This window comes from Ambystoma mexicanum, chromosome 7q (genome assembly GCF_040938575.1).
Source record: "Ambystoma mexicanum isolate Mex_15411 chromosome 7q, UKY_AmexF1_1, whole genome shotgun sequence".
Lineage (NCBI taxonomy): Eukaryota > Metazoa > Chordata > Amphibia > Caudata > Ambystomatidae > Ambystoma > Ambystoma mexicanum.
This window is the reverse complement of record NC_090941.1, coordinates 706,743,636-706,887,814: the sequence shown is the minus strand read 5'-3', so window position 1 is coordinate 706,887,814 and position 144,179 is coordinate 706,743,636. Positions and strand designations below refer to the sequence as shown.

The window sequence follows — 144,179 nt, the reverse complement described above, 5'->3', positions numbered from 1 at the left end:
CAAACTATTGAGGACATCCAAACGCAAGTAAAACAACTTCTAGACTCTTCAGCCTTACTGGAATGGAGTCAAAAGTGTCCTCATTACACCGTTAAGGATGATTTACCCTACTTCCAGGAGCGGTTGTTTCTGCCAAGTAAAGAATTGCAAGAACTTGTTATTGCCCATCATCATGAATCATTAATGGAAGGACACCCTGGTATCGCTAAAATGGAGGAAAAAATCAAACGCCACTTCTGGTGGCCTCCTTGGAGAAAAGACATAAAGTCTTTTGTATTGTCTTGCGGAACTTGCGCCCAAAACAAGGGTCAAAAGAAAAGGCCAGCCGGCCTACTTCAACCCTTGGATATTCCACCGGCACCATGGCACACCTTGTCAATGGACTTTATAACTGACCTGCCTCCTTGTGCTGGTTACAACACTATACTTGTAATTGTGGATCTATTCTCCAAAATGGCCCACTTTATCCCTTTAAAAGGTTTGCCTTCAGCTTCCACCTTGGCCAAGGAATTTCTGGAGAATATAGTTCGCATACATGGTTTTCCTTCCATATTAGTCTCGGATCGTGGAAGTCAATTTATCTCCCATTTTTGGAAGAAATGTTGCCAACTAGCACAAATAGATGTGCGGTTATCCACCAGCCACCACCCCCAGACCGACGGGCAAACCGAGAGAACCAATCAGACTCTTGAGCAATATCTTCGGTGCATGTTACACCAATCCGAGTTAAATTGGAAAGACATCCTTTGATCGCAGAATATGCATACAACAATTCAGTGCATTCTGGAACCGGACAAACTCCTTTTTATACTTTGTATGGTCACCATCCTCGGACCTCTGACCTAGATCCACCTCTGACCCTGGAAATGCCCGCAGTAAATCATCTGCATTCCACAATAACCCGAGCCTTCAAAGAAGCTGCAACTCATTTACAGCAAGCCAAGAAAAAGTATAAAGAAAATGCTGATTTGCACCGAAGTAAAACTCCTCCTTATCAAGTAGGAGACCAGGTATGGCTAGCAACGAAACATTTACCCCTCAAGGGCCCGCGAACCTTCAATCCCAGATTCATAGGACCTTATCCCATCAAGGCTATAATCAATCCTGTGGCCTTTAAACTGAATTTACCGTCTAACATGCGTATTCATCCAGTTTTTCATGCATCACTTTTGAAGCCAGTACAACCAGGGACCCGACTGTCCAAGCCTCCAGACCCAGTTCAAATTGAAGGGGAATTAGAATTCGAAGTTAAAGACATTTTAGACTCCAAAGTGTTAAAGTCAAAACTCTTCTATCTTGTTGACTGGAAGGGATATGGACCTCAGGAGAGATCGTGGGAGCCTAGTAACCATGTTCACGCTCCTCGACTAATACAAAGGTTCCACCGGAGATTTCCGAACAAGCCAAAACCCCCGGAGGGAACAACCTTGGGAGGGGCCTTGAGGGGGGGTACTGTCATGATGCCTACCTCCAAGGAGCCAGGTCCGACCCAGCAACCCCAGAGGCAGGCATCATTCCCCCCAGGAAAGTGCCAGCGGGCCCAAGCTGGGGCCCTTTGGACACAGTCCTGGCGCCTTAGGCGCCAGGCTCATGTTGGACCCCTGTCATGGCGCCTTAGGCGCCAGGCTCATAAAGCTAGACATGTGTTCAAGTGTTTTAATGTGCACTTACCTGATGCAGACCATGCTGCTACATCCAGGCCCTCTTGAGGCCTGAATGGAACTACTTTACCTGTGGGACTACTTTCCACCTGGGTGTGGTCGGGGAAGGATACATACCTGATCGGTGGAAGGATACATGCCTGGAACTTCTTCCAAAGCTATTTAAACTACGCCCGATCAGCAACTCACGCTTCGCGTTGTTCTGCTCCTCGCAGCTGGACGCTCACTGTGTCAGCTCCTGCATCTGGACTTCAGCCACGCCTGTCAGCATCCTGGGTCGCCTGCAAAAGGAAATAAGAGAGAATTGGGGAGAAAGAAGATCTTACCTGCTAAAGCTGCATCACGGGGACATCACACCGACGATCCTGAAAGGGAAGACATCATTTTAAAAGCATTTCGCTTCGATCGCTGCAGCGCTGCATTTCACTTACCTTTCCTGGGCACCTCCATCTTCAGCAGCGATCATCCGGATCTGCACCCACTTCCCAGAGCCTAGAGAGAAAAGACAAGAAAACAAGGTGAGAGAAGGAAGGGAAATAGGAAAAGCTCACTTTCCTTCTAAGACTTACCTGTTGGGTCATTCCCATTTCATTTCGGGTCCTGCCGCTTCCTGGCATTCCGGACCCCGGCCCCAATGGGGAAAAAAGACAAAGACATTGAATGAGCGAATGCAAAGACATTACCTGAACGCTCATCCAGAACTTACACTTCGGGTCGGCGCCATATCTCCGGCATTCCGAACCCCGGCCCCTAAGGGGAAAAAGACATAAGCATTAGCGCTTGCTGTAATAAGACAATGAACATGATTATTAAGCTTGAACTTTTGAACTTGCAAAAGAACTCTTACAGCGCCTCACCTGAATAGTCAAGCTTATTTTGAACTCCCATCAAACCTCAATCCAGTGAAGTAACTCGGTTTCAATGCGCCCCTGCATCAGAAGCAGGATGGAGAACTCATCCTTCCAGACCCTAAGGGGAATATTCCTGCGAGCCAGAAACGCCTGAGTAGAGGGGCCCTTCCTGTCCATCATCAGAGTCCTGCGCTTCACCATTGAAGAAGCATCAGCACTCGAAGCCAGACCTGCGCCTCCGTGGGAATCAGGTGAGCGTGACACAAACGTGCACTCATCAGTCCAAGACAGTTGAGGGTACATCTACTAAGCCGGTCAAGCCACACCCAGGGTCACATCGGCTGTAGTCCCTTGATGGTGGGGCAGGCAGTGAGACACTGGAGGCAGGGCACCTGGCCCCCATTTCCCCCATTGGATCTTACCTGTAGCACTTTTCTCTCTCCACACCCCCAAGCAGGGGTTGTTGACATGGCAATGATGGCATTTTACTCTCCCCCAAGCAGGAGCATCTCAAATTAATGTAGCTACATGGGCAGCCATACTCATTATTTTTCCACATGCAGACGTGCACTTTGATCCCTACTTTCTCCCAACGCTCCACGGAGCGAACATTTTATCTTTTTCAGTCTTCCTCCTATGAGGCGCACGCACTCCTCCCCTGGAGCCGCAACCTCAGTGAGGGAACTGGGCATAACAGCTCCTCCATCAGGCAGGGATAGCGGATGGCAGCAGGCCGCCCTATTTGACTCGACCCAAAGTCATTCTCTTGATGCAGCTGCGGCTGCACCTCATTAATTTCTCCTCTTTCCATGTGGGAGACAACTGTGTTCTTGGGTGGAGCAAGCCGCAAATGGTGGCGGTGGGGCCGTGGCACATTATCAACTCATGTGGGAGATAACTGCACACCACAGCAACGCGTCACTCTCCTCACCGTCTCTTGGGGGTGGCGAGTTGCCAGCATTGCGAAAATCTCATTCTGATGCGGAACCCTGCCGGGGCTCACAAATCTCCCCTGGCAGCCCAGCCGCTACAAGACAAGGCTTTATTTTTCTAAAGCATGAAGCTCTCGCTCATCCAGCCGCTCTGATCATGGGGGTGGTGTAGAATGTTGCACAGGCCAACGGTCTTCGTGCAACCCTGCAACAATGTAATAGATAGTTTTTGGGGAAGTCTCAGATGCAGCCACCTGACATGCTAGACCAGTTAGGGTTCTAATGTATACTGTCCCCATAGGTAATAGACTTGAGCTACCCAATTGGGATACCCCTTAGGTTTTTGGGATGGAGTTGATTTTTTGTGACATCACCGGGGTATAAAACTAAGTGATACCGGCTCAGGAGCTGTGATTGCTGGAGATTTGTGATTTCCTGTATGATCCTTGTCTATTGCAGAATAAAGACAGTAAACCTTTGCCCCACTCCTGTCCTCTGGCATATTACAAAGTGGTAGCAGAGGACGGTTGGTTATGATTGATTGGCACAAAGCCGCCTCATCCCGTCGCAACGCCTCGAGGGCTATGAGGTGACCCACAGAGACCGAGAGAGACACAGGAAGTGCACACCGTGAAGAGGTCCTCAGGTACCGCCTTGGAGAAATTCTGTGGGAAGCCCAAGAGACCAGAAGGGCGGAGTGACAGGTTGGGGGCTAGTCGGTGGCCGAGTGACGTCAGCTGATCACGGAGTCTAAGTATAGACTCAGACATACGGCAACCAGGGGAAGCAGTGGACAGATGTTGGTTGCAGGGTGGTGATTTGGCGATTTGGGGGTAATAAGACATGGAGGTGGATGTTATTTGTTTGCGGTTAGGTAACATTCGATCTTGGGGTGGTCAGTTTTGGCAGCTTGGCTAGACGATTGGCTCAAGGTTATGGATGACAGAAGTTATGTAAATATTGGATTTCCTGTGGGTTGGGCGCTGTAGCTCGGGTCATGGATGATGGTATCCCTGTGAATAGGGCTTAGCAGGCGAAGCTAGCTTGTATCGTGGAAGGTGTCCTTCTAGTTAAGTCTCGTGGAGGCGTTCTATCTACAAGGCAACGCTGTAGGTACAGATTGAACACACAGAATATTGTTATCCCCTATTAGGAGGCAGGAAGACAGCCGTGTATATGTTGTTTGTCTTTGTTGGGGTAGAGGCGGGTATCAGCGATTTTTCTCTTTTGCCTGTGTTGTAGAGGTGACGTCACCAGCCAGGTTATTGCATAGGATTTGTAGTGCATGAGAGGTGCATAATTGTTTTGGTGGTTATAAACGATGATAGAAAGGCGCATGCGCAGAACTGTTGGTTCTGAATTGCAGAGGGGCTGTGCGCAGAGTGCACTCGGTGTATTACTCCAGAGCCGGAGAGGCTGGTGACTTTTTGTGGCTTGGGGAGCTATTTTAGCATCTGGTGTTAAGGTAAAATAAAGCGAGTGTATTTCGTAACGGTGGAAGTGGCGGACACCCCAACATGGGGTCAAGTAAGTATTGAAGTAATGTACTCGAGTAAATGTATGAGGGACACACCTCTGCAAAACGTGTCCCTCCCATGCTATAAGGACAAGATTTGTAAATATAGCGCGGAATGGACGTGAGGTACAGAGGGCAAACTGCCGAAGCCATGTCCAAAAGAAGGGAGCTTCTCCAAATGTGTGCCGCAAGTTGCAAACACATATGAATGAGGCTTACAATGGGAAGAAGTTGAGCTAACTAATGGCTATATTTGAGTTATGGAAAATGTTTCAGGATGATGGGGGGGACTTGACATGGCAACACTGGATGCTGAGCCAACAGTAGGGCAGAGGCGAAAAACCCTTGGCCCCTTCTCCTCCTCCTGACTGTGAAAACAAAGGCACATCGGCGGGGCCCCAGGGTTTATATCCAGCGAGGGAATTAAGAGCAGCAGCAGGTTATACCAATCCCATATTTGCACCTCCAGCATATAGCAAAAGGGAGAGGCAATACTGGTATGGACCAGCGACTAAGCGAACGCAAAGCGCAGGCGGCGAAAGCAAGGAGTGCAGCTAGATTTCGGTACGATTGAAAGAGAATGACACAGGGAGAGGGGGAAACATGGAAGGACGGGAGCCTATAGTTCCGACCGAGTGGGTAGGGAGACAGATATTGCTTAAACTAGATGGGAAGGTAGTGGGAGGGACGAGAGGCACTAACAAAATAGCCATGGATTGTAAGGACGTAGATGAAGTGAGAGAATGGGCAGCGGTAATGTAAGAAGTAGAGAGGGGGGAGAGAGAGAGGAGAAGGTAGAGAATAAAAGAATGGGCAGAGAGAAGAAGAAGGCAGAAGGGCAAGAGGAACGGGAAGCATGGAGACAGAGAGAGCTTGAGTACATGGACAGGAGTAGGGCAGAAGAAGCGAGGAAAAGGCAAGTGCAAATAAAGAAGGATGAGAGAAAGTTGGAGGTAGAATGGCTCTTAAGAGAGCGATGGCGCAGAGAAGAGGGCAGGCGTGCTATAAGAGAAGTGCAAGTAAAGATGGGTTTAGCATGTTTTAGTGACAACGAGGAGGGAGAGATGCAAGGGAGGAAAGAGCAAGACCAAGGCGGGAAATCCAGCACGGCTACCTCACAGGTGAATAGAGATGAGATTGCTTCCTCCGTGTGGGGGGGGAGTGCAGAAGCACGGGTCACTTAGAAGAGAGGCAGCAGGAAGGCACAGTGCTGCAGAGGCTTAGCTTCCAGGACAACTTTGACAGCAATGATGGGGACACAGAAACCAATAATGACTTATTGGGGAGTGAGGACGAGGGGGAAGGGAAACCCTTCCACCGTTCCTGAGGAAAGAGCCCAGACAGAGACACAATGTGGGGGCACGACAAAAGTATGGACGGATTAAGGGACGACCAAGGGGAAAGACTGCAGCATTCCAGGGATATATCATGTGGTGCAGACAATGTTACCCCATTCACACAAAAGCTCAGGCATCTTCCAGCATGAAGGATAGGAGAATTGACTAGGGTGTTTACCGCCACCAAAGACACAGCGAGATCAAGCCAAGTGGAGGGGTAGGACTGACACAGTGCCCACTATTGAAGAAGAGCGACCTCAATATATACCGTGGCAGCAGGTCGAGAAGGATAATTTAAGGTATAAGTTACCTTTGTTGACTGTGGGAGCTGGGAAGTGGATATATGAGATAGAAAGCTTGACTGCAGGGACGACATTAACGGTGGGTGACATGAAGAGCTTACTTTCACCCATTCTTGGGAAGGTTGCAGATGATGTGTGGAAACAAGGCGGCTAACCAAGAGTAACCGCACAAAACACGGTGCGCAATGGTTTGCCATCCAACAAACACCTGGGTATAGGCGCGTTATAAATGCCATATCATATAATAATTTCTGAGAAGCTGTGTGGCACGCTCTAAAGATACAATACCCAGACACGTCGGACATTAGCGTAACTATGGCATGCAAAATGGGGGAGGACGAAGACCCCCCTCAATATATTCAGGCTATCCAAGAGAAATGAAGACTTGAGACACAGGAACGGGGGGATAAAACAGTGGGATTATTCTGTCATATATTAGGTCAGGCGTCCTGAGCAAGTGCAAAGACAGCTCAGTTAGTTAGTGTGGATGGAGGCCAAACCATGGTCTGAAATTCAAATCACTATAGTACACTATTAAGAGACTACGAGAAAGAAGCGCAAGGAAAGGAAGCAGGAAAAGGCAAAGAATATCCTATGGAAGGGGTGATGTTAACGAGCACAGAAGGGACAGGTGCACTGCATGCACATTACAGACCACCAACCACGGGAGGAGGGTTCATGGGGAGAAGCGACATGCACCACGGATTCAGAGGGAGAGGAGGAGCACCTAGGGGAAGAGGGTACAGGCATCAGATGCAACAGGTCCAAGAGGGATTCTCCAGGGGGCTATCAGAGACTAATGGGAGGACCATCTCAGTGTTGGATATGTGGACAGATAGGGCACAACTCTTGAGTGTGCAGAAGCAGAGGGGGAATGCAACAGAATGGGGGAATGCAATACCAGCATACATATCAGGGAGAGCAGACTGACTATTATTCTCAAGACCAAATACAGCAGCAGGTACAGACTCAAGATGAGCACATGCAAGCATATCAGCCTATGGCAAAGACATACCCAGTGCAAGGGCCCACACAGCCATATCCACTGGCACCACCTGCACCACAGATGCACGGTCACATCCAGTCACAAGCAGCACAACAGAATGACGGGCCACTGACACACCAGATTAAATGGGAGTAGCTCCCATTCGTAAATGGGGGGTGACTGTAGTGGGGGGGCAATACATTCACAGGGAGCGGGGTGTCGTTATACCCACAATAGGACAGCCCACAGATGGACCTGCATGTTCTATCCTATTGATTACATCCAGCCCGGCAGAGGAACCACATATAGGGGTGACAAGACTTTTTCCTTTCTCCTGGACACAGGGGCCACTAGAGGAAGATACCCAATGTCAAGCAATGCCATGAATGCGCAGGGATTCTCTGGGGCGACAGATTTAGTTCCTTTTACAGATGACCTTACACTTTCTATACAGGAATACGACTTAGCTCTACCACTATTGTATTCCCGAAAGACACCAGGAAACATAATGGGAAGAGACATCATGAGCAAACTTAACATGACCATCTCATTAACAGACCAAGGGATAATGTGTTCCACACCTGGCAATCACTTTCTGAACGTAAGAGAGATTATTCAGGCCTATTGCAGACACACGGTACAGAGGGGGGTGCCAGCAGATTTAGAGCTATTTCAATATGGAGTGGTAGTAATAATAGCATGGCTCCCGGGGATTCAGGGTCTTCCCAATGAGTACATATTCAGACCAGAACTACCATTAGATGAGCCAGAGGGGATGGTGATGTCACTAGAACAAGAGGCAGTGATAGTGGGAGAACACAGAATAACATTGTATGGGAGAGGTGACACCAGCTTGGAGGACAGTGATTGTAGTGGGGGAGGGTTACAGGTTGCCTAACGTGACCGATGAGGAACTGTTCCAGGACAATCGTTCAGATCATGAAATGGTGTTGCATAACATACTGGGTGAGAATACACTACAGGGATGTACTACAGAGAATGGTGATGATGCTGCAAGCACAGCCACCATTTCTCGAGGATGACTTGGCAAAGGTACCTAGTGTCTTATGGGCCACAAGTCCCTAGTATGTGGGGCTCTTGAAAGGAATAGGAGCAGTGAAGATAAAGCTCAAACCAGGAAGAATTGTACCGAGGGCAAGGCAATATCCCTTATCAAGAAAAGCAGATGAGAGCATTTATGAGACAATTGCGGCATTAGTTAAACAAGGCATTCTGATACCATGAGAATCACAGTGCAATACCGCAATTTTGTGTAGCATTCCTATGGAAGCAACCCATTTCACGGTTATAGATTTGAAGAATGCCTTCTTCTCTATACCAATTGACCCAGAGTCACAGACCTTGACTTTGTTCCTATATAGAAATAACAAATGGAAACATACTCAGCTCCCACAGGGGAACTGTGAGTCCCCTTCCATATTCAATAGGGTCCTTGAAATGGACTTAGGCAATGTACAATTAGAAAGCGCCATCATACAATGTGTGGACGACATTTTGATCTGCAGCAAATCAGAAATGCAGTGTAGGAATGACTCAGTGCACATGTTGATTGTGCTAGCAGAAAAGGGATACAAAGTGGACAAAGCCAAATTACAATATTGGCAGAAAGAGGTTCTATACATTGGACAGTTAATATCGCAAGAAGGACGAAATGTGATACCGGAAAGGGCAGAGGCAATTCGCAAGACACCAAAACCCATGACAGTGAGACAAATGTAGCAGTTGTTAGGTCTCTGCAGTTATTGCAGAGCGTGGGTATTCGATTACAGAACATACACAAGGCCTTTGTTAAGTGCACTGAAAGAAGCACAAAGAGGGGAAGGCACACTACAATGGACAGAAGAAATGACCGGTGCATTTGAAGAGCTGAAGACAGCAATGTGCACAGCTCCAGTATTAGGGATCCCAGACTATCAAGACACATTTTATTTCTTCTCGCACTCCAATGGAGTGGCAATCACCACTGTACTCACACAGAAAACAACAATAGGTCACAAACCATTAGCTTACTATAGCGGCACATTATATCCAGTAATGAGAATGATCCAAAAGCACATTGATGTCCTGAATGATACAGACCTGTGTCATGAGATACAAAGTGCCATATTTCCATATTAGGGCCTTATATGGCTGCATTAACAGCTAAAAACCAATAGCTTATTCAAAGTATGTGCTAAACGCTGAAAGTAATATGGGTAGCGCCTACTTTAAGCCGTAGTGAGCTACAAGGAATGTGCAGGCCTAGGAGGGGCAGAAGGTTACATTATGCATTGTGAATAGACAGGCAGGGCAGAGGCCCCAGTTTAGTAGCTAATAGAGACTTCTATTGGAGTGTTTGGAGCATTATAGCACCTATGTAGCGCTTAGATAGCCAATCTTTGAAGCGCTATAGACACTAAGCTATGAGTGAAGGCCTGGTAGAGCTTGTTCACTAGGGGTTAATTGATGTCAGCTTCTCCTAGAATATTCTGCCTTTGCAATCGTGGCTCTGCCAGGCTTTGTAAACATACCTTCTCTCTCTGAGAAGGCCTGGTACTGCCTTCCCCACACTGATAATACATTCCAGTGCTTTCGCAACAGGGCTCCAAGGGAGGGGTACGAGCACGGAGCATCTCAGAGAGAGCTGGGTTTTTCCATGGCAAAACATATTTTGCACGACGAAGGTTCTGGAACTGTGCGTTATGTTGATTGATGGCATGAAATTTTGAACTGGGCGGGAGATTCATCCGCAGACTTGCCTCAAGCAAGAGCAGCGAGTGCCCGGAACCGGAGGCTCTTTGCGGCACATTGCAGCGCTGTTATCAGAAGGAGCGGGGCTGGCGACCGTAAGCTTAAGATGACCGGGGTCTCCTAGCGTTGATTAATGATACCATCTAAAGGGACGTAAGACTGTGTTTCTCTGAGTTTTGTGATTTCTCTAATGAGCTTTGTACTCTTCTCTAACTTGAACTCCACATTGCTGCTAAATTTACAGTTCTGTTATATCATGCTATATGTCTAATAAATGTTACATTTATACTGAAGGTGTCATTTCTAGTTCATTGCTCAGCACGAGCGGACCTGTAATTGGGTGAAATTGGGTAATTTATGCTAATAAGGGCTGGTCCCAGAGAGCCTTTAACCATTTTCAAGACAACCTGGCCTTCAGAAACCATGCAGACAAGGCACCAAGGTTGGTAACAGAAAAGGGGATATGGTTATATAACCAAAGTCCACCTTGCCATTCCCTCCTTGGTACAGATTAGGATGTTGTAGTGATGCAGTAGGGCTTGACCGTGGAGCTGTAGCACTGCATAAGGGTGAGAGAAAGGAAAATATTAGAGCCTAGTTGATACAATGCCCCTCCTTCTTTCTTCCCCCCGATGTGATATTTACTGGTAATAGGGGGTCAATCCACTATCAAGGTGGCCATTTTATTCATAAGGGATGTATTGTATTGAATTAGAATCATGAAGCAGAACGGAGCACTACGATAGAACAAAAACCATGATTTCTGTGTTTTATGAAAGGAGGGGCAGTTCGGAAAGCAAATGGTGGAGGAGGAAAGACTCTGTGGACAGCACGATGTTCTTGTGATCGATTGCCCTCACCGAGAGTTAGAGGAAGGGATGCTGAATACAGCAAGCGCTAAATACCTAGTTGAAGTCCAGAAAAGGATGCAGGAATTCTCTGCACATGAAGCATGAACGTTGTCCTGAGTTTGATGTTGTGGTTCTTCCTGGAACGAAGCGTAGCAGCCTTGTAGAAACAGCGGGAGGCCGCTGTAGCCGGAATACAAGATGTGTTAATGTGAACGCCGTCTCCTAAAGTAGTAGAATACAGATCCACTTCCTGTGACTCCGGAAGAGAACCGGAAATAGAAAATCCACTATTGCTAAGTGGTGAATTCTGATGGGAACCCTATCTAGGTCTATATCTCTGGGTCCACCACGGTTGCCACAATCGACCTGGCAGTAGGTGGGAGACAGGATGGTTGGAATTAATGTGAGCTTGACAGAATCTTACAATTGACCACACAAAGGGATTTGGGGTATGAGGTGATATTATCAAATCCAGCTGTAAGGGTAGTGAGATGCAGTACTGTGAACCCGGCGACATTCGTCGCAGGCCCATAGTGGCAGTGGACTATGTGCACGATTGCACAACAAACACTGAACATTCTGATGGCATTCCAAGAGTGAGAGAGAAGCCACTTGAGGGGGGGAGAGGTACTTTCTACTGATGGTTCATCAACGAAAGAACAGACCACGGGAGAAAGGTATACTGGGATGGCAGTAGTAAGACTAAAAGCGGATGGAACAAGTGAAGTAGTAAGCGCACGATTACTGTCACATTTCTCTGCACAGACTGCAGAGTTAGTGGCCCTCATATTGGCATTAGATAGAGCACAGTAAAAACCAGGAAGTAACAGTATAGTTGGATTCAGCCTACGTGACGTCTACGGTCCATTCTGGGCTGTCACGCTGGCTGAGGAGGGGCTTCCGACTTGCTGACGGCACACCAGTACAAGTGCTCTTATTGGGTACACTGATAGAGGCGCTCAGATTCCCAATAGGCATAGCAGCCGCGAAGTGCCAGGCCCACACGAGGGGGGAGGATCCCGTCTCCAGGGGCAATGAAGCAGCCGATGCAGAAGCGAAGCACGCAGCATATTTTTGAGATATTCTAGACATGGATACCCCATCCCGAGCGTGTAATTATGCACGGACTAAAGGAAGGGTACAACACGTTAACAGTGACACAAATAATGGAGCTGCAAAGGAATATGCAAAAGAGTTGTGGATGAAGAGGGGGTGCTCTATATCCCACTTGGATGCTCTGTGGTGACAGAAAAGCATGGGCAGCCTATTGATGCCATTGTCCTTAGTACACACTGACACAACTATACCATTCTACTCACATGGGGAAGGTTGTACTTGCTGCTCACATTGGAGGAGACTGGTTTTGTCCCAATTTGGCAGAACATGTTGCAGAATCTATGACCAATTGCATTGTCTTTAAGAGTTTCACAGCAGGCCATACCTTGCGGGTAGTGAGAGGAGCCATACCTCGGCCACTGGGTCCATTCCAACACCTTCATGTTGACTATGTTGATATGCTTCAAGTATGCCAGGGCTACCGCTACATGATAGTGGTTGTGTGCCCATTTTCCAGATGGATCGAAGCTGGTCCCTGTTCCCATCCTGATGCCTTCAGAGTGGCAAAATTCCTGGTTAGGGAAATGTTCCCAAGATGGGGCGTATGTGAGGTCCTGCGTTCTGACAACGGCCCTCACTTCATCAATGAAATGTTCCAACATAGAGCAACCCTATTAGGGATTCAACACATGTTCTCCTGTGCATTTCATCCACAAGCAAATGAGGTGTGCGAGCGCCTCAACGGGCTGCTTAAGGAGACTATTGCAAAAATAAAAGCAACCTTGAACAAAAGCTGGCTCCATTGTCTACCTTTAGTGTTATTCACATTGCGCAATAAACCAGGGTCCGACCACTAGTTAACCCCACACAAGGTGGTAACCGGGCAGCGCATGCGACTTCCCCTGGATCCTCCAACTAGGGCATTAACTTATGCAGAATCTGTATCTAATGTACTGGGGAAAGAAATTAATAATTTCACTGCTGCCTTGACGGCTAGTGCGCCTTTTAATTATCGCCAACTGCAGGCACGACTGGAGAGGTCCAAGAAAAGCGAAGAAGATAACAGTACAGAGATCAGTGAGAATCACCTAAAGCCTCCACAGCTCTACCCAGGAGACACAGTTTTGCTGCACACTTTTATTAGAACTTGGTATAGGCCCAGGTTTACGGGTCCCCACACTGTAGAGGAAGTGACCGTCAGAGGTGTGAAAATACGTGGAAAGAAAGCTTGGAATTTCCTCAGTGATGTGAAGCCCTGTCGAGCAGAGGCGTCTCCTAGCAGTGACGAGCAGGGGACCAACAGTGTGCAAGAAGAAGAACAAAACGCTCAGCAAAGACAGTCACAACTTGTCGAAATGTAACCAAAGATCACTTGCTCTAGAGCAAGAGAGATATGGAAATGACTTCATAGACATGCAGAATAAGGGCACTGTCTTTTTCTTACACATAGCTATTCATTGTGAAAGTGGCAACTGTTATTGTTGGTGTTCCATGATTCCCCAGGAACCCCAGCCCACAACCTGCCAGGGACAATTTGACCATTTCGTTAGAAGGTCCAAACGAGAAAGAAGACCATCACCCACTTTATTGTTCTGTGTTTTTCTGATCCACTTGGCCCAAACATATCCACGACTTTGCTGAGGAAGTCACTCAGTAATTGAATTCCTTCATGACCCTAGAATAAGCATTGTGTGGCAGCGATTAATTTGTATTCCACTCGCACAGTACTACAACCGCAGAGCTTGAACCAACATATATAATAACAAGGTAATAACATGTTTCTGCTGAATTTCAGGCGGGTTCATCATCACACTTGGAACTACACAAGAGTCCGAAGTGTAGTAAGTTATGGGTATCATTATTAAAAGTGTAATAGTGATGGTTTGTGTTTTTGTTTATCTTTGCATCTTTGCCATCATTTTTTGTCAAAGATTAATGTCTGTAGAAGGGCAAGCTATGACCCCTACTAATGTGACCCGAGTTCCGGCAGGTATGGCTGCCATGTCAGGTTAGGCGATAAGCACTGCCAAACCGGTAAAGAGAAGTAGGCAGAGTACTGATTTAGATATAGAAGGGGCTGATTCCTATCTAACTGGTACAACCTGGGTCTCTAATAAAATGGGGTACAAGCACATGACCAAAGTAGGCAAACAAACCTCTGGAGAGAGCTGCTATGTCTGCTGCCTCACCCCCTATACCATGAGTGCCTCTGGAACGTTTGTGTGTGATGCTGGAAATGCATTGGAAGGACAGGGCCTCCATGTCCATGTCATGTAGTCCTTTTATCATGTGTGTTCTGTGTTTTTTTCTGCACAGGAGTCCATGTTGGACTCCTGGCAGTGCAGCTCTTCCTCTTTTTGGTTTGGTGAACAGACCCTTGGGATACCCTTATGGCACCCATGGGTGGGGGTACAACCCTGTACCCCTAGTGTATGTGTTTGGGCAACTGTGAGTGGCCCACAGAGCAGGGTATGGGCTGGTGGCAGCTCCATGCTGAATTTGACAGGTACTCTTAGTATCCTCCATTTTGGGATACCCAGGCCCTGCCACTGGAATCAGTTGATTCCTGATAGGGGACAAGAGGGCCCCTGTGGCCTCTTGCTTTCTATTGCCTGTTACCTTGTTTTCCCAAAGTCCTGGGAAGCCATGACTCTGTCCCTTCCCCTGACTGGCTGTTGGGTGGAAGTTCTTTATATGGTATTGTGCGGAAGTCCAGGCCAGATTGGCTGGAGCCTTCCCAGTGACTGTATGTTGCAGGTACGCCTTGGGGTGGGACCTGGGTGAATGGAGTGTATGACCAATATGCACTTCATGTTATGGGTGTCAGGTTTCTGGTATGTGACACAAAGACTGAGACAGCCCTGCCTGAAACTGGTATGAATGAAGTGTGGAGTGCTGAATGGCTGGGTACTTGTCCCAATACACATATCTTGTTGTGAGTGTCTGGAGGGAGGGGAATGGCCTGAATGCACTGTGAGACTGATTGGCTGTCTGCCTGCATGAATGCCCTTCTGGATGATTGGTTGCCTGAGTGTGACCCAGCAGAGTGACTGAGAGACCAAACAGTATATCTGGGGACCTCTCACTGATGGAAATCGTTCAGAAGCTGAAGTCGAAACTTGATGCTTACTCTCAAAGCTGAGCCGTAAGAAGAAGGTGAACCGCTGTTCCCTTTGACGCAATCTGAAAGCTGCTGTGCCTTCAAGTACCTGATCCAAGAGAGAACCTGGCTAGGAGACCTCTTCCCGAGCTATGAGGGACCATCGTGCATCAGCTAACCTTCGCCGAAGTGCCCTGGAAGTCAGCCTTTGAAAGACTGTCGACTGGAGACGGGGACCACCAAGGAATCCGAAGAGAAGAGCCTGGACATCCGTCCACCGTCGACGCCCAGGTTGCGGCAGACAGCCGTAACCGCTGGAGGCCCGTCGAAGCAGTGTTGCCAAGAAGCGGGGACAGCTTGATGCCATGCCGCCGACGACCAGAGCCGCAACACTCCATTCCCTAAGAACACTTTGAAACAAGGACTCCCTCACTCATCAACGACGACCTCTTTGTCCCACTGCAGAAAGTCAAGGCCGCCAACGAACGGAGGAGAATCTGCAGGTGGGTTTTCCGGCACCCGAAGACCACAAAGGCGCTGACGACCCGACGCCCTTGCTGGGCCAAAGTTGTTCATTGACTCTTTGCTGTAATGAACTATCGTCGTCGAGGTGCTGCGCACACCTCATCTTCGCAGGACGTCCATGACCGATGGTCGACGAGCACCGCCAGGACCGAAGCTGCTTCCTCGACACCTTTGTTCACCTTTTCTTTGAGGGTTCTCAACGATCCGTGGCTCCTGTCTTAAAGGGAGTTTACTCAAGAAGCATCTGTCAACAACCCGATGTCGAACTCTGCTAAACCAGGTACATTGGGGTAGTAGAACATTTTTAGAGGGAAATAAGACTCTGCTGAACAATATATCGACTGGGCTTGTTTATTATATTATTTACAGGTTTTCCAGGTGGGGCACAGAACTGTGTCTAGGTAATGAGACAAAGTATTCTGCCCATTGTTTTAACCCCTTGTTGTCCTCCTATGTCTATTGTTGCTTCACTTTATTGATTGATTTGTATGCCATTTTAAAACTGTCTCCAGTTCATGCATTTTAAAGGAATCAAAGAAGTAATTCTGGTACCACATAGACCCTGTATATAATTATCATTTTAGAATTGCCCGAGCACAAAGTGTGTTATTGTATGTGTACATAATCAAAGCCTTATTTATATAAAGAACTGTGTTTTCACTAACATAGTATGTGGACATTCCTTTGTGGGTGCTTGGGGACTACACTGTACTTAAGAACCATCCTGCATTACCACCTGAGAGCTTAAGCCTTGGTTGCTCATCCACAGCTACCAAATAGAGAACCTTGGCGGGGGTGCTCTGTGCTTCTACTCTGCCATATAGGGAACAGGAGTAAAGATATCCCCCTCCAGTCTTTACACTGGTGGCAGCGGTGGGATGCTAATGGTTTTAAGAATAAGTGTGTAACCTTGCCACTTACAAAATATCTACACTTTGTTAAACTGAGGTTTAGTTGTGTACTAGATAACTGCATTACAAGCAATGGGATCTATTGCAAATGGTAAATTGACTAGGATGAGCTTTGAGGCTCTCCAGAGTGCTTGTGAAGCCAGGGAGTTAGACTTTGCGGATAGGTCTAGTGCTGAGATGATAGCTGCCGTGGTGGACTACCAGACTGATGGTGAAACTCTTGATGAAAGGGGGGATACAACCATTGAGCCCCCTGCTCCTGGGGTTGTTACTGAATCTGTTTCTGGGAGTGCCACCACTCCTGCTGCATCTATTTCCGAACCCAGCACTGCTTTTCAGGGGGAAGCCCTGAAGATTGGACTTTTAAACGTAGAGCTATAACTGGAACAGTTAGCCTTTCAATATAAAAAGTTGGAAGCAGAAGCTGAGTTGAAGAAAGAGGAGTTGGCGCAACAAGTGATACTCAAAGATAGGGACACTGAGCACCAGACAATTCAACTGGAGAGAGCTAGAGTGGAGACTTCAGCGAAACCAGTTGATAGGGTCAGGTCCCCTGACACCAAATTTATGAAATATTTGGTTGGTGTGTATGTGGAGGGTTCTGATATCCTCCAATGGACTGAAGCGTTTGAGATGGCTTGTGGAATCCATGATGTTGACAAAAGAGATTGGGCTAAGTGTTTGTTAAGCAGAGTGCCTCAGACTGGGTATAACTGTATTCTGAAACTGAGTTTGGAAGAAAGGGGTCAGTAGGAGTGCATGAAATTTGCTTTAATTGCCAAGTTTGGCAAGACACCTACTCAGTACCTTAAAGGGTTCAGGGAATATAAGAAAAGAGAGAATGGGGGTCATTCCGAGCTTGGTGCTAAGGGAACAACGATGCCGGTAAAGGAATACCGGCATCGATTAACGCTACAGGCTATTCTGACCAGCCCGACCGCTATTAGCGGCATCGTAAAGTACGATGCCGTTAATAGCGATCTGGGCACGGGCACGCGACCCACCATGCCGGCATTAGCAGCATGCCATAAACTGGAGTAGATCACAAGTGAAGTGGACATGCAAATTATGGCTTCATGAAGGCGGAAAAAGTGGTTACCGGCATCGCCGACCTACCGTAAAATGCCCTGAGCAGTGTTCACAACTGCCACAGGTGCACACAATCAGCACAGGTGGAGGCAACAGTACAAAAGGAGCACACCCACACACCACACCCCCTCCCACAACAAGATGATTCTAATAGTAGTAGCATTACTGGAGCTGGAGGACATGCTTGCATTGCCACAACATCAACAACAATAACAACAGCCGCAACCACAGAGGAGAAGTCGGGTGAGACAGGGCCAGCATGCCCAACCAGTGCAGCCACCGTTACCACGCCGGCAGCCCCCAATCCCTCGCATCAGAGCCAGTCCTTTCAACCTAACCCCTGAGCAGATCCACACTCTGTACCGTCTGGACCGGGACACCATCACCACCATAGTGGACCTGATACACAACGACATAGTGAGCCTCATTGAAATACACATCGCCATCCCCCCTCTACTTCAGGTGGTGTCTGTGCTCCACTTCCTTGCCACAGGCAGCTACCAGCACACAGTGGGGCACATGCATGGCATATCACAACCCTTATATTCTGAACCAAGTGCTGGATGCCCTCCTCAAGCACACAAGGGACTACATATCCCTACCACGGACTCCCCAGGAGATATTTGATACAAAAGTTAGCTTCCATGCACTGGCAGGCATGCCAAATTGTGTAGGTGCCCTTGACTGCACCCACGTGGAGCTGGTGGTCCCGTATGCCATGGAGGTGGTGTACAGCAACCGCAAGCAATACCACTCCATCAACGTGCAGATCGTATGCGACGCCAGCAAGATCATCACACATTGTTGTGCTCGATATCCCGGATCAACTCATGACTCTATGGTCCTGCGGAACTCCACGCTACCACGCTTCATGGAGCGACATGCTGGACGATGTGCCTGGCTGCTTGGGGGGAGAGATGCACACACCACCATGCTGACAATCTTGATGTGACTGCACGATGTGCACATCACCAAACACTGTGCCCCAAAGCATCACAAACGGTACATGACACCCAAATCCCATAGGAATGAAGTAAGGTTGACACCTATCACTACATGACTAACAGGAAACCACCCCACAACCCACAACACGTGCACCACTCATCAGCGGCCCTCACCCTCCGTAACGCCATCCTGCACTATGCAGTGCATATGCACTATGTTGATGTCTCCAGCATATCACCACACAGGACAAGCATCCCTGTGAGTGCATCAAACTGAACCTACTAGGGGATTCACTGCCTGGCACAGGGCCGGTACACTCACATGAGTGCTGCATGTCACCATGGGAATGATCAGCGCTGATTGCCCAATATTGCACAAACTACTGCCAACGCTCCCTCTAAGTAAATCTCACAGAACACAACACCTCACTAATTTGACACTAACACAGCTGTATGCGTACACGATGCATGTGCAACAAGACGTCAGAGCACACCATGTATCATCTTGAAGATGCAACCCACACCATCAGTCCATGGCACAGTACACATTGAGGGACTGAAAAAGGCGTCAATACATCCAGGGACATGTGCATGTGGCCAACGTAAACCTGCAGGCATGTGTGACTAGTACAACTGTCGATCATGATTCGCCTGACATTTGCCTTTAATTGCCTCTCGTGCAGGTGATAGTGGCTATCCCTTGAAGCCATGGCTCCTCACCCCTGTCCAGATTCCACAGAACAGGCATGAGGAGCACTACAATCGTTCCCATACCTGTACCCGTGTGGGCATCGAGCAGACCTTTGGCCTGTTGAAGGCACGGTTTTGCTGCCTCAGCCGGTCGGGTGGGGCACTCCTCTACAGGCATGAGAAGGTGGCCAAGATCATCATGGCATGTGTCATGCTGCACAATATGTGCATTCGCCGGAACGTGCCCCTGCCCCCTGACATTGAACTGCTACCACCTGGTGAGGATGAAGGGGAAGAAGAAGATGTGGCTGGACATCATTGCGGTGCCAATGCACAGGAGGGACGTGCTGTGCGCCAGTCAGTGATTGCACAATATTATTGACACACATGACATGATGGTTGGACAGAGGGCACTGGGTGTGGGGTACATTTACACTATGCACTGCAAATGAATCAATGACACATGCGCAATGATGAATGTCCACTCAGGTCTTGTTTTTCACACAACCAGTGTATTAAATGTAACAATGTAAATGTAAGTGCACAATCCCTCCACAACCCAAACCCCCCTCACCCCACAACTCCCCCACACACCCTCACCCCCCTCCGCCTCCCCCCACAACTCTCCCACACACCCTCACTCCCCTCCCTCTCCCCCACAACTCCCCCACACACCCTCACCCCCCTCCGACTCCACCCACAACTCCCAACGCACCCTCACCCCCTCCCCCCACAACTCCCCCACACACCCTCACCCCCCTCTGCCTCCCCCCACAACTCCCCCACACACCCTCACCTCCCTCCCCCTCCCCTACAACTCCCCCACACACCCTCACCCCCCCCCTCACCCACACACCCTCACCCCCCTCCGCCTCCCCCCACAACTCCCCCACACACCCTCACCCCCATCCCCCCACATCTCCCCCACACACCCTCACCCCCCTGCCCCCACAACTCCCCCACACGTGTTCTATTGAGTCTCCAAAGCCTACATGAGGCTGTCCTGACGATTAATTGGCACTCCCTGGTCCAGGGGGCGGGATGTCTTGCCGGCGCAGGGTACGTGCCGACCAGCGGAGCGGGCTTGTTTGAGTAGAACTGGAGGAAGATGGCGTGGCCGCCTGCTGTGATTGTGTAGCGGGATGCCCTGCCTCCATGGCATCCACTATGCGGCCTAACACCTGCCAGAGGGCCGAGACCTCCTTGCAGAGGCAGCTGGTGTTGTCAGCGAATGATTTGGCCATGGAGGCAGTGTTGTCCGTGATGGACCTGCCTAGAGCGGCTAAGTACTGACGCCACTCCTGTCTGGCCAGTCTTTTGTCCTGGATAAACTCCCGCACAAGGGCAGTAAGCAGGTCAGACCGCTGCAGCCCTGCGGGTGCACCTGTGGAGGTAGTTGGCCCCTGGCTGTCCTGCCCAGCCTGCTCAGCCTCCCTAGTCGTGAAAATTTAACTGAATGGTCCCTCCATCTGCTCCTGACCAGACTGCTCCGGGGTGGTGGCTTGCTCTGTATCGAGGGACGATACTTGGGGGGGATGCCGGTGGAGTTGGGGTATGGACCACTTCCAAAACATCGTCCTCCATGGGCACCCATATGTCGTCCTGTGTGTCCTCCACAGCCAGGGTGCCGTGGCTGCCACCTCCTCAGCCAAACTTGACTCCTCGGATTGTGGTGCCTCGCATGAATCATCAGGACGGCCAATGGGTGGTGGTGGTGGTGCTTGGCCCTCTACGGGCCTTGGTGGCACTGGTGTAATGGGCACCTGGAGTGGCTTGCCTGTTGGTTACATGGTGCCCCCTGGGTTGTCCCCTCAAGGTCGAAGGGCGTTGAGTGTCATCCCGGGACCTCTTCAGTGGTGTGGCCTGTGCAGGGGTTACGTCCTGGCCATCGCTGTCATGGTCAGTGCCTGTGGAGGTCGAAGAGAGGGATGGCATGAGTGATGTTTTGATAAGCATCATACATACATTAGGACAATTGCTCATCCACACAATTGGGGGTAATAGGCATTTGTGTTTGGATGAGCACGTTCTTTGATATATGGGTGGTTTATGCAGGCATACGTCGGCGTCACTCATGTTGCCCAAGAGCAGTGCTATCTGACATGCATAGTATTTTGGCCATGCATGCTGTGTGACTCATGGCATTTACATCTTTGTGTGGTATGTGTCATGTACGATATTGCCTTGCACCAGGCATCTGCATGTGTCTGTGATGTGTCCGCCTACTTTGCTGGGAGTGTGTGTGTGTGGGACCATGGGTTGACTCTTTGAACTGACATATTTGTTGACTTTCATCAGATTTGCCATTGCAATGTTTATTATGGACACTCACCTCCATCGCCCGATGTCATGGCGCCACACTCCATCTCGCCAACACCTTCAATAGCTTCCATCCCTATCATGCTGGCGCAGATGTCTTCCCATGGGGTGAGCTTGATCGGGGAACTGTGACCTTCTCCTGTTCCCATGGCCTGGCTGCGGTTCACTGAGAGGATGTTTCATACTCTTAGTCGCAGGTCCTCCCAGCGCTTGCGACAATCCTTATTCGTGCATGGGGTGTTCCCCACAGCACTGACCTTCTGGGCAACAAGTGCCCAGGTCTCTTTCTTCTTAAGTTCTGCCTCTCTCTTCATGTCATTAGAGAACACTATGGCAGCATGCTTCTGCAGTGTGTCTACCAGCATCTGCAGCTCATCCTCATTGAACCTTTCTTTCCACTGGCGGGCAGCTCCCTTCTTCAGGGCCTTGGGCATAGTGGTGTTAGAGGTGGATCTTTCCCAAAAATCAGCAGAGTCCCAGGGGTCCTGTGGCAATGGATTGTGTTTTTAAAGATGGCTGCCGTGCTCCTTCCCGTTCCTGTGTGATGACGCTACTTCCGGTTCCGCTCATTAGCGTTGACCGTAAATTGCGGTGACCGTTATTAATGGTCACCGCTATTTACAGTCACCGCTAATGCTGCATTGGACAATGTCGGTAGTGTTATCTGCACTATGCTTGATACCGCTAAGGGATTTTGGGTGCCTTTAACAGCATGGCGCAAATGACCTTACTGGCATGGCATAAAGCTTGTGCCCGCCAAGTCGTAATAGTCCTCTATTAGCGGACTGGTGACAGCCCGGACACGCTATTTACGCCATGCCGGTAAGGGACGTTACTTACCTCCAAACTCGGAATGAGGGCCAATGTGTCTTGGATTGACTAGGTGAGAGCTGCACATATGAACATGATAGGGTGGATTGATGGCTACAGGGTGAAAGTTTTTGTTGAATTGTCCCACCTTTTGTTTTTTTAGCATTTTTCTGAAGCCTGTGTCAGTATGTTGCTGACCAGAACATTTTAGATCCCTTTAAGATGACCAGGCTGGCTGACAAGTAGGTCTCTCACCGGGAGTCCCCTAAGGAACCCAGTGGGAAGTACAAGGACAAAGAAAAGGGGGCCTCTCATAAGTCTGAGAAGTCCCAAAAGCAGTCACAGTTGGGTAAACCAAAACCTTCCTCTCCTAAGACCCAAAGATCTAGTGGGGATAAGTCCTATGTGGGTCGGAGTAAGAGTAGTGGTCCTCCTGCTGCAAAGCAGGATCCCAGTGGCTCCAGTACCGCAGCCCGCATTCCTGGCACTTGTTGGGACTGTGGGGCTCTGGACCACAAGAAGGGTGACCCCAAGTGTAAAGGTAAGGCACTTGGAGTCCATGCTGTCAGCCTGACCTACCCTTACCCCATGCCTGAGGTGGAGGCCACTGTCCTCCCCTCCTCTACAGGGATCACATTAGGTGCTCCTGTAGAGATTTCCCTAGTGTCCTTTGGGCCTGGGACCAGTACGCAGAAGTACTGGTTACAGTCCCACAGAACACTTGTAGGTTTTTAAGAAGTGTCCTCCTGAATGGCCAGCCTTCCACTGGTTTGAGAGACACTGAGGCAAGCATGACAGTGGTGGACAGGATCCTGCCCAAGCCAGAGGACTATGTACGTGTTCCTCTGAGAACTACCAGGTTAGCTAGTGGGCCTTGCAAATTATCGCCTGTAGCCTTGGTCAACATTATGATTGGAGACAAGACAGCAACGCTTCCTGTCCTGGTTCAGGACAAGGTATCTGCTAACATTTTGTTAGGCAATGATCTAGTGGAGTTGGGGTTGATCTCTGATGGTCTTCCCCTGACTGCTGCAGTCACTAGGTCACAGGTACCACAGGGTCTGACTGCCGGCCAGGTACCCAAGCCAAAGGGGCGACCCAAGGCAAGCAGAAGGAAGAGTAAGAAGGTTACCTCTGGGAAGGGGCACCTTCTCTTCCAGCTGCTTCAGCAGCACCCACTGGGATTCATGCTCCGGACGTGCTGGGTCCAGTGGTAAACCCAGACTCAACTCCTGAGGGAAAAGAGCCAGAAGACCCTCCTGTGGGTGAGGTGCTCAACCCAGAGGATCACCCCAACCTTCAATGCCTGCTGGCTGAGGGGGGGCCTCTGGGGGAGACTTTGGTAAGGGTCAGAGAGAGTGCCACTCTCTCGAGGGTTTGAGAAAACAGGCCCTGGCCCAGGCACAAGAAGTGCCTAGATCTTTCCGGATTTACTGGGAGGGTGAGCTCCTTTATAGTGAGCACTCCAAGCCTGAACCTGGTGCCCTCAAGAGGTTGGTGGTACCCCAGGTTTACAGGCCGGTCCTACTGCAGTTGGCGCATGAGGTGCCATTGGCTGGTCATCTTGGGACCAAGAAGACAAAGCAAAGGCTTTGTGCACATTTCTACTGGCCCCGGATGGGAGTAGAAGTAGAGTCCCACTGCATGACCTTCCCCACTTGTCAGTTATATGGCAAGACTGGAGGCAGTGTCATTGCCCCACTGCAGCCGTTGCCAGTGGTTGGCACACCATTTGCGATGGTCGGCATCGACATTGTTGGTCCCCTTGACCCTCCCACTTCAGGTGGACATCGGTTCATTCTGGTCTTGGTAGATCATGCCACCAGGTACACTGAGGCTGTACCCATTCGGATTATTACTGCCAAGGTGGTTGCCAGGGCGCTCCTGGTCATTTTTACGAGGGTTCGATCCCCTAAGGAGGTTGTCTCTGACGGAGGATCCAACTTCATGTCGAGTTACATGAAAATGATGTGGAAAGAGTGCAGAGTAACCTACAAGTTCTCCACCTCCTACAATCTCCAGACCAATGGTCTGGTTGAGAGATTTAATAAAACTCTCAAGGGCATGCTGGGTGCTTTGGAAGAGCCCCTAAGGAGGAAATGGGATCTCCTCCTGCCATGCCTGCTGTTCGCTTACAGAGAGGTACCTCAAGAGGGTGTTGGTTTCAGCCCCTTTGAGTTGTTCTTTGGACTCCCGTGAGGGGGCCCTTTGCCTTGATCAGAGAAGGCTTGGAAGCCACCCCTCCAGGTCCTGTCAAGCAAGTGGGGGACTATGTGGTAGTCCTCAGACGGAGGATGACACAGATGATGGGCCAGGCAACCGCGAACCTTAAGGCAAGCCAGGAATTTAACAAATACTGGCATGACCTTAAACCATCACAAGCTGATTGGACTCATGACAGCAGATCCTTGTGATGGAGCCTACCAAGCCTAGAGCTTTGGCAGATAAGTGGACTGGTCCCTTCAGGATCATCTCAAAGTCAATTATCTGGTTGACATGGGAGTCCCTGGGGTAGCTCCTCAGGTATTCCACGACAACCGGCTCAAGCCTTTCCATAGGTGAGCAGAAGTCTCATGTCTCTTACTAGCTTCAGAGCAAGAAGAGGATGAGAGTGGGCCCCTTCCTGATTTGCCGCATAGCAACCCTCAGGATGGCTCAGTGGAGGGAGTGCATCTCTCTCCAGATCTGACACCAGAGCAGCAGAGGGCCTGCAGGGCTTTGCTGCGGCAGTATGCCCCTCTGTTCTCGCTGACACCAGGCCTCACCCCATGGTGCAGGCAAGAAATTGACACTGGTGACAGTGTACCTGTCAAAAGCAGATACTACAGGATGTCAGACTCTGTGAAGAACCAAATCCAGGCTGAAGTCGCCAAGATGTTGGATCTGGGTGTTATTAAGCTCTCAACCAGTCCCTTGTCCAGTCCAGTGGTCCTTGTTCCCAAGGCAAGTTCCCATTCAGGTACCGGGGATTGGTGCATCTGTGTGGACTACAGAGGGGTCAATGCCGTCACCAAAATTGACGCGCACCCATTGCCCAGGGCTGATGAGCTTGTTGACACCATAGGTGCTGCCAAATTTGTGAGCACCTTTGACCTTACCTCAGGTGATTGGCAAATAGCTCTAACGGACCATGCCAACGAAAAGACTGCATTCTCAACACCTGAGGGGCTCTACCAGTTTAGAGTCATGCCTTTTGGGTTGAAAAATGCACCTGCCACCTTCGGGAGATTAGTCAATCATGTGCTCATTGGGCTGGAGGCCTTTTGTGTGGCCTACCTAGACGACATTGCTGTCTACAGTTCCACCTGGGAGTTGCTGTCTACAGTTCCTCCTGGGAGGAGTACTTGACTCACTTGGATAAGGTGTTGCAGGCCTTGAAAAGGGCTAACCTCACTATCAAGGCCACCTAGTGCCAGATAGCTCAGGGGAAAGTCACTTATCTTGGTCATGAGGTAGGAGGGGGTTAAATCCAACCTCTCCTCAGTAAAGTACATGATGTACATGACTGGGAGACTCCCACTACTCAAACCCAGGTGAGAGCCTTGTTGGGCCTCCCTGGGTACTATCACAACTTCATGCCGGACTATGGAACCATAGCTGCCCCTCTGACAGATCTGACCTCGCCCAAACAACTGAGGAAGGTTAACTGGACGGAAGACTGTCAGAAAGCCTTTACTGGCCTCAAGAAAAGTCTGCGTAGGAAACTGGTGTTGTGTGCACCTGATTACAGCAAACTCTTTATCGTTCAGACTGATGCCTGTGACACCAGAATTGGAGCTGTCTTGTCCCAGTTAGATGAGAAAGGGAGGGAACATCCAATCATATTCATCAGTAGACAACTCAAGGGTAGAGAACTTAGGTGGGCTACTGTTGAAAAGGAATGTTTCAGTATAGTTTAGAGCCTTAGGCGTTTTAGGCCCTACCGTACAGGGTCCACCTTTGAGGTCCAAACAGACCATAAGCCCTTAAAACGGCTAATGCAGATGAAGGGTGAAAACCCAAAACTGCTCAGGTGGTCCATTAGCCTGGAAGGTCTAGACTTCACCATTGAGCATAGGCCAGGGAAGAGTCATGATGGCGGATGGCCTTTCCAGAAAGTATGTTGACCATCTGGATGAGGGTGTCAATCTTGTGGGAGATTAGACCACCCTAACCTCAGTCTGGGGGGCGACTGTTAGGACAGTTTTTCTGAAGTCCAGTTAAGGGCCTAGTAAAACCATTCAACTGAGGCAGTACAAGACTCCACTCTTAGTATAAGACTGTACCACCTGAGTACATGGTAGCGTAGGCAGAGCAGCTAGGCTTATCTTAGGAGGGAGAGAGGGCAGTAGATACAGTACAAGTGAAAATTGTAATACAAATGATCCAAAGAAACACTGAAACACTATGTATTATAAAAATAAAGGATTTATTTAAATACAAGTAGGTCCAGATAAATCTAGGGGTTAAGTAAATACTGAAACATTATATGAAATCACAATATAAAACACAACACTATACTTGAAAGTACACAGACCCAAGTATAGACCTTATTTGGAACACCTAACAGTAGTTCTAGGGAAGTTACAACCTTGTTATACACATTTAGTATAGGCCAAGCCTATTCCTTGCAGGTAAAAGACCAATGGTTACTTTTAGATTACTTTTGGTAATACAAGGACAGTAGGCCCTTCCAGTTGTACAGTGACTCTTGGAGCAAATCACATAAACAGTCAACTGGACAATATACTTTTGGTGAATAGTGAAACACTTATTCTAGGTGCAGTAAAAACCTATAACTACTTTTGTCATAACACACAGTTATACCAGGTGAGCAAAACCTAATGGATGTAATATACAATTACAGATGCTTTGGAAATCAGGGAACCCCAGATTGAGATAAGCAATAACTCTTGTAACTTGTTTTGGATGGCACACAGCTAACACAAGGTAAGTAAAACCCACTTACTTTAACTTCACAATGAAGGGGAAAGTAAAACCCAATGTCACACTTTACTGAATAGATATTCTAGGTAGGCAACAACCTAATGTAGACTTATTAAAGACAGGCTAGCAGCAAGTCAGCGGAAGCAAGACCCAGTTGGGGGACACTCATACAGTTATCCTAACAGGACTAACCTGGTGATACCAACAGTTGGAGGACACTCATACAATTACCCTTCAGGAATAATCTGGTGAAACCAACACATTACTTTTGTAAAGAGGCACATCCTAATCATAGGAGAGTAAAATACCTTCACATCTACTTTCTTTTAGACTGGCAAAACAGTGGCTAAGGAAGGAAAGATGTTAACCATACTTTTAAGAATAGTGCATCACACATCCAAGATCAGTAAGAACTTTTGTAACTGTTCACTCTTAGAATTACAGTTACCAACCAACTCTTTACAAGTAAGTAAAAACACTTGATTTCTTTTCTAGGCAGAAGTCCCAATCCCTTCAAAGTCTTTTCCCTTAGAGCATGAGTGTTCTCAGTGGCAGAAGGGGGGTCACTAGGACTAGTGACCAAAAGGCAGTGTTAGAATAAGTTCTTTAGTAGCAAAAGTCAGAGTTTCCTGAGGAAAACTGGCAAACAAGTGAGTACTTTTACTTCTAGGGTTAGAAGAGGGTCCAGGGGCTTCACAGAAGACACCCCAGCAGGATTCTAGCAGTGGGACTGGGTGTACTGGACGAGGGACCTCCCAATCACAGAAAACACCCCAGGACTACACAGAAATCCCAACAGGCTTAAGGTAAGTATATACCCAAGCCAACACAGTACCTCAGCAATGAAGAAGAGATTGCAGCAGGAGAATTTCAGGGACTGCAGCCAAATACCCGGTCACTGGATTCCTTGTCCTGGAGACTGAACACAAGACCTCAGAAGGGACTTTGCAGCAGGGATCAATGAAGAAGGCTCTAGGCAAGATTTCTCTCGTGGCTGAATGCGGTTCTGCGGGTTTGGCGCCTTTTCAAGGAGCACAGAAGAAGACAGAAAATCGCGGTTGAATTCTTGTCGTTTAAAAGGTCCAGCACTCTTGTGAGGGGACTTTTTGGACTCGATTCGTGTCTCTGGAGATAGACTGAGATGCCCACGAAGTTTCAGCGAGATTTGGAATTCGGAAGACCGTGCACCACACAGTGGCAGGAGGTCCCAGGGTATTGGGGTATTGCAAGAACGCATGGTCGCAGCAACCCGTGGGATGGCTCAAAATGCAGGTCGTCTTGAGTCTAGTGGGTCTCACCAGGCTCTGGGTTTCGGGTCGTCGTTTTCGGAGACCCCAGGTTGATCGGAAGGAAGGGCTGCAGCAGGCTCCGGTTACAAAGCAGGCTCTCGGGCCGCTGGAAATCATTCCTGCCGCTTTTCCTTCATCATCCTCTTCGGTTTTCAGTTCCAGTGGTCGACATGACTTCAGCTTCCAGGTTTCCAGTATTTATCAGGAACTGCAACACAACCTCTGCATTCTCTCCCCGCATTTTACAAGAAAGGGGCGTTTGGCTGTCCAATCAGGACAGCCAACCCCCCACTGGGATCTGACCCAGTTGAAGGAAGGCCTAAGACAAAGGAGAGGGAAGTTTGGGACCCCTCCCCCACTTCCTGTGCTTGCAGACTGACTGGAGCCTGGGCGGGGTGTCCAGGGGACTCCCGCCAAAGACAAAACTCAAACAAAGGATTTTCCTGCCCTGGATGTCAGGGGAAGGAACAAGAAATGACAAGAAACACTAAAATGGCAGAAAAAGAAGACAAGGGCCATTTTGGTAAAAATGAGCACCCTTAGGTGCCTTTACTGCAGCTGTGATTACAGCACGCGGTAAAGGTGCACCAAATTAGTAAAAGGTATCACTGCCACCAGCCATTAAAGGTAAGCTTGTCACTGTAACAGAATTGTTACAGTTTAAATGTGAAAGGGGATACATTGTATCTCGCCAGCACTCAACATAAGGTGGGGTGTGCTGGTTTCACAGAATAAAATGTAAAAGGGATCCAAAGATCCTTTCTACCCTTGGGAACTGTAGTTCACTCAAGATTAGCACAAGAAAGTTAAAGGGGGAGCCCCTAGGGCAACCCAGCAACAACAGGCACTTATTGCCAATAACTTGTTAGACATGATAACTTTAAAAAGACACTATGGAGAGTCTTAAAAATGACACCCATAAAAGGAGTTAAAGACAGGTGAGTGTGGAAAAAGGTTCCCACTCACTGAGGTATTAATGGAAAATATCTCACTAGAAAAGCAAAAAGTTCTGGAGTTGAACCAGGCAAGGAAGATGTACCAGCCCTGTGGAAATCTTACCTAACACTCGTCCCCCTCAGACTAAGGAACAGGGGAAGCTAATCCTCACCTGGATAGATCTCTTGTTTCTAGTCGGTTAAACTGTTTGCTGAGTCAACTAGCAATCTTTTTGTAACCCTTGCTGGGATACTTTTTCTTATATTAGTTATCATTTGCAAACTATATGACCTACAAGTAGTGTTGGGCACTTTACTCTTGTCTAAGGTATAGGGGATCTGTTTAAACAGTCCCTCAGAAGTTGTGACAACCTCTGAACCTACAATAGGCTTTTTAAAGGGGTTCTTATAAAGAAATCCCTTAGACCTAGAGGGGTCTCCATGATTCCTCACCACCGCTCTCACATGAGCAGGTTGGGTCTCAGGTATCCTAGTTGAAGGGGTTGTGGCAAAGCATGGTACATCCTTCCACTTCCTCTTAGATCTGTTTTTACCTTGGTTAAACCAAACCTACTGGATGGTTTCCTTTGGACACAAAGTATATCAATAATCAATGTAATGCAATCCACCTTGATCCCAGCGCATGCCAACAGTGTTAGGACAGTTTTTCTGAAGTCCAGTTAAGGGCCTAGTAAAACCATTCAACTGAGGCAGTACAAGACTCCACTCTTAGTATAAGACTGTACCACCTGAGTACATGGTAGCGTAGGCAGAGCAGCCAGGCTTATCTTAGAAGGGAGAGAGGGCAGTAGATACAGTACAAGTGAAAATTTAATACAAATGATCCAAAGAAACACTGAAACACTATGTATTATAAAAATAAAGGATTTATTTAAATACAAGTAGGCCCAGATAAATCTAGGGGTTAAGTAAATACTGAAACATTATATGAAATCACAATATAAAACACAACACTATACTTGAAAGTACACAGACCCAAGTATAGACCTTATTTGGAACACCTAACAGTAGTTCTAGGGAAGTTACAACCTTGTTATACACATTTAGTATAGGCCAAGCCTATTCCTTGGGAGTAAAAGACCAATGGTTACTTTTAGATTACTTTTGGTAATACAAGGACAGTAGGCCCTTCCAGTTGTACAGTGACTCTTGGAGCAAATCACATAAACAGTCAACTGGACAATATACTTTTGGTGAATAGTGAAACACTTATTCTAGGTGCAGTAAAAACCTATAACTACTTTTGTCATAACACACAGTTATACCAGGTGGGCAAAACCTAATGGATGTAATATACAATTACAGATGCTTTGGAAATCAGGGAACCCCAGATTGAGATAAGCAATAACTCTTGTAACTTGTTTTGGATGGCACACAGCTAACACAAGGTAAGTAAAACCCACTTACTTTAACTTCACAATGAAGGGGAAAGTAAAACCCAATGTCACACTTTACTGAATAGATATTCTAGGTAGGCAACAACCTAATGTAGACTTATTAAAGACAGGCTAGCAGCAAGTCAGCGGAAGCAAGACCCAGTTGGGGGACACTCATACAGTTATCCTAACAGGACTAACCTGGTGATACCAACAGTTGGAGGACACTCATACAATTACCCTTCAGGAATAATCTGGTGAAACCAACACATTACTTTTGTAAAGAGGCACAACCTAATCACAGGAGAGTAAAATACCTTCACATCTACTTTCTTTTAAACTGGCAAAACAGTGGCTAAGGAAGGAAAGATGTTAACCATACTTTTAAGAATAGTGCATCACACATCCAAGATCAGTAAGAACTTTTGTAACTGTTCACTCTTAGAATTACAGTTACCAACCAACTCTTTACAAGTAAGTAAAAACACTTGATTTCTTTTCTAGGCAGAAGTCCCAATCCCTTCAAAGTCTTTTCCCTTAGAGCATGAGTGTTCTCAGTGGCAGAAGGGGGGTCACTAGGACTAGTGACCAACAGGCAGTGTTAGAATAAGTTCTTTAGTAGCAAAAGTCAGAGTTTCCTGAGGAAAACTGGCAAACAAGTGAGTACTTTTACTTCTAGGGTTAGAAGAGGGTCCAGGGGCTTCACAGAAGACACCCCAGCAGGATTCTAGCAGTGGGACTGGGTGTACTGGACGAGGGACCTCCCAATCACAGAAAACACCCCAGGACTACACAGAAATCCCAACAGGCTTAAGGTAAGTATATACCCAAGCCAACACAGTACCTCAGCAATGAAGAAGAGATTGCAGCAGGAGAACTTCAGGGACTGCAGCCAAATACCCCTTCACTGGATTCCTTGTCCTGGAGACTGAACACAAGACATCAGAAGGGACTTTGCAGCAGGAATCTATGAAGAAGGCTCTAGGCAAGATTTCTCTCGCGGCTGAATGCGGTTCTGCGGGTTTGGCGCCTTTTCAAGGAGCACAGAAGAAGACAGAAAATCGCGGTTGAATTCTCGTCGTTTAAAAGTTCCAGCACTCTTGTGAGGGGACTTTTTGGACTCGATTCGTGTCTCTGGAGATAGACTAAGATGCCCACGAAGTTTCAGCAAGATTTGGAATTCGGAAGACTGTGCACCACAGAGTGGCAGGAGGTCCCAGGGTATTGGGGGATTGCAAGAACGCAAGGTTGCAGCAACCCGTGGGATGGCTCAAAATGCAGGTCGTCTTGAGTCTAGTGGGTCTCACCAGGCTCTGGGTTCGGGTCGTCGTTTTCGGAGACCCCAGGTCGATCGGAAGGAAGGGCTGCAGCAGGCTCCGGTTACAAAGCAGGCTCTCCGGCCGCTGGAAATCATTCCCGACGCTTTTCCTTCGTCATCCGCTTCGGTTTTCAGTTCCAGTGGTCGACATGACTTCAGCTTCCAGGTTTCCAGTATTTATCAGGAACTGCAACACAACCTCTGCATTCTCTCCCTGCATTTTACAAGAAAGAGGCGTTTGGCTGTCCAATCAGGGCAGCCAACCCCTCACTGGGATCTGATCCAGTTGAAGGAAGGCCTAAGACAAAGGAGGCGGAGGTTTGGGACCCCTCCCCCACTTCCTGTGCTTGCAGACTGACTGGAGCCTGGGCGGGGTGTCCAGGGGACTCCCGCCAAAGACAAAACTCAAACAAAGGATTTTCCCGCCCTGGATGTCAGGGGAAGGAACAAGAAACGACAAGAAACACTAAAATGGCAGAAAAAGAAGACAGGGGCCATTTTGGTAAAAATGAGCACCCTTAGGTGCCTTTACTGCAGCTGTGATTACAGCACGCGGTAAAGATGCACCAAATTAGTAAAAGGTATCACTGCCACCAGCCATTAAAGGTAAGCTTGTCACTGTAACAGAATTGTTACAGTTTAAATGTGAAAGGGGATACATTGTATCTCCCCAGCACTCCACATAAGGTGGGGTGTGCTGGTTTCACAGAATAAAATGTAAAAGGGATCCAAAGATCCTTTCTACCCTTGGGAACTGTAGTTCACTCAAGGTTAGCACAAGAAAGTTAAAGGGGGAGCCCCTAGGGCAGCCCAGCAACAACAGGCACTTATTGCCAATAAGTTGTTAGACATGATAACTTTAAAAAGACACTATGGAGAGTCTTAAAAATGACAACCATAAAAAGAGTTAAAGACAGGTGAGTGTGGAAAAAGTTTCCCACTCACTGAGGTATTAATGGAAAATATCTCACTAGAAAAGCAAAAAGTTCTGGAGTTGAACCAGGCAAGGAAGATTTACCAGCCCTGTGGAAATCTTACCTAACAGCGACTGTGATACTGAAAATGCATTGGAGGGACAGGACCTCCATGTCCTTGTCCTGTAGTCCTTTTATCATGTATGTTCTGTGTTATTTTCTGCACAGGAGTCCAAGTGGGACTCCTGGCAGTGCAGCTCTTCCTCTTTTTGGTTTGGTGAACAGGCCCTTAGGATACCCTTATGGCACCCATGGGTGGGGGGTACAACCCTGTACACCTAGTGTATGTTTTTGGGCACCTGTGTGTGGCCCACAGAGCAGGGTATGGGCTGATGGCAGCTCCATGCTGAATTTGACAGGTACTCTGAATATCCTCCATTTTGGGATACCCAGGCCCTGCCATTGGAATCAGTTGATTCCTGATAGGGGACAAGATGGCCCCTGTGGCCTCGTGCTTTCAATTGCCTGTTACCTTGTTTTCCCAAAGTCCTGGGAAGCCCTGACTCAGTCCCTTCCCCTGACTGGCTGTTGGGTGGAAGTTCCATATATGGTATTGTGGGGAGGTCCAGGCCAGACTGGCTGGAGCCTTCCCAGTGACTGTATGTTGTGGGTACGCCCTTGGGGTGGGACATGGGTGAATAGAGTGTGTGTCCAATATGCACTTCATATTATGGGTGTCTGGTTTCTGGTATGTGACACAAAGACTGAGACATCCCTGCCCGAAACTGGTATGAATGCAGTGTGGAGTGCTGAATGGCTGGGTACTTGTCCCAATACACATTGAGTCATGATCCCAGCACAGGGATACAGATCCCATTCAGAAATACTTGGGATGCAGGGAACTTCAGTCCATCAGTGGGTCAACAGTGGCTTCAAGCTTGGCGCAAGAGGCATTTACCTCACTCCTAGCATTGTACCCATAGGCCCATTGCACTTACATTATCTCCCCTATCCTCAACATGGCCGCCGCTAATTCCATTAGATAACTCACAGTGCATTCTACACCTGCAGCAGAGGGAGCTACTTAAGCCCCGCCTCTGCCGAAGCTCTCGCTTTGCGTCTTCTACGCTGACAGCAGGTAACGCTTCCAGAGATCTCCTCACAGAACCTGTCAACAGAAGAAAACGAGTCAAAGATATTAGTTCCATAGCAAAATCAACAGAATAGCAGAAAAACTGTAAAGATTTACCGAACCAAAGTTTAAGAATTTCCCTCAGTCCGCAGTAATATACGAAGTCTCTACATCTTCTGTCAGAAGCTCCATCGCAGCCACAGCATTTTCTCTCTCAGCAGCCTTTGTCCGCGGTCGCAGCGTATTCTTCCCAAGGTTTTCCTCAGCAGTCCCTGCCTCGTCCAAAGGTATTTTCTTCCACAGTTTCTCCGAAGACCTGCAAAACAAAGGTATTTAATCAATGAATGAACTTGTAAAGGAAAAGAAAGAAGAAGTTTCATATGTGCTTACCTGAAGTCTGAGCAAGGCTTTTCCTTGCTATTTTCTCACCACGCTTGTTTCTGAAGGCAGCTATTACTCCCTTTTTTTGACGAACTGATGTAAATTAATGTTTCCTTAAAAACGAGTATAGCTGCAGCCTTACCACAGTTTCAGTCCTTGTTAGGGAACCACGAACCTGCAAAGGATAAATGGAAATTCTAGCAAGAGAGATCTCTCCAATGTAGGGGCCACTTTTAATCTGATGAACTATATATAATTATTATTTTCACCAAGAGAGTTGCCCATGAGACCTTAAAAGAAGTTTTAGACACTATTCAGATAAAAAGCTTTCGACACCATTGCCCCCTCAGAATAAGTCACTTACCCAACGCGCCCCTGTAGAATACAGGATGGAGAGATCCACAAAACAAAAGCACAGGTGAGAAGGGAGGGTTATTTCAAGGTACACCGTATCACAGTTTTCAGTTTGTGAATCAGAATTACAATAGTGGTTTTGTTATAATTGTTGTTTCCACAGAACTAATGGCCAAACCACAGGTCCTCAGCTGAAAAGGCATTACGCTCCCGCAGAGACTTAAGGTAAGCGTTACACATTCCTTGTTGTGAGTGTCTGGAGGGAGGAGAATGGCCTGAATGCACTGTGAGCCTGATTGGCTGCCTACCTGCATGAATGCCCTTCTGGATGATTGGTTGCCTGCGTGTGACCCACAGAGTGAATGAGAGACCAAACAGTATATCCGGGGACCTCTCACTGATGGAAATCGTTCAGAAGTGAAGTCGAAACTTGATGTTTACTCTCGAAGCCGAGCCGGAAAAAGAAGGTGAACCGGTGTTCCCTTCGACGCAATCTGAAAGCTGCTGTGCCTTCAAGAACCTGATCCAAAAGAGGACTTGGCTAGGAGACATCTTCCCAAGCTACGAGGGACCATCGTGCATCAGCTAACCTTCGCCAAAGTGCCCTGGAAGTCAGCTTTCGAAAGACCGTCGCTGTCGACCAGAGACGGGGACTGCCGAGGAATACAAAGAGAAGCGCCCGGACATCCGTCCACCGTTGTCGCCCATGGTTCGGATGACCATCGTAACTGCTGGAGGCCCGTTGAAGCCGTGTTGCCCAGAAGCGGGGACAGTTTGACATTGTGCCGCCGACGACCAGAGCCGCAGCGCTCCATTGCCTAACAACACTTTCAAACAAGGACTCCCTCGCTCATCACCAATGACCGCTTTGTCCCACCAGAGAAAGTCAAGGTCGCTGACGAAACAAGGAGAATCCACCGTTGGGTTTCCCGCCACCCGAAGACCACAAAGATGCTGACGCCCTTGCTGGGCCAAAGTTCTTCATTGACTCTTTGCGGCAACTAACTATCGTCGTTGAAGTGCACCGCATGCCTCATCTTCGCAGTACGTCCACGACTAATCGTCGACGAGCCCCGCCAGGACCGAAGCTGCTGCCTCAACACCTTTGTTCACCCTTTTTCGAGGGATCTCGACGATCTGTGGCTCCTGCCTTAAAGGAAGTTCACTCAAGAAGGATCCGTTGACGACCCGACATCAAACGCTGCTAGACCAGGTACATTGGGGTAGTAGAGTATTTTTAGGAGGAAATAAGACTCTGCTGAACAACATATGGACCGGGCTTGTTTATTATATTATTTACAGGTTGCCCAGGTGGGGGTATCCTCACACTGAACTGTGACTAGGTAACGAGACAAAGTGTTCTGCCCATTGTTTTAACCCCTTGTTTTCCTCCTATGTCTATTGTTGCTTCACTTTATTGATTGATTTGTGTACCATTTTAAAACTGTCTCCAGTTCATGCATTTTAATGGAATCAAAGAAGTAATTCTGGTACCACATAGACCCTGTATCTATTTATCATTTTAGAATTGCCCGAGCACAAAGTGTGTTATTTTATGTGTACATAATCAAAGCCTTATTTATATAAAGAACTGTGTTTGCACTAACATGGTGTGTGGACCTCCCTTTGTGGGTGCTTGGGGACTACACTGTACTTAAGAACCAGCCTGCATCACCTCCTGAGAGCTTAAGCCTTGGTTGCTCGTCCACAGCTACCAAATAGAGAACCTTGGCTGGGGTGCTCTGTACTTCTACTCTGCCATATAGGCAGCTGGAGTACAGATACCCCACTCCAGTCTTTACACTGTGGCAGCCCAAGTCCCAGCAGCAAGCGCACAATGCCTCATGTACTTATCAATGTGCATCACAAGGGGAAGATTCCAAGGGGAAAAAGCAACCTTGGGGTGGATGTCTAAGACGAATGAAGACACCTACATAAAGACTTTAGACATGATGGACAATAACTTGAAAAAAGACCAGGCCCACAAAAGGGAGAGAAAGTATAACCCACCACAAAAGGGAGAAACAAGAGTCATAGCATTAAAGGAGTTACCCTGTCCCAATAGGGGACCAGCAGAAATAGGGGGAGAGCCAGAATGCTGGGTAAGACCACAGATGCTGGTGTATGGTAAAGTATACACAGGTGATGCATGGAAAGAATGAGTGGTGGGGAGCAAAGCACATATGCTCCAAACAGTTCCAGTTCGTATAGTACAAGAAGAAAAAACAAATGCTTACAGGAATGGGAAGCAAGTGCGAAGTTACTAACATAGGAAGACAATGAAGCTGGGCCCATGCCCATAGTACCACTCAAAGGAGCAGCATTATGTTTCCAGAACGATGATCCAGTGAAAGTTGGGAAAAACAAGGAATGCAAGCAGACAATAAAAGTTCCAGGCATGAAAGTGAGAACAGCAGTATTAATGGATCATTATCAGGCCTGCGGATCAAAGGGATATCAGAAATCACCACCTAACTCGGGAGTAGTGTGCTCACTGGCGCACATCAACACACCAGCACTGTTAGTACCACAAAAGGACATCAAGATGGATGAGTTTTCTAAGATGGACTCTAACAAAAGAAAGAAAAGATCTTTGGAGCTAACGAGAGTGAAAAGAGGAAACTATGTATCATCGAAAATGGAAGAGTCTCTGGATAGGATGCCACCCGACCATAGACTGTTCAGCTGAACTGAAATATTTTTCGCATCCATTGTTCCCGCATGTGCAGACCAGCACAAATGCAAAATGACTCCAGATCTCGGTGTGGGAGCTGATGCAGACAATAAATTCAACCATCAAGGGGTTCAATGCAATCAAGGAAGAGCTCCGATCAGTAAGGTTGATGGCGCTGCAGAATAGATATGTTCTGGACTGCCTGACAGCCATGGAAGTATGAGTTTTCGGCAAGATCGGATATTCTTGCTGTACATTTGCTCCAGCAAATGACAAAGACAACGGGACACCCACTGAAGCAGTTACCAGATTATCACAAATGCATGCGAAAATGGAAGCAGAAACGGATGATGTAGGAAAAGATGAAGAAAGAAATGAGTTGGCAAAGGGGGACTGGCGAAGTTCAGCGCAAGGACCTATTAAGCTTGGGTGTAGTGAAGAAAGCTGCAGGTGAATGCAGGGGGCGGGATTTGACAAGTCTACCGCCAGGTAAGTAGAATTAGATACAATTTTTGCAAACACACTGCGCATAGACACTAAATAAAACTAGTTGGTAAAGTGATTTTAATTGACACTGAGGTAGCCTGACACGTGTTTCGGGCACTTGCCCTTCCACTGAGGCTACAGGTTTTTTTGTAAACACAGAATAATGTATTACAAATAAATTAAACAAATTATGAAGACCCAAGGTTACAGGGCAAACAAGGGATGAGCCATGGAACAGTACAGTAGTCATACATGGCACAATATTGCGAATTTAGCAATCCATAATGTCAAAAGGCAAGAAATATATTGACAATTTAAAAGACAAGTCAACAGTACAAAAACATATACAATGTGATTACAAGGGAAAAAGAAATAAAATTCATACCATTTGCGTGTTTGAATTCATCAGATCAAAATGGAAGAAGGGAATGGAGGATGAATAAAAATTAATTAGCCTGAAGGTTCTTGGTGGGCCATACAAGATGTAAGAACAATTAGTAAATTAAAATACATTTACCTTTAGTCAGATGTAGTTCAAATATGAACTGAGAGAGAGTGAGATAAAGATCCAATTTAGGACAATTCATAAAGGCGGCATCACTGATTAAAATTTGGCATCTTATTATTCCTACAAAATGTTCGCTATCCACTTACCCTAATTGAAGGTAAGTGATTTAAGATGGATTTCTCATGGGCTCCACTGAAAGTTCAATTTTATAAACAGTGTATTAGACATGTGCACTAATTGCATAATAAGAACAGTTAATCATATGGGGGGGGCAAGTGCCAAGAGAGTACCTGTCATTTGCAGTTGCAACAAGGAATTAGGGAAGCGTTTACGCGTGTCTGCTTGTAAAGATAATGGAGAGAAGACGAGCGTGTAGCGCGTGCCCAGCGATGAGAAAGAGGGAGGAAAAGACAGACAGGCAGCGCAATTAGAATCAGCTGCTTGTCTGGTTTGATAATTGTGACGCGCGTAGACCCTCGGAACCCCAGGGGTCTACATGCAAGTGTAATACTTACCAGCGTTTCCGCTGAGAAATGAATCTGGAGCCTGCCGGCCGCGGCTCGTGTTGCCATAGTTATAACAGCAGCATGCAAGTCAACGTGCGCGGCCTAACGTGTGGGAAAGTAAGGCCGCCATCTTGAGTGTGTGTGCGCCCCTGTAGGGGATGAGATCTGCAGATTAATTCTGCCTGAGCTAGCTGGATGGTAAATAAAAAGTGAGAAATAATGTGAGAGGATTCATTAAAGTCAATTATATACTTATGGCAGCCCAACTCCATCATATAGGAATGACGGAGATATGAGCTGCGGGTGATAATCTGCTAATTATTTTTATCACATCAGTTGCGGTGAGATGGCAGTTATAACTGGAGTGATAAGGGCCAATACCCGAATGACCCGACCACTATAAACCACATTAAAAGTAAAATTATGCACGAATTTGGAACAAGTAACCCGGCACTAGGACGGGTTTAAAAATTATAATATATGAAGAGAAAAGCTGCGTGGGGGCACGAATGGCATGGAGGTCCAATCCTGCCTGTTGCACCTAATATGAGCAACCGAGGCAATGATCGGCAAATTGTAAACCAGCTAAGTGTATGACACATGAAGAACCACAAGCATAATAGAAAGAGAGGACAATGAGGAGTCAGTTGAACATTACATTTGTACATTACTCTTAGCTCATAAAAACACAGAAAGTTCATGGTCTGTATTGAGGCCATGTGTGACAGTGCGGCAGATAAGCCGCGCTTCTAATTGTTGCAATTTGAGAATCAAATTACCACCTCGTTGTGGTAGTATGACCTTGGCCATCCCAGTGAATCTGATTTCTGCTTTGTTGTCCATTTGGTGAGTTTGTTGCCAATGTACTGCTAATGGATATTTAGAATCTGTCTGGGAGATGGAGGCCAAGTGTTCTCTAATTCGGATCTCTAATAGGGAAACCTAGATGGCAGACTCAGTACCTTCTTTCAGAAAATGCCCTCCAACCTGTTCCAGGACAGGCCCAGGTCCGATAGTTTACATTCGGCTCCATACATCAGCATGGGAACAACCGTCGGCTTATAGAAGTTGAGGACTGAACTATTCGAGAATTTCCCATATTTTCAATGAATTATTAAGGCCTGCGAGGCAGCCGAGGTCGCCTTGTGTCGCAAAAAAAAACATGTGGCTCGTCATCTGTTGTGTTGTTCATGTTTATGTCCATGTATCGATACTCGTTTACCCACTCCAAGGGACAACCATTTAAGAGCCATCTAAAAGAGACGGTTTTAGGTACCCCTTTCCCTCTAAAAAGAGAATCTTAGACTTCTCAACGTTTATAATTAGATGGTCCTCTGCAACATATTTTTCAAGAGCCGGTAACAAGTTTTTGGAGGCCTCTTCGCATATTGACAAGTATCACAAGATCGTCCACATACAAGAGCCAAGGGAGGGGATCACGTCCCAGCAACCAGTAGACAAATGCGAACCAATATCTGCAATAAAATAATTAAAAAGTGCCGGGACCAAAATACACCTCTCCTTCAGACCCCATGCCGTGGGTATGTGACCGGGGAGCAAACCTTCAGTATTTAAGGAGACTTGCAGAGAAGAACCAGTATACAACTGGATGATAAATGACAGAACATGGGAGGGACACAAGGCTGCCTTCATCTTCCTCCAGAGCAGCTCACGCAGGAGCGAATCAAAAGCCACTTTGAAGTCTATAAAGGTCATGTATATGGGCTATCCTGATAGGCTTTCTTGCTTTTTAATAAGGGATGCCAGGAGATTTACAGATGTACCAAGCCCTTGGACAAAACCCGACTGATATAGATCCGTTAAGTTCTGTTGATTGATTCACAGAGTAAAGTCTCGAAGGAGCAGCCATGCAAAAATCTTCCCCCGAGTGTCCAACAGGGCTATAGGGCGATAACTGCTTGGCAACTCCCGATCTCCTTTCTTGAAAATCAGGACAATAAGGGACCTCTTCAATGAGCTGAGAATTAGATTGCCCTTTATCACCTAGTCAAATATGTGAGAAAGTATTATCGCCCATTCGTCAGGATTTTCCTTCAACATGCAATTAGTTAGGTCATCTGGCCCCAGTGCCCTGGAGTTTGTCAACTTTTGAATTTGATAAATAATATCATCTTGATCAAACATCAAAGCTGAGTTAGGGGTAAAGTCTGAAATGGAGTCATCATCAGGATATGAGCTCGGAGAACAACCTCTTGAAATAATGAACCCATAGACTTTCCGGAATAGGATTGATCTGAAGCGATAGATGAGTATCCGACATTTCTTTATTAAGGAGATCCCAAACTTGGGCAATATTTTTAGAGGCCAATGTTCAGAACATCAGCTCCCCATCATGCTGATACATTTTTGTGTGATGACCCTTTAGCCCAACTTTAGTTTCTTAGCACGAATAGCACCAGCCATCGGATCTAATAGAAAGGTACCTCTGATTTCCCTCCTGAGTTTAGTTTTTTGTTTCTTTGCCACCAGGTCACATGAATGCTTACGTTTATAAAGTGGTCTATTACTTACTCCACCAAGTTGTTCAAATATGCTTAGAGCTGCCAAATAGCGACCATCCGACTTAGCCACGTCAAGGCTAAGCAGATAGTTTTCATCAGCTATGATATTTCCCAGTTGTGTAAGCTTATCAGGAGCCCATGTAAACCTATTCCTCCCACCCAAGAGCTTCAGATCAATCCCATAGCGGTCAGGTCTAGTAAGTGAGATGGGGAAATGCCAAAGCAAGCCCAACAAATGATATTCACTGTTCTTCACCAGGTGGATTTCAAGGTGCTTCATTGAATCCAAGGAGGTGCGATGAATAAATACATAATCAATGATTGAGGACTGTCTTTCTCTCCCCCAGGTAAACCTTGGCGGGATATCACCATAAAGCGCACCACTGAGCATGATAAAACCTCTGTCATCCATTAAAGTAAGCCATCTTTTGGCAAGACACGAAATAGGAGACAGGGCAGTGGGAATACATTGAATGTTCGGATCACCACCTATAACAATTGAGTTTACCTCCCTATAAGCTGTAACCAAATCCAGCATTTCAATTACCCCATTGAAAGATAGATCAGCCAGAATGGCCTTATGGTTCCAGTAGATATTCAATAGAGCAAACTTACCCGCAGATGTTATCAACCTCGTAAACTGAACAAACTGGTTTGCAGAGGCCCACATGGGTCTCCCTTTCTTCCGTTTAGTTGCTGGTATTAGCAACAGAGTGTAACCTTCCCAAACTGGGAGTTCCCTCATCCAGGTTTCTTGTAACATTACGATATTGTGGGAAAGCAGAGGATTATCAGATTTTATCAGGAGGTGTCTGAACCCACGAGTATTCCAAACTGGCAATGTTACAGTTAGATCCTGCTGATTCTGTGACTGTTAATTTGGAGAGTGCCTACGCCCATCCTGCTGCCACCCTCTTTGGGTCCCAGATTTCCTGTATGGTCTAGCTGTAACTGAGATAGCAAAATCAACCCGCCGGGCACTCTCTCACCCCCTCTGAAAGCGTCAAAGGCTGCTGTCTGTAAATTGGTGTTCCCCTGGATTGAGCATCGTCATCTCTGTCTCAGAGATCATCCAAACATTCTTCGCTCAGCAGAAAACATGAGCGATACAAATTGGAGGAGGCTTCTAAAATAGCCATTACCACTAAGCGAAACTGGATTAATAATCGGACCCTACCCAAGTTTAAATCAAATAAAAACTCCACTTGGTCAATATCTGATGACCTGATCTCTCTCAGTCCTGGGGTATCAAACAACAGATTCAAGACACTGGACCTGTTCATTAAGAATACCTCAAACGGTTTCCCCCTGCAATGCAAAATCAATGCATCGAGAGAGAAGGCTCGAGGCACAGGAGCGGCACTTGATTTCCTGCCCGCCCGAGGCGGGGACAGGGGAGCCATCCCTGCCTCTTGCTCTGCCATCGGGCTACGAGGAGATGCCCCATACCGCTCCTCCCTCTCCCTGTGTCCCTCCTAGCGGTACCACCATCATAGACTCTCGGGCTCTACCCTTTGCCAAGGGTAGAGCCTGGGTATCCCCAGTAGGGGAGAGATGACATCTTTGTTGCTCCAAGGTCAAAAAGTCCTCCCCAATCTGGGAGATTTATGTAGAAAAAGACTTGTCAGAGACCTGCTTATAATCATTAGAAATGGTCTCATCTTCACCATGGGGGCTACTCTATGTGAACATTGAGGGGTAGAGACCTGGGTCCCACTTGCCAAGGCATTCATAAAATCAATTGCCTGGAGCAGTTCATCAATAGGCTCCTCACCTTGAAAAGAGTCCTCCGAAATAGATACTTCTGAGACCATTGAGGGGTCAGGTTTCTTTATTTGGCTACGCTTGGGTTTAATCGATTTACACCCTGATATGACCAAATCTTTTAGAGGGTTGGGGAGGATTGTAGTGAATTTACGCGGCCCGGACACAGAGGAGCGGGGTAGGGTCAGTTAATTTTTAGGTTTGTTTGCCAACTGAGCTTATTTATTCTGTTTTTCTTATTTGAAAAAATGCAGAAAAGGGGCTCTGTTTCTAGGGCAACCACACAGCACCTGGATCCGCTGTGATGACCAACCCCTGGTTCTGAGCCTCATTTTCCAAATGATCCTGGCGATTTTCCCCGAGACTTGCCGTAATCACAACACTTGCATCAGACAACACCAAGGGGATGTCAACTGAATAATTTCCCCTCTGACCCAACAGAGCAAGCTGCAAGAGCCGGCTATTTGCATTAGCTTTATACCAACCGGCGTCAATATTCTTAGTTATCAGTGTTAACTCAAACAGCATAGTAGAGAGGTCAGCTAATTTCTGGCCAATAGTTTCATACAGTTTGGCCACGGCCATCAAGGCCATGTTCATAGTTGATAAAGCCACTTCCACCAGCAAATGGCTAACCTGGGTGGTGGCCAAAGATCTTCGAGGAGTAGGACGAACAAAAGAGGCCGACAATGAGGATGACGAGTCTGGAGATTCCAAGTACAAATTTGGAGAGTGAGACAAGTTCAGAGCAGGTAATATCATTTCAGGCTGCTGCGTTTCACACGCCAAGACGTCTTCTGACCCCGACAATGTTGACCGTCACTTACACAAAACATATGGCCCGTCCCCTTTAAATGGCAACAAGGTCCTAATCATCAATGAAGTAAATATGGCCAAGCCAGGCGTCTCTGTTGGTCCCGAAAGGGCAAAGCGCTGCTGACATCCCTTCTTACTGAACCTCGAATTGAGTCTGAGGGAAGCTCACAGGATCACAGCTGCCTTCACAGGGTCCGCTTTAAGTGGGCCACCTCTGCGCTGGATGCCACTGATGATCTGTTGTTGGGGACACTGGTAGCTATCATTACTAAGGCACCAGATGGGGTGAGGTCGTTCAGGATCGCCCAGGCAGGGCGCTGCAGTCTCATTCCCCCAGGTGGGAGATTACCTTGTCCAAATGCCACGCTCGTTCTCACCCCCCAGGCGGAAGTGTTACATTGTTGCTGGGCCTGTCCTTGAGGCCACTGTGGCCACAGTCCGTGCTGCATGAGTTCTCCTTGATGCAGCAGAGCCTGTGCCATTGATGTTTGGGGGCGAGGGTGCCGGCAGCAGACTTGGTCGCACCATGCCGGGCTCCTCCATGCCGCAGTAGTCTTCTTCACCTTCTGTGGGGGCTCCGCACATCCATGAATGTGGCAGATGTCCTCCGTTCTGCCCGGCCGGAAAGGCACCCACTGGAACGAGGGCCACGGCCAGGGTAAGGTTGCGGAGCTGTGACCCTTCCCTGCCCACCGGAGGTTATGGGGTTGGCTGATGGCGGCAGCCACAGCCGCAAGGCTCCCCCAAGCAGGAAACAATCCTCGGAGCGTGGCGGACGCTGTGCTTTCTCCTTTAACCCACGGGTGGGGCTCCATTTCTCTCCAGGTGGGAGTTTGGAATATTCCTTTTCCTCTTTTTTGTTTTGCTTTTGTTTGCATACTTGGGAGGCCGCCAGACCTTTGGTGCTCGGGGAGGCCAGCAGGTCTGTTGGGGGCTTCGGGGATGCTGCACCCTCTATATCAGTAGCCACCACTCTGGCCTTGTTCTTGGCGGGGCTGTGGAGAGGCTGCACCCCTCGTCGTGGCCACCACTCTGGCCGTGTTCTTGTTGGGGCTGTGGGGAGGCTGTACCCCTCGTCGTAGCCACCAGTCTGTCCTTTGGTGCCAGGTCAGCCACAGCTTCAGCAACGCTCTTGGCTGACTTTGCCACACCAGTCGTGTGGCAGGGACAGGTTGTGTCCCTCCTCCTTATGGATCGGTGGGGGCCGCATCCCATCGCTGTTGTAAAGACTGGTAGGGGATGTCTGTACTTCTGCTCTCTATATGGTAGAGGAGAGGCACAGAGGACCCCAGCCAAGATTCTCTATAAGGTAGCAATGGACGAGTAATCAAGGCCTAGCTTTTCGGGAGGTGATGCGGGCTGGTTCTTAAGTACAGTGTAGTCCCCGAACCCCCACAAAGGAATGTCCACACACTGCATTACTGAAAACACAGTCTTCATATAATTAATATTCAAAGGTATGTACACGATCACAATAACGCACTTTGTACTCGGAAGTCAACAATGATAAATATATCCAATTCTAAAGTGGTACCACCAATGTTATCAAATCTCATTAAAGTGCATCAACTGCACGGTTAAAATGTCACACAGATCAATAACGAGGAAACCAGCAATAGAGATAGGCAGGAACGTAAGATGGTTGAAACAATAGGCAGAATGCTGACCCCTACCGCTAGGCACAGTTCTGTGTGGAGATCCCCCCACCTGGGCAACTGTAACGCTCACCTGACTCCCACGGAGGCGCTGGTCTAGTCTGGGTTGCTGTGGGCTCTTCGAGCGTGATGCGCAGAACTCGGAACACCGACTGAACAGGACCCTCAAATCTTGCTTGTCTGGCCCGTAGGAATATCCTTCTGCAGATGAGAAAGGGGATTAACAGTCTGCAGAATAGTGTGCTTGCTTCCCCCTTCCCCCCTTCGTTCTTCTCTAACTTCCTCCGAAATCCCCGGTTGAAGCGCACCTTATGGTTTGAAAGGATGAACTCTCCATCCTGCTTCTGGTGCAGGGGCGCGTGTTTGTCAAGTTACTTCACTGGTTTTCAGAATGGCGCTGGCAAAATCCACTTGACTTTTACGAGCGAAACGCCGTAAGTATGAAGATTACAAAAGTTCAAGTGTTGAGCCTCCTTTTCTGTTGCCTTCCTAACCTGTGATCTGTCCTTTATTTCAGGTGCAGAATGAAGGCGATGCGTTGAGGGATTGAATTGCCGATGGTAAACTCAGGTGAGTTAGCGATGGGGGGCGATCCCTCTTAATGTCTTTATATTCCTCCAGTAATGTCTTTTGTCTTTTCCCCATAGGGGCCGGGGTGCGGTACCTGCCAACGAAGCGGCGCCGACCCGAAATGAGGAATGGTCCACCAACAGAAGACCGGTAAGTGTTATGGCGGAAAATTAGGCTTTCCTCGTATGTTCCTTCTGCTCACCTTTTGTCTCTTCTTCTCTCCCCTAGGCGCAGAGATGTGGCGACCGGTGCAGACAGTCATGGTGGAGCCAGAAAAACTCCAGAGGACAGGCGAGTGAAGCGCGGCGCTGCAGCGAGCAACGCGGTGCTTTTAAATGAAAGTCTTTTCTCAGGAACGCTGGCGTGAAGGTTCCGGATTCAGGTAAGAAGTTTGATAAAATTCTTGGTTTTCACCTTTCTCTTCTCTTCTTTCCTTACAGGTGTTCCAGGATCGAGGCAGGCGTGGCTGGAGACCAGATGCAGGAGCAGACACGGTGAGCGTTCAGCTGCTTGGATGCAGAACAACGCGAAGCGTGAGCTACTGTCTGGGCATGGCTTAAATAGCCCCCAAAGTAGTTCCAAGTAAGTATCATCCCTTGGCCACGCCCGAGTGGCAAAATAGTCCCAATGAAAAAATAGTCCCTTTCAGGTCTCAGGGAGGCCTGAATCTTGCAGCATGGTCTGCATCAGGTAAGTGCACAAAACACCTTCCTTTATGAGCCTGGCGCCTATGGCGCCAGGACTGATGTCCAACATGAGCCTGGCGCCAACGGCGCCAGGACAGAGTCCAAAGAGCCCCTATAAGGGGCCGCTGGGCTTTTACCCGGGGGCATGATGCCTGCTCCCGGGGGTGCTGGGCCTGGCCTGGTGCTCCGGAGGTAGGCATCATGACAGCACTCCCCCCCAAGGCCCCTCCCAAGGTCGTTCCCTCTGGAGGTTTCGGTTTGTTTGGGAAATTCCGATGGAACCTTTTTACCAGCCGAGGTGCATGTACGTGGTCGCTGGGTTCCCAAGACCTTTCCTGAGGCCCGTACCCTTTCCAATCAATTAGATAGAAAAGTTTTGATTTTGAGATCTTAGAATCCAAAATGTTCTTCACCTCGAATTCAGGCTCCCCATCTATCTGGGTTGGTTCTGGTGGCTTTATTAATCTGGTTCCTGGCTGCACTGGTTTCAAAAGTGACACATGAAAAACGGGGTGAATCTGCATGTTAGCTGGTAGATCGTGCTTGACTGCAACTGGGTTAATTATAGCTTTGATTGAGTAAGGGCCTAAATACCTTGGATTAAAAGTTCGAGGTCCCTTGAGCAATAAGTGTTTGGTAGCCAACCATACTTGATCCCCTATTTGGTATGGAGGCGCCTCACTCCGATGCAGATCCGCATTCTTTTTGTATTTCCCTTTCGCTTGTTGCAAATGTGCAGTTGCATCCTTGAAAGCTTGAGTTATCGTGGAATGCAAATGGTCCACTGCGGGCATTTCAAGGCTCAGAGGTGAGTCCAGGTCTGAAGTATGAGGGTGATGTCCATATAGGGTATAAAAGGGGCTTTGTCCAGTTCCAGAGTGTACCGAGTTATTGTATGCATATTCGGCCACCCATAAAATATCCTTCCAATTACCCTCCGATTGGTGCAACATTCATCGTAGGTATTGTTCAAGGGTCTGGTTTGTTCTCTCCGTCTGACCATCGGTCTGTGGGTGGTGGCTGGTTGAGAGTCTTACGTCGATTTGTGCCAGTTGACAACACTTTCTCCAAAAATGAGAAATAAACTGGCTTCCGCGGTCGGAGACTAGTATGGACGGGAATCCATGCAAACGGATGATATTTTCGAGGAATTCCTTGGCTAGGACAGAAGCTGGAGGTAATCCTTTCAACGGAATAAAATGGGCCATCTTGGAAAATAAATCCACCACAACCAGAATAGTATTGTATCCATTACAAGGGGGCAGGTCCGTGATAAAATCTAGTGACAAGGTGTGCCAAGGTGCTGGTGGAATGTCTAAAGGCTGAAGAAGACCGGCGGGTTTTGTCTTTTGGCCTTTGTTTTGGGCGCAAACTCCACAGAACATCACGAAAGATTTAACATCCTTTCACCAGGAAGGCCACCAGAATTGTCGTTTAATTTTTTCCTCAGTTTTGGCAATGCCAGGATGTCCTTCCATCAGGGTATCATGATGACGGGAAATAACCAGTTCTTGCAATTCCTTTTCTGGCAGAAATAAGCGTCCTTGGAATTAAGGTAGGCCATCGTTGACCGAAAAATAAGACCCCCTTTGGATCCAATCCTGCAAGGCTGTAGAGTCCAGGAGTTGTTTTACCCGTGCTTGAATGTCTTCAAGGGTTTGTAAAGAGGTTATCCCCAAAATTCTTTGTTCGGGAATTATCGGCACAGGTTCTGAGTTTGTGTCTATTTCTCCCATTCCTATTCGAGATAGCGCGTCCTCTTTGCCATTATTACAGCCGGGGCGGTAAGTGATTACAAAATCGAACTCAGCAAAGAACAAAGCCCATCGGAGCTGACGTGACGATTGAGCCTTGGCAGTTTTTAAATATTGTAAGTTTCGGTGATCAGTGATCATGGTGATGGTATGCCTGGCGCCAAGAAGATAATGCCGCCAAGCCTTAAAGGCGGACTTAATGGCTAATAATTCCTTGTCGGTGATTGCATAATTTACCTCAGGCGGCGAGAACTTTCTGGACCAAAATGCTACGGGGTGCAGTTGGTTGGTTTCAGGGTCTCTCTGAGACAGGACAGCTCCCATGGCTAAACTGGACGTGTCGGTTTCGACTATATAAGGGAGATCGGGACGCGGGTGCTTCAAAATAGGTGCAGACGTGAATTTAGCTTTCAATTCCTGAAAGGCCTGTTCTGCTTCCTCGGTCCATTCGAAGCGTTTATTTTTTCGCAAGAGTGCATTGATGGGTTGTACCACACGTGAAAATTCCGGGATAAATCTGCGATAAAAATGAGCAAAACCAAGCATGCTTTGGACACCTTTCACCGAACTAGGTGATGGCCATTTGAGGATGGCATCCACTTTTCGTGAGTCCATTCGGACCCCTTTAGGTGTCAGGATGAATCCAAGAAACTCAACCTCGGTGGTATGGAAAACGCACTTTTCCAACTTTGCAAACAGTTTGTGCTGGCGCAATTTCTCAAGGACGGCCCTGACATGCGTTCTGTGATCAGATTCCGAAGAGGAGTACACAAGAATGTCATCGATATATACGACAACACAAACATCGATGAGTTCCCGAAGGACATCGTTCATGAAGAATTGGAAGGCAGCAGGCGCGTTGCACAACCCGAAAGGCATCACCTGGTATTCAAATAATCCATATTTTGTACGGAAGGCCGTTTTCCATTCGTCGCCTTCTTTTACTCGCACCAGATGATAAGCCCCCCGGAGATCTAACTTGGTGTATACGCAAGCGTCCTTCACCTGGTCAAGGAGTTCAGGGATCAGAGGCAGAGGGTAACGGTTTTTAACAGTTATCTGGTTCAATGCGCGGTAGTCGATACAAGTTCTAAGGTCGCCTTCTTTTTTGGGCACGAAGAACAAAGCCGAGGATGCCGGAGACTTTGACGGGCGAATGAAACCATTGGCTAGGTATTGATCTAAATATTGTCTCAAATGCAGATTCTCAGGTTCAGTAAGGGCATAAACCCTGCTACAAGGGGGTTGTGCACCGGGCACCAGATCGATTTGGCAATCGTACGATCTGTGGGGAGGTAACGTGTTGGCCTGTTCCTTTTGGAAGACGTCCTGAAAGTCTTGGTATTCCGGAGGTAGTTGCATGGAGACAGAGGTTACAGACGCTAGACTAATCTTCAGATTTTCTGGGTAGCAGGTTTGTGCACAATCCGGGAAGGTTATTCTCTTCACTCGCCAATCAATTCGAGGATTATGTGTCTCTAACCAAGGGATTCCGAGAATAACCTGAAACTGTGGAGCCTTGATTACATCAAACACAACTGCCTCCCGATGGCCGTCCAGACCTATAAGTGTCACCTCAGCAGTGGAATGTGTTACCGGTCCAGAGGCAATTTCGGTTCCATCGACTGTGGTGATGACATCTTTGCTGGTTTTAGGACGCAGAGGGAGGTTAATCCTAGAGACCAATTCACGATCCACATAATTTCCTATAGCCCCACTTTCGATGTATGCCTTTATTTCATGCAACCGCTTAGGCTGTTCCGGATCTACGAGAACCATTGGCACAATATAATGCGAGGTCTGAGAGTTAGTTTTCAAGCTCGGCAAGCGGACCCCTACGCTTGTCGGGTGTGGTCGTTTCCCGAAACAGAGTCTTCATGGTTTTTATCAGCGGCTCCTACCACCTTCTTGGGCGGTTTTGCCGGGCAATCTCGTAGAAAGTGTCCAGAGGACCCACAATAAAGACATAATTGCATCTGCCATCTTCTTTCACGTTCTTTTTGAGTTAAAGGTCCTTTAACCCCTCCGATTTGCATAGGCTCAGAGACATCAGCACCCTTGGGGTTAGCGTGGGTCTTGACCAACACCCGGGTCTCAAACTTGGACCGATCTGCTTTTCTGTTTTGAAGTCTGTGATCCAATTGGACCACTAAGTCTATATATTCTGTGCATTCTTGGGGCGGATTTACAACTTGGGCCAGGACATCTTTAAGTTCTCCGCGTAGACCTCGATAAAATAACGTGATTCTTTTATCCTCTGGCCACCCAGTTTCCACAATTAGTCTATTAAAGGTTGCAATGTAGGATAGGAGGTCCTGATTGCCCTGTCGCAGGGATAGGAGTTCGTCATCCAGAGCCTGCCCCTGAGAGTGTCGAGCAAATAACCTTTCCATGCTTGCTTGAAATCCTTGAAAATCACGGAGAATCGGGTCATCTTGAGTAACCAGTGGAACTGACCAATCGGCAGCACAGCCGCTGAGATATGACAATACAAAGGCTACCTTGGTCTGGTCATTAGGGAAGGCCCCAGGTCTGCATAGGAAGTGCAAACGACACTGATTCATGAATACGGCGAATCGTTTGGGGTCCCCAGCAAAGCGTTCGGGTGGGGCCAGTGGCATGTTTCCAGGTAGATTAACCTGCACAGGGTTACTGGGAACCACAGGAGCGGGGTTCCCCCCGGAACCGGGTAGAGGAGTGTGTCCAGCTTCACCTTGCAAAAACTGTCTAGCCAGGTCATCAGTTCTTTCCTTTGATACAATCACTTCCCTCCTGAGAGCATTAGTCTCTTGACGAGCGGTGTGTACTTTGGCCCGTAATTCCCCCAGTAGTTGGGCCAACTGATCAGTCTCAGAAGTTTCCATAGCGCCTGGGTGGGAATTTGTAGGAAGGCTTCGCGTTCTGTAATGCTCACCTGACTCCCACGGAGGCGCTGGTCTAGTCTGGGTTGCTGTGGCCTCTTCAAGCGTGATGCGCAGACCTCGGAACACCGACTGAACAGGACCCTCAAATCTTGCTTGTCTGGCCCGTAGGAATATCCTTCTGCAGATGAGAAAGGGGATTAACAGTCTGCAGAATAGTGTGCTTGCTTCCCCCTTACTCCCTTCATTCCTCTCTAACTTCCTCCGAAATCCCCGGTTGAAGCTCACCTTATGGTTTGAAAGGATGAACTCTCCATCCTGCTTCTGGTGCAGGGGCGCGTGTTTGTCCAGTTACTTCACTGGTTTTCAGAATGGCGCTGGCAAAATCCACTTGACTTTTCCGAGCGGAACGCCGTAAGTATGAAGATTACAAAAGTTCAAGTGTTGAGCCTCCTTTTCTGTTGCCTTCCTAACCTGTGATCTGTCCTTTATTTCAGGTGCAGAATGAAGGCGATGCGTTGAGGGATTGAATTGCCGATGGTAAACTCAGGTGAGTTAGCGATGGGGGGCGATCCCTCTTAATGTCTTTATATTCCTCCAATAATGTCTTTTGTCCTTTCCCCATAGGGGCCGGGGTGCGGTACCTGCCAACGAAGCGGCGCCGACCCGAAATGAGGAATGGTCCACCAACAGAAGACCGGTAAGTGTTATGGCGGAAAATTAGGCTTTCCTCATATGTTCCTTCTGCTCACCTTTTGTCTCTTCTTCTCTCCCCTAGGCGCAGAGATGTGGCGACCGGTGCAGACAGTCGCGGTGGAGCCAGAAGAACTCCCGAGGACAGGTGAGTGAAGCGCGGCGCTGCAGCGAGCAACGCGGTGCTTTTAAATGAAAGTCTTTTCTCAGGAACGCTGGCGTGAAGGTTCCGGATTCAGGTAAGAAGTTTGATAAAATTCTTGGTTTTCACCTTTCTCTTCTCTTCTTTCCTTACAGGTGTTCCAGGATCGAGGCGGGCGTGGCTGGAGACCAGATGCAGGAGCAGACACGGTGAGCGTTCAGCTGCTTGGATGCAGAACAACGCGAAGCGTGAGCTACTGTCTGGGCGTGGCTTAAATAGCCCCCAAAGTAGTTCCAGGTAAGTATCCTTCCCTGGCCACGCCCGAGTGGCAAAATAGTCCCAATGAAAAAATAGTCCCTTTCAGGTCTCAGGGAGGCCTGAATCTTGCAGCATGGTCTGCATCAGGTAAGTGCACAAAACACCTTCCATTATGAGCCTGGCGCCTATGGCGCCAGGACTGATGTCCAACATGAGCCTGGCGCCAACGGCGCCAGGTCAGAGTCCAAAGAGCCCCTATAAGGGGCCGTTGGGCTTTTACCCGGGGGCATGATGCCTGCTCCCAGGGGTGCTGGGCCTGGCCTGGTGCTCCGGGGGTAGGCATCATGACAGCAACCTGTAAATAAAGATATATAGCACACGCCCAGTCCATATATTGTTCAATAGTCTTATTTTGTCCTATTAAGGTTTTACCCCCCCAATGTACCTGGTGGAGTGGAGTTCTCCGAAGATGCGTCGATCGATCCTTCTTGAGTGACTCCCTTTAAAGCAGGAGCCATGGATAGTCGAGAGGCGTCGAGGAACTCGGCATTCAGTGTAAGGGAATCGACGGCCCTTCTTGAGTGCCCTCCCCTTAAGGTAGGAGTCACGGGTCGTCGAATGTCCGACGGAGAACAGGTTGAACTACGGCAGCGAAGTGGCAGCTTTGTTCCTAGCGGTGCTCGTCGACGACAAAACGTTGGCATCCTGCAAGGAAGAGGCGTACGGGGCACCTCGGTGACGATAGTTCTGGACCGCAAAGAGATGATGAAGAACTGTGGCCCAGCAAGGGCGTCAAGTCTTCGGCGTCTCTGTGGTCTTTAGGTGGCAGGAAACCCACCAGCGGATGCTCCTCGGCGCGTCGACGGTCGGGCCTTCTCCAGCGGGATAAAGCGGGCGACGATGCAGACGAGAGCGTCCGATGATTAAATGAAGTTCTTAGGCAAACGGGAGCACGGCGGCTCTGGTCGGCGACGGCGGTCGTCGACGGTGGTGGACAACAGTCCGGGTGCTTCCCTTTGGGATTCCGCGGCAGTCCCCGTCTCGGGTCGGCAGCCTGTCGTAGGTCTGTCTACCAGGGAGCTTTGGCAAAGATCAGCTGGTGCACGATGGTCCCTCGTAGCTCGGGAAGAGGGCGCCTTACCAGGTCCTCTCTGGGTCAGTCCTTGGAGACACAGCAGCTTTCAGATTGTGAAGGAGAACAACAGCAATTCTTCTCGTCCAGCAAGGCTTCAAGGTCAAGCTTCAGTTACTCCAGTTACTTGTCGTAGTGGACTTCAGCTTCTGAACACGATTCCTAGCAGTGAGAGGTCCCTAGATATACTGTTGATATCCCATTCATTCCACTGGGTCACACTCAAGCATCCAATCACGACTAAGGGCATTCATGCAGGCAGGCAGCCAATCAGGCACACGAGGTATTCAGGCCATTCACTTCTCTCCAGACACTCACAAGTTATGTGTATTGGGACAAGTTCCGAGCCATTCAACACTCCCAACTGCATTCATACCGGTTTCGAGCACGGCTGTCTCAGTCATTGTGTCAACCACCAGATACTAGACATCCACAACACAGAATGCATATTCGTCACACACTCTATTCACCCGGGTCCCACCCACAGGAGGTACCCACAACATACATCATTGGGAAGGCTCCAACTAGTCTGGCCGGGCCTTCACAACAACACCATATATGGCACTGCCACCCAACAGCCAGTCAGGGGGAAGGGACAGAGTCAGGGCTTCCCAGGACTTGGGGAAAACAAGGTAATAAGTAATAGAAAGCAAGAGGCCGCAGGGGCCATTTTGTTTTCCATCAGGAATCAACTGATTCAAATGGCAGGGCCGGGGTATCCCAAAATGGAGGATACTTCGCGCGCCTGTCAAAGTCAGCATGGAGCTGCCACCAGCCCATACCCTGCTCTGCGGGCCACCCACAGGTGCCCAAAAACATACACTAGGGGCACAGGGTTGTACCCCCACCCATGGGTGCCATAAGGGTATCCCACGGGTCCGTTCACCAAACCAAAAGAGAGAGAGCTGCACCGCCAGGAGTCCCACATGAACTTCTGCGCGGAAAACACGACAGAACACACGATAAAAAGCAGTAAAGGACAAGGATACGGAGGCCCTGTCCCTCCGATGCATTTCCAGCATCACAGTTGTCACCACTTGTGATATTGATGCTGAGGCTCCTCCTATTTACTGGCAGTCATGACATTGTCATGACATTCATAAAAGGGGCAACACCACCGCGACCACCCGCTGTTAGGTCACGTCGCCTTGATGATCCCCGGTGTGATGTCTGGTAGCAGGCAGGCAAGCGGTGGATGGGCCTGCCGGGTACGCTGAGCCGAGCGGGGTCTGATACGCAGCGCAGCACAGCGCTGCAACAGACGAGACATGACCACTTCTGAGAATGCAAAAACCCGGACTGCCTTTTCCCTGGCAGTTCCGGTGATTCCTTTATTTCCAGGTGCCACGTGACCCAGAAGTATCCGGGTACGTGACACCACATTCCTCCCCAACTTGGAGGTGCTTGTGCAACAATTAACAACATGTATACTACAACAGGTGCAGTGTGTTTTCAATGCCTCAGGGTTTTATCTGGGCTGGGCCGACTTCAGGTATATTCCGTCTACCACGTATCCCTGGAGGCGGGATGACGGTTTAGGTCTCTCCCTCAGGTGGTATCGGGGATTACCCCTCTCGGGATTATCCGCCACAGGGGTGCTGGTTTTGGTTCTGTCCTCTCGCTGGAGGGGTGTCCCGGGCTCTCTTGGTGTAGTATGGGCGTTGGGTGTCACTTGGTCTCGGGGTGTGCACGGCGTTACTGACTCTTCTCTCGTGGCTACCGGGCCTTCTTCCCATAACTCTGGTGGTACCTTCCGGAAGTGTGATACGTTCCTTGTCACTGTTTCACTCCCTCGGGTGGCGGTAATCATACTGTGATTCGCAGCACTGACTGTCCATGGTTGGAATTCAAAGTTGAGGGACATCTTCTTGGGTGTGGCTCGGTTCTTGACAACGACAGTGTCTCCTCGTGTTAGGTCCCGGTGGCAGGCTCATCGAGTGATACTCTCCTGCTCATTTCGCCTCGATCTCATGGCGTCTATGGCAGGGATGTCGGGTTCAGGGGCTACCCATTGGGAGTGTATGGGGAGCTCTGCCTGTATGGGCACTCCAAACATGAGGGCCGCTGGGCTGATTCCTGTTGAGGAGTGTGGAGTTTGTCTATGGGTCCTCAGGAAACGGTAGACTGCCTTCAGCCAAGGATGCCCTCGTTCTTTGGCGATGCAGATAACTTTATTGAGTGACCCCATGAACCTCTTGGCGTCGCCATTTGCTTGTGGTCATCTCGGGGTGATCCGCTTGTGCTTTATGTTCATGTCCTTGAAAAATGTGTGTAGTTCTTGGCTGGTGAATGGTGGTCCGTTGTCACTTTTGACTTTTGCTGGGATACCATGTGTTGCGAAGATCTTCTCCAACGTGAGGATCGTCATCTCAGCGTTGGTGGACATCACATGCTCGACTTCCGGATATCTGCTGAACTCGTCGATCACGACGGGAAGGTATCCTTCACTGGCAATGGTGCAGTGGTCCATGCTAACAGCTTCCCATCGCTTGTTGCTCCTTGGGGCACTGATGGTGGGTTCTGGGTTCTCTGTCCTCCAGGAGGCTTGGCAGGCTGCACAGGTCTCTATCAGCTCCATTACCCGTTGTTGCATGTTGGGCATCCACATCCTGGATTTCAGATATGCCGTCGTTTTGATGATGCCTTGGTGGCCGCTGTGGGCCAGCTTGAGGGCTCTCTCTTCTAGTGATGCAGGTAGCACGATCCGGTGGCCTTTAAGGAGTATTCCTTCAGGGGCAACAGAGAGTTCATGTCGGATCCCAAATAGTGCATGAAGTTTCGCTTGGGCGGACGTTGTGCATTGGGCCATGGACGTGAGGTAGTGTTTCCAATTTCCGGACTGGACAGCGGTGGTAGTGTGCGTCAGGATGGTGTCCGCCTCCGTCTCGTTTGCCACTTCTTGCAGGGTCAGGGCCTGAGGGCGGGCGCAGGCGATGACGTGACATACGTGTTCATCTGTCTCTGTCACATGGTGTTGCTCCTGGTCTGTGGCGGGCCGTGGGTGACGGGACAGATAATCAGCTGGGTTGTCTGTTCCGGGGCGGTAGTCCACTTCTATGTTGTAGAGCTGCAGCTGCAGCATCCATTTTTTAATGCGTGCTGGGGGGATGAGGTGCTGACCCTCAGAATATTGGGATTATGGGCTTGTGGTCCGAGAACACTTTGGCTTGCTTGCCCAACAGATATACTTTGAAGTGTCTGCACCCCCACAGAATGGCAAGGGCTTCCTTTTCTATGTGGGCATAGTTTTGCTCAGGTTTGGTGAGCGCCCGTCTGGCAAACGCGATGGGGTACACGTTTCCTTCGCTGTCTGTTTGGGTTAGTACTGCCCCTAGCCCGACCGGGCTGGCATCAACGAGGAGCTTGGTGTGTCTTTCTATGTCGAAGAATGCCATGGTTGTGGAGGCCGATAGGGTGTCCTTGATGTGTTGGAATGCTTGTTGGTGGATGGGTGTCCACTCCCACTTCTGATCTTTCTTCGTTAGTTCCTGGAGGGGGCTTGCGATGCTAGCGAGGTCCGGAATGAATCGCGCACAGTATGTTGCCATCCCCATGAAGCTCCTCACTTTGGTGGCAGATTGTGGGGGTTTGGTGTTCTTGATGTCGTTTACTTTAGAGGGGTCTGGTGACACTCCCTTTGCGTTGAAAATATGTATCCGAAGAAGCATAGTTCCTCCTTTGCAAATTCACACTTTTCTTCAATTAGTGTTAGCCCAGCTTCTTCTAGTCTGCCTAGGACTGCTGCCAGCTGTTTGTGGTGTTCCTTTTCATTGGCAGCGTACACGAGAATGTCATCGCTGATGTTTGTTGCTCCCTCTAGACCCGTGAGAACTTTGCGGATTTCATGTTGGAATACTTCCACTGCTGACGATATCCCAAAGTTTAGCCGTTTATAGCGTCTCAGACCAAGGTGGGAGGAGAATGTAGTGATGTATCTCGTCTCCTTGGCTAGTCTGAGTTGGTGATAGCCAGATCTGAGGTCTAGCTTGCTGAATATTGTTGCTCCCGTTAGGTCAACAATGAGTCCATCTATTGTTGGGGTTATGTGGCGTTCTTTTCCGATAGCTGCGTTGGGGAGTCTCATGTCGATACAAATTTGTACCGCGTTGGGTTGCTTAGGTTTTTGAGCAACTACCATGGGGGACATCCACAGGGTTGGGCCCGATGTTTTCTCTATTATCCCTGCTCCCTCAAGCTTGGCTAGCTCTTTCTCCACAGCTTCTCTCAGGTGAAATGGTATCCGTCGGTGACGTACAGCCTTCGGCTCGATGGTGGGGTCTATGTGGAGCTTGATGGTTCGGCCTTTCAGGCATCCGATGCCTTGAAATATTTTTTTGTGTTGTTCCAGGAGGTCGTCGAGTTCTTTGTGTTGGATGCTGAAGGCGAACTGTATTAGTTTCAGTTTCTCTGCCGTCTTGCTGCTTAGCAGTGTTTCACAGCCAGCATCCACGACCTATACGCGTGCCCGGTAACTGGTGTTATTGTGGGAGAAATCTGATTTGAATGATCCTTGCACGGGCAGGGGTTTCTTGCATCCGTAGGCGTATAGTCGGACTTTCTTCTCATGAAGTTCGGGTTTTGGGCGGGTTTTGCTGAATGCTGTTGTTGGCATTACATTGACTGTTGCGCCGGTGTCGATGACCACCCGCAATGGTTCTCCTTTGGAGATGATTGTACATGAGGGTCTCTTTCATTGTCGGGATCGATGTGGTTCAACGGCCGAGATGAGGTGTACTCTGTGTTTTCGTTGGCTCTCTTTCTTCCGTTTGACTTTGTCCCTCCTGTCGGGGGATACGCTGTCATCACTGTCATCACTTTCGCTTGTGTCTGGGGATCTTTGGCCGTGGCCCACTGCTCTCGCTTTTCCTTTTCTGTCGGACTGATAAGGCGTCTCTCTGGGTGCAAATTTCTTCCGGCGTTCTTGCGCCTGTCGCGATGTCTGCTCTCTGTCGTCACGGTTTGGCGGGTTTAGGCAGACTGCTGCGTAATCGTTGAGGCGATTGCATTTTCGGCATGTTGACCCCCATGCAGGGCAGGACTCTCCTCTGTGCCATGGGCCGCCGCACCATTGGCAGGCCTTGTCTCTCCCTTGCGGTGTTCGTGATTTGGGGTGTTCCCTCTTCGCTCGTGCTTCTCACGGGTACTCTGGTGTCTGGATATGGCCACGACATCTTCTGTTGGCTTTGGGTTGTCGAGCGGAAGTCTTTGGATGGCTGCTTCGATTACTGCTACCTGGTCTTCCGTTTGTTCGCGAAGGCGCGCCCTTTCCAGGATGCGTGAAAGTCGTACATTTTTCTCAGAGAGGATGGCTCTTCTCAGTTTCTCCGAGGAAATACTGTTAATTATCTGGAGACGGATCGCGAACTCTTCGTTGGGGAATTCGCAGCCGACCGCCATTTCACGTAGTCGTGCGTGAAATGTATCCACTGTTTCGTTTCCACGCTGCCTGGCCAAGCAGAAATGAAAGCATTCATTGTCTGGGTTGAGGTCCGGTTTGAACATGTTTGTAAGTATGTTCTTTGCGGCATCATAGTTGTTTTCGTCTCCGCGGTCCGGGGTGGCGTTGAACAGGCGTAGGGCAGCAGCTCCGACATTGAGTAGGAGGAAGGTGCGCTTCTTCTTTGCTACCGTGATGTCCCTAGCCTCAAGGTGCATCTGAAATTGTTGTAGCCAGATCTCTCAGGGAATGGCGGCTCCTGTGGTAAATGGATCAAAGGGTGGCATGAGTGTGGTGAGCGCTGGGTCAGGGTGATCTGGGGTGACTCCTCTCCTTCTTGATGAGCTTGTGCTGGCCCTCGCAGGGCTGGTTTCAGGGCTGGACATGTTGCAAAGAGTCTACTGGGTGAGGGGGGCACTGTTCAGGTTGGGTGCCTATCGGGCTTTCACTCACCAGTGCTTGATGTTGGTGTTGGGAGGTAATGATGGTGGCTTCCTGGTTGCCGTGGTAATCACAGTCACTTGTGGCTCTGGAGTCTTTGCAGGCTGTGCAGGAGGTGGGGACTGTGGGTGCTTCAACGTGATGACGGTACCAAAAGCGAGTGTTTGAACTTGGATTTACTTGTTGATGTGCGTTCGATATACTGAGCGTTCGAGCCTGTTTCCTCCGATGATGGCTTTTGAACGTTGGAGGGTTGATAACGAGGCTCTTGCGGTGCGCGTAATGATACGCGGCCTCGTGCAACATTACGGACAGCGTTTGATGAGGACGGCTTCACTGCTGTGCACAGGGGCAGCGTTTTCCGGTGCGTAGATACTGCGCGGCTCCTCAGGGTACGCTGGGCGAGTTGAGGATTATACATTTTTTTTTTTTAATGAATGCGTGGCGATCCTCACCGCCTTCATCGCCAGTGTGATGTCTGGTAGCAGGCAGGCAAGCGGTGGATGGGCCTGCTGGGTACGCTGAGCCGAGCGGGCTCTGATACGCAGCGCAGCGCTGCAACAGATGAGACACGACCACTTCTGAGGATGCATAAACCCAGACTGCCTTTCCCCTGGCAGTTCCGGTGATTCCTTTATTTCCGGGTGCCACGTGACCCGGAAGTATCCGGGTACATGACACCACACCCGGCTCCTTTGACCACACATTGGGAGAACCCATTTCCCTTGTAAAAAAAACAGAACTTTTTCAGAACCCTCATGCTTAATTCTCATTAGAATGAAGCCTGTGCCAGCTGACACAATGCAAAAAGCATAGAACACTTGCATATGGAAGGGAAGCAACGGCCGCGTATTATGCTTTACGTTATTCTTGTGGAGTATACTTCGGAAAAATCAAGTAATTCACAATATCAGGGCATGATGGTATAAGGACATTCTGTAAACCCATACAATAACCGTAGTAACAAGTCAAATGGTGAAGTAACGAAGTGCTTTGAGATAAGCTATCTAGCCTTGTATATGGTCACGGGCTTCACTGCTAACTAACAAACGTGACGCGCAAGTCTCGCCGTAAGCAGCGGCATTTCGGTTTCATTCTCCGCTCGCTTGGTTTCCTGTTTTCCTCCCAGTCCCCTCTCTTTGTCAGTCTTGAACCCAACGACCAATCAGAATCGGGAGGCGTGGCTAACATTTTATCACGTCGCGCTCGTGTGGAAGCGGGGCGGCGATTGACGCTTGTTTCGGTTTTCTTGGTAATGGGAGGGAGTCGCTCCCCAGCTGCCGGTGCCGAGGTGGCTCTCGCGGCACGCAGAGATAAAATGGCGGTGGAGTCTCGGGTCACCCAAGAGGAGATCAAGAAGGAACCCGAGAAGCCCATCGACCGAGAGAAGGTACGGAACGCTGCTGAAGCAATTGAGAGCTCTTAGGCGCGAAACCCCCAGAAAACCAGTATCGGGCTAGACGTCCAGTATTTTGCGGGAGTGGCCCGCCCTTTAGTAACTAGCCCCGCATGGACGATGTCCAGGGTGGGCTAATTCACAGGTCGTTATTTTCTTTCGCTTGGCCTTGTGCTTACCAGAATAAGGATCTCCAGCTGCAAAAACGCACCCCCCACACTCCCAGTATCGCCTCTCACCGCCATAGTTGCCGTTTCCGAGGGAGTGTTTGCCCGTGCTTTTTGGTTGTGGGTCTCAGGGTACGACTTTTTTAAACTAGTACCTAGACCTTGCCCAGGCATACACGCCTTCATGTCTAAAGCCAGTGCCACTTACTTGACTCGGTCTTCCTGTGTGTATTTATTGTGCCGAAAAGAGGAATATTTATTGCATGCGTTTTATTTACTTTGTATTTGGCCGTTGTATTGAATGCAAATCATCATATAAAGATAAAATTGTATTAAGCTGGACATGCTTGGGTGCGGGCAACTAATATAAACATCATGCCTCCAGTAAACTTACCTTTAAGGTGAACTATTGTAATTACATAAGAGCTTCAAATATGGCTTTGAATGAGTCTGTAATGTTTTTCCATTGGAGATGACATTTGAGGAGGGATACGTGTTGTTGGGTTATTTGAATACCAGCCCACTTAATCCCTATGGCCAATCCCACCCATTGATGCCCTTCTTGGAACTCTTCCATGGAGGCAGCTATGGGGGGGATCGAGGCAAAACTAGGAAAGATACCATGCATCTTAGATAAAGTAATTTGCCTTTTGGGAGGTTATTTTTTTGCAGTGATGAGCATGTTTTGCATTTATTTTAAATACCGAAAACTAGGGCCAGCACAGCATTACTGCAATAGAGGGAGAGTTACAATGAACACTCATCTGGCTCTGGTAGGGATTAATTTGATTTTGGTGCAGTTTTTGCTTACAGATAGAGCTTGGCTCTTTTGTTGGCGCCCTTGATCATAATCTTGCCCGCCATGAGTAGTGCAGGATCTTGCACCAGTCACAGTATCTGGAGAGGGGGTTCCAGGTCAGGAGGCTATATTTGGTGAATGAGAGGGGTTTGCATGCTCCTTGGTTGAGTGCCAAGGCGCAGGGTCCCACGTCTTAGTGTTATCGGGCTAGTATAGCCTGATTTGGAGGCACGACTGTGTTGGATACTGTCAGAGGGTTGAAGAAGCAGGTGATTGGTTACTCGGGGGTGAAGGCAAGCGTCTCGTGTACAATGTTCAAAGAAGTGGTCTCAATGAGGATGGGGTCTGTGCTTCCTCTCGTCCCCCAGAGCAACACTGGGTGTTCCGGGGGCCATAAGTGTTGGTGATTGCTGTCAGTAGGATCGTCCAGTTGACCTCCGAGCGGACTGTGGATAGAGCAATGATGTAGATGGGTACGGAAATGACGTGGAGGCAGGCAGTAGAGGGTGGAAGTTGAGTGGTGCAAGCTCTATGAATAAAGATGGTATTTAGAGACCCTACGGTAACAGTGAGCTAGTCAGCTCGATGTTCCAATTGCCTTGAGTTTTGCCGCAGGGTCAGCACCATACCACTCCGGATTGTGCTTAGTGTGAAGATACTGGTGGGGATGCCTGTACTTCCGCTCTCTATATGGTAGAGGAGAGGCACAGAGGACCCCAGCCAAGATTCTCAATTGGTAGCAATGGATGAGCAATCAAGGCCTAGCTTTTCGGGAGGTGATGCAGGCTGGTTCTTACATACAGTGTAGTCCCCGAACCCCCACAAAGGAATGTCCACACACTGTATTACTGAAAACAGTCTTTATAATTAATATTCAAAGGTATGTACACAATCACAATAACGCACTTTGTACTCAGAAATCAACAATGATAAATATATACAATTTTTTAAAGTGGTACCTCCAATGTTATCAAATCTCATTAAAGTGCATCAACTGTACAGTTAAAATGTGACACAGATCAATAACGAGGGAACGCAAGATGGTTGAAACAATAGGCAGATTTCTGACCCCTACCCTTAGGCGCAGTTCTGTGTGGAGATGCCCCCACCCCCCCTCCCACCTGGGCAACCTGTAAATAAAGATATATAACACAAGCCCAGTCCATGTATTGTTCAATAGTCTTATTTCCTCCTGTTAAGGTTTTACCCCAACCCCCCAATGTACCTGGTGGAGTAGAGTTCTCCGAAGATGCGTCGACCGATCCTTCTTGAGTGACTCCCTTTAAAGCAAGAGCCACGGATCGTCGAGAGGCATCGAGGAACTCGGCGTTCGGTGTCGGGGAATCGACGGCCCTTCTTGAGTGCCCTCCCTTTAAGGCAGGAGTCACGGGTCGTCGAACGTTCGACGAACAGGTTGAACTACGGCAGTGAAGTGGCAGCTTCGTTCCTAGCGGTGCTAGTCGACGGCGGAGCGTTGGCGTCCTGCAAGGGAGAGGCGTGCGGGGCACCTCAGTGACGATAGTTCTGGACCGCAAAGAGCTGATGAACTGTGGCCCAGCAAGGGTGTCGAGGAGTCGGCGTCTCTGTGGTCTTTTAGGTGGCGGGAAACCCACCGGCGGATGCTCCTCGGCACGTCTACGGTCGGGCCTTCTCCAGCGGGATAAAGTGGGCGACGGTGCAGACGAGAGCGTCCGATGATCAAAGGAAGTTCTTAGGCAAACGGGAGCACGGCGGCTCTGGTCGGCGGTCGGTGACAGTGGCGGACAACAGTTCTGGTGCTTCTCTTTGGTATTCCGCGGCAGTCCCTGTCGTAGGTCTGTGTGCCAGGGAGCTTTGGCAAAGATCAGCTGGTGCACGATGGTCCTTCGTAGCTCGGTAAGAGGGCGCCTTACCAGGTCCTCTCTGGGTCAGTCCTTGGAGACACAGCAGCTTTCAGATTGTGAAGGAGAGCAACAGCAATCCTTCTCTTCCAGGAGGGCTTTAAGGTCAAGCTTCAGTTACTCCAGTTACTCGTAGTGGACTTCAGCTTCTGAACAATTTCCAGTGTGAGAGGTCCCCAGATATACTATTCTGTATCCCATCCACACTGCTAGGTCACACTCAGCAGCCAATCATCCAGAAGGGCATTCAGTCAGCCAATCAGGCACACAGTGCATTCAGGCCATCCTCCTCCCGCTCAGACACTCACAACAAGGAATGTGGATTGTGACAAGTACCCAGCTATTCAACACTACACACTGCATTCAGGCCAGTTTCGGGCAGGCCTGTTTCAGTCTTTGTCTCTCATGCCAGAAACCAGACAACCAAAACAAGAAGTGCATATTGGTCACAGACTCCATTCACCCAGGTCCGACCCACAGGAGGTACCGACAACATAGTCACTGGGAAGGCTCCAGCTAGTCTGGCCGGGCCTTCACAACAACATATATGGCACTTCCACCCCACAGCCAGTCAGGGGGAAGGGACAGAGTCAGGGCTTCCCAGGACTTTGGGAAAACAAGGTAAGAGAAAGCAAGAGGCCACAGGGGCCATATTGTTTTCCATCAGGAATCAACTGATCCCAATGGCAGGGCCGGGGTATCCCAAAATGGAGGATACTCAGCGCACCTGTCAAATTCAGCATGGAGCTGCCACCAGCCCATACCCTGCTCTGCGGCCATCCACAGGTGCCCAAAAACATACACTAGGGGCAGAGGGTTGTATCCCCACCCATGGGTGCCATAAGGGTATCCCACGGGTCCGTTCACCAAACCAAAAGAGCTGCACCGCCAGGAGTCCCACATGAACTACTGCGCGGAAAACACGACAGAACACACGATAAAAGGCAGTAAAGGACAAGGATACGGAAGCCCTGTCCCTCCGATGTATTTGCATTTCCAGCATCACACTTAGGAGGAGCAATGGGGCTAACTGTCCATAAACAAGGGGCAGCAGTGTGATCAGTGATCGAAGGGCTCCACCAGTGTCCGAAGGGCTCCACCAGTGTCACAGGGCTCTCTGCGTCTTTCAATGCAAGGCCGATGGAGCCAAGGGGACACCCTGAAATGGTGCGCTGTCTGCTGCAATCTGGGGGGTGGAATCAGCCAAAGGAAGGCTGCAGCTGGGTGTCAACATTATCCATGTTACAGTGGGTCAAGGGAACATCCGTACCGGTTGCATGGAAGCACGCTCCCTGTGGAAGCGTGATGTGGGGTATCTCACTGGGACAGCGCAGTAGCTTCGGCACAGTGCTTTTCTCTGCAGCGGTGCCCCTTCTGAGGGACGAAGTCAAGCCGGGTCAGTAGTGGGTAACTGTCGGTTTCCTGGCAAACCCGCGGCACCAGCTCAATCAATATATGAACAGGATCTTCCCTTGTTCGGAGCTACGCGCTCAAGCGGCCATGCTACATGAACACACCGCCCCCACGCATGGTTTCTGAGAAGTTAAGATACAAAGATTGGCCTCACCCAGAAGGCGTTATGGAGGTGTTGCTTTCGGCCAGAAGGCGAGCAACAAAAGCCCTATATTGCTTTCATTGGAATATTTTGCAGCTGGTGTACAGCTGAAGATATTGATACTTTCATTTGTGACACACCTGCTGTATTATCTTTTCTATTACATCTGGCACACCAGCGGCTTTAGATGTCTACTTCTAAAGGTTACCTGGCTGGCTCTCTAAATTCACGCACACGCCAACAAAAGGATTTTAAGGTTCCTAAGTGCCTCTGGGGACTTAAATAGCTTTCCTCTGGTTCCGTTCATAGTTCCACCCTAGTACTTTAATTTGGTTTTGAATTTTACAATGACAGCCTCATTTGAGCGCCTCAATTTTCCATTCAGGTTGGCTGGCTTTTTACACACCTCATCCTTATATGGATCAACAGATCCTAGGAGAGTGTTAAGCTTTACTACAGAAGCTATGTTGGACAAGGCCAACTTTTTTTGGTTATACTGGTAAATTTGGGCAGGCTGTGACCAAGCAGACCTTGTCACGGTGTAGCATTATGTGTATCACATAATGCTATTCCTTGGCTGGTAAGGATGTTTCGCATGAAGAGTGCATTCTACCAGGGGGGTGGAACCCAGTGCTCCAGGTAAGATTTCAATGAGTATTTTGCTCCATAATTTTAACATTGGGAGTAAATATTTTTTAGGGGGTAAAAATGTAAGTTCAATTGCTTATTCCAATCTGGCAGTTCAAATAGTTTCTTCTGTGGTACTACGTGCACTACAGGTCCACATAACCATGGAGCTGTGAGGGTGAACGTACACAAACAAAGGGTGTTCGTGTTGGCCACACTTGACTCGTGACTCATTCAGCATCGGAACATGCATAGGAATTATCTTAACAATATTGTACATGATAGATGTCAATTATGGTACGAAGAATGGACCATAGGTTACATACAGTGTATTAGTACTCAAAATAAAAATATGGAAAAAAACTAAAAGGTGTGCTACACATGACAAGTGTAAGAGGATAGCAAACTGAATCGATGCACAATATATTCATAGTGACAACAAAATAGGAACTTGTACTAGGGCTGTAAAACACTGAAGCCAACAGGCAGGGAGAAAGTATTAGTGAGCAAATATAAGTGGGTGCAATTAATCATGCACAAAAGCTGACTGTCCCTCACTGTGGTAGGTGCAGTTCATGATATTTGGACTACAACATGAATTTGTGAGCACTTGAATCTTGAGTGAACAAACACAGAACCAATGTTAAACGTATTGGAGCTTGGGTTGAACCATAATCAAAATTGAATCAACACCATCCGCCATTACAATAACTTTAATTAACATGTGGTTCAAGCTGGGCATGAACAGCAGAAATGGCGTTTCGGCAGAGTATTCAAGTTAGTAACCACCTTCTTCAGGACAGAATGTCGCTTAACAGATGTTGTCTCACCGAAACCTAGCAAACAAACGTCTAGTAGACGGGGAGATATCCTAATTAAAATATGCATAATGATATATGGTATGGCATTTATAACGCACCTTTACACATGTTTAAAGGTGCGACGAGGCAAGGGAGGGAGAAACAGTCGAAGACAGACAACAATCCTACTAGGCGACAAGGAATCTCAGTTTCTCAACACTAATCAAGGCCCTACCCCTGCTTTTTACACCATCCAAAAGATTCACAAGGATGCACAAAATTCTCTAGGTAGACCCATTGTGGCAGCATATGGTACCATCCTGGAACCTATTTGTCAATACACTGACAAGTTCTGGCAACCTCCAAGCCAAAACACAGCCACATATCCGAGAGCCAGGACATAACTCCCGGAAGGAAAGCCCTTTGATCAACTTCCTGGTTACTATGGACATGGTACACAAGCATTCCCCAGGACAAAGCAATTTAATGCATTGGGGCAGCACTTGTTTAGTCTCCACAAATGTTTACAGCCCCTGTTGAATTTCATTGAACTCTCATTGGCACTAAAGGAACATTTCTTCAAATATCAGGAGCAATTTTATATCAGCACACTAAAGGTACTGCGATGGGAGCAGCCTTTGCTCGCAGCCTTGACATTATGTTTATGGCTGTTTGAAAAAGCATGTCTTTTCTGACATGAAGCCATTTCGTCAATATATCGACAGTTGGCGCCGGTATATTGACACCATTTTCCCTGCTGATCATGTTCCATGTGTAAATTTGTGAACAAAATCATTTGATGTGGCTATAAAAAACTGGCCCCTTTGACAACATACTAATGGTAAAACATCACAAACAATCTATTGTATTCAGTGCCCATGCGGTTTGAAATACATTAAGACAACCACCCGGGCCCCACTAGGATTATTGAACATTGATCGTCGATCAGATGTAAAAACGCAACAGCTCCATTAGCGAGCCATTATATGGAATATGGCCATTGGGTGGTGGATACAGTTAAAAATGCACCCAAACCCGAACATTCCGTTAACCACCAAAGAGGCTTGATGGATCTTTCGTTTTAGCACGATGAGCAGGGACTTAATGATGCAATGCCTGTGTCGGAGTGTCTATCACATCTAACTGCGTTGCAGCTCCTCATCCTCTCACCTTTATTATGAATTCAATTTAAATGTTTTGCTTAGCCTTTTGAACATCTGACTTCGGACCATCACACCTATATCTTTATAACTTTTGCATCTTCTTCGACAGACAAGCTTGAGGGTCGCTCTCTGTACCCCCCCCAGCTCCTCCCCCCCCAGCCCCCCTTCATAGTAGTATTAATTTATACCTTACTCATTTAGGGCCACCAATAATTGTTAGGGACCCCAGTTCATCAAATTCATCTGAACGCCTTATATGTATGTGCAGGTACTTTCCCTGCCTCTGAGGGCTTGGAGTTCAGGTTCCATGGCCACTCCTAAGATGGCTTTCTTTACGCACTCTAGAGGTTCATTACTTTTTTTTTTACATTTCAGTCCCCTTTCTCAGTTATTAGTTCTTGCCGTTGACATCAGGGCTAGCGCTTCGATGATCAACATTACCGTGACCTGGAAGTATGTGCTGCACTATGGTCGACATACCCTAGTCTGCGATCCCTTTGGACAAGTCTGATAGCACCTGCGGCGTTATGCCAGTTTCCGGCTGGGAGACCCACTAAGGGGAGTCACGTCTTGCCCATATTTAGACAACCTTCAACAGCAACCGCCTTCATTAACAAACCCTCTCACTCTGTGGGTGGTTAGAAATTAACTTTCCTGCAACTACGTAGCATATGTATCTGTTGCATTCACAGCACTTATTCTGCAGTGAAGTTGATGGATAACTGTCCTGCTAACACATGCTGCACAAAAGCTCATGCATACTCTGCGAGCACCCATCTTCCGTAACCTCTAGCTTGTCGGGACAACATAATGACTTCTTTCCAGTGATCACCTTCGATTTCGTGCTACCTCATGCAGTTAGAGGTAATCTCAAGTGGATAGTTTCTCTCGACTGCCCCCCCCCCCCCGGCCCCGCTTGATATAGGCATATACCGTTCTGTTTTCACCCTTTTACAGCCCATTATTCGTTACGCTTCCGCACAGTGCTAAATTGCGGTGAAGCGCTCTGTGAGGGCCATTTCTTAACATTGTTGTATCTGCTATGGCAGTGCACGCCATCAAGAGTTTACAACATGCCACAGCATAGCTAAGAACCCTTACTATGTCTGCTTCACTCACACACAAGGTCCCCAGCACATCAGCATCACTGGGTGGAGTCTGAGCTAGTGCTTCTTTCTTGGGCACAGTTTATGATTTTTATGCATGCACAGATTTTTCCTCTCCTTCCCCCAGAAGCTCACCGTCTCCATAGCCCTGGTTCTCTCTAGGCTGGACTATTGCAACACACTTTCTAAATCTGCCTGCTTCTACTCTCTGCAACTCACCCAGAACAGGACTGCTAGATATGTCCTTGGCCTCAAGTCCAAGGATCGTATCTCCAGGACTGAAATCTCTGCACTGGCTGCGAGGATCAAGTTCAAAACCCTCTGCATCGTCGACAAGGCTTTCTGGGCCCGGGGGCCTCAGTACCTTCAACTCTCTTCCTAAATATCTTTCGCACCAAGCTCTTTGCTCACCCGCCTCCAACTCCCTCAGGGTCAGTCGCTTCTCCAAGCAACGAGTTGGCAGTACATCTTTCTTCAGCTGGGGCCTTCCTGAAACTTTAGGAGAATCATCTCCAGTTCCGGAAGCACCTCAAAACCTCTTTGCTGCTGCTTTTTCTCCTCCTCTCCACTGCTTACTCCCTGACTGAAACTGCACTGGTTACCTGGCCACCCTCTGTTCGCGGGCCCAGGTCCCCTCCCCTGCTAGTCGCACACCTGCACTGCCTTCCTGGCAACCACCGCACTTGGGGGACTGTGTTCTGTATCCCTACAGTCCCTCTACCAGCAATTGATACCTGATGTCCTAACTTTACTTTATTATTCTAGTATCCCATGTACTTCTGTTATCCCATGTACTGCACTGTCGCCTCCCCCTTCCCATGCACGTACCCGATCTGAAATTGTGTTCAAGCGCGTGGTTGGTAATCTTTTGCATAGTGTTTTTTAATGCACTAGTAAGTTCTTTTTGGAGTCGGAGATAACTGTCGGGTACATTCAGGAGGTCCATAATGATTTGATATTGATCTGGACTCATGAGAATTCCTCCTCCCCTGTCCGCTGGTTTATTGACTGTCTATTATTGGCTAGAGAGCGAAGTGTGCTTCTTTCGTCTTTGCTTAAGTTAAATCGGTTTTGGTTTTTGAAGAAGTTCTCTGAGAATACATTTCTCGAAGGGGAGCACATCCCTGGACATGAAATCGTCCACCTTTTGACTTTTACACCTCAAGACAAAGTCCTGTCACTTTCAGGTGCCAGTGTCTTGGTCTTGAAAAAAGGTTTTGATGTCTAATTGTACAGAATTTTAAATTTATTTTTAGCATCTGTTTCCATATGAAAACTTTGTTTTCTTTGGAGTGGGGGAATTGGAAAGGATAAAGATGGGGAGACCTATGTCTGTTGGCCGATCTCCTGCGGGATCTGCGGCGGTGTTGGTATCGGCCCCATATTTGATATGGGGTGGCAGATTTCAAGCAGGGCCTGGGCCTTGTGGTGTGCCTTTGCCTAAAAAAAGGCAGATCTGCTCTGTGCGGTGGAAAGTAAGGTGGGTAAAAATGGGTCTCATCCCGAAGAATCACTTGCTATCTGAAAACGTCACCCTGCGATGTGATGTGTTGCCAGGTGAATTCCGATTGGTATTTTCAAGATAGTTAGTGGCAAGGTAGGATACATTTTCTCAGCTTTGAAATCTTGTATGTTCCTCATGAGCGTGTTTTTGAATTCTTCAAATTGTTTGGTAACTTTCTAAGTTTATCCGCGTTGGAAATACAGGTATCGTTAAATGATTGTTCGATAGTTGTCTAGTTCTGCATGTACAAGGGCACATAGCCGTAGATACGTTAAGGACCATAAGGATTTTTAAAATTAGTTGTGTATTCCTGATCTTCAAGGAATACATAAGGCTCGTTGGAGACTAAGACCAAATGGGATAATGTTCACTTTTAAATATTGCGAAGAAAATGGCCGTGGAGGGCCGCCCTGAATTTCGTCTTTTTTAAGTTTAAAGTTCAGCGCCCAAGGTGTGGAGCTGGAGGCTACTTGATTCGGCCCTGCTGGTTCAAATGGAGGAACCTCGGATTATAGCCGGAATTTAATCATTATAGTGGCGTGTAAAATTCTCAGCCGTTAATGAATATATCAGTGTCTATCAACAGTGAACAGAAACATGCAGCAGGCCAAGTAGTAGTGTGGTAGAAGAGGGTGCACACAAGTGAGTGTGCCCTCATAACGATACAATGGCCTGTGCAGTGTATGTGGCTACAAACCAAAGAATGGGCCCTATACGCAGACTAGCCTGTCTAGCTATATAAATTAAAAGGAACTCCATATTCCACGGGAACTGAAGGGAGCAGCAAACCAAGGGTGTTCCTGTTGGGCACAATTTAGATCGGACTCGTGAATGATTCAGCATCGGAACATGCATAAGACTTAATCTTATTCATATTGTACATGATGGATGTGTCAATTATGGTACAAAGAATGGACCATAGGTTTGTTTTATTATTTGTATTGCGCACCTGACCCAGAGGTATTTGGGTGCAAAGGCATAGGGCATAAAGAGGGTTGTAAAGCTTAAGTTACATGGAGCACATGAATGAATACAGCTGAGGTTACAATGCTGTATGCATGAACAATAAGCAGTAGGGCAAGTAATAATAGTACAGTAATATACAGTAGGCATCAAGAGTCAAATACATAAGGCAAAAAACAGAAGTCACATTTGCGGCTAAGGTCAAACATTGAGTTCCTTTAGCCAGTGAATCAGACTAGATCTGAATTGTGTGCAAGGTAGATTCTGCCCCCCCACCCCCCCCCCCAAAGCAGGGGGGGAGAGATTTCCAATATTGTGCTGCTTGACAGGGAAGCTGCTCCCTCCCGATTTAGTAAGCTTAAATCTGGGTACTAATAGTAGATTCAAGTTATTTTTTCTTGGGGGACGAGAAGCTGTTTGTCTGAATCTGGCTGTAAGGTATTGTGGGGCAGCTTGGTTAAGACATTTGTGTGTTAACGAAGCAGTTTTGAGGAGGATTTTATCTTTCATCGAGAGCCAATTAACTGATCTCCTGAGGTCAGAAATATGGGCATTTTTGGGGAAGTTTAGGGCAGCTCTCAGGGCATTGTTTTGGAGAGTCTGAATTTTGGGCGTAATGTACTTATTGTTGCCTGCCTATATATAGGGCATTGCAATAATCCATCTTGGATAAGATTCTAGCTCTCGCTACAGTAATGCAGTTGTTGGGTGAGAGGAACGGCTTAGCTGCCCTGATCAGCTTGCAAGTGTAGGAGGTAGCTGAGGCCATAGCGTTATCTTTTTTACCAAAGATAAGCGTAGTCTATGTTAAAGCCGAGAGTTTTACTACCTTAGCCACAGTAATGATATTGTCAATTGTGAAGGATGCATAGTTAGGACCTCCTTTTTTGATGTTAGATGGGGTACCTAGGATGAGGAGTTCTGTTCTGTCGTCATTCAGGCATAGACCGTGAGAGGCCATCCATGCCTGGATGATGAGGTAGACTGTTCACAAAGGCCAAATCCTTGTCGTAATCTCCCGTCAACGGGATGAGGATCTGTGTATCATCGGCATAATTGATGTATGTGATACCTAGATCACCGAAGAGGGGCTTTGTGAAGATATTATACAGAGTGGGAGAGACACAGTAGCCTTGGGGCACACCGCATGATATGGGTGCAGGGTCCGCCGCTGCTAGAGGGAGAAGACTCGCATTGTCCTATTATCCAGGAAGGACTGGACCCAGGCGACTGCCTCTTGAGAGAAGCAGGCCGCAGAGACCAGGTGGCTGCAGAGTATAGAATGGTCTACCAAGTCAAACGCAGCTGAAGGGTCAAGGAGTAGCAGGAGTGCCGTCTTGCCTTTTTGTCTGTGTGCCTTGAGGTCTGAGTGCAGTCTCCGTGCCATGCTGAGGTCTGAAGCCAGACTGGCGCACTCCTAGATACTCTATTTGTAGATATGCTACTTTATCCAAGATTTTCAATAGAAATGGCACTGTTATGGGGCTGTAATTACTGGGGATGGAGGGGTCCATGGTTTGTTTTTTAAGGAGAGGGAGACCCCAAGAATGTTTTAGGTTGCTAGGTATGGTACCTGAGGTGAATGAGGCGTTTATGGGTTTGGTGATAAATGGGGAGAGTTCACAGGCAGCATTTGGGCTGGACATAAGTCGCCATGACAATTAGACGGTTTGAGGGTGAGGATAACTTTTTCGACTTCCTTGATAGAAACTTTATGAAAATGGAAACTGGGGATCAGAGGGGTAGGTGGGGTCCGAGAGGTCTGGGGTGGTGGTATGGTGTTCGTGAGAGTAGTAGCATTGATGCCAGTCTTGGGGGCAATAAGGGTATCTTTTTTATTATTGATCTTCGCCTGGAGAGTTGTCATCTTGTTGGCTAGGGCATCTTGTATACTCGTACACCAATTTTTGTCCTTGATGCAAGAATTGGGAACTTGAATGGGGGACTCTACCTCTTTAAGGATGGCAAACAATTCTTTGATATTTGTTTTGGCTTGGGAGATTCGGGAGTTATACGACGTTTGTTTAGCTAGGATAATTTCTTTTTTTGTATAGGGAGGCTAGTTTGTTCAGACCTCAACAAAAATAACCTGAAGGGTCTAATCTCCAGGTTTTTTCGCTTTGACGTTTCTCTTGTCTGATTGCTTTCAAATGGGACGTAAACCCAGTGTTGGCGCGGTTTGCTTTTTCTAACCTTCGGTGGTGCGATAGTGTCTAAGGATGCGAGCATCACTTACATTTCTACCATAGTGGATGGGTCAGTCTGGTCTGAGATAGTTCAGTGTAGGAAGGATGAGGGGGATACGATTTTCAGGGGATTTCTATTGTTTCTAGTGGGAGCAGCAGGTGCTACACTGCTAGTATTCATGGGAGGTATAGCTTCTAACGTGAAGGATATCAGGTGGTGGTCGAACCAAGGCTGAGGTATTATAGAGGTGATAGTGGTAGGGCAGTTGTGTTCGGCAACCCAATCGATGGTCCTTCCTTTGATATGAGTAGGTTCTGTAACCTTTTGGGTGAATCCTAGTTCCTCAAGGAAGTTATTGATCTGTAAAGCGTTAGGGTGTAGTGGGTCATTAAGTCCAAGGTTGAAATCTCCTAGGATAAGGCAATGTGATAGATTTCTTTTAGGTTATCCGATAGTAAGTTATTGAGGTCTTCCTCAAAGGAACCTAGAGGGCCTGGTGGTCGGTAGATCGGGTGGATGGTGATAGTTTGATTGTTGGAGATGGTACGTTTGGCAGTGAGCGATTTCACAGGAGTTTGTGATATGGGATGTGGAGAGTCTTGGCTAGGTTATTCTTAACAATTAAAGCAAGACCCCACCTCTGGAGGTGGTGCGGTCCGATCTTGTAAGAGTATAGTTGTCCGGGGTGGCTAGCATAATTGCGGGGCCTGCTGCAGGGTGCAGCCAGGATTCGGTAATGGCCAGAAGGTCAATGTTTTCATTGTATTAAGTCTGCTATATCTGTAGCATGGGCTACCATAGAGCGGGCATTTATTAATGCACTTATGCTGATTTGGGTAGGCTGGACAGATGGAGGCTGAACTTTGTGTTGGCGGTTTGGAGAGGAGATGGTATCTCTGAAGAGTCAACAATTATGCTGAAGTGGGTGTTGGCCATTGGTATCTTTATATGGCAAGGTGTTAGGAATGGGCTGAGTGTCCCTTGAGCGATTAATGGTGAGGTGGGCATTAGTTCTGGGTCATGGATTCTTGGGAGCCTGGCACAAAGTTTATAGTTTCTGTTGGAGGCTGCAGGGTATAGTGGTTATGCCTGTGTGCGTGGGATGTGCGCGAGCATGTGGCTATAGGTTCTGGGGCTGGGACATGTCAAGGTCTTGTGAGGTGATCAAAAGAAGAATTGTTCTGAGTAGAACAGTGTAGATTAGCGGCAGATGCATTTTGTGTTGATATGAGTGACTTGAGTGCTAAGAAGGTAGGGCTAGGCAAGGCTAAACATGACAATCGGGGCAAGCTAAGGACATGGATACCAGGTATATGGGCATTAAAGAGTTATCGCACAGTCTAAGAGTAGCTTTGCTCCTATAGGCAGAAGTAGTTTAGCAATGGCTAGATGTTGAAGTAAAATCTCACACAAACTAAATACAACTTTGCTGCTGTATGCAAGAATGGGATACCAGTGGCTAATTGCTAAGACAGGTTCACACACAATCTAAATACAACTTTGCTGCTGCAAGGCATAAATTGGTTTTCAAAAATTGATTAGCAGAGTTTGCTAATTACATTGTTCTTGATTAGCAAACAAACCCATTTGATTAGCAATGTTGTACTAATGTTTTGAATGCAACCAGAAGATACTTGTACCCAAGATATAAAATGGGCAACAATACGTAGTTTTCTATACCGTTGAAGACATTAGTGAGAAAGTAAGGCCTTGCAAATTCTTCCTGTAAAATGGTCCATGTCACCACAGACCCACTTTAGTTTGGCCCACTGCTGCCACCCACAGGCCAGCCATGCACAGTGAAACTTTTATCTGACATTTACTGCAAACAAAGTAAAGTTTAAATAAGTTTCCAACACCCCCTGCAAATGGTACTGGCCCTTCTTAAAATCTACTCGACTATGCGAGTGGGTGAAAATACTTGGCGAGCCCTGGATGAGTCTCTGTAAAAAGGTTAGCTGCATGAATGGACACAAATAGTTATGACAAAAAGGCTCTTAAAACAGTTTAGCCAGCTCCCTCTTCTGCAGGTGCAAATATATAATGCAATCATAGAGCAAAGTGAGCTCTGGAGGCCAACTACAGTGCACAAGATCTGTAGATGTACAGACTAGATGAAACTATTGATCGCAAGTCAATATCAAATTAGCTTTGTGTATTAAATATGTAAGACTACGCAGAGTGGATGGCATAGCAGGCAGAGAACTGGGCAAACTAAGCAGAATATTATAGGTTGCAGCCATCTCACTTTCAGGGTAGCGGGTATAAACCAACATGGCAAAATAGAATGTCGAGTATGCTATCAGGTCATGGGTTGAGCACCAGTTGCAAGCTGTATGTAACCCAGCTGGCCACATGACTAGGTTTGCCATCACAGCATTTGGCCGCATGGTCATGTTCATTTTCAAAATGGTGCACTCGTCAATATGATACATCTTCCCCAACAAAATGAAATCTAGTGGGCACTGACATTTAGATACACTTCACTGTAAAGCATGGAGACAAGGCAGTGTTTTACAATGGCAATACTGTAATTATGCATTATGTAACCTATTACATTTTTAGAAAAGTAATTGAAAGCCGTTTAAAAAAAAAAAATACATACTGGTCTTTGGCAGACAGGATACAGTTAGCTTAATAACAGTATTATCCCGATAATTTCTGGTTTGCAATTTGAAAAAATAAAGTATGCCTAGCACTCCTACACAGGCCTTTTGGCACATGAGTGAAGGGGATGATTTCTGCCGCACTCTCCCCATTAGCCCTTTGAACTTGCAGTGAACGGAGAAAATAGGGTGGTGAGAGCTCTGAAGGCAAGAGGAATGCAGGGTGAGCTGTGCTTTTATTGAACAGGGTAACTTAAATAGCTAACTTTGCTACACAAGTGCCAATTTAATTTAATTAGCAAACCTACAGAACTGCATAGCAAATTGCTCCGTGACACTGCTTATTTTATGCCTTGTGCTGTATGCAAGAATGGGATACCAGTGGCTAATTGCTAAGACAGGTTCACACACAATCTAAATACAACTTTACTCGAGTGTGCAGGAATAGAATTGCAAAGGTAGTCTGTTGGTCAATCGGGCAAATTACAGAGGCAGTTTTTCAAACGGTCTAAATGAAGTTTGCTACTGTGGGCAGGAATGGTTTGGCACAGGCATGTTGCTGTATGTTGCAATGAGAATATCTCGCACAATCTAAAAGCAACTTTGCTGCAGAAGTTCGCAAGTGCGTATGTGTGATGTGTGAATGTGTTTTGCCCCTTAAACAGTGTTGTTGTTAAAGGTAGCTCGGCATCACATTAATAGGCAGTGGGGGTAGCGGTGCAGAGGAGTGAGGCTGCTTAGTGGCTAACAACTTGAGGGCAATTGGTGAGTATTTGGCAGGTAAGTGCTGCGTGGGGAAAAAAGGATCATCTTCCTTTTTAAGTTGTGGAAAGGTAGAAATAAGGCGAGTGGCAGTGGCGGCAGTTGGCAAGGTGCGCTTAGGGTTATAATGATCACTAGAAGTGATAGTAGGGGGGGCTGTACACGCGCATTTGACAGTGAGTAGGGACGTGCTGTGCAAGGGTGATGCGCGCATGACTCGAGGCTGGAAACTTGGTAGGAACAATCAAGCAGCAGAGACTAGCATTTCTTTCTAGTGACAATCGGTCGCACATAAGTATACAGATCAATAGTTCAGGTATAAGAGTCAATCAGCCTTAGGTCGGGCGGTAGCACGTGGGTAGAGTGTGGTCACCCAGTACAATGGAGTGGCTGAGGAGGGTTAGAAATGTTACCGTTAGAATGAGAGCCAGGGGGTCTGGCAAACGGCAGACACGGCATCAAACAGGCATACAACAGGCGATGGCCTTGTTTCCCAACAGGCGATGGCCTTGTTTCCCTTGGGCCTTGGAGGGAGTGGGCCTGCTTTGCCTGCCGGTGTCCAATGGCAATGGAAAAAGGCTCAGTAGCCAATCGGCAGAGGGCAGTGTCTGCTGCTGGGGGGCCTGGTTAAACAGGAAGCTGCAGGCAAAAATCGACGGCCATCTTGGAAGGGGTTCGGTACCTTGTGTACCTAGATGGAGGTAAAAGGCACAAAGTGCTCTTTCTGGCAGAATTATGCAGGTAGCTGGTATTTCTCTACTAGAGTTCCACGAACGCCCGTGTGCAATAATGTAAGGCTTAAATTGCAGATTTGCAAAAAATAGCACGAGGGTGGCGGCGCTTACCAGAATTTATTAATTGTTGAGAGATGCTTTTCCTCTGTAGGCCTGCTGCTCCTGCAGGGTCGGACCTACTCATAAGCATAAGTGTTTATTTTATGCTTTAAAAGAAACACAAAGATTTTAGTACTCAAAAGATTTGAGAAAAAAACTAGGTGTGCATCATATATTCACATAACAAAACAAAATAGGAACAGAGTCCGAGAACCGAAAAACACTAAAGCTAACAGGCAGGGGAAAAAGTATCAGTAAGCAAAATATAAGTGGGTGCAATTAATCGCGCACAAAAGCTGACTGTCCCTGACACTGGTAGGTGCAGTTCATGTTTGGACTACATGAATTTGTGAGCACTTGAATTTTCAGTGAGCAAACATGGAACCAATGTTAAACTTATTGGGACTGGGGTTGATCAAAATTGAGTCTCCGCCATCCACCATTGCAATAGCTTGAATTAACATGTGGTTCAAACTAGGTGTTAAGGCAGGGCTGCAACATCTTTATCCTATTTTTTTTTTTTTTTTGCTGGGAGTATTTGTACTCCCCATTTTAATTTTTTGGTAGTATTGGGCAATTTTTAGATTAAAACTGGCCAATGCACCGGTGCAGAATATTTGTAATGCTGCAACCTGGTCTTCATTACAGAACTTCTGCAAGCACTACTTTCTGGATTCCTAGTCGAGTCAGGACATCATTTGGAAAAGATGTTCTTCACAGCATAAACATAACTTTGGTCCCACCTCCATTTACGAACTGCTACAGGGATCTATCAAAGATGAGTAATCCATGAGAGGACACACTCAATTAGAAGAACAAATGTTCTTTCTACTGGATGTTCCTCCTACAGATTCCTCATCGCCCTCCCAGCCTGCTCCTCTGAGTGTTAGTGAATTTTACTGTATTAGATCCTCTTTCGACGCCTCTGACTTTTAAAAATCCTCATGGTGGCTGTGCAACGAGAGGGCAACGGGTGCAGTGTGCTAGTTATACAAAAGTCAATGTCCTGTCTGAGCACGGTGATGGAAGCCACCTTGTGCAACCTCTACGACGCACAAGGCACTCTGCGGTCAAAGTTTTCGAAGCTGCAAGCAGGATATCGTTATATCAAAGATGAGAAATCTGTGGGAGCAACATCCAGTAGAAGGAACATTAGCCGGGTTAAGTAATTTGTTATTCTACAGTGCCAAAGGATCCATGGTTTGGCCTGGGCTAATGCAGAACAAGCATTTAATGAGGCCACCACAGGGTCATGCGGACACTAGAACAGCGCTGGAAGCATGCCACGGAGGCAAGTGTGGTCTCAGGTAAGGGGTTGCCCCCCGCCCCTGGCAGTGACTAGCTGGCTGCCTTTGAAGCAAGAGCGCTCCACTGACGAGCACAACTCCCCCCCCCCCCCCCCCTTCCCCCCACTGGTAATAGTGTGTGACGGATGGATGAGTTGGGGCGGTGAGGGGAGAGGCCCAGCATGGACCTCTCCCCCTAAGAGGAGCGCGCAGGTGGAAATGAGCAAACTAGACCGTGAAGCCCCCCAGGGGGTTGTGGGAGTTTACAGACAGTGTGGAGACAGCCCTCCCTGGGCCACAAAGGGAACCAAACGGTGAGTGTGCATAACTGGGACACCATGAAAGAGACCTGGCTGGGCTGTATGGAGCGCTGCAGACAGGCCAACCTGACTGGGGTGGCGCCCAGGGACACTACAGTGAAAAAGAGCCGAGAAGGAGAAAGTACCCAACCTGAACTGTCCCTAAGGGGGCCGCGGCAAGAGGAGCTGGGTGCCCGCCAGGACTCAGGCCCAAGGGCCTCCATGGAGCACATCCCTCCTAGTGGGTGGGGTGAGGTAACTCAACTGAACCCTGAGACAGGAAGGGGGGCCCGCGGAGGGTCTATAGAGACCAGGACTGGCAACAAGGCCAGCAAGCAAGGTTGTGAGCCCAACAACTGGCAGGCGGAGTGTGCTAGGAGGAATCCCGTTGAGCGGTAAAGGATTACGGGGCAGAGGACACCTGCAGAAGAGTGAGGAGTGGGACCCCAGGTGGGTTTCGGGACAATGGCCTGGAGAGGGCTCTCCCAATACCAATATCACAGCCATGTCGCAGTAGAAATGGGGAGGGCACAGGAAGCTACAGGACCGCCCAGCTCTGCAGAGATGCGGACCATCAAGGGTGGCATCCAGCTGATCCTGGAAGAGATCCGGGGGGGTGAGAATGGACATTGGAGCCAAGGTGGCTGGCTTAAGTGGACACGCTGGAAGAAAGGCTCGAATTGGTGGAGGCTAACCAGGCTACCACAGCGTTCTCGAGGAGCAGATCGAGGTCGGATTTCGAGAGATTGCTGGGAAATGGAGTTGGGCCTCAAAATGGACAACATTGAAAATTGGGAGAGGTGCAACAGTCCGGGTTGTTTGTGTTTTTTTTTTTTTTGCCTTGAGGAAAGGGAGGGAGAATCCCTGGCTGAACTCGAGAATAAAATTCCAGGAAATTATTGGGATGGTCCTAGGGTCAAAAGAAGGAACGCATGTAACCCTGGTTGGGGCACCGCGCAGGAGGAGGTAGTAGGGGGGCTTTGCTCAGTCCTGGCGAGGTTGCACTAATATCGGGACAAAGCAGATATCCTGCAGAATTGACTGAGGGCTCCAGAGTGGCAATATTCAGGATCTCGGCACAGACCCTCTTGAGGCGGAAAGTGAGCCCTGCTCGCAAAGTGGTTAAAGGAGAAAGGAGTCCGGTACTGGCGGGGAAACCTGCACTAATATTAGAATGGGAAGGCTAGTCCCCTGGTGTCGGAAGAAGACATTGAGAGAGCCACAGACTCTGGGACACCAAGGACAGGAGGCCACTCGGGAAGAAGGGTCGTCCGAGGTGAGATCCATGGCCCGCACAGGGAGCAAAGCAGTCAAATGCAAGGGGCCAGGAAGTTTCGGAAACTGAACAGTTCCTCTCCCAGAAGGGAAGTGAAATGAGGGACAAGGACCCCCTGGCACATGGTTAAAGGGCTGACGGTGCAAAGGAGCTTGATGCACCCCATATATAATTCCCCCTGGGAGGGAAGTTTTATCCCAGGGGCGGGGGGGGCATACAGAGCGAATTTGTTTTGTTTAACAAGGTTGGGGACACCCAGGGGGTAGGTTGGGGACACCCAGGGGGTAGATTGGGTAGGTTTATGGGCTTAGGGGGCTGGGGATATGAAAAGGGGTACGTGGGTAGAAGCAGGGGGATATTATTCCTCACTATTATGTTAAGGGAGGGGGGTTGTGCTGTAGAGCAAAGAGGTGCACCAGGTGAGGGTAAGGTACAGGAAGGGGATTGGTGGTTAGAGGTGAGGAAGAAAGATGACAAACATTGGGATGAGGGCAGGGGACGGCATTTCCAGTGATTCAGCAGGTGTGACATGTTTGTGGCACTCGGACCTCTCAAAGTGGGGTTAAGGGAGGGGGCAGTAAGGATGTTTCATGCAGCAGGTCTGGGGAGAAAGGATGTGGGGGTACCTCTTGAGTGAAGATCAAGGTGACGGGAGAAGGAAAGGTGATGGCTGAGATTCGCATAGCCATGCTGAATGTTGAGGGCTAAATTCCCAAAACAAAGATCCCTCACAAGAAGTTTCACAAACAGCATCTGGCGATTCCCCTTCCTCCAAGACACTCGTTATGAAAAGGGGTGGAATCGGCTGTACGGGAGAAGGACATTGATTTTTTTTAAAAAACTTCTGGGACACAGAGCAAGGAGGGAGTGGATAGTATATTGGGAACAGCCTTCAAGATGACGGAGATACAGGTTAAATCTAGCCACTTATGCCCCTAATGTGGGACAAATAGGTTTCCTACGCCGGGTCTTTGGGTTCCTGGAGGGCTGGGCAGAGGGAGCCATGGTACTGGGAGGGGACTACCACCTGGTGGTGGATCTGACACTAGATTGGTGGTCCACTAAGGACAAAGGCCTGAACGGTACACTCAGAACACCGCTTTCAAACGCCTCCTGCAGGACCACTATTGGGTGACTTATGGTGGGGACACCTGCCGGGGGGGGGGGGGCTACACGTTTTTTCACCCCTGCGCCAGACATTACAAGGATGGACCTGCTCCTGGTCGCGCTGTATAGGGAGGCTGAGATGGGGGTACCTAGGGTTGGGTTTGGTCCGACCATGAGTTGGTGGTAGTGGAGTGGAAGAAAAGGCCCTAAGCAGCAAGTCCGCTGGCAATGCAACACTTTACTGAGGGACAAGATCTTTCGGGGGAAAGAAGCACAGGCCTACTTTGAGGCTAATGATAATGGTGCGACAAGTATGGTCTGGGAAGCGGCCAAAGCTACATTTCGGGGCCTCTTCATAGCTGAAGGAGCATGTAGGGAGAGGGGAATTATTGAAGCTAGGCTCAGGGGAACTGAAAGTGCTGCAATCGCGAAAGTGCATTGGCTTATGTAAGTGCTCCTAGGCGAGATGAGGGGCAAGGGGCATTGATTGGGGGGGGTGGTAAAGTTGAGGTTCACAAAGGTACTATGAAAGGGGAGAAGTGGGAAAGCTTCTGGCGAACAGAGCTATAGGGATGGGAAGGAGTATAGGCGCAATACAGGGGGCAGATGGGGGCAGGGGGAACCATGGGGGATTTTTTTTTCCTCCGATTTTTGGGGGGCGGGGGAGAACTAAGAGTTGACTGACTTTGAACAGTTCCTAACAGGGAGGGGAACCAAGGGATTGTGGGACTGTACAAGACGATCCTGTTGCTAGAATCAAGGGATCCACTAAAAGCTAGGGTCAAGCCGGGGGTGGACTTGCGGATAGATATTGAGGATACACTGTGGACCAGATCTGTAGAGGGGTGGTATGGTCGATGGGCACCAAGAAAGAAAATTACACAGGTGGCACTACCCTCCGACTAGAATGCCTTCAAAATTGCACATGTCAAGCCACTTCTTAAAAAAAAAAAAAAACATCCCTTGACCCCAAAAGTTACCGTCCCATCTCAAACACCAGATTCCTTGCAAAACTCATCGACCAAACTGCATACTCCCAACTAAACCCCTTTTGTCGAATCTAACAACATCCTAGACCGCGACATGGAACTGGAAAAACTCTGGCCTCAATCTGGGACGATCTTAAAGGGATACTCTAGTAAAAAATTTTATTTCAAAAATAGATAGGCCACATTAAAAAAAATACTAGCATCCTCCGTTTTAAAACTTCCTATGTAAAATTTTGAGCTATTCAAGCTCAAAATTCGAAAAAGCAAGCGCAGGGGGGGGGGCGCCATTTTGTGAAATGGAGGCCCTCCTGTGCTGGCTTTTGCTTTTGCGGCACTAATGAAGGAAAAGCCAGCAAGCTGTAGTAAACAGTCTACTGCTGGGTGGCTTTCCCTTCATTAGTGCCGGGACTCGGAGGACGCGGACCGGAGACCAGAGCAGGAAAGCTGCAGCTGAGGAGGAGGCTGGAGGAGCCCGGAAAACTTAGAAATAAAACCGCAGCTTTAAAAACGTTGTATTTATGTTTGCGGTCGCCTTTGAAGCGACCGCAAACATAAATACAACGTTGTGTTGGAAAACGCTGCGGTTTTTCGTTCCAAGTTCTCAGGCTCCTCCGGCTCGGAGGAGCCTGAGAAACTTGGAACGAAAAACCGCAGCGTTTTCCAACATAACCGCGTGTGTTTCTGCCTGCTGTGGCTATCACTTTGGGTCTCCGGTGCTCCCAGGAGCACCGGAGACCCAAAGTGAAAGCCACAGCAGGCAGAAACACACGCGGTTATGTTTACATGCCGCGTAGTGTTCCTACCTGCAGCTGATTTCCCATTTGGGGCTCTCGGGCTCCCCATGGGGAGCCCGAGAGCCCCAAATGGGAAATGCTACATTGCCTGCCTGAATCTTCTTTTCCATTTGGGGCTCTCTGGCTTCCCGGGAGCCCGAGAGCCCCAAATGGAAAAGCAGATTCAGGCAGACACAACGCGGTTGTGTTGGAAAACGCTGCGGTTTTAAAACCGCAGCGTTTTCCAACACAATAACGTTGTATTTATGTTTGCGGTCGCTTTTGAAGCGACCGCAAACATAAATACAACGTTTTTAAAGCTGCGGTTTTATTTCTAAGTTTTCCGGGCTCCTCTTTTTGTAAAAAAAATAAATAGCACCTACCGAGATTCAGCTGCAGCTTTCCTGCTCTGGTCTCCGGTCCGCGTCCTCCGAGTCCCGGCACTAATGAAGGGAAAGCCACCCAGCGGTAGACTTTGTTTACTACAGCTGGCTGGCTTTTCCTTCATTAGTGCCGCAAAAGCCAGCACAGGAGGGCCTCCATTTCACAAAATGGCGGCGCCCTTGTGCTTGCTTTTGAGCTTAAATATCTCAAAATTTTACATAGGAAGTTTTAAAACGGAGGATGCTAGTATTTTTTTTTAATGTGGCCTATCTATTTTTGAAATAAAATTTTTTACTAGAGTATCCCTTTAAGATCACTGCAGACTCTGCAGGATGCGCTACACTAATTCTCCTCGACCTGTCTGCAGCCTTCGACACAATTAACCATTCAATCCTTGACCGCCTGTACTCCCTGGGAATCCGTGGAACCACTCTCCAATGGATCGCCGCCTTCCTCAACAGGAAACGAATAACCATCTTCCCTTTTGTCTCAATGTCATGATGCCTACCCCCGGGGACCCAGACGAAGTCCAGCAACCCCGGAAGCAGGCATCAAGTTACCCCAAGCAAGCCCAACAACCCCATCTAGGGGCTATTTGGGTGCAGTCCTGGCGCCATAGGCACCAGGCTCATAGATTAAAACTTAACAATGCTGCAAACTTACCTGATGCAGACCATGCTGCAAGAGCTCCAAGCCAAAAGAGGCTTGGAAGGGACTATTTTACCTAGGGACTATTTTTTACTCTGGTGGGGCTGGGGAGGAATACTTACCTGGGACTACTTTGAAGGCCATTTAAACCACGCCCAAAGAGCAGCACACGCTTCACGTTATTCTGCATCCAGCAGCGTAACGCTCACCGTGCCTGCAAGTCTGCATCCAGTCTTCTGCCACGCCCGCCTCGAGTTTGGAGCTCCTAGAAAAAGGGAGAAAGAAGAAAAGGTTGGAACAAGAGCAATACCTCTGATCCTTACCTGAATTCCCGATCCATCGCGCCTTCGAGCTGGAAGAAAGAGGTCATTTTATGCGCATCGCCTCGCCTGCTGCAGCGCCGTGCTGAACTCACCGGCCTTCGCAGCGTCTTCACATTCCACCGCATCCTCCTGCATGTTCCCACCGCACTCCGGCACCTAAGGAGAAGACAAGAACAGCAAGGGGAGCCAAGGGAATACACAGAGGAATACCCCCCATAGATTTACCTGATTTTACCACTGGGGGTACTATTCCTCTTCACGGGTCGGCGCAGCTTCCACTGCATCTTAGCCGAACCCCGGCCCCTAAGGGGAAACGGACAGCAAGGTGAAACAAAGGGACTAACAAGGGGAACCCTCCTCACCACAATAGACTTACCTGATTTTACCGCCGGGAGGCATTATTCCCCGAGACTTCATACTTCCTCTCAGCGCCTGAATAAGGGAGAAAGCAACAGGTTACACACACATCCTTACCAGAATATTACCGGTTGCCACGAGGAACTCTTCAGTATGGTCAAGCTGCAACCTGCAAGGAATCGGACAAAAGTGAGTCAGGCATTTGAACTCTTACGAACTACATACTTACGGCGCCTTGCCGGGAATATCGGAGTCAGTATTGTTCTGGAACTCGCCAATTCCTTCGAGCCAGTGAAGCAACCAGTTATCTGCGCTCAATGCAGGATGGAGAGCTCATCTTTTCAAACCATCAGATGAGACTCCAAGAGGGTACATCAAAGGTGATCAGTGGGGAGAACAGCGGGGGTGGGGGGATTTACGCTCAACTCCACGGGTGGTTAATTCCCTTTCTCCATTTGCAGAAGAATATTCCTACGGGCCAAGCAAACGAAGCTAGGTGGGCCAGTCCGTCATCTTGGCCCTTCGCGTCACATTGGTGGAGACCGCAGCTGTCCAGTTCAGATCGACGCCTCTGTGGGAGCCAGGTGAGCGTAACACTCAACTGCTTACTCAGACAAGCACCTTGCGGTACTCAGTATTAACTATCTGTTCTCCTATTCAACCTCTATATGTCTACCCTCCCTGGAATCATCCGCACAATATCCTGTGCTAAAAGTATGCCGACGATACCCAAATCCTCCTAAACTCCACAACTCATACTCCAACTCTCAGCCTGACCTTGCAGCCTGCCTCCTAGATATCGACCATTGGATGACTACAAACCACCTCCTCCTGAACACCATTAAAACCGAAATCCTAAGCTCCAAAGAGTGCAAAACGCTGCTGCTAAAATGCTACTAGCCCTGGGTCCAAGAGACAAACCTCTACAGCTCTCAGAACCCGCCACTATCAAGACCCTGCATCATCACGAAGTGCACAAGAAGGCCCTCTATACCTGCAAGATAAACTAAAACCTTACCTCCAACCCCGCACCCTAAGCTCAATCTCTGCCCTCCTTTTAGTGATCCCATCACCAACTAGGGATCCTTTCTCAGCATTGGCCCGACTCTGTGGAACTCGCTTCCACCTCACATCCGACACCCCGAAGACTATGACGTACTGCAAATTACTGAACACATGGCTCTTTCCATAACGCCAACGACGAACCCTATAGATATGTCTAACTCCAACAATCCAATGACCAAATACATAATGAGACTCTCCACCATGTGTTCATTGACCTCTGATCCTACTTACAGGTTAGGAAGGTTTGATGGAAGGGAAGAATGGAATGGTTCGAAGGATTAAATGGATGGAGGGAATGGATCGATGAAATGGGTGAATGGAATGGTGTGGATGCATGGATGGAGCAAACGGATGGAATTAATGTAATGGATAGACGCATGTGAAATGAAGGGATTGAATGTATGGATTGAATGGAAGTTATGCAGTGGATAAAATGGATGAACTAGAGAAGAGGTGAAATCGACAGACCTGATGGATGGAATTGATGGAATGGATGGACGCAATAGATAATGACGGATAGAAGGGATAGATGACATGGATGGAACGGGTGGCATGGATGCATGAACTAGAGGGAATAGACAAAAATGGAGTAGTTGGAGTGGATGATGGAGGGGATCAATGGAATGGGCACAATAGTTGGACATGTGGATAGATGACGTGGGTGCATGCGAAATGCTTAGATATGTACAGAGAACTGACGGAAGATGGAGTGGGTCCGAGCGTATGGCTGGAGCGAATAGAGGGAGAGGGTGGAGGCCATCCTGTTCACGTGCCTGGTCTCGGGCGCTTTAAAGATGACCATCGAATCACATCACTACGCTTACTCTACACCATCAACTAGAACAGTTATTCCCCTGATTAATTCGGCTTAGCTGTTCCCATATGAATATGACCCCATGAACATCACCTCACCCTAAAGAAAACACAGCTAGCCAAGCACAATCCAGCCTAGTTGCTCACATATGCGTCCTTCAGGCCTAACGCAGCCAGAGCCCAGTCTAGGTGTCCACCCACAGCACACATCCAACTGATATCACTAGCACCCCGACTAACGCTAGGAAGCAACTACCACCCAGCAATTACATCAGCTGCCCACATATTCAGTGCACCCACGCACCCTACAACACTATCTTTCTCTCCACTTGCCAGAACTGCGGTTCACAAGGGCGTTGAACCTACCAGCGCTTTGAGCAATTACCGATGATATATAGAGCGCTGTATAAATGTCAAGCAACATAAAATAGAATAGCTGATATGCAATGGATATGACCCACGCTGTTGGAAGTGTAAACAGGTGAAGGGTGACTACATATACATGTGGTGGGATTGCCACAGAGTACAGGCCTACTGGAGGGGAGGTCCTCCCATGGGTTAAGGGGGTAGACGGAATCCACGGGGAGCTTTCCCAGTGGCTCCTTTTTGGGGTGGTGGAAGGAGGGCATATGTTGAAATCATGTTGGTCTCTACCAGATGTTGTCTTGCCCAACTATGGAAGAATTCACGCATGCCAAAGGAAAAGGAATGGGTAGCAAAGATAAAAGCGATACCTTACTCCTGTGTTGGATGAGTCCAGGTCGAACATTTGAGGGTTTATGGCTTCCCTTCTTTGAGAAATACGGGCACTAGGGGAGGGCCCAATAGGGATTATACCAAGTCTGGTAAGGTCAGGTGGGGGGGGGGTGAGGGGGTGGGCGGAGGAAGTACTTGAAGCCCAATCTGGGGTCCTTAAACAGTCCAATGAAGCATCCACGCACAGTTCGGGGAGTGCAGAATTAACCGGGATCTGTGGGCCTAGGAACACTTCTACGGAAAGGGGTTACACCAAAACTTAACTCTGTGGACTCATTGAGGACCTGCTGCACTGAGGGAGTGGGGGGGGTGAATGCCCATTGTTTGGATTGGAGATGGGTGGGGGGGTGTACTGACGGTTTGTAACAGTTATGCGAAAATGCTAATAAAGTTCCATTTTTGGGGGGAAAAAACTCCAGAGCCTATGGGGCCTGCCAAGAGGCCAGAACTCTCCTCCACAAATGCTGTGTGCATTCGAGGTGGGCAGTCTTTAACTGGCACCCAGGCAAGCCCATGGTCATAGACTGTCTACCTAAACATCCACACCCAGATCTCCAGATAAGAACTTGAAGTGTATATCTTACTTCCCATGTTTTTAGGGAGAACATTTAATATGGGAGTACTTTAAGCAAGCCAACAGACTGTAAAATACATATTTTTGTAATAAATATTTGCACCTAGCTCATGCATGAGACAATAATGTAATTTCCTCCCATCACTCTACATGGACTACATCCGTGGAGCTGTGTGGGTGAAAGAGGGACATGCTCCTGTGTCTTCTATTTTTTGTGGAGAGTATTTTTACTCGCCAGTGTTTTTCTTTTTGGGGGAGTATTTGCCTATTTTTAGGGAGTAAAAATGGCTGCTACATTCATATGTAGGGCTGTCCACACCACAAGGTTCTAGGTAGTCTGAGATTTATTTGTAATGTTGAACCAATATCCTGCTTTAAATGAGTGTCGTGGTGCAAAGACACACGGGCAACACTTCATGTAAACTCTTGTGACTTGGAGAGCCATAAATAACATCCCGACGAGACGCGTTTGCCCCACGGGCTGTTGTGCGCCACCGGTCTAGCACAATGGCCATTCCTCCGTGAGCTTCCAACATCTTGTATGATGTTGTGGGCTCAGTGCAGTTGACATTTGGGGGTTTGTGGCGCACCATGCCTACATTTAGTATGGGTAATTCTATTCAATTAATACCCCTGGCACTTAACCGGTTAAGTACATTGAAAATCAGCTCTTGGCAGGCATACTTATAGTGGCCCTAGTTGACTGGGTGCTTTTTATGAAAGTTTTTCTGTGTATGTGTACATGTCTGTTTGCATATGGATGCAAACATATATATATATATATATATTTATATATATATATATCTTATGAAATTGTATTTTATTATGGCCTAATGAAATGGAAATGCTGGGAAATTGCTTTCACGGTCTCATTACTGTTTGTTGTCCTTTAGACATGCCCACTGTTGCTGAGAGTATTCACTACCAACAGTGCTCGACATCACAGACCTGAAGAATTTGCCAGGGGAAATGTCCCATCGAGCGAACTTCAAATTTATACCTGGTGAGTAGTCTCTCCAGCATTTTTGAGGTAATGTAGAGAAATGGGCAACTACACATATGACTTGAGGGCTGTATGGGATCATTAACCAATCGTTGCCGCACGGTGCCATTTGAGTGATGGGTGTGTGGCGGCTTGTTTTTTTTTCACTATGCTGCTCAGTGGAGAGGTATTCAATGTCCGTGTGAATGAGGTATTCATACATCTACTGATTAAGCCTGAACTGTCACCACATTTTCACAAAGGTATGTTGTAAACGGCCAAACCCTTCTATACGTGGATGTGTTCATGTGTAGAGTTCTCATTGTTTCATAATGGGCTGTTGCTACCTGATGTGGTGCCACTGTCATTCTTATGTGAATGCTTTAAAAAATAAGGTACTTTTTTATTCTAAAATAAATCGTGCATATCTGCTTGCTTTTTTTATTTAGAGCATGCTTATTTTATGCACGTGTCGTACAATAAATGTCGTTCAATTTCATGATTTACTGTCATTACTGCAGGAAAAATATTCTACCTGTAACATTGAGGCTGACTGGGTAGATTTGGGTTGGACTAGATTTCCATTTCTGTCAACCCTTAAACAAGTTGTGCTGTATGGTTAAAGAAGCAACAATGGCAGGTTTAAAAATAATTGCCTAATTTAAATTAGTTTGCCTTCAAGCACACTGCTTGATGGGTTGTAACAGTCCTTCTCAGGATTTTCCTGGCCCTCTTCCGCACTTGTTTTCCCCTGCCTCATCCTGAACTCTGTTGGGGTACGGTGGTGAGGGAAGATTGAGCTTGTGCCCCGCACCCCCTCTTCGCCCGTTTACCTGCTTCTGAGTTGGCTTTCAAAAATCTACTTAAAGTAGTGCTAGAATTCCTTCTGTCGGATCTGCTGGGCTCTGTTCTTGCTCCTGCCCCTGGGCTTGCTAAATTATGTTGCTCTGGACAGGAGAAGAATAACTACACAAAAGGGTCCCTTTTCCGTGTGTTTTATTGGGATTTCTGGCATATATGTCTCTTTAATACACCATGGTGTAGACAACTGGCCACTGAGTGAATGGCAAACTAAATAGCACACAACCATAAAGCAGCACCATCTCAACAAGCAAAACACCACCCCACCAGGATGAACATGAAACAAAACTCCAGAAAACTCAATTGCTGAAGAATCCACTTTAATTGCTAACCTACCGTATGGGCACAGCCCAGGTAGCTTCACCATCTGATGACCTAACACCCACCCAACAAGCAGACTGGAGCAGGCCAGCAGGAAACACTCCATTGGCATTTACTGAAAGTGCTTTGGATTAGCATACCATATGGGCAAATCCCACAAGTCGCCCAAATCCAGAATATTGAAGATGAGAAACCAACTGACTAGTCACATCCAAATAAACCAAGCCACTAACAAACCTCATTCTCAGACCCTACATTTGTGGCATGCTCACCAACCACTCGACAGTGCTAGTCAAAGCCTTCTACCAAAACACTACATTGAATCGCTGGCCCAAGCATCTTGGCAAGCCAAAGACTAGAGGCTCCATTCTGGATCCAAAACATCTATATACAAATTGAAACTCGCCCACAGAGTATTCCAAGATGGCGGCATGTGGGTGAAGACGCCCCAAGCTCCCACATACAAATTGATCAACCGCGCGCAGAAGCCATCACAACGGCGAAGTTTCCCTCCCCATGATCAGTCTGGTGTGGACCACGTACCCAAATCACGGGCAGCCAAGGAAGTGGCCCCGTTGCTGCCGCCACATTCCGATCAGCAACACCGAGCCCCGGGGCTTGGTGCCGGGGGTGGAAGAGGCGGTCACCACGCAGAGGGACGGCCGTACTAGATCCGGCGGCCTCGGCGCTCCCTGGGAGACTCTGGTGGGCCGCGGGTGCCGCACTGAGGGATCGCCGGTGTTAGGCCCGGGGAGCCGCCTCGGGCATATGCTGGGCTGGGGCCGCCCGCAGAGCTGGACGAAGCAGCCGGCACCCTCCAAGCCTAGAGTGCCGGGAAGGTGGGTCGCAGGGCTAACGGCTGCAAAGCCGCGGCCGAGAGCGGGAGACGGGCCCAATACTGCGGAGGTGGCGTGGCAGCCCGCCGGCCGAGGAGGAGTGGACCTGCTGCCGGAGGACACCCGGGGCATCCTATTAGAAGTCCCTTCCCCTCGGCCGGGGGTGGAGGTTTAGCCCCAGACCGCCACCACACACTGCTATTCAAGTAAGTGGGGGGGTGACGGGGGAGCCACGGAAGAGCAACAGTGAAGGTGGGGCCCCCTCTGCACGCCCCCCCCTTGAAGCTGGATCGGTCTGGAGCCCAAATAGTGGGGGAGGGAATGAATCCCCCACGGAGAAGGGTCCTGGCGGGAGCCCCTGGGATCTGGCGCCTCACTTCCAACTTCAGAGCTATACACCCCAGGGCTCCCCTGGGCCCAGCACCCAGAAAGAGACCCCAAGAGGAAGGCACATTCAAACTAACGACGGTCCTACACGGCAGGCTGTGTGGGTGGGGGGGGGGGGTGAATTGCTAGGAGGGACTGGACACGAAAAAGTAACCCCGGAACAGACTGCAGAGCAAGGAAAGGAGGGGCCTTATTGGTGGTCTCCCCCCCCCCCACCCCCCCCCCCCCCACCCAGTTCCCGCAGGATGTCAAGGACGGGCCAGCCTCATCCAAGATGGCGCAAAAGCTTCAGGAGGGGTCACTAGCCCACATCTGGGCCAAGGATCTTGCCAGACACCTCAGGATCCCGAAGAAGGGCACACGCAGTTGGCCCCGGCCGCCACCCAAGACCCCCAAGTACCGCGGGTCACCCAATCACTTGGGACCCTTCTTGGGGAAACTGAGAATCACAGAAGCAGGGCAGAAACAGATGGACGCCCTACGGGTAGACCTGGCTGGGGGCATACAAGACATAAAAAGGACCTCAAGAGAATGGAAGAGGGTAGACACGAACGAGAGGGCCATACAGGAGCTGTCAAAGGATACTCAAAGTGGACTCCTCCTTATTGGGATCCCTAGCTGCAGCAATGCATAGCCTCGAACTGAGGTCTGAGGACTTGGGGAACCGGTCCAGAAGGTCAAATATGCGAGTTGTCCCTGCCAGAAGCAGTCCAGGATCAAGACCTGGTCGAAACGATGAAATCAATTTTCGGAGATCTCATAGAAGCTGACCAGAAGGATGACATTAAGTTTGACAGGGTCCACAGGGCAGGGCCGAAGCGCCAAGGACCGGGATCGAGGCCACGGGACGTACTGGTGGCGTTCCACAGTTATACCCAGAAAGGAAGGATCCTGCCATCCGTCAAAGGTGGGGCAGAGAAATTTACTTGTATCAAGATCTATCCCAGACTACCTTGAATAGAAGACGGAGTAAACCAAGTACAGTACAGGTGGCTCCATCCATCTGCCCTCAGCTTTCTATGGCAGGTGAAGAACCAGAAAATTATGACCTGCGACCAAGGATTAGCTTTATTGGGCCTAGAAGTCGACACTCCACCGCCACGAGCGCCCCCGGCAGGGCGTGCAATCTCCAGGAAGTCCTGGGAATGGTCAGAAGTTGGCCCAAAGAAATCGAGGAGGGAGCGAAAACAATCCCCGCGCAAATCTCCGTCCCAGGACCAGGCACCTGATCGGGCTGACCGACCTGGTAAGAGGGGCCTACAAGAAAATTAAGGAGCACGAACCATCTCCCTATATCGACCCTGGGGAGGGCACAAACAGGCTTTGTTTATCGTGCGTAAAAGACTATCGGAGGCTACTGCCTACACAAGAGTGGGTGGCAACGGGTAGGAGGGAGGGACCCGGCTGCTTGGAATGGGGATTTCCTGCAGATTTCCAGTGTTTCTGGGTTTGTTATGGAGTTCGGCTCTTGTAGGCATCACGAGGGGGGCTTGGTGCCAGCCGTACTCGCCCGGAAGGGGAGGGGGTTCGGAGGGAAGTGGGGGGGCGGGAAGATTCAAGGTTCAGTTCTGGAGGGCCTATCCTTTGGCCCACGAATCGAAGTCTCACACCAAGGAGCATGCAGCAAGGGGCTCAGGAGGTACAAAAGAGTTAACTAGATCTCGCACAACCTGTCAATATGACTAGCTTGGAGGCCCTGAAGGTGCTTTCATTAAACGTCAATGGCCTAAATTCTCAGGTCAAAAGGAAGAAAGTGGAGCGATTCCTCAGGCGGGAACACCCCACATAGTAGCAAAGCAGGAGACACATGTGCACCCTATAGACACCCATAGGATAAGATTCCGGGGATACTCACAAATGGTGCAGGCTACACAGCCTAGCAAGAAGGGGGGAGTTTTAATTGCTCTGAGAGATGGGCTTGATCTGACCATCGGAGATTTGCAGAAGAATAACCAAGGTAGATACTTGGAGGTGATACTCGAGGGAAAGGTGGAGTCCTTCACGGTGGCAACCCTTTATGCACCTAACCAGGCCCAAGACTCCTATAGACAAAACATTGTCATCCGCTTAGGGAAATTTGCCAAGGCGACTAGTCTCCTACTGGGAGACTTAAACTTAGCTTGGGACCCCGCCAATGAAGGGAGCTCTACCTCATGGGGCGCACAGGGTTTGGGGGGTGGGGGGGGCCTGTCTGTGGACCTGGTAAAGAAAATGATCGATCTGGCCCTGGTTGATTCATGGCGGGAACTCTACGGTGATGCAGAGGGATAAACTTTCTATTCGCATGCACATAGGTCCCACTCACGGATAGATTATGCTTGGATATCAAAACCTCTATTGGGAAGATCCTTCGCTCTGGAAATGGGGGGGCTATTACCCTTGGATCGCGCCCCACTTACCCCGTCAGCATGACCAAGGGGGCCCCCAGGGATTTGGAAATGGAGGTATCGGGCTGCGCTGTTCAGAGATCCAATCTTGGTCAAGGAAATGGAGGAAGTACTCGAGTACACCAACCACAATAACTGGGAGGACACGAACCCCCAAATTTGGTGGGACGCCCTCAAAGATACGGTTTGAGGCAGGATTATAGCTATTAAGGCAACGAGAGCTGAGATTGGCAGAGCAACAACTAGAAGCCAAACTCAAGGAAGTAATGGTTCGTATGGGTGGTAGGATGTCAGCAACCATTAAAAGGGAATATAGAGCAGTGAGAGTCTAGCTGAACCTTATCTTATACAAACAAGGGTGGCCGAGCGAAATCTCATCCGGCTGCGTCAAAGGTTTTATTTTAAAGGCAATAAGGTGGACCGCCTGCTGGCCAGAAAGCTAAGGAAGGAGGCAGGTGACAAAACAATCCTAAAAAAAAAAAGGGGGGAGGGAGACTGCGATTCCTACCGTCCAATAGCCTTCATAAACATAGATGCCAAAATTCACACCAAGATACTAGCTAACCGTCTGGAATCAATTCTTCCCATACTAATACACACTGACCAGCCAGGGTTTATTAAGGGTAGGCAAACTTCTGACAATGTTAGAAGACTGGCCCACCTGACCGAAAAGACAGAAAAAGAACATCCCGGGAATCGACGGCGAAGGCTTTCGATCGGGTCGAATGGGGGGGGGTTCCCGTTTGCGGCAATGGGGTTTGGCCCGGGTTTCATCTCGCCAGGTACCCAAAACCTGGAATGCCCTACCTAAGAATATACGGAATACAACAAACCACCTAGCATTCAGGAAACTCCTCAAATCATGGCTCTTCAAAGCGTAACCAACGGAGACGCACTAGAATGCCCAGTCATTAAAACAATGCTGAAAATGACTCCAACCTCGCCAACTTTCAAATTGGACAAACACTCAAACCAAAGAACCAACCACCCGACAGAGCATAAGACATCATGGAAAATGGCCACAAAGGAAGGCTGCAGAGACTGACCACATACCTAGACCCAGACGAAAGCTCTAAGTGACTCTCCCACTCGTACGCACCGGACGAACATATCCAGACTGACAGACGCATCTAGATAGATGTTGGCCTGCGTCGCATCTGGATAGGATCGATTGAAGGCTAACATGCCAGCGCCTAGAAAAACGTGAATGCTAGCATGTGCCACACTTGTGAACACCAGCCTGCGTGGCATTCGGATGGAGTTGGGAATGTTAGCATGCCCACACCTGGACGGATCTCTAAACACTAGCCTGCACTGCATCTAGATAAGTGTGAATGTTGGCATGACCACACCTGAATGGAGTCCTAAACATTGGCCTGCGCCGTGTCTAGATGGGAATGTGAGGGCCAGCACGTGCCCCACTCAGACAGAACTGTGAATTTTGCATGGTAAAGGTCAGGTAACCCACTAACCAATATAAGCTCAAACTCTGCATACTTATCTCACTCAAAAAACTCACACAACTATCTCTCGCACAACAAGCCGCACGCACTTCACAACACTGCAACAACACATGCCAGAACAACAGCACACGCGGACTGACCCGATATCCGCACCAAAGCTCAGCGCCCGGTGTATACTGAGTTGAAGCTGCCAACAGAACACCACTCCTCTCACTATCCTACTCCCTTCTTCACCTTACTAACCCATCCGACCTTATTTACAGATCCGCCTGGGTGCCAATTCCGTTGGTGACTGTGCGCGGTACAAATACCTTTAACATTTAACATTACACAGCCCTCCCGGTTCGGGTCCCGGCGTCGTGCTTTAGGATCCTACAAAAAACAATCACCTTCCCATCCCCATACACGCCCCTGCAGGGAACTCCCAATTCACACCAGTAGTCACCAACGCGCAGGCCTTTGATCCTTGGTTCCAGGGGGGGGGGGGCGCAGGATGGTGCGGGATATGTTGATTGGGGGGGGGGGGGTGAGGTGAACTAATTTGAGCAGTGCAAGGAGGATTTCGGCGTAGGGGAGAAGCAGATATTTTCTTACCTCCAGTTCAGGCACTGGGTCTCCCAGCAGGCACTCGAGCAGGCGGGTTCGCACTCCCTCACCCAGTTCGAAAAGTACCTGGACACAGACACGGGTGACGGGGGTGGTGTCGTCCATCTATAAACATATATTAAGTGGCAAGAAACCTTGCAGCGCAGGAACTATATGATCAAATGGGACCAGGATGTAGGGTCGGGCATAGAGTGATCCAAATGGGTAAGGCTGTGGTCTCGGATCCCGAAACTCGCAAGATCCATCCAAATTCGGGAGATGTGGCTGAAGCTGATGCGGCACCTAACCCCAATCAGGTTAACTAAAATATACCCCGACATGTCTGGGTTGTGTTGGAGAGTGTGGGTGTGGCGCGCTGGGCTCATGTCCGGTCGGAGTGCCCAAAAATAGATCACTTTTGGTCCCAGGTCCAGGCAGCAGTAGCCCAGGTGCTGGGAGTTCAGCGAGGACGAAATAGAGGGCTGGACTTACTGGGCCTCAACGGGACGCTGTCAACTCTTGCCACCTGCAAGCTTTACATGATGATGCTGGCGGTGGCACTGGTCCTTGCCCGGAAGTAGAAGTCGAGGACCCCCTCCCCCGCAGAAACATGAGTGGGTCGCTAAGCTGTGGTTGCTGGTGGCTCACCTACTTGATTCAGGGGAAGCATATGCGATTCATGTCTGACTGGGCTACTTTCTTAACATACTTCAAGCGGGGACCTGCTGGGTCTGGTGTCCTAAAGCTATGGAACTACTGGGCATTATCGGCCCACAGGACGAATCGGACCTGTGAAGGCTTGGATATGTTTACACACTCCCCATCCGGAGGGGCTGGCAAGAGAAGATGAGCCAACGGCCTACCCTGGCCAATACAGCATGCATTAGTTTTTTTTTTTTATATTCCTTAGCTCGTGGGTATGCGATCAGTCCACTTGGATCGGGGGGTGGGGGGATGGGAGGGAGCTTTTAACTGTTGTGGAAATGGGGCCTATGTTTGCTTGTTTAATTAAAAACTGTTAATAAAAACTTATTGCAAAAAAAATGCACCCACAGATGCCAGTTTCTGGTTTGCCACCCAGTTCTAAGCACCAACAGCTATACACAGCTCTTTATCTTTTCCCTCTCTACCACTACCCAAACACCTGCCTCACGCGAGCACCTGGAGACGACGCAAACATCCAGGGTCTGCAGTATAAATTGTATGTAATTTAATCTTTGAAATCTTTAATACCCAACCCCCAGATTCTGCACCTACATGCTTGATGTACTTGCAGTGACCCATCTGGCGGGAGCCCTGCTCCTTTGTCCTTGAGCCCTGCTCCTTTGTCCTTGAGCCCGGCTTCTTCTCTGCTGGAGGAATCTCGCGAGAGGCTCTTTCACTTCTGCTCTTGTCCTAGCTTTCTGAACTGTGTTCCTTTATGGGACTTCTTTCTTGACCCCTGCAGTGCTTCCTCCCTGGGCCCAGGCACCTTTAGGTGGACACTTTCCAGGGTCGGAAGTTGTCTTGCTTGCTGACCTGCGTCCGTTTTGGATTGTACTGGGTGGTCTCTTGCATTGCCCCTGTTATAAGACCATTGCTGGCTGGCCCCATCGGTCACCCAAGGGGGCTTGTAACCTTGCCTGGGCTCCTTGTGTGCCTGTCTTCATGATGGCTGCGGCTTCTGCTTGTGGCCGTTCTGTGTCCTTGTTGCTACTTTGGTTTATTTCCCCCCTGCCTCCCCCTTCCTTGGAACCGTACATATTCGTTGGTTGGAGTGAGCTTTCAGCTCTTGCTGCAACCAGCTCTTCCTGTCCTACTGGTTCTGCAATGCTGAACTGGAACTGTTCTTTGGGAGTGGGGGTCTCGTGTCCCACCCCCAAAGCTGGTTGCCCCTTCTGCTGCACCTATGGGATAAAAGGAAAAAAGCTTTTTCTGATGACTGCACCAAGCATGTTGAATTTCGCCTTGTTTATTGAAAAAGTGGACTCGCCTAAAGTGATCAGTTTGGACAGTAATGTTTTTCCTTTGACCACCTTGAGGCCCTCGAATTTTCAGTCGACTTTGGTATTTTTAGAAATTCCACAGATTAAATTTTTTTCTATTTCTGAATAATCTTTGCAGCTCACTCGTTGCAAGTGACACTAACCATGTTATCACTTGTGTTTTCGTTGCAGGTGTTTTGAGTAAACTGGCACCGTTGCCCTGTTTAAATAATTTGCCCAACTTGTAGCCTTTTTTTTTTCTCTCGCCCATTATTTCCCTAATCGATGTAAATCTAACTCTAGTTGGCACTGTTCTGGCATGCTCGGTGTGAAGTAGTAATAAACTTTATCCCATATTTGTATTTAGGACTGTATATTAGATGTTTAGGAATCTCCTCCCCAATCCTTTACCATTATAAGCTGTAGGTTATTCTGCCTCCACATAGTTATTCCGATGGTGGCTTTAGTGGTGCGAAGCATCTTGTCTAGGGCCCTTTACTGTTTTTTACACTGCCTAGCTCTTGCATATCACTAGTACTTATTACTTCGCATTGCTTAAGTGTTACACTACATTAAAGAGTGTATGTAACACCAGTCATATATTGGGCTGAAGTGTACTAGGCAGCCAGCCCATCCCCTAGTGTGGTACATTTCCAATTCAAAGTGTTTTGGTATGACCTGTTGTTGCTTGAGGGCTGGAAGGTTGGCCAGGGGAGTCAGTTGGCGCCTGTGCGCTGAGGTGACCACAGCCTATGACTCCTTAATTGAGGTGGACTCTCAATTAAAACATTAGAAAATGGTCCACAGAGCAAATCATGATCGAGGCATACATTTAGTTTTGCATAGTTGATTAGTTTAAATAGATTTTTACAAATATTTTGATTAGCAAAGTTGTATGGCCTTACTTTATATCTGGGCCTTTGCTGCCACACAGGAGGCAAATGGCTTGCAGAGGGTCTAATGGCCTTGCAGACTTTCCTCACCATTGGAGCTATTTGATGATGCAACCCGAGCTGGGGAAACGTAGTGTCTATAATGCAAAGTGATCCAAATCAAGGTTTCAAAATTAACTTGACCTGTTTGCATCAGCAGAAAATGCGAAATGCCCAAGACATCCAGGTACCCATAATGGGAGTGCCTAGGCAATGCACTATGTAGGAGCTAGTCAGATAATTGAGTACGCTTTTCCTGTGGCACCACTGCTTCGCAAGGTGGCACGAACTACACAATAAAAACATGATGCTTGTTACATTAATGTGGGAGAGACAGCTGTGGTGCCTGCTGGTCTTTGTGTCTACCGTCAAACTCCACTTTATTGTGCAACCTGTTATTACAGCAAATATCCATCGGAATCCTTGATCACTAACTTGGCGGCTTGGCTCCTGAGGTCATAGGAGGGAGACAACAAAACCATCCACCAGACATTGTTACTTCAATAAATGAGCAGTTTGTGGTCTAGTGTACCTGGAAACATCATCCCCCCAATAACTGCTCGCCAGCAGACTGTTACTAACCTTCTTCATTTACTTTACTCTGAACCAGTCTAGAACTCACTCAAGCTGCACTTGGCCACATTAACAGCATATATAACATCACAGCACAAGATAACTTGAAGGAAGATGCTTGTAGTCTATGGGGGGTGTACAACGCATATGCCCTCTGGTGGCACGTCCACCTCTTGGCATTAGGATTTAAATAGTCCTATGTAAACAAATGGGTCCTCAATTTGAGCCAATGCACAAAGCTACCTGTAAGGATAGCTGTCCCTCAATCAGAAGAAGTGTGCTGCAGGTATGGTCTGTTTCAACCTTTTTGTATCCATGCGCAAACACAAGGAGGTATTAAGAACACACCATAGGTTCTCTCAAATAACTTTTCAAATGTCATGTCCATCAATCGAATTGACAGCTTTCATCCAAAAGGCGCAAAACTGTGGATAGGGCACTACATGCACTGGACATCCTGGGAGTCCTATTACCTCAATAGAACCAACAAAGATTTCAATGGCAACAGGAGGGAGAAGGAGATCAGTTGCAAAGGCAACCGTTGCAATAATGGCTTGATGGTTGTATACAACTGTTACAAACACTAGAAAGCAAATCCCCTTTTGCACCCCCTTAAAGCACGCACCACTCTTTTGGTGCTAATTTACCACTAGAGGCAATTTGTAAAGCTGCTACATGGACTTTCATAAGACTGGCAAGAACGGAGCCTCAAGTGGGGCAAGCAACTTTAAAACATTCGCAACTGCCCCTTCACCCACCCATCACCTTCATCAGTTACTGCTTGCTAACATATGCAAATATAAGCAGATTTACAAGCCTCGGACCAGTCTTCCTGTGTCTTGTATCGGCTTAGATCACATGTGCCCACCCATCAGCCACTGCTGGCTACTCTGCAATGTATGTGTCTCTAAGCAGATACAAGACGCAGTGACTTATTGGGTGACTTTTCTGGAGCTTGTTAATCTGCCTCGATTTGCAGTCTTTGCATAGACTGCTATCTAGTGGCTGGCTCTGAGTAGAATGGTTTTTCGAAGTAGAAAAAAGGGGCATTGACCTTTCCTGTCACCCTAACCAATGTGTACAGGTACACATGAACCTCGGTGTTGTCTACTCAGATCTTATTTTTCCTGCAGTTTCTTAGCAGCAAGAATCGCAGTGGGGAGAAACTGCTTAGATCACCTTAATCGACCTCTGGATCAGTCAAACGCAGTATTCCTTCTTATTGATGCAACGTGCTGTCGAGTGTGGGCGGTATCTGTAGTTAAACACATTAGAACAGTGGTCTTCAAACGTTTTTGGCCTGGGCTCCCCTGACCAAAGTTTAGGCAGGCCGGGCCCCCCAAAAGTGCCAGATGGACAGTATGTAGAAATCGCTCTGAACTTTTGCCTGCCATCACCGCACCCTACTCCCAGTACAGACCCTGGGCTCTCACCACCCTACTCACACCACTATCCCAGTGCTTCCACCGATCCTGCTCCCACCAGTCCCATAACAAGCATACGCACATCCATACACATTTAAATAAAAAATAAATCGCCATAAACGTACCTCGCGTGATTGATAAAATGCCCCGCTCCAGGTTGCTTTGTCCGTATGTGCGAGGAAGCGCAGGAGCACCCCCTTGCACATACATACATACATGCAGTGCCCCAGCCAGCATTTCCAAAGAGCTGTGCAAGGGTGGCGAAGCAAAACACCCCCAGCGTTGCATGGCTCAGTGATCATGTGCGGATGGGGAAATGAACTGTCAAAGGCAAACAGACTTTCCCCTTGACAGTTCAGCCAGCCCAGGAGCACTCCCTCAGCTGGAAAAAGCAGCTGAGGGGAGTGCTCAGTGTTTCACTGGGCTGGCTCCTCAGCTCCTCCATAATAGGTGAGTTGACTAGTTGGTGGACGCCCCTCATCTATTATGGATGAGCCGGCAGGCTTGGACTGGCCTATAGGAAATATCACCATTTGGTTACATTTGAACAAAAAACACCCCCTTGGTTACTATTCAAACAGTCTGTGACTAAAGGACTGAATATCCATTTGTAACTGCTGGCCATTTTTTATTTGTTCCCAAGACCGTTTTATAGCCCAGTCTGGCCATGTGAGCTGCCCCCTCCCATTTCTTCCAATCTAAAGAAATCTTACTTCATGCTGGGCTCTGGCGCCCCGCCCCCCCCCCGCCCCCCATCCGGGATGCGGCTGCGCCACACAGTTTGAAGACCTCAGCATTAGATTAATGTACATGGAGGCCTAGATAGAGAATGTTTGTCCCCTTCGCACAATACATGCTAGCATATTTTCCCTGTGGTTTTTAAGGAGAACATAACGTTTAATTTTTCCCCACAGTGCAACTCCAAATTTGCCAGGAGATACGGGGTCTGTAATAACTGCACTGAAGACTGCTGTTGTGCAAGCCAACAATTTAAACCAAAAACTCTTCTGGACCGTCGTTGAAAGTGCTGGGCTTTTTACACCATTCATGTGGTTTCAGTAACTGCAGAGTAAGGCATGCAAGGCAATGCTTCGGAACTCTAGATCAGGGTTTCAGACATAGGGGTTCAGACTGCAAAGATGTACAAATATAAACCGACATGAGCGTAGCAAAAGTGGAGAATCCTCGACATAAAGATCAACACACTTGGGGGAATAAAACGACCTTGCATCAGTTGATCCCATGAAAAGGTCGGCTAAAATCGATCACACCTTCAGTTTGAAAAAGATGCTGGCGTAAACCCATGCCAGGATATTGCAAAATGTTAAAAAGATATAGCAGATTGTATGCGGAGTGGGCGGAAAAATATGGCCAACCTCACCATTTTAGGATTGACTTGGATTCAGCATTCTACCACATCTGAACGGATGCCTAAAGGCTACATGGAACAGTTCATGCAGGAAATTTAAGACCGTTCATAATTATGGAATATGTGGAAATGCAGGACTAGGGCAGGGGGGGATCCATCCACAAAGATTTGAATTGTACCCTAGGGGACACTCGATCTGAAGCACAGAACGGGAGGATTTTGAGGTTACTGCTGAGCCGGACTCTCTGGGGTTTCAGGATTTGGACCCAGAAGAATATTTAATGCTTTCTGTTGGAACAGTTTTTCTAAAGTCCACTTACGCAAGACTTTATCCCTTGGGCAAAACAAACGCCAACTCTTGAGTATACGCCTGTACAACTCAAGGTAATGGTAGGTGGTAGAGTAGCCAGGCCTTCCTTAGGAGGGAGAGGAGGCTGTAGGAAGGTACAAAACTTGTAGCATACATATGGTCCAAAGAAACACTTAAACACTGTAATGTTTTATTATATACACGTGAAGAGAATTCTTAGTACTATTAGGAGTCATAAACGCACTATTAAAACCAACACAATACTAATGGTAAGTAAACCAAAGTGTATATAGCACATTTAGAATGATAGTATGCAATTCAAGGTAAGGAGACCCTATTGGTACCAACTGTTTAACACTGCTTCTGTTTCAAGCAATAATATAGTTCTACTACTAACATTACTTTCTAGAATAGTGGAACACAATTCAAAGGTAACTAATACTTTTCAGCAGGGCATCAAGTAATCGCTTTGTAACAGTTGTAACTATTCTATTTCATGGATAGTGTACACCAACACGTAGCAAGTAAGAACTTTGCACAATTTCTTCAGAGGCCTTATACTTTAGTAGTCCTTTCTAATCTAGGGCTTGAGTGTATCATCGAGGCAAAAGGGAGCGCTGGGTGGTCCATGGGCAAGCTGTAGGCAGGATAGTAAAGGCACAAACAGAGTCGGAGTTCCAGAAGATTTCTTGTCTGACAAGTGTCAAACTTGTTGATAGAAGTGTTCAGGAACTTCATAGAAGGCTCCCTACATGTTCCAGCCTTGGGCCTGAGCGAACTCCCAATTGCATGAATCACCTCCCTGGCCACACAGGAGCGACAGTTAAAGCCACACAGTACTGCAGCAGTGAAGAGGAGCTTGTAGACTGACCACCTTCACGATGCAGCGGCACAGGACCCGCTCTCTAGATTCTTGATTGTGCTGATGAGACAGGGCACCGGGTAGGAAATTGCAGCAGCAGAGGAAATGCTCCCAGCAGAGTATTCTTCTGTGCTTCTCCTGGCTCTGTGGATTTGGTGCCCTTTTCGAGGTACCAGAAGAATGGTCATCTGGCTGATTTTCTCAGTCCAGCACTGGTGAGGGGACTCGGGAATCTGCCTTCTGGTGGTCCAGCAGGAATCCATCGAAGTTTCTGCGAGACTCGTTCACAGGAAGATTATGCGCAGCACTCCGCCCAGAGGTCACAGGGTATTGGTGGTTTGCAGCCCATGAAGGTCACAGCTCCTAGTTGGATGGCTCAAAATGCAGGTGGTCTTGGTCCCACTAGTTCAAGGGTTGGAGTCTTCATGGTTCCTCAATCGCATGGAAGATGGGGTCATCACTGGCAGCGGTTACACAACAGGCATCTTCGGTTGCTTGAATCTGCTACAGGCATCTTCTCCATCGGATTCAGCTCCAGTGGTCGACTTGTCTTCAGCTTACAGATACAGGCCATTTTTCCAGGAACCCAGCCAATTGGCGCACATGCTACATTCAAGCTTTGGAGGGTTGGTGGGGTCCTTTCAGGGCAACCAGCCTCCCAGACTGGGTCCAGGCAGGCATGCCAGAAGACCAAGGACTGAACTTTTGGACTCTGCCCTCGTTTGCTGACTTCGGACACACTGGCCTCGGTGGGCTTCATAAAGAATTCCTGCTGAAGACAACCTCCCCCCCCTTCCCACCCCTGCCTGAAGAAAGATCAAGAAAGGACACACGCAAAAAATGGTGAAGAATACACAACCAAAAAAAACTCAAAGGATATTCTAATGGTTGGAGGGATCACACCGAGAGTGAGATACAAAAACCATAACAAGATCCCAAGAACTCCACTCTAACTGTGGCACCGAATCAACAGTTAAACCAATTAGTTCATAGCTATCTGTCTTTACCAAACAAATACATATAATATTTCTAAGAGGGAGAACCTTTAAAGCACAATTAATGCACCAATATCTTAATAGCAAGAATAAGTACTTCAAAGTACCACTAAACAATTTGGAAAATGGTGGCCCGTTTGATCAGGCCACTTAACACTAATACAAAATTAGTGCCATCTGTTCAGTATAAAAAAAGTATTGTTCTTGACCATATTTGTGTATAGATAACAGAACTTCTTCAGGGGCACAAAAGAGTCTAATAACGTCGGGATTGGCTCTCCGCTCTTAAGCCAGATGGCCGTATTTATAAATACAGGAGACAGATTCCGTGACGCTTAGTACCTAAATGATTTGTGTTGCTGTAGGATCAGAACACCTTATAATTGGGTTTGGGCACAGTGGTGGAATCTTGATTGAAGACCACGCTGTGTCTTCAATTAGTATGCATGCATCTATTTGAGGCCATATTCCTAAACTGCATTGCGGTCAGCGGTGATATTAACTCTATTTACAAAACCGCCATGTCTTTGTTCAATGCGGTTATGATATTACACACATAGAACACTACCACCAGCCATAAAGTTATGCTTGCTACTGTAACAAATTTTAGTGAGACAGTGGATACCCTCAGAACTCCCAGGGTGTGCTGATCTTGCAGTATAAAATAATAGAGGAAAAAATAATAGAGGGAAAAAACTATCCTCTCTACCCTTGGAATGTGTTGTCCAGGGTAAGTAAAGGACTGTTACAAAACTGGTGAGGGGATGCGGTTCCCCCTCTCAAAGCACATCAACTGTGTCCAGAACCTGTTTTTCCACCTACTCCTCCTCTGGCTTATCTTCCCATACATCACCTAGCCTGACTGTTTCCCTGCCATCATCTCATCCTCTCCCGCTTGGACTATGCAAACTGAAAAGAATCCAAAATGCTACGGCCTGCCTGTTAGCCTCCCTCCAGAGAACACAGCCCTACACGAGTCATCCACTGGCTCCCTATTGGTTGACGCACTACCCTTAAAGCCATGTGCATCACTCCCCGTGCCATCCACAACACTGGCCTGGAATTCCTCCAAGACAAACTCACTTGCTACCTCCCCTCGGACACTGATCCAGCACAGCAATCTCTACTGGTCCCATATTACAACACCAGACTGGATGGATCCTCCTCTGTCCAGCGCCGGTCTGGAACTCGCTACACCTGCACATCTGCAACATTGATGATCAGTCATTAACTTGTCACCGAGACCACATTTGTGGACCTATAGGCTCATGTTTTGTATAATTGACCAGGGCAGATCTGGTATCCTGGTCCTATCGCAAGGCTCGGCGGCCTTCGACTTGGTTGATCATGATATGTCGAAACAATCCCTTCATCTTTTGGGGCAGTGCTCTGATAGTGCTGCTGAATGGTTCCTTTCTGTCAGATCGTGAATCTTAGTGGGGTCGGGCAAACTCAGCCACCAGAAAACGATCAGGTGTGGTGTACCAATCTATTAATCTGTACATCCAGCCTCTGTACCCTGCAACACAATAAAGGTTATTTCTTTACCAACTATGCAGACTATTTCCAGCTAGTCATTGAGGTGACTGGAGTCTTGGCAGCTCCACCTCCACTGCCTACCATCTGATTGAGGGCTGGATGTCCTCTAAATGGCTATTTAAACAGCAACACGACAATTACTGATTTGTGCCATACTCTGCTCTGAATATACCAGCTTCTTTTTGGCGCAAGCAGCATTTGCGTCCTCAGAATTAAACCCCTGGGCATGTCTCGAGGCGTCTTAGTTCTGACACCCATGCTGACCTGCTCCCTAAGAGTTGTAATTGCACTCTCCACCTTTAAAAAAAAAGGCCTTTTATCTCCCAAGGTTAACACTGCTACGATTGCCCACGCTACTGTCCTGGCAAGACTACTGCAACGCCCTGCTGCTAGGAGCCTCCGCTAAGAACCTTAAGAGGTGCCAGCTACTACACAACAACGATGTGCACATTAACAATCTCCCTAGGTGCATGCATATTTCCCCCTATAGACACTGGCTGCCCATCCAAGAGCGTATTAATTTTAAGGCGACCATCATCCATAAATGTGTGCGTGGAGGTGCTCCACCCTACCTAAAAGGCTGATTCCACAATCACGCCCGGCTTGAACCTGGGACAGATAATCAGCCCTTTGTTAGACAACCACAGTGCTATAAAGGGAGAAAGGTCTCGGCAGATCCTTCCAGGTCAAAGCTGCCACATTTTAGAATAATCTCCTCTTCCCATGATGCAAGACCATAAAACTGGCTATTAAAAAATAATCTTTAACCCAAGTTCTTCACGTAAATCCACCTGCCAGTCCAGGCATCAACTTGTTCCGTGCTGTCTGTGTTGTGCCCTGATGCCTGCGGGCTGTTGGCACGGTATGAATACACACCAAAACCTGCCCCTCACCGCCACCTCTTGAAACCTTCTTGCACTCCGCTCTGTTATGTGCACACTGGCACCGAACCTGACAACGCTCTGATCCAACCAAACCTCCACGGATGCTGGCAGCGTTCGCAGCACACCGAGTCGCCCTGCCCCTGATTCCAACCCCCTCTCAGTCAATCGGACATCATTCATCAGTCCCTCCAGGTCACTCTCCCAATGCTCAGGCTCCCAATCTAGGGAGACCACAGCTTGCGAGAACTACCTATCGAGTTGAACCCAGGATAAGGCCACCCATCCATGCACAATAGAATGCAGCTATGGCTATGCTAATTCAGCCTAGCAGCTTGCATAGCTGGCCAAACCAACGTACCTCAACACCTCTGCCATTAGTATACAGCATCAACCTATGGAAAACTTTGGTCTAGCTGGGCACACATGGAGTCTCTGGCACTAGCACTCTATCCTACAGCACCCGCCCATGTGCCTAACCTCCAGGCTGCTTACTGGAGTCTAGCCAGCCCACGTAAGTCTTTACTTGGCAAAATGCACGAACATGCATAGTTAAAATTACCTCTTGGAATCTCCCACACCTGGACTGTCCCTGAGGGTGTTCCAACAACAAAGCGCATTGAGGCCATACAAATAGGGCAAGGGTGCTATATAAAAAACAAATACAAAACCCCCCTCGGCACTCCACATAAGGTGGTGTGTGCTGATATCACGTTGGGGATTGTAGAAGGGATAAAGTATCCTTCTACCCATGGGAACATTGGTTAACACAAGGTACCCTGGAGAAAATAAAAAGGGAAGCCCAAGGGGCTCCCGAGCAACACTGCACAGAAAGTGCTGTTACATTAGTAAAATGTAGATGCCCACAAAGGTATAGGGAGGTAGGATTCAAGTATGGAGAGTGTGAACAATGAATTCTGTGGCAGGAGTAAATGAAATGGTTCCCACTCAACTCGGGAACAGAAAAATAATCCACAAGTACAGCACAAAGTGCTGGGGGTCTCACGTGAGGGTGATTTAGCATAAATGTAGTTTCTTATACTGAGCACTGTCACCAAGTTAGTGGGACTGAGCGGGAGAAAACGGCATGCAATCTGATGTTGGTAGCTTCAGTTCGGGTTACACGTTTGCTGAGCGTAGGTTTTGTGGTTGGTAGCCAGAATGTGCTGTTGTGTGAATTTTGTTGCGGTGTAGTGCATGCAGTTTGTTGTGTTGTAGAGGTATGGTTGTTCAGTTCTGAGTTTGAGAGGTGTATGCAGAAGGGTGAGGGTTTTTTTAAAGTTTTTATTATTTTAAACAAGAAAAACAGCACATATACAGATTGTAATCACAGTAAGGTGACTTAACAGCGAGAGCATGCCACGTGACATTACAATTGATAAGTCCTTCGAAGGGGAGGAGGCTAGGTGTGCTGTGTCGTGTGGCGGTGTGAGGCATGTCCAGGCTCTCCTCGGTTCCTGATTTTATTCCTATTCCACCCACTTCCCCCATATCTTGAACTTCCAGGGGCACCCCCTTGGCGTGTAGATGCGTCTTTCTAGGGAGGCGCACCTGTCAATTTCATTGGTCAATACCTATCCTATACGCAGAGCCCCATGTGCTTGCCGTTAGTCTTTTCCCCAGCCCCGGTGCCACACTTAGAAATGTCCTTTTGTATTCAGCAAGATCCGTTTCTACCCCTATTCCCAATAGGATGAGTTTGGGGTCGTGTGGGATTGGGACTCCCAGCACTCTGGAGAGGCACGACAGGCACGCTGTCCAAAATTCCTGCAACACCCCACATTCCCAGATCATGTGGTAAAAGCTGCCCTCTGCCTTCTTGCAGCGGTGGCAGGTTGCATCGTCGGGATTCGGTGTGGAAGGGTGTTTGTTTCTCAGGGGGAGCATGCGGGTATGTCATTGAGGCTCTAGAATTGGGTGTTGATGGCATGTGTGAGTTGGAGATATCTGAAGTGGTCTATAGGCCTTAGTCCATGTATCGCACTCAGCGTGTCAGTCTCTCAGCCGGCCCTCATGGATTATGTCCGCCAGTGTAGATATCCCTTTCATCTCCCATGTATCAAAAAGGCCCATTCGCAGGATTTCGGGAAAGTGTGCATTGTGCCATAGGGGCTGGATCAGGGTTGGTTTGCCCTCCCAGCCAATTTGTTTATCTCCTTCCAGATTTGGCGGGTGTGCAATGTCCTCCTGGGGGCTCCTTCAGGTTTTCTGTGTTGTCGTATAATATTTGTAGAGGAGGCGGAAGGCCAGTGTCTATTTCTATCTGGATGTGTGGGAGCGGTGGGTCCCTGTGTAGCCAGTCGTTTGCCACCCCTGCTTGTGCAGCCCAGTAGTACGAGTATCGGGCAGTTCTATGCCTCCTTCCCACACCGACCATCGGAGTGTTTTGAGGGCGATGCGGACTTGCTTCCCGCCCCATAAGTGTTTGTAGGGACTTGTCAATGTCTGCGAATGTGGCAGCCGGGATTGGGAGTGGGGCGTTTTGGAGGACGTATAGAAATCTCGAGAGTGCCAGCATTTTGAATAGTGCGGCCCTGCCCAACAGTGAGCGAGGAAGAGTTTGTCAATGAGAAACATTGTTTTCAAATCTATCCGTTATTGGGCGTAGGTTCAGTTTGAGGAAGTAGTCTGCGGTGATGGTTATCTGTATACCCAGGTAGGTGAAGCCTAGTATTGAGACAGAGTACATGCAGGGGTCTGAGATCGCTTCATCTCCTCCTTGAACTGGGAAATATATTGATTTCTGTGTATTTACCCGAAGGCCCATGAAGTGGTGGTACTCCTCCAGGGTCCTGGTTTCCATCGGGCAGGATGTTACTGGTTTGCTCAGGAAGATCAAGAGGTTGTCCGCATATGGTGAGACGCGCTCCTCACCTCCCGTGAGCCAGGCGAACCCTGTCCATCGTGGCTGCGTAGTCTGATTGCTAGGGGCTCGATGGCGAGAAGGAATGGTAGAGTTGAGAAGGGCAGCCCTGTCTGGTCACACGACCCAGCGGGAATGTCCTTGATTTCCTGTTGACCCGCACAGATGCTACGGGGAGGGTGTATAGAAGTTTTGTCCACGACATAAAGTATTGCCCAAATCTCATGTGTTGCATTATGCCCCATAGAGCCTCCCATCCCACCGAGTCGAAGGCCTTTTCGAAGTCAACCGCAAGGAGGCCGAGCGGTTCTGGAATCTCTGCCGCTCTAAGGCCACCCGGACCCTACGGAGATTAATTCTTGTGGATTTGTCGGGCATAAAGCCGCATTGGTGCAGGTGGAGCAGAGATTCGATTTCCAACACCTTCTCCCCAAACCCCCGCCCCCCCGAGCAGCCAGGACTCTAGCTAGTATTTTGGCTTCTCCATTAATTCTTTAATGATATTGGCCTGTACGAGGCGCAGTGTTGTGGGGGTTTCCCTGCTTTGGGGATGACTACAATATTTGTTTTCCTGAGGTCCAGAGGGTCCTCAGTATAGCACTGGAAGTTGGGGCATAGCGCAGCCAGGTATTGGTTGAACAGCCAGGGAGAGAAGTTAGACCCCTGGGGGACACCACAGAGAGATGGAGAGGAAGGACCGAGGTTGAACCTGTGAGGGTCGATCAGAGGAAAGAAGTCAGCGACACCAGGGCCTGACCGGTGATCCCCAGGTTATCACGGTTGAGCAGGATGGCATGGTTGACCATGTCGAAGGCAGGAGATAGAGTAAGATGAGGACACAGGGGTGTTGGAATTAAGGTTGGAGAGCAGGTCTTTGCGGATGTTCAGGAGAGCAGTTTCTATGCTTCTGGCAGCTCTGAAGCCAGACTGCCCATCTCGTTCTTCACACTGAATCTGTTGGTCGTCTCCATGATCGTCAGCTTTTCCAGTTTGCCCAGGAAAGGAGTGATGGAGATTGGGCGATAGTTAGCCGTGCAGGACGGGTCAGCAGAGGGTTTCTTAAGAGGGTGGACAAGGAAGTGCTTCGGGGGCGGAAGGGAAGGCTCCAGGGGCAAAGGAGTGGTTGCAGAAGTCGGCCAGGGCAGGAGCCCATGTGATCCTTGATGGTTTTGGAGGAACAAGGATGAACCTGTTTTGACAGGAGTTTCAAAGATTGGACTTGTCTAGAAACCTCGTCTGGGGAGAACAGGGGAAAGGCACAGAAGGGGTGAGGAGAGGTGGGTGAAGAGGGGCCAGAAGAAGAGCAGGGAGTAGAGGGAGAAGGTGGAGAGAGGACAGGACGTCCCAAGTTTTAGAGAGGAAATGAGAAGCTAGTGCCGTGCAGAGGGCCTGGGAAGGGACAGGAGAGGTAGAGACTGCAGCAGGATCGGCCAGTTCCTTACAGATTTTAAAGAGTTCAGCTGAGTTGTTAGATGACGCAGAGACACGGGCTTGTATGCGAGCCCTCTTCTGGGTGAGGACAGAGCTGGTACTGCCTTTGGAGCAGGCGGCATGCCCGTTTTCAGAGGATGTACATGAAGCATGCCATTTCCTCTCAGCCACCCTGCATTTGCTTTTAAGGGTGACGAGGTCTGGGTCTTACCAGGAGTTGCACTTGCCTTTGGGCTTCAGGCAGATCCTCATGACAGGGGCAAGAACATAGAGGATATCAGATATAGCAGAGTGGAGCATGGAAAGGGCTGAGTCAGCCAAAGTGGGATGGAGGGTGTGAGAAAGTGGCAGCGAAAGCCTCGACTCACAAGCTTCATGGGTCAGATGACCGAGAAGGTGGGTGGCAGTGATGGAGTTGGCTTGGCCTGAGGGGTAGAGAGGGTGAGCTGGGAAGGAGAAAGTGATCACTCAGGAGAGAGGAGTGGTGACAGGTAAGGTCTTGAGGAGATGAGAACATCCAGTAAGCCCTGCAGAGTGAGTCGGGCCAGAGGGGAGAATAGAGAGTCGCAAAGGTCACGAAAGAGTCCAGAGGAAGGACAGGAAGCATCCAGGTGGATGTTGAAGTCTCGAAGGAGGAGTTGAGTGGTCAAGACCAGGAGTGAAGAGGAAAGGTCCGCCCACTCAGAGGAAGGAGGAGATCTGACCAGGTGGCAGATCGTAGCCACAGTAAGGGAATGGCTATGAGAGAGCCTGCAGTCAAGGCATTCGAAAGAGTAGCCCTGCGTAGGAATGACAGAGGCAGGCATCCACTCGGGAAGATCAGGGCTACACCCCCTCCGGAAAGGATGGACCTGGGCGCTGACGGGATCTTGTAGCCATCAGGGAGGAGTGTCAAAGCTGGTGACAGAGCTGGCCGTGAACCATGTCTCGGTGAGACAGAGGACATCGAGGTCAAGTTCCTCCAGAAGGCGGCAGATGTCGGAGGAGTGTTCGACAGCTGAGCAAGAGTTTAAGAGTGGCAATCTGGAGAAGGTTGCAGTCCTTGAGACTTCCAGGGAGGGGTACAAAGCAGAGGTACGCCCTGCAGAGGGGTAGAAGCCCGAGGGGGGGCAGAACGGAAAGGAGGAGAGGGCAAGGTAACCAAGGAAGAGGCAGCAGGGCGAGGCAAGGAAGCCGTGGAGGGGGCAGAGGGGATAACAGGAGAAGAAAATGGAAATTGATGAGGTGCAGGAAGCATCCATCGAAGAGAAGGTTCGTCTGGGGGCCTTGGACCAAGGCAGTACCATTCACAAACAATGATTACCCTAGAGGAGTGGAAGGAGGCCAGGAGGGCCTCCCACCGGGTGCCACCATTAATGGGAGAGGAGGAGAAAGGAGAGCACAGAGACCATATTTAGGGTCCATAGGTCTGGTGAGGGAACGACAAAGGATGTCAGTGAAAGTTTGCCTGGAGGCGGCACTGGTATAGGCAGGAGGTGCTACACAAATGCAATATAACATTGTCTTGACAGTCATTGTTGAATTTTTTCATGTTTAGTGGTGCATCTGGTACCATGCATACTCATACCAAGAATCTGTTTTGAAGCAAGTGATTAAGCGAAGAAATGCGTATACATTTCCTCAGGACGAGTAAGACTGCTTGCTTTGAATATATGATTGCTCCCAGGAATGTTTTTCTGGAACTGTACCAGACTTGTCTCGTATATGGGGAATCCCAATTGGAAAAGCAAGTCTACCGTTTTCCAAAGTTTATAAAAATGGTTTTAGGTTTGCAATTCTTCCCGTCTGAGCCAGGCGCCAGTGGTAAGTTATTACTGCAGCGTTTCCTGCACCGTCGCAATTAAGTCCCCTGTCCTCTGTTAGCAAAGAGGATATTGGAGGTGGCAGGGGAGTCTTCTTTGCCCAATTCCTTTTCCCCCCTTCCCTGCCCCCACCGAGTCTCCCGATCGCAAGGCCTTTTCACATGACCTAGAACACCCAGTGCAGCCTGACTAAGGGCCAGAGGCGAAGGGCAGCACCCGGACTAAGCAGCTTCACTCCATGTTAGCCCATGTTTGCCTGGGAAGCTTGCAGCTGTCAACCAGCAGTGCTGTTAAGTGTGGTTCAGGCAGGGGGGGTACATCCATTACAGTATCCCACTAACTGCCCCACCACTCTTCTTACCAATCTAAACACAACTCCGTCATGCCATCATGCACATATTCACAAAATGTACACCCACCCACTAATACCGTTTTCCAATCCTAAGTGTACCCTCCTCACTGTTAATTTGTCTCATATCTGGGGGTTGTCTTCTGCCCAACAGCACACAGCTACTAATTAGTTCCCCATTGCTGCTGTGCCCCAATTCTACTGTTTGCCACAACCTGTTATGTCAAATTGAGGTTGTTTAACCATTATGGCTTGGTTACTACTGTAAACATCTGTTCGAACTACCTCGGTTTTGGAATCTGGGTGTATCCCACATTGCTGCTGTGTTTCCAAGCTAGGAGTTCCCCCATTGCTGAACTGCCTCAAATCAGAGTGTCCCCCTCTAGTCTGGTGGGCCAGTTCTGTGGTCTTCCATTACTGTTTTGGGTCGGGAGGGCAGAAGCTACTGTATTCCATTGGGGCCCTGCCACTCATTGTCCTGCATACCCTTGATACTCCGCTCGTAATTCATTTCACAGGATGCATCTCAAAGGCGTTTCAGCCTTGTAATGATTGCAAAATGTAGCTGTGTCCTCATCGCTCTGGTATCCCAACGTTGGGCATTTATGCATGTACTATGTGTTCCACCATGCAGGGTTGACCCTCAGATTTGGGTGTTTTTTCCCCCACTGTTCAGGTATCCTGTGTTGGTTGTTCCGCCATGTACCGTTGACTCAAATGTAGGCGCTTCGCCATTTATACAGGAGACTTAAATTTGGGTGTTTCATTTGCTGCGGTCTCAAATCTAGGAGTCACTGAATTTACGGTTTAGTCCCAAATGTAGGCGTTTCTTCCAGGAGATGGACTGGGGAGTACGCCAGACTGGAGTGGACTGCAGAGAAGAAGACAGCTGACCGAATGGGAGGGAGACATAAGTGTAACCTTCCAGACAGAGGGTCAAACAGGAAGCAGGGGAGAGGGATGGTCTGACTTAATTGGACCACTGACAGATCGCCTTAGGGAATAAGTGGGGAGAGAGGCATCCCAATCTTAGAACGGATGGCCTGCGAGGCACAGGGAGCACATCCACTCCTGGAGCAGCCCGTGGGAGGGATGGTTGCAGGACACCAGGGTGTGCAAAGTGGTAAGGAAGATGGGCAGCACTTGGTCTGAACGCTGGGGGTGGAAAGGTACTGCCACTATTGGCCATCAAGGACTCACTTTTATGCACACAACATAAGAGTGATAAGTGTAGCACACTAGAATATATGACAAGTGACAAGCCACGGGCCAGTCAATTAGAAAAGTGGGGGTGGGGGGCGGGGGTTGGTCACCATGACTAATCAAAAAGCTTTAAAAAATAAAAAACCGGGAGGACCACCAGGGGGCGCCTGATGCAGGTCTAGCTCTCCGTCGCTCCGCACAAATCCTGCAGAATCCTGATGGGGACATACCCCAAAAGAAGAAAAATCAGGTAGGGGAACGCACTCGTGCCCACCCTCACGAAAGTCTGACGTAAATCGGAGCATTTTGAGGCCCCCCTGCACCCTTGACAGAATCCAGTGAGGCTGACTGCAAAACCCGACTGGAGAAAATGGCCGCCAGGCCTCAGTAGCCGAGGACTTGCGGAGCTAGTGAACTGCTGCCCCGAGCAGATACACCAGCACACGGCCAGCGTAAGAGGGGCCCCTCCCCTCCGCTGCGCCCGCAGTGTGCGAGCGGCGGGGCACTCGGGTCGAGGGGTGCCCATTCCAGCGACCCGCACAACGTCAGGACCAGGTACGCAGAGCGCCCCCCCGCCCCAGCAACAACAACCACCACCACCACCGCGAGCGCCCGCCGTGTGCACTGTGCGAGCGGCTGGGCACTCGGGTCGAGGGGGCTCACAGATACGCCTGCAGGTGACGTAGGGGTCCGGGGCACCAAGGGACCCTTTTCTCACCCACCCCCCCCCCAGCAACAACTTCCTCCGTCCCCCTACAATCACTGCGGGGGGTGCCATAAGCCCACATACTAGAACACCCAAAAACTGGGCCGCCATAAGACTGCCGGAACTCCAAAGCGCGATTGGGTGAAGGGCGGCCCTGCCATTTGATAGCAGGGGAAAACCTGTTGGGGAACAAGCCTGGGGTCCTGGCATACCCGCAGGCAGTAATAAAGGTGGCTCCAACACACTGGGACAGCGGCCATCCAAGGGACTACGTGGGAGGCATCCCAGACAGATAGGCATAGACCTGCGACACATACCACAGACCTGGGGCCAAAACCCCACAGCACTCCCAACAGACCATCGGCGCATATACTAATATACCAAACCCAAACCCGCAAAAAAGGCGCATACCCCACATGGGAAACATCCCCCACCCCCCAGCCACGAGTGAAGGAAGGAGACCGCACTTCAGAGAAGACCTGAGAAATAACGACTCAACCCCAGGGGACGACCAGGAGAGGGAAACAACGAAGGTACCAACCATGGGGAAAGATCTACCCCCGCAGAGGGGCAACACAGAACAAGATGGATAAGTATACAATACACCAGCAAGGCTCCCCGGACCGGTAAACAAGGGGGTGGAGAGGGACGGGGGCGGCGACAAGGACCTGGCGTTGTCACTCACAGATATTATGGCAGCGATAAACTCCCGGACCTCAGTGAAGGCAAGAATTAATGGCCCGACCTCTGAGGTGTCATTTCTGAGACAGGACCTGAGGAACCTAGCCTCAAGGGTAGGAGACGCAGAACAAAGAATATCTGAATCGGAGGACAAGGCTAAAAACCTGGGAAACCGACTGGAACAAGTGGAAAAGAATCACTCTCCTGGAACACAGAGCCGAGGACAGCGAGGGAAGATCCCGCCGCAACAACCTCTGCATTCTCGGCCTGCCCGAGAAAGAAGAGGGACCCTCCATGGAACTCTTCCTGGAAGACTGGTTAACAGATCTGATGGCCCCCCCCCCCCCCCCCAAAAAAAAACCTCAAAATTCTCTTCTATTGAAAGAGCACACAGGGTCCCGACAGGCAGACCGCTTCCAGGACCCCCCCCCCGCCCCCCCCCCGCATACAGTGATCGCAAAACTTATGAACTATAGAGACCGAGACACTCCTCCAGATGGCGAGGGCAACGGGCCCAATTATTTACAATGGCAACCGGATTGGCTTCTTCCCTGACGGAAGTCAAGGCAATTTTATGACTCTTAAGAAGCGAACGTCCCTGAATATTAAAAATATGCGCTATTCTTCCCGCAACCTTGGTCCAGGTGTTCCACAACCCCCGGGAAACCTGGGACTGGCTTGAAACACAGGTTCTCTCCGACCCACACCCCGCCAGCCCAAGAAAGGACACACCCCAGGAAGCGACAAAGCCCCCCGCCACTCCCCCGAACAGTCGACACCACCAAGGGGGACATACGAGATGCACGAGACATTGGCTGAAAGCGGGCCCACTTGAGAACCCAGCCAAATCAAACAAAGCCCACAGGAATAAAGGAGTAACTTTGAAACCGGGCGGAGAGGAACCTGAAGAAGCGCGCCCTCCACCCGAGTGCAGAGTGGCTACAGACTGCATGAATTGAGACACTTGGTCCTCCCGACCACCCACAGTATTTAGTTTATGGTTCAGTTGGTTTGGGCGACCACTACTTCAAGTTGGGGGGTGGGGGGGTGTTGGGGAGTGCAGGGTGGGGCGAGTTTAGGAGTTCTAGTTACTAAAGGAAACGGCTCATGGACAACTAACACCACTGATCTACGACATGCTACACCGGAAATATCCTCTCCACAGAAGTAAAGGAAAAGGGTATACCACTCACAGGGACCCAAGCATGTCCACTCATGCTCCAACTGAGCCGACTTCAAGTTCACTGTTCAACGTATCAAGGTTTGCACATGTTTGGGGATGCTTGTGGTCTCGTGCTGAAGGGATGTGACCTAGCAGGGCCAAGCCTGATTTGCATATGGTCTTTCCCCTTCTGTAATGGCTTGGCAGGCGAAGAACGATGGTCTGGAGGGTTGCCCCGAGCAATGCCAGTGGTTAAGATTCGGTCTAAACCTTCCAGCCATCACCTCTTTGTTTTTGCACACGAAGCACACCATAATGGAAATACAGCGAGAAAGACCATGAAGGGGCACCAGAGCCCGGAACAACACACATCAAGTGACAGACATGGAAGTCGCATCACATCCTTCTGCACCATTACACGGGAAGATACACGCAGACGTAACCAAAACAAGACAGATCGCCTACTATCTGGGAATACCGGAAATAATGAAAGGACTTACAGATAAAACGTCAGAATACCTCGACCTAAATGTAGAAGAGGTTGCCTGCCCAGCTGTGCGTGGGAAGCATACAAAGCTGTCCTGCGAGGTGAGGCAATCTCCCTGGTATCTGCACACAGGAAACGGCAAAACGAGGCAATCATAGAAGCAGAAACCCAAGTAACCCGGCGAGAGGAGCAACGGTTGGAAAAGGGAACCCAAGAGGCACGACGCCCTAACGACAGCTCAAACAATCCTAAAGGACCGGGTCCTAGACAACGCCCGAACTGCCCAATGGCAAACCCGAAGCCAGATATATGAAAGGGGGGGACAAGGCCGGCAAGACCCTGGCCTGGCTAGAACGACGAGAACAGAGCAGGGGTCATGTACGGGCCATACAAACCCAAGAAGGGGAAATCCTAACAGGCGATGCCGAGATCCCGGAGGCCTTCGCCGATTACGAATGACTATACTCTCGATCAGCAGAGGACGCCACACCAAGCGCTCCACGCTTCTTTGAACAGATCGAGATCCCCCAACTCTCCAGATCACGAACAACTAGACACAGATTACGGAAGAAGAAATCGGGGAAGCACTCTCGCAGCTACAGACGGGGAAGACCCCAAGCCCCAACAGCTTCCCGGTAGCGGTCTGGAAGAGACTAGGTGCAATAACTCCGCAACAGATCAGGGCTGTCTCTTCCCCCCCCCCCCCCCTGGACCTCAGGAACTCATTTTCAGGCTACCCTCCGCCACCTCTTCCTTATCTGACTGTTCGCCATCCAGGAGTGGTGTGCCGCCAATGATCTCTGCCTTCATGCCAGTAAGACCGAGATTCTCATCGGCACACCTGCTCCCTCTTTTCCTATCACTCTCTGGCCAGCCTCTCTTGGCCCTCTTCCTGCTCACACCTGTGAGGCTAAAAACCTTGGTCATCTATGACTCCACACACACCTCCTCTCCTCACATCTGACGTCCAGCTGCACCACCTCAGAGATTCTTCCTTTCCTCTCCTTCCCCAGAAGCTCAGTCTCCAGAGATCTGGTTCTCTCCAGGCTGGACTATTGCAACAGCCTTTCTAAATCTGCCTACTTCTACCCCCTAGCACCAGAATGCACGACCATGGCAGGTATGTGGGCCACATGTGGCCAGAACTGAGGGGGGTACAATCCAGTATCACCACTACCTAACCCCTCTAAAAAGAATTCCACTGCTTACACCACTCGACTCTAAACTAAACACAAAAATAAGTCTACATCACAACAAACAGCACACACTTCACCCCAGCAATGAAACCAACCACACAACTTTGCACAACAGCACATGACTGACCAAAAACCAAAAATTCACAACTTCGCCCGGCAAAGTGTAAACCGAACTGAAGCTGCCAACATCAGTGCTCACTTTCTCGCTCAGTCAGTCCTACTTGGCCACACATCATCCACCTTGCCCTCTTGCATTTCAGATCTGCCAGGGGACCACTTGGGTGGTGATGGTGCACAGTATAAATATCCTTTAACATAACGACAGGAACTCCCCTTCAATGCCCCTTTTTAGACTTCTGACGACATATCTTCTACTCTGAGCTAACTACCAGCTGGTGTGCCATATAAAGCATGTGATTCTAAGCAGATAATAGTAATGGTATTTCTGAAGCTTTTAAGTCCTATGCCATATACGTTTTTACAGGCCTAGAGAAAATTCAAATGCATAATACATGTCATTTTATGATGCCAAGCCTTCACTAATGTCCTTGCTTTACTGCAAGGAAGAGGCATTGTATTTTAATGGCTGTGGGGCTTCCTAGGGACTGGAGACCCAAGGTCCCCTCACTAGCCATGCTTGGGTGCTGTAAAGTCCTGCTCCATGCTTCAATCGCACAACCAGGAGAATGATAAGGTAGCCTATTGATGCCTCAAGGGACTCTGCTCCATTTGTCATCTGTTCGTTTGATTTAGCGATCACACTTCCCTGAATCGCCGTATAGTGTTTATGCTAGTAACTTGCGGTCTTGCTCCTGGCGCAAGCCTCGCACCATAGGCCATATCACCTACATAGATGTTTATGTAAAACCTCTCCTGTTTTAGTGGGGATTTCAAAACTGGAAGGTTTTACATGAAGTAATCCTTCAACCCAATTTGTTTCTTCTTTACCAACCATGCATTCAGTCCCATATTAAGGTTCTATGTCATTTCAACGCGAGATGTGTTTTCGCTGGGTTTATACTGCGCATTTTCAACAAAAAAACTCACAATTTTTATTTGTGGGGGGGTCCCCCCTAAACCTCAACAACTTATTTTGTATGATGTTCCCACACCCCAAATATATATTCGTCTAACCCCCCGCAGTAAAAAAACAGCGAAAAAACATCTGCAATGAAAGGACGTTGTACCCATATTAGTCCCTTCTCTACCATGCCATTGCACAACTCTGCTCTCCTTCATTATACCCCTTGCTCTCCTTCGTTATACCCCTGCTTACTCCAGGTCCGATTCCTCAATCTAGTCATTGAGCGCAGTTCAAGCTTGTACCACTGGTGGCTGGGAAACCGTGAACATCTCTACCATGGTTGCTCTTCATGAAAATGTACGTACATGGAGCAATCTATTGAACATTAATCTTGTAGGAGGAGGCGCTAAATAGGAGTACATTAATACCATATTACTCTTTCCCATTCCGATTCATGTGTTGCCTGCACCCATGCAAATCAACAGCTGCCCAACTCGTCCTACCAACTCTATTGGGTTCCATGTGTAAAAATCACAGCAGAAATGCTGTGGTTTTGCCGCTGCAATCCATGTAAAGGATGTGGGGGGACACCCCGCTCCCCTTAAATGGTATAATGGGGTACACCTTTACCGGGTCATACCACACCATTTTAGCAATTTTTTTTTTTTCTTTTTGTCTACATGCAACATTTTTGCCACAATCTATCACTGCATACCCTCTATTGATGACCTATGGTGCACAGAGAAATCCCACTCTACAGGCAGTGTCCCAGGGCCAATCCTCACACAGTAACTCCCACTTTCAGCGCACCACTTGCAACCTGCCCCACAATGCACATACACTTCCCCCTCCAACACAATCTAGATGCAGAACCGTGGCGGAAGACCCTCTACATCACACTGTGCCCCCGTCAACTGACTGCACTGCCAGACAACCTCAGGTGCTTGCTCCTCTTGAGTGGACATGAGCCGCCCCAACACATATGCTGCATCCCAGGAGCACTCGTGATGTGCCGCAACCCTGCCCTCCCCACTGCAGGAGTGGAATGGGGGAGGAGGGGACTTGTGGACACTTGAGTGGGAATGGCCTATGCATGCCTCATCAGTACTCAGTAGAATGCCAGGGAGGCAGCATCAAAACTGGCTCACGGGCAAGGAAAAGACCCAGAAACTAGTCAATGGGTATGGCTGAGAACCTCCCTGGTAGACGACAAGAGACCAGTATGTCTGGGCGCAGCCACAATGTGAGAGGCCCACTCCAGATTCCATTTGCAAAGCAGCAACCTGGAGTTCTGTACGCACCTTTACTCCGCACTACTGCCTGGCTAGACACTCTAGGTCTGAATCAGCTGGGACGAATGGTGCTAAGACATCTTTGCTACTGTTCCTTCACACATCCCATCACCATCTCTGGGTACTGCTCGCTAGTCTATGCACAGCATGTTATTCTAAGTAGATACACAAGCATCAGAAGACGTGCATTACTCACTTTAATAGCATTTCTGTTTGTATCTGCCTAGATTCCCTTGCTTGTACCTTTCCTCCCCCCATGGAGTAGCAGGAACATGGACTTCTTACACCTCTCTTCTGTACTCACTTATGCAGACTATAAGGCAGAAAAAATACCGCAAGTGCCCTCGACACGCGAGGGATTTTAACTGCACTACATGTCACGTTAGGGTTTGTCACCCATGTCAACATCCCCTTCCGATCTTCAAAAGAAAGATGCAATACTCCACGATTTCCACTAGATGTCGGACTATATGCACAGCATGTGAATCTAAGCAGATACAATCATTAAAATGCTAGTCCAGTGAGTAATGCAGGTCATCCACTTCATATACACTGATGGCCACACTACTGGATTTCCCTGGCAGATTTCTCCACCAACAGGGTCTTCTAGATAACTGGCATTCAACTGCATGTTTTATTTTATTTCATGCATGTCCTGGCCAAGTGAGAATTTTTCTCATTTTGGCATGCCCTTGTTTGGTGTCAAGGGTCACATTTTCCAGCTAAATCCCTGCAGCAATTCACAAGAGTGATCATACTGTCCGCTAATCTTGCCATGCTAAATTTCATTTGAGCACCAATTCTGCTGTGGTGTTCTTTAGCCTATGATCGAGCTCTGAAACTGCTTGCCTTCTACCTGTGCTTGCCAAAAAAGTAGAGGCAAGACTTCCTTTGTGTTGAATACAAAGAAGCAAATAATGGTGTTCAGTCACACCCCCTAAAACCTTTTAAGCTGTATACCACCACCTTTTAAAGCTGTTTGTCAGTCTTTCCACTGCATCCATTATGAACATCTTATTTACAAACCTCTTTAAAGAAAACTCAACCTCTGCAAAACATTCGCCATGGGTTTTTTGGGTTGTGATCTTACTGACCACAATTAGAGTGGTAAATTTCATAGTGGAAAAAATACCAAAACGTATTAAAAAAAAAGTAACCCTTAAATATCCCATTACCCTTTATTAATGGTTGCTGTGTTTTTCGGTGTTTTTGTCCACTCTGAAATGTACCACTTATGTTTCAGATAATTTAACTGGCTACCGTTCTTTGACCTTTGCATCTGGATGACTAAAATATGTGATGTGGATTTGCCAAACGCATTATTCGCATGTTACCTGTGATCCTGTTCTTTATATCCCCATGCTGACCATAGACTCACTGCTTGACTCCTTGCTTTTATCCGCCTTGTTTCGCTAAAAAGCATGCAAATTAGCCCCTTTGGGTCTGGACAGTTCCTGAAGTGCAGCATCTGGCTGAAATCCTATTTGCACTGCATTTTTAAAGCATTGAGAATGTGCTGCTTTGTGTAGCAGCTGGAAATACTTACCAACGTGGTGTATGTCCTCTAGCTATTCTATTTTTTATTTTTTTTAAACGAATATACATTTACCTGTCTTGACAGTCGCAGGGATAATTGACGAAATTCCTAAATTAAATTGCTACTGCAGAATTTGCAAAAATTAGGAGAAATTCTAAACTGTTCATCTTTTAACAATGTCCAAATATGCAGTACATATCGGTTATATTCTGGCCGATTCGTACATCTGGAAAGCATAGGGGAGAAGTTGTTTTGGTATAGATGTGTTAATACTCATTTCAAAATGCTCATCTCCATGTGTAACGGATGGAGGAAGATAGAAAGTATACTGGGAATTACTATTTAAAATCCTGAATCACTGCAGGAATGAGATGGTGTGGTTCACCCTTTCTATGAACTATTTCTTTAACCGCATGAACCTAGGAGAAGGCTCCTGAGAAGACAAATGGGAGGTGTATTAGCCAAAAATAAATTCCTTTCCTGAATTGCATAAATGGACTAACTGCACTCTGAATGAGTTGACCTTTGAATATTTAACTGTTTACATATGCCACAAAGTGATATACTACAGTGGAATGGTTAGCAGATTATGACTATTAGGTAAGGGAGAGGTTGGGGTTTTCATCTATTTAATTCTGTGTGGGTGTATATATATTATACAAATAGTATGAGATTTATTTCCCTGGTTTGGATTTAATTTGTTTGTCTAATGATGAATGTATATTATGATTATGTAATGTGTAAAGTTTAAATTTTTACCTATATTACATTAAATAAAAAGAATATATATGTTTTGTGAAATTCGTTGTATATACTCCACCTTACACAGCTTACACAAATTCATAAATCACTTAAAATATTGAAGGTTGAGTAGTGCTGACAGGAATGGTTTTTTTTGTCATGCTTGCAAAATCAAAATATTGACAAATGATCCACAGCCATTTTTGCTCAGTTGATAACTTGAGTAAAATGCAGTTTAAAAATAAATGTAAGAACCACGTATTGTTGCTCTTTTATTGGGTGTTTGCCTTCAAATCATAGCTGTATTGCTTTCATAGGATGGATGCCACACTGAAAGAGTTGACCAGTTTGGTGAAAGAGGTGTATCCAGAAGCACGGAAAAAAGGCACGCACTTCAGTTTTGCAATAGTTTACCCAGATACCAAGATGCCCATGTATAGGTAGGTTAACTAAATTAATAGTTCGGTTTTATGTTTGCTAGATCTGTTTGCACCAGTGTTTTTGGATGGCGAAATCTTTCATTTGGTGAATTGGGCTTTCAGAACTTGCATTCCTTGACATTTGTGAACAAGACTAGTCTTGAAGCTTAAGGAAAGGGTTTTATTTATTCATTTGTAGAACTATGTTTAAACTGCGATAATGGCCAAATAGAATAAAGTGTTCATGTATATATGCAAATAGTACTATATTGCTAAGATATTCATGCATGGAAGTTAGTACAAATGTATGATTGGCAGTGGTCTAGAACATTTCCAAGTATTTCAACCCTTTGCAAAACTTTTGAGGAAGGCCCATTTGGCTTTTCTTTTTTTTGTTTGTTTTCTTTCTCTTATAACCATGATGCCTTTGAGCTTGCATTGACTGGTTACTATTGTCACCACCAAATGTGCATGTAACCAAGGGGGTTTGTGGCTGTTTTTCCGCTTTGGGGATAGGGGGCTACTCTGGAGGGCTTTGCGATTCATGGAGCATGGTCCAGGATGAAATCCCTCCTACATATGTACCTGCTCAAGGTCACAGCAGTGGGCCTGGCCCTAGAGTCTGTTTGCTCAGGACCAATGTTTTACCTGAACAATCGAGGGTGGCAGTTTCTATCTGGAAATAGGCCCTTGCAGAGTGGGGTTTTGGTAGGCCACCTGCCGGGGACCGCAATGCAGAAGCTGGTCAACCGAGTCGCTTGGGGTTCAACACCTGCGAGTAGAAGTTGCACAACGACTCCTTGTTGCCCCGTTCCTTTGTTGGGGGTTTGCAGACCTGAATTTGTTCACATCTCCCCTGAATGCCAAGTTTCCCCAGTTTGCCTCATGGGCAGGTTTGGGGGGGGGGGGGTCACTGGGAGATTGCTTACAGGTCTGTTGGCACGGCTGATGGTGTTATGCTCACCCACACCTCTGCGCCAACGTACCCTCCACAGGTTCTGGGCCTCTGGTCTGCAGCCTCATCCTGGTTGCCCCCCACTGGCATTTGAGACCCTGGTTTTCGGATCTGCTGAAGTTGTGCTCCTGGGGCCCTGTCCATCTTCTGATCCCCAGCAGTGGTTTCCTGACACAGCAGGGGTTTCCTGACACAGCATGGCTGGGCAGTGGATCATCCGGACCCGGCCAAAATGTCCCTGGCTGCCTGGTTCCTGATCAGCTGAGGATTCAGCATGCTCAATTTTCAGATGTCAACTGGGATGTTATTCAGTAGGCCAGGAGGCCCTTGACTCTGTCCCAGTATGAGTAAATGGACTAGGTTCTGCCATTGGGCTTGCGACACAGGTCTGGACCCCGTCACCTGTTGGCTTTTTCAGCACACCTGGCTCGCTCTGGAAGTGGATACTTGCACGTATTTGGCTGCCATTGGGGTTTACAAGAATTCCCCATAGCGGGTGTTTTCAGACACCAACCTGGTGGTTAAGGCGCACCTTAAGGGGTTGTCTAGGTTTTTTCCTCTGGTGCATAGGCCACATCCGGTCTGGGACCTCAATGTGATCAGCGCAAGCGTTTCGAGCCAATGGCCTTGGAGGACATCCGCTTGGTGATGCTAAAAAACTAATTTCTGCATGCAGGCTTGGTGAGCTACAGCCATTGTCAAGCCCTTCACTGCGTTTCACAATGACAAGGTCCTCTTTTGTACTCAACCAAACTTCCCTTATGGACCTCTATTGGGTGTGTCTGTGGTGCCTCCGTGCCTCTCACGCTACCTTCGACTGGAAGACCTGCCTATCGATGACGGCAAACGAGCTAAGAGTAAAATTAGCAGCAGGTATGTCAAAATCCCCTTTGACGAGCCAGTCAAAGACAGTCTTCAGACAACTCGAAATATTCAGTGGTTCTCACCACTCATCTTCGTGACTTTCGAAGAAAAGGCACCATAGGTCGCAATCTTCATAGGCCAGTTCCTCCCCAGAACCAGTAAAATGCCAGACCATCATCCTCTCCGGCTGAGTGGGCGAAGTTCAGAGTTAAAATGCAAGCATTCGAGAATGTAGCCTTGTTACTTACTTCGATTTATGAGGAAGCAGAACATTCCTGATTTGCAACCTTTTGGTCTTCAATATGGGAAACCTGGGGTCCCTGAACCCTTCATCTCGGAGGAATCTAGGTTAAAAAATGTTTACAGGAGTCCCTTCAAAATGCAAGCGGACTAGATGCATCACCAGAATTGGGAGTTTGTAAGACCCATCAGCATGGTCCGGTCTCCCAATGTCCAAGGTGGTGTAATACATGGGGTGGAAAAGCCATATGAACACTATGATCTTACCGACATCCTAGATAAAGGACCCCAGGAGGATCCTATTCTTCCTTGTGGCATTGCAAAGGAGAGTAAATACAAATTGGGAGATGCCAGAATTCCGGCAGTGAATAAGAAACTAACATCCACATACAGGGCATCCAGTACGGACCCAATTTATCAAACATCCCACTCCTGAAGGTTTAGTGGTACAGGCTGCCACATCCACCACAAGGCAAAATGCATACCAGACTATTCCCCCAGCCAGATGACCACCCTTAAGATGCTTTGGGCAACTCTCTGCTGGAAGTATGGCCCTAAAGTCAGTGAATGCTACGTGCACGTTGGCCGGATTCACTAATACTATTTGGGAATGTGTAGCAATGGCGGCTGAGCATATCCCAGAAGGGTGGAAAGACAGACTTTTTTCAAATCTAGTCCAGGATGGGAAGGACGCAATGTGCAAATCCCTCCAGGCGGGTTTCGACACTGCTGACTGCATCAGCAGGTCTATGGTGGCTAGTACATTAATGTGCAGATTTGCCTGGTAGAAGTCCGGTTTTGCTCCAGATGTGCATGCTGGACTGCTTAACATGCCCTTTGATGGCACACATATATTTGGTAACAAGGCTGACGAGAGTTGGGAGAAACTGCAGACCTCCAAAGCAGCAGCAAAATCCTTTTGTGCTGCTATTAGATGGCCACAAAACCGGCACACCTTGGGGGGTGGGGCGGGTGGTAGGTCCTTTGGCTTTTACCCCTCAGTTGGAAGGGGTATGGACTGGCCAATCAAAGATTTCCTTGTGGTGGACGGGGAACAGGTACTAGGATTGCCCAGGCAGCAGCTACTTTACCATCGGCCACTGCTCCAGTCACCTCAAAACCTCTGTCTTAGTTCACAAGACCCTAGTGGGAGGCAGACTTTCACTGCATCTTAAAGAATGGCCAGGCTTGTAAGGCCTTAAAAATGCGTAAATCAGTTGTTAGGATTGTCCCCAAATCCACCTCCACAGTCTCAGCAGCAGACGCTGCTAGTCATCAAAAATAATCAGAGGGCATAAATCACCTTCTTTCTCCTTCTCGGATGACGGGAGCGTAGTCTGCCCAATTAAATCCTCATCCAAAGATGAGTGGGAACTCTTTAGGAAATTGTCAATTTTCAAGGAACTATCGTTGTCCTCGAAATATAGAAAAGTGGACGTGCTCCAGTGGATGACTAGCATAAGGCCAAGGCAAAACCCAGCAGGCCCTCGAGCCTGGGGTCATAAGCCTAAGACTTGTGTCTTCGAGGACTCAAGATTAGAAATCGTTGAAGAAACCGAGGGCCGAGTCCTTCGAAGTGCATGGCTAAAGCATCTTTTCCATCAACGCCACTGACTTCTACGCTGATACAAAAAATATCGCCTGGCTGTATATTCAGTGATGCCTTTGCCACATTTTTTTACCAACTTTATTTTCTTCTCATGGAGTCTTACTTGCAAACATTCAGGTAAGGAACAGTATACTTCAACCTCAGTATTGTTCTTATCCCTCTTCCCCCCGTTTTCAAATTTGTAGTACGTCCATGAGTTTTATAACTCCCCTGCTGAGACTTCCTTCGAACTTCGGTATATTTCACCTTTCACCCCCCCCCCCCCCCCAATGAAAACAAACACAAAAACAAGATCAACAATAGAGCTGGGATGGTTTCGCTTCCGTCCACCGTTGGGCAGTTTTGTTACAGTCTGGGCCTTGGCCGCCTGTGTTGGCTGGAGGCATGGGCCTCCTCGTAGTTCCTCCTTGTCCAGAGCCTTAGTTCAAGATTGATCTCAGCAGGTTGGGTCTATGAAAGTGAGCTTCCCTGTCTGTGACAGTCTATGAATGGGGTCCCACACTGCCCTGAATTTCAGATATTTGTTATCCTTTAGGGCCCCTATTTTCTCCATCGCCAGAATGTGCCATATCTTGACCCACCAACACGCGACTATTGGGCCTTCGGGGTTCTTCATCCCTGGGCCAGGGTTATTCTTGCCGCGTTTAGTAGTTGAGTAATCAGGGCAGCGTTGTTGCCTGTCTCTGCATAGACTCCTTCGACTGCGGTCCCCTGGAGTATTGCCTTTGGGTCGTGTGGGAGCAGTTTCCCCGTGATCTCTCTCTACCCCAGTATCTCTTTCCAATATATTTCAGCCTTGGGGTAGGTCCACCACATGTGGTAAAGGTCCCCTCGGTTGCCGCATTGCCTCCAACAACTAGGAGGGTAGGCTGGATTCATTTTGTTTAACCTATGTGGGGTTAGGTACCATCTTGTGAATAGTTTGTCTTTGATTGTGGTGCATTTGGATGATTTCTGGGCCCTTTTCCAGATCTGGCCCCATTCCTCCTCCGTGATAGGGGTCCCCAGGTCCCTCTCCCAGTTATCCCCGTAGGATATTCGGTCATCCATTCTCGCCTTGTCTTAAGAGCTTATATATCGTATATAGCTTATATATCCTTGTTATTGCTTTATGCGTCTGGCCTTCCTGCAGGGTGAGTTCGAAACCTATGGGGGCCGCCCTCTCCACCCCTCCCTGGGAGTCTTTGAGGAAGGTCGGGTGTGTCGGCCCCCAGCTTGCCCAAAAGCTATCTTGTTTACCCGGGGTGAAGTCTTGATTGTGTGCCACCGGTGTAAAGGGCCCCAACCCCGGGGCTATGTGGTTTTTTCTGAGTGCTGTGTCCCATGCTTTTAATGAGGAGTGGGTGGATTCCAGTAGGTTAGCCTCTGCTCCTCTGGTCCCTGACCGTAGAGCGTGTAGGGTCCTGATCGGGATATTAGTTTCTCCCTGTTCTATTCCCATCCATCCTTTGTGAGGGGTGTCTCCCATCCATTTCAGCATGGGGGCTATCCGGGATGCCAGTGCATATCTTTCTACGTCAGGGTCCCAGCCCTCCCAATAGGGGTGGTCTAGTCAGGATTTTTTCTGTATTCTTGGCTTCTTTCTGTTCCAAACGAAGGTCACCATGTCCTTCAAGTTTCTACATGTTTTGAGGGGGGATCTCTATCGGGAGTGAACTAATCACATACAAGAGGTGAGACAGGAGGGTCATCTTGAGTGCGGTTATATGCGCGAACCATGAGAGTTCTTGGGCGTCCCATCTCAGGAGGTCCTCCTTTAGTTTGCACAGAGGGACTATATTCTCCCCGTATAGGTGTTTATATTCGCATGTTAGTTGGACTCCTAAGTAGTCTATTGCCTTGGTTTCCCAGGTCATTGGGTGTTGGGCTGACATTTTTTGGGGTATTGTTTCTTCTTCTGTTATGTTGAGGGCTTTAGATTTTGTGAAGTTAATGGTGAACCCTGACGCTTTAGCAAATTCCTGGAGTCTATCTAGGGCCTTGGGTAGTGACTTGGCGGTGTCGCGTAGAAAACAGTAGGATATCATCCGCATACAGGGCTACTTTTTGTTCCACCCTACCTGCTAGTACCCCTTTTATTTCCCGGTCCTGTCTTATGGTTTGTGCCACTGGCTCCATAGCCATTGCGAATATGAGGGGATAATGGGCATCCCTGCCGTGTGCCTCTACGGATTTGTATGTTCGTGGTGGATCTGCCATTGACTATAAATTTGGTGGAGCGGAGTTTATAATTTGCAAGGGCCATCTTTGCAAAGGTGGGGTCACAACCGCATTCTTTTTAGGGTTGGTTCCAGGTATGCCCAGTCTATGCTGTCAAACGCTCTGCGTGCGTCCAGGGCCGCTATGGAGAATTTTTGTTTAGTTATGTTCCCTACTTCTATAATATCTACCGCCCGTCTAATGTTATCCTGTGTCTCCCTATGATGAATCCCGCTTGGTCTTCGTGGATTGTTTGGGATAGTACCCTCGCTAGCCTGTTGGCTAGGATCTTTGTGTATAGCTTGGCATCGCTATTGAGTAGTGATATTGGTCTATAACTTGTGCAGTCTGTGGGGGTCTTTTCCCCGGCTTCAAGATGAGGACTGTGGTTGATTTAGCCATATCTGGCGAGATTATCCCGGTTTCCCTGATGTAGTTGAAAAGGTTCGTTAGCGGCCCCAGTAACTGGTTCCTGAAGGTTTTGTAATACCCGTTCCCGAATCCGTCTGGCCCAGGTGTTTATTATGTGGGAGGTGCGTTATGGCTTTGCTTATTTCTTCGGATGTTATGGGGGCCTGGAGATTTAGATTATCTTCTACCGTTATCTGGGGGAGGGTTATTTTGGCCATGTAATCTAGTTGGAACTGTGGGGACTCTTCCATATTTAGCTTTGCCTCTTCCGATGTGCTTGTCCCCCCACCCCCTTTTGGGGTTATTGAGGCTAACTATATAGTTTTGTGTTTTTTGTTTGAGTTTAGCTGCTAGGAATTTATTGGCCTTGCCTCCGTATGCGTAATAGGATTGTTTAGTGCGTAGAATGGATTGTGCAGTGTGGTCTGCCATATGGGTCTCTAATTGGGCTCTCACTTTCCGTAGGTTCCTCACTGTTTTGGGTGTTTGTTTGGCCTTATGTTGTGTTTCCGCCTCCAGTTCCAATTTATGTTTGAGTAGCTTCCTTTCCCGTGTGTATGCTGTGGTTTGTGATATGAATTCCCCTCTCATGACTGCTTTTCCTGCGTCCCATATCACCCCCCAGTTTTTCCCCGTTAGCGTTGTACGAATAATTCTCCAGCACTGTTTCCATATGGGCTCTAAGGGCTATGTCTCTGAGTATGATTCCATTCAGTTTCCAAGTTCTGTGGGGGCGGGGTGTCTCTTTCATGGGGGCCATTTTTAGGATAACTGGGGCATGGTCTGTGAGGTATTGTACCCCTATTTGCACCTCTTCTACTTGTGGGGTGAGGGAGGGAGAGACCAGGATCATGTCAATCCTCGAGTAGCCCCTGTGTACAGGCGAGTAATGGGTGCATTCCCTTTCTGTGCTATGGAAAAACCTCCACGTTTCTATTACTTCTAGGTCCCTGAACAGTTTGCTTAGTGCTTGTCTGTTCCTACATCTGCCATCGTGGGGGGGGCGGTCTTGTCCAGAGTGGGGTCCATTATTCAGTTAAAATCTCCCCCACAATGATTTGTCCCTCGCATCGGCTACTCGGGTTTCTCAGGATTTCTCCTATGAAGATGTCTGGTCTATCATTTGGGCCATATAATGCTATCAGGGTATATGTCTGTTTGTGCAGGGTCCCTTTGAGTAGGAGGAATCTGCCCTCCGTGTCCCTATATACAAACTTTTCCTTGAACGGTAAATTGGCATTCAGTAGAATTGCAACTCCTCTGGTTTTACTCCCCCCCCCCCCCCCCCCCCCCCCCCCCCTTCCTGGAGGCGAAGTATTGTTTGGGAAAGGTTTTGTGGGCCATCCATTTCTCGTCTGGGGCGAGCAGGTGTTTCCTGGAGGAAAACGATTGTAGCTTGAAGCCCAGACAAGCGTGTTAGTATGCTTCGCCGTTTCACTGGCGAGTTTAGGCCCTGTACATTCAGGGATACTATCGTCAGTTTGGCCATGGGTCAAGCGTGGGGTCAATTTCGTCGTCTGTGTGCCTTCTTTTGGCGTTGTGAATTAAGCGGTGTGCGGATGCGGCCCCATCTCGGAGCCCCTCCCAGCTCAACATTTCCCAACAAAAACAAAAAGAAAACATTGTGAACTCAAACTTGTGAACTTATTTATGCCCTCGTGATGGCAGGACCAAGGAGTCTTTGCGCCTTCTCCGGGTTCCCCCAGGAGCGTTGGGTCCGCTGGTACCCCCAGCGTCCCAATCGCTGGGGTATTCCTGGGCTTGTTGAGAATTCCAAGATTCCCCCTCCCCTTCTCTCTCTCCGCCCGGGCCTGTTCAGTCTTTTACTCTTATTTTACCTTTCAGTGTGATCCTTCGGTTGTCATCAGCCTCTCTTCCATTGCGGGCCCGGGTTCTCCATCCCTTCATGTGTTTCGTTGATTGCGCTGGGCCCATTCCCCTGGGGTTTTTGATAGTATGGGCCCCTCTAGTGTAAGTTCCTTTGTTCGCCGTCGCCTGGTGTTTGGGGACCATTCCCATCCTCTGCCCCCCCCCCCTTCCCTTGGGTATTGTGTTTCTATGTTTCCTTGGCGTTCGTTTTCTTCTATTTGCAGCAGCGCCACCGCTTCTTCGCATGTGGGGATTCGCTGTGGTCTACCATCCCATGTGAATTGCAATCCAAAGGGGTATGCCCATCTGTATGATGTTCTGGGCTTTTAGGGCTCTTGTGACTGGTTGCATCAGTCTCCGTTTGTGCAGGGTAGACCAAGCCAGGTCCTGGAAGAGTTGGATCTGGCTACCATTGATAGTGATGGTCTGCTTCTTTCGGGCTGCTCGTAGAATGTCCTCCTTAATTAAGTACAAGGTCATTGCCATGATCACATCTCTTGGTCTGGCTCCCGGGTCGTTCCGTTTGGGCCCCACTATCTATTCTGTCGATGGCTCTGGCGGGATGTCATTGAGCATGCTGCTAAAGCATAGTTGGAATGTGTCTTTGAGGTCTTTATCTCCAATCGTTTCGGACAGGCCCTTGACCCGTATGTTGGACCTTCGTGAGCGGTTCTCGAGGTCCTCCGCCTGCAGCTCTAGGTTATGTGTGGCCCTGGCGATCTGTTCTAGGAGGATGCTATTCTGTTTCACTTCCTCCGTTGTTTCTTTCCACTGTGTCCACTCTGTCTCCCAGTTCCACCATGTCTTTCTTTACCTCCTGGAGGGTGGAGGGAGGATTTCAGTTCGTCCCGGATCGTGCCTAGCTGGGTCTGGAGGGCCTCCATCATTCTGTTTTCCATATTTCTCAAGCAATCTTGTAGGTCCTCCTTGCTTAGTGCCATCGTGCTGTTGGGTGCTGTGGCTGTTCCCAGTTCAGTACTTGATTCCTCTGTCCTCGTGTTGGTTTGCGTCTTGGAGGTGCCCTCAGTATTGTTCCAGCTGTTTGCCCCGTGTTTTCGCTGTAGTTCTGGCTCCTGCAGGGGTATTCCTTTGTCTAGTGCATGCCATCTGTTTCTCGGGAGGGCGGGTCGGGCCCAGCACGAGCCCGGAGGAGATGAAGAGAGCACCGGGGCCAGTTCTCGTTTTGCGGGGCCTGTTTCGTGTGAGTCCTCAGGTGGGAACTCCTGAGCTCACCCGGGGGCTTCGTAGACTGGTATGACACCTGCTTGTGGGGGCCTGGGTCTGTCTGGGTCCCCCCCCCCGGGGGCTGCATTGGTCTGTGGTGTGTGGCCCACGCTGATGTTGGGTGTTCCTCCAGATGGGTGGTGTGGCACCTGCTCGTGGCGTCTTGCGGGGGCCAGGATCTGTTTGGGTTTTCCTCCCCTTGGGGTGGCGTTGGTCCGAGTGTACCCCCAGATTAAATCCGTTAAGTTATGACTCTTGGGCGGGGATCACAATAGTTCAGGGGGCTAAAGGCTGCCGGGCCTCCGTTAGTGGTTTTGGGGACCCGGCAGTATGCGTGTGCCCGTGAGCGGGTTGGGGTGGGTTGTATGTAGTAGGCGGCCCGGAGCGCTCCACCCAGCGGCTCCTCCAACGCCGCGCCGCACAGGTGGAGAGGGAGCTCTCGCCCCCGGCGCCTAGGGGTGGTCGGGCCGGGCGCACCTTACCGCTCTGTTGCTCTGCTGGGTGCGGGCTAGTTCCGCTGGGCCCGCTGCTGTGTCCGCGCTCCGGGTCTCTCCGGTGGTTGTTTGGGGGGGGGGGGGTGGGTGCTTGGTTCTCCCCGCCGCCCCCTGACTGTGCTGCAGCTGTCTCTGGGATCACACGATGGCCGGCGCGGCAGCGTCACAGGTCCTTGTGCCTCGCCACTCCCTCGCTCCGGCCCGCGGGAGCTGCCAATCTGTTTCGTGGGGAATTTGGGCTCCGCCGCGGTCCTTCCGGCTTTCTCACACTCCCGGGCTCTGTGGTGGATTCGACGCGGGCTGCTCGCGCGAGTGCTCCGGCACCTCCAGCAGTCCGTCCCTTCGGGAGCGTGCTAGCGCCCAAGTTCCGATCCTCTTTGCCAGGATCGGTGGATCTTTTGGTGGGTGTAGTTCTGCTTTTTTTTTCCTCCTTTTGTTTGCTGCCTGGGCGGGGATCGTGTGTGTTCAGGGGATGGCAGCCATCTTGGAACTCCCGCCACAAAATGGTTTTTAAACCCCTACCAAAAAAATGATTTTTTACAGGTCCTTGATATCAATGAGGGCTATGAAACCTCAGATGGAACTCATCCATGTGGTCTTCAATTGGATACCCGTAGTATTCATAAGAAAACAAATGTCCCTGAATGTTTCTTTTTAGAAGCGACCAGGGTTCAAAGCTACATGACATCCTACAGCTAGTGGAGTAGATGCCTAGCCAGAGCTAGATTTTGGGAAAACGGACCCAGCTGATCATGAAGATGCATCCTACAGAAGCCTAGTATCCAGAGTAGTAGAATTCCCAGGATGGATTAGACCAGCTCCTTCATGTGGACAACCTTACAGGCATATTAGACAAAGGTCCTCAATGTGACCCCATACAACCATGTGGCACTCCAAAAACATTGCCTCAAACTGGGAGGCTCCAGAGTCCAACCCTGCAGTAAATAAAAATCGGACAAAACAAATAACGGCCATCCATTAGTGACCCTGGCTACCTGTCAATACATCTGACTCCAGAAAGTCTAGTAGGACAAGCAGCTATATCTGCCTCTAAACAAGCTGTGTACCCAACCATACCCACTGATAAGGATGATACGTGTGACTCGTGGGCAAAGTCTTTCGGCTAGCAGCATGGCTTTAAAGTCTGCAAATTCTACATGTGCCTTTTCAAAGTTCACATTCAACCTTTGGGACTGCATAGCGATGGCGGCTGATCACATCCCTGAAGGTGAGGCAAGATGGCTTCATGAACCGTGTGTGTGTGTGTGTGTGTGTGTGTGTGTCTCTCTGCAATCAAGTCTGGACAATGCTGACGGCATCAGCAGGGCCATGGCGGCAAGCATGGTCATACGCAGATTTGCTTGGGTGAGGAAGTCTGGATTTGCACCTATGTACATTCCTCAACATGCTCATTTATTTGGTAATGAGGCCGACAAAATCGTTAAAGCTGCAGACCTCGAAGGCGGCAGCCAAGTCCTTGGGTGCTGCCATCAGGCATCCGCAGCCTTTTCACCCCATCGGATCATCTTGGAGGGGTAGGTCTTTTCGCTACTACTCCGGAAGAGTGAGGACAGGCTGGTCAAAGAGGACAAAGAATTCCCTCGTGGTGGACGAGGAGAGGCGGAAAACCTGCCTAAGCAGCGGCGTGTCTAGCATCAGCCACTGCTTCAGCCGCCTCAAAACCACAGGTTTTGACTCATGACACCTCCAGTAGAAGGCACTGTTGCAGCATCTGAAAGAATGGCAAGGTATTACTTCAGATGCATGGGCACTAGAAACAGTATCCCAGGGTTACTGTCTCCCCTTTATACAGATACCTCTGGATCATCCCTCGGTAAGCCATTTGCTAAATGTTCCAGATACATTCCTGCTGCAGGAAATTTTGCCTTGCCACCCGAGGTGGGGGACTCAAACACATTCTGCAGATGGTACCAAATTTGAGTGCCCCGTGTTGTCCTGCCTTCAATTTTGAGGTTGCTCGGCGGAATGCAGTTGTCTAGTGCCAGAGGCTTGCCTGAGAATGAGATCTCACCAATGGGCTCTCAGGACTCCATTGTCCCAAATCTCAGACAGGATGTCGTACCTTCAGGTTACGAGCAGTCGCACATGACCTTCTGTGGTGGGCCGGCGACAACATTTTGAAGGGAGAACCCTTTTGGCAACCATGGCCGGAGATAACAGTAGGGATGGACACCTCACTCACTGGGTGGGGAGCCCCCGCCAACCATCTGACAATCAAGTCGTTGGTCTCCAAACTACATATCAATCTTTTGGAGCTGAGGGCAATTGGACTATCGCTGAAGGCCTTTCTGCCCTCTGCATAGGGAAAGAAAGTCCTGATAATAACTGACTACCACTGTGCAGAGGCAATGCAGCTCTGGTTCTGGACAATTTTAGAAGGAATCTCCCTATCTACACTTCACCTAGCCACAGAACACAGCAGTGGATGCTCTGAGCAGGCAGGGCTGTCTCCCACGAGTGGGAACCAGCTCAGGAAGTCCTTTAAGAGCTGTTCACCCTTTGGGAACCCCTCGAGTGGATCTGTTTGCAACCAGAAGTGCAAACCTGATTTGCTCCAGGGAATTTCCTCTAAGAGGAGCTCTAGGGGATGTGTTTGTAGATGTGTTTGTAGTGGACTGGGAGTTTCCACCCCTGTACGCGTTTCCTCCAGTCCACATCATTCCTCACGTGATCAAGAGGTTGAGAAAGTTCAAGAAATCCATTATCCTAATTGCCCCGTAGGACCTGGACCTTTGGGACGTACATCATCTGCCCTACAATATGTCTTCCACAAAACACTTGCGTGAGGGTCGGGCTCTCCATCCAGAGGTCAAGGCACTCCAGCTTCACTCATGGAGCAGCCTAGATACTTGGGACCTCCCAGATGACGTAATGGAGATTTTGCTTAGCGAGCAAGTCCTCCTACCGCTGCCTTGGAACCAGTGCTGCACCTGGTGTAGGGGAGACCCTTGTAGATGTGGTGCACCTACAGTGTTTCTGCTGCATCTGGAGCTCCAGATTGGAAGGTTATCTTGCAGCGCTTTACATATTCAAGCGCACCTTGGAGGAGGCATACTACTTCAAAAGTAGTATGAAACACTTGTATACAAGCGTGGTCTGACATTTTATTTAGATCAAAATACCCTTAACTCAATTTCTTAATTGACTCTCAAATGTTTCCTCCTACACCATTCCAAATACTAACTTGAGATCTTAATTTAGTTTTTAACATGCCCTCCTGTCGAGCCACGCCACTTCTGCCCTTTAAGGTTGGTAACTTGCAAAACTACAAGAAGGAACTTCACTCTTGTTGTTGGATAATTGTTACCATCTTGTCCATCTGGAGTTCGAGGCATTCAGTCTGCTCGTCCTTGGCTGAGACAGTTATCCGTTTTGGTTTCAACTTTCAGCAGTTGTTTGTGGATAGTTAACTGGTCAGTTTCTAGGCCGATGCTGTTAAGAAATTGACCTATTGCAATTATTTTTGTGCTTTGACCATTCATAAGATTCCACCAGTGCTCCTCCTCTAGGATCTGCGCGTCTCTACAGAGATGTCGCATATGGATTCTTTTAATTGATATTCCAGGGCAAGATAGGAGCACATGTCTTAATGTTTCCAAGGTGTCTTTCTGCTCACGTTATCGACATTGTCACACAGGCCATCTTGTATTGCCAGGATCTCTTTGGTCTTTAGCAGGTTCAACTGTGCCCTTGGAAAGATTCCTCTCAGCTTCTTGTTTGGGAATGTTACCAGGTATCCCATTGGTCTGTTTATTCTGGGAGTATTAATGGGCAGGTGAATAGTTAGTAGTTGGCAGCAGTCCCTACAGTTCTGATCCAGTCCAGGTATTTCAGGCATTTTGATGTTCTCATTGGGTTGTTCTCAAGTTCCTGCTCAGCTTCCTATCTCTTCCCGGAGTTTTATGTTCTTAGACGCCCATTTGGATAACCTCTTGTTACTGCTGATCATGTCCTCACGGATTAGTTAATGTATTTTTTGTTTGGAGACTCAGTTCTTTCTGAAGAACATGAGACCATTTAGGTCGATTGTGCCTTGAGTTACACCAGGCTGAGTTCTTTTCTTATAGAGGCCAAAGGAGTGGATGATGGTAGATTGGCATCCATGAGTAGCGGCTGAATTTTCTGTCTAGGATCTTCGCTTGTGATGTCAGGCTCTTGATTTTACTGTATAGATTCTTGCATCGGGGTCTCTTGCTGGCTAACATTGATTGTTACGCCCAAATACTTAGCATTTTAGCTGCTTCCCTGGTGACGTTTGTCTTTTTTTTTTTTTTTTTTGCGCTTCTTTGGATTTTTCTCGAATCATAACTTTAGTTTTCATAGAGTTGATCTCTAAAGCGTTCTCTAATAAGTAGGCGAGGAGACAATCCAGTTTCCGTTGGAGGCCTGCGGCAGTCTGGTCGAGCTAAATTGTCATCTGCAGAAAGCATTCGGTTGATTTTATTTTTATTTATTTTTCGTTGCCTATTCTTGCAGGGACAGATTTAAAAGCTGGAAGTCGCCAATGTATTTATATAGTGCTGGTGGCAAAGGGCAACCTTGCTTCACACCTCTGAAGGTTGCTATTTCTTAAAGGTGACCCGCGCCACGAAGCCACACAGTTGTCAGTGTATAGTTCTTTAATGGGATTGAGGGGTGGCATTCCCAATTTTCCAGCTTCGACCGTAGTTCCCCCGGTGTACTTTGTCAAAAGCCTGGGTTGGGTCTATAAAGGCCAGGAATATTCTGCAGCTTCCCTCCATTACTTTTGCATTAAGTGAGCTCGAGCATGTTGGTGGAGGTGCCCATATCCTGACTTAAGAGTCGATACAAACATAAGATTGCACCCAGACTTTAAATTTATCCAAAAGAAGAATACCCCAGAGTTTTCCTAGGGCTTCCAAGAGGGCTATGGGCCGATTATTTCCAGGATTCCCTTATCGCCTTTTTTGTATATTGGAACCACATTGGATGTTTTCCATGACTTCAGGGTAGAATGTGAATGGACACAAGTGTACAATATTTCCGTAATTAAGTGAGCCCATTCTTCAGGGTTATTTTTTTTTTTTTTAGATCTATATTTGAAATCCCGTCAAGGCAAGGTGCTCAGTTTGGCGAATTTTTTTTTTTTTTGGAAGGATGGAGGCTTTGTCGTAATCTATGTTCCAGGTCACGAAGTATGGTACGGGAATGTTTTTGTCGGCGTCGAAGGTTGTTTAAACAGATTGGAAAAATAAGAGACCCATTTTTGTTCAAAAGGGCGTCTTGTGTAGATTTTACTATCAGCGCTATTAAAGACCAAAAAGCCTTTGCTTCTCACCACCTTGAAATATGTCGTCAGAGCTAAGAGACCCTTAGATACGTAAATGCGGTCCACTGTTGATGCTCTGCCTGTGTTTTCCCAGGATGGAATAAGGGCCCTTTGGATGTCTTGAGGAAGTGGAGATTGTGCAGATCTCGTGAGTCCATCAGGGTAGATCAGTCTTCCTCTATGAGCTGAACCAGATGAATATCCATCCCCTCAGTGCTTCTTTCCTTCTTTGGGATGTTTAAGGCAGGTGTATTTTCTTTCCTTGGATTTATACATGTTGCGTTCAAGTCTCCACATAGAATGTGGTCGAGGTCGATTTCTTCAAGGAATGTGGTCGAGGTCGATTTCTTCAAGGACTTTGTCTATTAAAGTTTCAATCTTACTTTGTCAGTTTACGTTTTGGGGTTCCAATATATGGCTATTTCATCATGTTAGACTAGCTGGGAAAGATGAGGGTTCATTCTACTAGGGGCATGGCAACGCCCTCTGCCCTTCAAGCAGAGTTCTGATAAAGGAGATCTGCGAGGCAGCTACCTGGTCCACCATCCACACGTTTTCTTCGGACACCTCTAACAATGAGGGAAGATTTGGGAAGGCCATTCTATGCTCTGTTAACATTAACTCGCAAATTTGTGCTCCCTCTGCCAAAAAACTTCTAATGTTTTGGGAGTCTATCGCGAGATGAGTAATACGTGGGAGGACACAATCCATTCAAAGAATAAGTTTGTTACCCCTGGTAACCTTCTTTCGACTGGATGATGTTCCTGCATATTTCTAATCACCCTCCCAACCTACCCCACTGTAGAATTTCCGAGCTTTAGACCTTGCGCTCTTTTAAGGTTTGATAAATTAAAGGTACTTATCAAGGGCGGTTATTCTGCATATGGGTGCCGAAAAACAGAACTGAAGCCAATGGGGGCTGTGCGTGGTTTATGTACTACACAATGACTAAAGCCGAGATGGAGGCTCTCTAGGGACAGTCCAGTCTTGATGCACAGCACCCTCTGGTGAGAATTCTTTTCCAAAGCAGCTAAAAACAAATATATAAGATGAGGAATACATGGGAGAACATCCAGTATAAAGAACGTTACCAGGGGTAAGTAACTTGTTCTTCTCTCCTTCACCAATATGCGAGGCTACACCCAGAAGGAAGTTTGTGCCCTCAGCCTGTGCCACTCCAAACCTTCCCAAGTCCCCTTCAGTCTCGTTTGCAACTTATTTCATTGGTCTTTCGACAAGTCCATCTTTCAAAGGGCTGGGTCTTCCTTTTGGATTCCTAGAGAACATATGCGGGACACTTTCCGTCCAAAGACCTTTGCTTCTGTGAAGAAACAGACCTTGAGGTGTATTGATTTGGCTTTTTTGTTGAATTTGGATGTTTGCCGTGTTGCCCTATGTAGATTCTCAAATTCGATCTTCCATATTTTGATGCCTCCTAACACGTCTGTTGTATTCCTCAACCATGATGCTAGTTCAGTCTTGATGTCTTGTCCTCGTTTCAAAGTAAATGTTTATCCTTGCCAAATGTATGCTTTTGCTGCTGATAAAACCATCCTCCGGTTCTGCCCAACCTGAGTCTTTATCCAAAATTGACTGATCGAAATTATGATGCAATGCTGAACTTCAATGCTCCTTGGAAAAGAATGAAAACAACCTGCCATGTTAACTGTTAAGGGTTTGGGTAGCGGGGCAGTAAACTTATCTATAGCTCAGGAAACCAGTTGCACTGTCTTTTACTTTTGGGGTATGAAATGTCTTGGGTGCATAGCAAGGGGCAAGTGATTTGTATAGCTGGCAAGTACTTTTACACAGGATGAGCTGGACTCACCCTGTGCCGTAGTGTTTGTTGCTTTTCTTTGTGCATAGCGCTTCTGTATGCATGTCCTGTGTACAAAAGCCCCAAGAGATCAGGTGTTCAATTAAGTGTACTTGCTGCAATGCTTTCTCATCCTGCTCTCAGACTGTTTTAGATGCTTCAAGAATGAAGAAAATATTCAAATGTATAAATGCAAAAGTTGAAGTAGATCTAATTTTCGTAAATGTACATTTATAAATGGATCTTCTAGTTACATTGGAAGAATTGAAGTTAAAAATAAAAACGCCACTTGGAGGGGTGGTTTGGGGAAGCAGCCTATATGGGGTCAAGAGTTAATCGGCTATGGAGGAGTTGCGGGGGTAGGGTCTGTTCTTTGTAAAGCATGTGCTAGCTCATCCGCTTTATTTTTCTGTCTTTTAGGGTGAAGTCAATTGGCAGTACAATCTCTGGAAGGAAGGGTACAGAGGATGCAATGACGTTGCAGTCGCAGAGATTTCAAATTGGAGATTACCTGGATATTGCAATAACCCCTCCAAACAGAGCGCCTCCACCCTCTGGGCGCATGAGACCATATTAAGTTTGTGGTTTTCGTGGATTTTAAATTATTGCGCTATTTGGACCTTTCCTGTGATCATTAAAGCACAAACATTTGACTTTTTTTTTGTAAATCTGAACATGCACCATTTCTTCTCTCCCTGCACTCTACTACTGAACTGCTTGTCTTGGGTGGCTTACAAGTTTACTGAAGCTTGATACATTTCAAAGTTTGTTTTTAAATGTCAAAATAAACCTGCTTAAAAGGTATATACATTGTTTGTAATGTTATGTTTGAGTATTGTCAATTGCCTAACCTAGATAGCTGAAAGACATGCATATTGTAAGAGGGGAACATATTTTTGTACTTGGTGACCCTTCAATGCCAATGTATAACTTTTTGGTGGTGATGCTCCAAACAAATTACAATGAGGTATTCTTTGCAAGTCTTGACAGATAATGGGTAGATGCAAGTCCAGCATGTGTGACTGCAATCAGCTTTTGCCTGTCTACTCTATTGAGGATTAATCTTTGAATAGGATCCCAGTTTTTCATAGGAATTGACTACTGCTTTATTATTCTCAATGTCCTAAATGTAATTACTTGGACCTTTCGGCCTAGGTATTATACCTAGCAAGCTTCTTTTATTGCCACATCCATTGCAGTTGCTGAGCGAGTTATGGCTGCTATTGTCTTTCTCACTGATCTTTGGCATAGTTATCTGCCAATGCATTGCCATTGCTAGGAATGTGCCATTTTAGTATGTGCTCTTGTGTGCATCACCCATAGCAAAAGGTGCCACACATAGTTGCCAGGAAGCAATCGTTTTATGCCTAATGTGTCTAGTCATTTTGAATCCACCAATGCAAATCAAGGTTATAAGCCCTGACCATGTAATCTGAATCTAAGACTACTAGTGTGGGTTTCCCTGAGTCTGCTTGTGCAATGCAAGCAGCAATCCATGCAAATCAGTAGTCTTAGCAGACATGTCTCCCAGATGCTTTGTTGCAATATCGGTGTGTTTAAATGCTGCTTCATGTGTGTGTCCTACCACTGCTGCACATGCAGCAACATATTTGGAATGTGTCCCAATAGCTGGTATGGCAGACACATCACAGTAAATTATTTGGAGAAAAAAAAAAATCAAACCATGGAATGTCAGGCAGTGTGTCCATTGTCCAAGTCAATCCACTCATTCTTTGCAATTCTGCTTTATACTTTACATCTGGAGCATGTTGAGATGCTGACCATTGAATCCATCTGGTATGTAATGCCTTTGCATTGGGCACGCTATGCAAGCAACAATCTATGCAATTTGTTTAGTCTCCCGTAGATGTTGGATGTGAACGCATGATCTCCCAACAGGTTTATCTCCAAGTGGTTATCTGTATCGTTCTTGCAAAGGACCAGTTTGAGTCATTAATGAATACACATGGTGCAGAATGTGAGTATGCTCTGGCAACAAATAAGCTGCATTGAAATTCGGTTTTTATCAAACCATATCACCAGTCAACACGAACCTCCAGAGATGCTGGCTAGCCTCCCAACTGCAGGAGCAGGGGCTACCCACACCACAGGTGAGACCAGAGATGGTCTGTGACTCCCCTTGAGTCAGCCGAGCTACAAAATCTTTTTTTTATTCTGAGCAAGATTTAAAATTGCATTGCGACTGCATCCGACCGAGCATCTACTAAAAATAGTGCTTTCTTCATGAATTGCAGCTATTTTACCATTTGATCGCCTTTCTTTCAGTGCCGCCATTGCAACCCACAAGGCAAACCACACTGCCACCCTGATGCTGCTACACCGCCTCCATCTGGCCTGAACAGGTCGGATTGGCTGACCTACTATTCTTCTGTCCAATACGATCGCCGGCAGGCGATTGCTGGCCCAACCCACTAAGGCCACCC

The 144,179-nt window shown here is 48.3% G+C and overlaps 1 protein-coding gene across 1 annotated transcript; it reads left to right on the top strand.

Moving 5' to 3' along the window:
- Window positions 1-61,274: 61,274 nt before the first annotated feature.
- SAP18 (Sin3A associated protein 18) lies at window positions 61,275-142,539 on the top strand. Its single transcript, XM_069640753.1, has 4 exons — window positions 61,275-61,571; window positions 90,073-90,182; window positions 124,642-124,764; window positions 142,156-142,539. The coding sequence occupies exons 1-4, from the start codon at window positions 61,437-61,439 to the stop codon at window positions 142,310-142,312; spliced, it is 525 nt and encodes a 174-aa protein (XP_069496854.1). The 5' UTR covers window positions 61,275-61,436; the 3' UTR covers window positions 142,313-142,539.
- The last annotated feature ends 1,640 nt before the right edge of the window (window positions 142,540-144,179 follow it).

Excerpts from the sequence above, each read along its gene's own strand:
- SAP18 (XM_069640753.1), top strand. The coding sequence starts at position 61,437 with ATGGGAGGGAGTCGCTCCCCAGCTGCCGGTGCCGAGGTGGCTCTCGCG. Across the intron at positions 90,183-124,641 it reads GAACTTCAAATTTATACCTG|GATGGATGCCACACTGAAAG; the intron begins GTGAGTAGTCTC and ends TTGCTTTCATAG. Across the intron at positions 124,765-142,155 it reads ACCAAGATGCCCATGTATAG|GGTGAAGTCAATTGGCAGTA; the intron begins GTAGGTTAACTA and ends TCTGTCTTTTAG.